General features: G+C 44.2%; 1 protein-coding gene across 1 annotated transcript; it reads right to left on the minus strand.

Annotated features, from left to right (window-relative positions):
• Positions 1-27,488: 27,488 nt before the first annotated feature.
• Positions 27,489-90,252, minus strand: LOC122932163 (prostaglandin reductase 1-like). Its single transcript, XM_044286425.1, has 10 exons — positions 90,127-90,252; positions 71,246-71,361; positions 64,187-64,232; positions 57,420-57,479; positions 42,937-43,104; positions 40,319-40,436; positions 36,132-36,287; positions 35,412-35,517; positions 33,362-33,480; positions 27,489-27,712 (listed from the first exon to the last, which is right to left on the minus strand). Exons 2-10 carry the CDS (start codon positions 71,349-71,351, stop codon positions 27,602-27,604), a joined length of 990 nt encoding a protein of 329 aa, XP_044142360.1. The 5' UTR covers positions 71,352-71,361; positions 90,127-90,252; the 3' UTR covers positions 27,489-27,601.
• Positions 90,253-144,179: the final 53,927 nt, after the last annotated feature.

Consider the following 144,179-nt stretch of genomic DNA (forward strand, 5'->3'; position numbering starts at 1 on the left):
GATCTTTAAACCAGCCGATAAAGGCGGCGCCCTAGTCATAATGGACAAAGACCATTATATAGCGGAAATTCAGAGACAGCTTAACGATGAAAACATTTACGAGAAACTTACTCACAATCCTACTGCAGATATAGCCCGCAAAATCGAGGACACTCTCACCCTATACATTGATAAGGGCACCATAGACCAAGAGACAGCCAATTTCCTGATCAATAGACATCCAATCACCCCAGTTTTCTATACCTTACCCAAAATCCATAAGAACCTGCTCAACCCACCTGGACGCCCGATTGTAGCCTCAACCGATTCCATCCTCTCACCTTTGTCCATCTTTCTTGAAAAAATACTGACCCCAGAAATCAAAAAAACTACATCTTTTTTACTTGACACATCTGCTTTTCTAGACACTCTTAAAAATCTGGGCCCGATACAACAAGATACCATTTTGGTGACCTGGCATGTATGTAGCTTATATACCTCAATCCAACATCATAAAGGCCTGACAGCAGTGGACAAACTTCTCAAAAAAACTGACAAACATCCCAATGTAATCTCCCTGTGCAACGATCTACTTTCCATAGTACTATACCATAATTTCTTTTTATTTCAAGATCAATTTTACTTACAGAAACAAGGAACAGCAATGGGATCCAATGTAGCACCCCCATATGCCAACAGCTACATGGCAGATCTGGAAGAGACTCACATATACCCAGACAATACCTTCGCCAGACATGTCCAACTCTGGCGAAGGTATATCGATGATATTTTCTGTATTTGGAAAGGGACAACTGAAACATTACTAAATTTTCATGAATTTCTGAATCACATCACACCAGAACTCCAGTTTACCATTCATTTTGACCCTACATCTATCAATTTCCTTGACACACTAGTAACCAAAAATTCAGAAGGGAGTCTCATAACCGATTTATACAGGAAACCAACTGACAGAAATAACCTACTACACTTCCCAAGCTTTCATCCTACTAATACAAAAAGATCACTTCCCATGTCACAATTCCAAAGAATCAACAGGATAGTACAGACGGAACCCATCCAGACTAAGAGGATCGAGGAAATGCAAGAACGCTTCAGGGAGAGAGGTTATCCTGCACACTTAATCAGATCACCGACACACCCCCGCAATACCAACCATACACTGGGCAAACGTATACCATTCGTTCACACGTATCATCCAAATGTTAGGAAAATGGAGAACAGTCTTAGAGCACACTGGCATCTCCTAGCCAGAGCATATCCAGACATTGAGGAATTCAAGAATCCAATTCTGATGTGCAATAAACGTCCAAAGAATCTACGGGACATATTAGTCCGAGCAGACATTGGCTCTGCTACCAAGATATCCCGCCAGACATTCCTCAGAACCCCCAAAAAAGGTACATTTCCCTGTCATCACTGCATACAATGTTCACATGTACAAAAAGGCAGTAGTATATCACACCCATACACAGGAAAACAATTCCAAATTAATGATTTTTTCACATGTGACTCTGATTTTGTCGTTTACACTCTCAAATGCCCCTGCGGACTCATTTATGTCGGTGAAACCACCCAAACTATCCGGAACCGAATATGTCAGCATAAATCTACTATACGCAAACCGAATCTGTTACTCCCTGTCCCATACCATTTCAATCAGGCCTCGCATTCGATCTCCCAACTCAAATACCAAGTCATAGAGCATGTCCCAGCACCAAGGAGGGGTGGCGATAGAATAAAGCTACTAAAACAAAGAGAGGCCTTCTGGATACATAAATTGGAAAGCATGGAACCAAGGGGTCTCAATAGGGAGTATGAGATACAAACCCTATTATAAGGTACATACATATACTAACCAATCTCGTTTTTCTTTACAGGCCCACTGACTCTTCAGGACTACCCTAGTGCCGCAGAATGTATCCTTTTATGTGGTTCGTCATTTCTTGTCCCAATATGTACTCATACCATGTCACCAGTCACTCAGTCTCGGCGTATCATGTCATTATGTTATATGTTTGATGTTACATGTCACTAACTCACATCCATATTGAAGTTCCACCATAGCATCTTGTCTTCCCATACACAACCCCTAATACTTTACACGTATTCCTAGACACTTCACCCTGCCCCTACTATGGACACTAATACATCATCCCTTCATACACAATACACTTTTCCGCCCTCACTACGCCTACATTCCATACCAATAATTCAAGAGACCATACCCTGGTACTCACTACTATAGATACCCGGTTCTCATTTCCCTATTCACCATACAAACCCAACCTTTACAAGTACACTCACAGGACTGATATACAAAATACATAGTCACGGACACCCCCTATAATATTTCATTCTCCCAATGTACCCACATAGCATTTTATCCAATTTCTGTAATTTTAGCCAATAACATTTTTCCAAATTCTTCCCACTCCCCTATGGTACTAAATAGTCCTTGCACTAAGCCACTCTACACTGAATCTTATCCCTGACATTCCCCATAGAGTTCTGGCAGTTTATACATATTATTTACCTAATATCCATAGAGTTCTGGCCGTTTATACATTTTATTTACCTAATATCCATTTCACTCCATTATACCTCATAGATTACATTAAAATCAATCCCATTTTCCCTAATATATCCCACTTTTATAAATAGCGCTTTGTTCTATGTATTCTATCTATCGCAATGAATCTGCGGTACCTCCCTGCGCTCCACCCAGACACTTCCTGTCGGTGGAACGCATGGAGGTTTTAGCTTGCGTTCCACGTGACGCACTTCCGTTTCGGGAGTTGCGGAAAATAGCGGGAAGGCGTGCGGGTATTTAAATCCCCACACAAATGACCCCAGACATGGCGCCTCCTCTCTTCAGCGGTATAACCGCACGTTTTCCGTGTTACTGCGTCCACACCTACGTCTGCACCTGAGATCTTCTGCACCACAAGCGGCACTGGGTAAGTCTCTCCTGAGTATCTGGACCACTATTCTCTGTATCCACCTGCTGGCACATAGTGATAAATAGAATCCACCAGCAACCTTTGTTTAATTATTTGAATCCTCCATTTCGCAATAGATTGATGTAAACACTGTCACTTGTGGTCTTAATAGTCATTTCCATTGTGATTTCCGTATTTACTTAATATACTCCAGATATGACTGCTCTCCTATAGGAGGATGACTGCCAATGACTGTGTCCTTGCCAATATTGACCTGGTTTATGGCCTTGAACTGCAACAGCAGAACCCTTTCATATATTTTCTTTTCTTTTTTCTTTTTCTTTTTTACTTTTTTACTTGTTTTTTGACTTTCTTGATTTGCTTATCATTCCCAAGTAAATTATTATTCCTATCTCTACAATTACGTGTTTGTAAAACTGAGAGAAACAAATACTTTGAAAAAATACAGTCGCTATCATGTATGCTGATGTAAATACCTGATATATTCACTGTACGTTTATTTATTGATTTATCTCCTCTTTTTGCTACAGTCTGATGAAGGCACGGATGTGCCGAAACGTCACCATTTACTTTGCCGTAGCAACATCCACTGTTTGCTAAATAAACAAAATTGCACTTCGCATAAAACTTGACTGGAGTCTTTGAATTTATTAGTGACAGGGGTGGGAACCCTACTCCAGTAGAAAAATCCACCGTGCTACAAGGGCTCTGCTTACAATTTTCATAGTCATAATAATGAAGAAAGCTCTTTGAATGAGAAGGTGTGTTCAAACTTTTGGTCTGTACTGTGTATGTGTGTATATATATATATATATATATATATATATATATATATATTCAACAGATAAAGTATGAGTGCTGCAGCAAGTGGACAAGATAAATGTGGCGATATATTAGACCACCTGTTGAGACTAAGTCTGACACACAGTAAGTCTATGAAACCCAAAAATAGAAAAAGGCACCGCGATTACAAGTATTTGAAACATTAGTCAATTAATTAAAATACCATACAAAAGTGCCATTTTCTATTTTTGGGTTTCCATATGCAGCAGGTCAACAAGATAAACACGGAGTAAGTCCGCCTGTTGAGACTAAGGGCTCTTTCACATGAGCGGATGCCGTGCGGGTAATCTGCTGCGTGAAAGAGTGCCAAGCCCCGTTCCGGACAGCAGAGACACGGAGCATTAAAATGATTGATAATGCTTCATGCCTCTCTGTGCAGGGCTGTCTTTAATATTGATTGGACCCTGGGCAAAAATGTACTTGGGCCCCCTGGATCCCGCCTTCCCACACCTTAGCATGCAATCACGCCCTCCACCACAACACACACACAAAAAATCCACACATCTGGTAGAGTCCAGTGATGTAAATACTTCCAGTTCTGAAGACTCCAGCGGCTCAGGATCAGTGCTCTGGGCAGCTGGGCTCAGGCTGGTAGTGGGCACCGCTCTGCAGGAAGGAGACCAGGACTCGGCTCACCCTAGTGTTACAGTGCACCCCAGCACCCCACAGTATGCAGTATAGCACCCTATAGTATACAGCACCACACAGTATGCAGTTTAGCACCCCACACTATACAGTACCCCACAGTATATAGTAGAGCAGTATAGCAGCCCACAGTATACAGCACCTCACGGTATACAACACCTCACTGTATACAGCACCCCAAACTATACACGATACAGCCCCCCACACTATACAGTACAGCAGTATAGCACTCCCCCCCCCCCACTATACAGGCCCCCCCACACTATACAGGCCCCCCCACAGTATACAGCCCACCACACAGTATACAGGCCCCCCACACAGTATACAGGCCACCCCCCCCCCCCCCCCCCCCGGTATACAGCCCACCACACAATATACAGCCCATTACACAATATATAGCCCACCACACAATATACAGCCCACCACACAATATACAGCCCACCACACAGTATACAGCCCACCACACAGTATACAGCACCCCACTATACAGTAGTTTACAGTATATTAACATAACAGCCCCTGTCACCTTTTTCTGATGTAATCTTTACACAAAAAAGCTCCACAGTTAACTTCTGAAACACTCAGTAGGACCTGTGATGACCTCATAGCCATGTGACCAGTAATTGCTAGGTTACTGGTCACATGGTAATGATGTCATTAAGGTCCTAGAGCAAAACTCATTAAGGTCCTAGAATTAAGATCATTAACACAGTACGATCATGATGCCTGTGTAGCCGACAGCCTGACACCCGGGGCAGTAGCTGGCAGGGCTCAAGAGGCAGCTGCCTTGGGCCCCCCAGGAGCAACTGGGCCCAGGGCAGCTGCCCCTTTTGCCCCTTGGTAAAGACGGCCCTGTCTCTGATCTTTTTACTACAAAATCACAGTGAGATAAAATTGGCACTGTGATTTTGTAGAAAAAAGGTTAGAGAGAGGCAAAAATCATTATCAATCATTTTAATGCTCAGTGTCTCTGCTGTCCGGAAAGGGGCTTGGCACTCTTTCACGAAGCGGATTCCACGCACGGGTTCTGCTCGTATGAAAGAGCCCTAAGTCTGACAGTAAGTCTATGTATATCAGAACAGATCAAGTATGAATGGCATAGCAGGTGAACAAGATGCACAGGGTTATTACACTCAGCCTGCACTGTCCTGCATTCTCCCTATGAACTTCTTACAGTCTCTCCCTACAATCTCTCTGCAAGATCCTGCTCCAATTTTCTTTTTTTAACTGTTTATAGCAACACTGTCTTTCGTGCATTTCACATCTCTCCCTAAACTTAGCTCACAGAGAAATGTGAGATCACAGAGGATGGCTATCTTTGGATTGGCTGGCTGTTGATTTTGCTTTCCTGGGCTTCTTTCTTTCACTTTGTAACACGTGTAGCTACATCACGGGTTTTGTGAGGTGCCGAAAGGACAAACATAATGCAATTAGACTAATGAACTTCATACATCATGCCAAGCTTATGCATACTCCTTTGCTGCTCCTAGTTACTGATGCCGATAGGGCTTTCAATAGCGTAGCTTGGGACTATATGCACCATGCTCTTCTCGCCTTTAATGCGCCCCCTTCCTATATTGAAGCCATATTTCCACTTTACAAAGCCCCTACGGCTACAATAGCCAATGGGACCATACAGGGTGTCCTCTATCCCTCTCGCTATTCATCTTAGTCATGGAGACCTTACTGCAGAGCCTGCGGAGGGACAAGCTATTGCGTGGCCTTGTTGTGGGTAACTCCACTCATGCATTTGCCGATGGTTTACTTTCAATATTGACATACCCTCCTTAGGCTCTTCCTCACAAACTCCACCAATTCAAGCTTTTTGTATCCCTCTCTAATTTCAAAGTCAATTATGATAAATTGGAGATTTTAAATGTTTCTATACCAGAGGATTAGTTATGACTTCTTGAACCCTCCACACTCTTTAAATGACTTCAATCTTCAATCACCTACTTGGGTATTCAGCTTCCAGGAGACCTTCTGGATTTACTTGACTTTATACCGAAAACCTCCTCCCTCTTACATTGCTTATATCTCCTGAATGGGATGCAAGAGTCTCCTCCAAAAGTATGTAATGCCCTATTTATTCTACATTATGCAGATGGTTCCCATCCATTTACCAAAACACTGTCACGGAATGTGTACAGGTAACAAGGCAAAACAACATGCATAAATGACTCGCTGGATCCAACAGCTAAGGAACAAAAGGGAGACCCCTGTAGAAGACCTGGCACTTTCCCTGGCTGCTTAGCCTATGCATAGATCCGAATGGTGGAGGTATGCATATCCACGTACCTTGACTATATAACCCCTGAGCACCCTACAATAGTGAGGGGACACGACCACCGGCTCCCTACACCAGACACGGAGGGAGTCAGGGTCACCTGGGATCCAGCAAACAGAAAATAACAGATAACAGTTAACACTTAACTTTGTAGAGGAGAGGAGAACCAGATGGGCATGCACACACACTCCAGGAAGAAATATAAGCCGCCCAGAAAAGCCTTCTGGGGAAGAATTTAAAGGGAAGCAATTAGTCCAACACATGACAGCTGAGAGAGGCTAAGGAGAGGAGGAGCTGAATACCACAACACAGAAACTCAAAGAGGAGGTTCTGAAAGGCCTCTGTCAGAGCTTCTCAGCTGTCTGGTTGTGACAAACACTTTTTCTTGTCCATCCATAAGCGATTCTTCTCCTTCCTATGGAAACAGAGGAGATTACAGCTTCCCCTCTGCCTAATGCAAAAGAAAACCATTGGTGGCCTTGGGCTACCCAATTTGGAAGGCTATTATCAAGCTATACATCTTCAAAGATGTTTGGATATTGTCTCTTGTGCGCTTTCTATATTGTGAGATGAACTAGAATTAGCTTTTTTTTATTTATTGGATCTCTTGAATATCCTTTGGTTACATAAGCAGCCTCATGTCACCCTAATCACAAACCCCTTCCTCAGAGGCACCTTAGATGTCTGGTGCCGCTTGGAGAAATCGCAGAATTTATTCCCACCATCCTCACATTTGACTCCTGCTGTCACGGAAGGTGTACAGGAAACAAGACAATGCAAAATGAATATATGACTCACTGGATCCAAAACTAAGGAACAAAAGGGAGACCCCTGCATCAGACCTGGCTCTCTCCCTGTCTGCTCAGTCTATGCGAAAATCCCAATGGTGGATGATCGCATATCCACATACCTCGAGTATATACCACCTGAACGCCCTACAATAGTGAGGGGACACGACCACCGGCTCCCTACACCAGACACGGAGGGAGTCAGGGTCACCTGGGATCCAGCAAACAGAAAATAACAGATAACAGTTAACACTTAACTTTGTAGAGGAGAGGAGAACCAGATGGGCATGCACACACACTCCAGGAAGAAATATAAGCCGCCCAGAAAAGCCTTCTGGGGAAGAATTTAAAGGGAAGCAATTAGTCCAACACATGACAGCTGAGAGAGGCTAAGGAGAGGAGGAGCTGAATACCACAACACAGAAACTCAAAGAGGAGGTTCTGAAAGGCCTCTGTCAGAGCTTCTCAGCTGTCTGGTTGTGACAGTACCCCTCCCTCTACGAGTGGACTCCGGACACTCAGAACCCACCTTCTCAGGATGGGACCTATGGAAAGCCCTGATGAGACGAGAGGCTTTAATGTCCGTCACTGGGACCCACATCCTCTCCTCAGGACCATACCCCTCCCAGTGAACAAGGTACTGAAGAGAACCGCGGACAAGACGAGAATCCACAATCCCAGAGACCTGAAATTCAAGATTCCCATCAACCATAATCGGAGGAGGAGGCAAAGGCGAGGGTACAATGGGTTGAACATAAGGTTTCAATAAGGACTTATGAAAAACATTATGGATCTTCCAAGTCTGAGGAAGATCAAGACGGTATGCAACAGGATTGATGACAGACAGGATTTTGTAAGGCCCAATAAACCTAGGACCCAACTTCCAGGAGGGAACCTTCAATTTGATATTCTTGGTAGACAACCACACCAGATCACCAACATTCAGGTCCGGACCAAGCACACGTCTCTTATCAGCCACACGCTTATATCTCTCACTCATGCTCTTTAGATTATCTTGAATCTTTTGCCAAATAGATGACAAAGACGAGGAGAATCTGTCCTCATCAGGTAAACCAGAAGACCCCTCTCCCGAGAAAGTCCCAAACTGTGGATGAAACCCATATGCACCAAAAAATGGTGACTTATCAGAGGACTCCTGACGACGGTTATTTAAAGCAAACTCAGCAAGGGACAAAAAAGAACACCAATCCTCTTGATTCTCCGCCACAAAACAACGCAGATATGTCTCCAGATTCTGATTGACGCGCTCTGTCTGACCATTCGACTGCGGGTGGAAAGCAGAAGAGAATGACAACCGAACCCCCAAGCGAGAACAGAAAGCCTTCCAGAATCTGGAAACAAACTGCGTGCCCCTATCAGAGACTATGTCTGAAGGAATACCGTGCAATTTGACAATGTGATCAACAAATGCCTGCGCCAGCGTCTTAGCATTGGGCAAACCAGGAAAAGGGATGAAATGCACCATTTTGCTAAAACGGTCCACCACCACCAGAATCACAGTCTTCCCCGAGGAACGAGGCAGGACCGTTATGAAGTCCACGGACAGATGTGTCCAAGGACGGGAAGGAATGGGTAAGGGAAAGAGAGGACCTGATGGCCGTGAATGAGGGACTTTGGCACGAGCGCAAGTCTCGCAGGCTGCCACAAAACCCTCAACCGACTTACGAAGCGCAGGCCACCAGAATCTCCGAGCGATGAGATCCAGTGTGGCTCTTACCCCCGGGTGCCCAGCAAGGACCGTATCGTGGTGTTCTTTAAAAATCTTGTGTCTTAAAGCGAGAGGCACAAACAACCTCCCAGGAGGACAAAGATCAGGAGCCTCTGACTGGGCTGCCTGCACCTCTGCCTCCAATTCAGGAAAAAGAGCAGAGACCACCACACCTTCAGCCAAAATGGGACCCGGGTCTTCAAAATTCCCGCCTCCCGGAAAACAACGTGACATGGCATCTGCCTTCACATTCTTAACTCCAGGGCGGAAAGTGACAACAAAATTAAACCTAGAAGAGAACAACGACCATCTGGCCTGTCTCGGGTTCAGACGCTTGGCTGACTCCAAGTAGGCCAGATTTTTATGGTCAGTAAATACGGTAATAGGGTGTCTGGCTCCCTCTAGCCAATGGCGCCATTCCTCAAAAGCCAACTTGATGGCCAACAATTCCCTATCTCCCACATCGTAATTTCTCTCTGCGGAGGAGAGTTTTCTTGAGAAAAAGGCACACGGTCGCCATTTGGCAGGAGAGGAACCCTGAGACAAGACCGCCCCCACACCCACCTCAGAAGCATCAACCTCAACTATGAAGGGTAACGAAACATCAGGTTGCACCAAGATGGGAGCGGAAGCAAAACTCTCCTTGATATCAGAAAAAGCCTTACGCGCCTCTACTGACCAAGAAGAAAAATCTACCCCCTTTCTGGTCATATCAGTGAGTGGTTTAACAATAGAAGAATAATTCAAAATGAACTTCCTGTAATAATTGGCAAAGCCCAAAAAACGCATCAGCGCCTTTTGATTCTCAGGAAGCTCCCACTCAAGCACAGCGCGGACCTTCTCGGGGTCCATGCGAAAACCAGAAGCGGAGAGAAGAAACCCCAGAAATTGAATTTCTGGAACCGCAAACACACATTTTTCCAGTTTCGCATATAATTTATTCTCCCGCAGAATGAGCAAGACCTGACGTAAATGTTCCTTATGAGTTTTGAAATCGGGAGAAAAAATCTAAATGTCATCCAAATACACCAATACAAATTTTCCCATCAAATGATAAAAAATGCTGTTCACGAAATGCTGAAAAACGGCTGGGGCATTCATCAAACCAAAAGGCATAACCAAGTTTTCAAAATGGCCCTCAGGGGTATTGAAGGCCGTCTTCCATTCATCCCCTTCTCTGACCCTGACCAGGTTGTATGCCCCTCTTAAATCTAATTTGGAAAAGACTTTAGCCCCAACAATCTGGTTAAATAGGTCCGGGATCAGAGGAAGCGGATAAGGGTCACGAATTGTGATATTGTTCAGCTCCCTGAAATCCAGACAAGGTCTTAAAGAACCATCTTTTTTCTTAACAAAGAAAAAACAGCGGCAAGAGGTGACTTCGAGGGTCGTATGTGTCCCTTTCTCAGACTCTCAGAGATATAAGCACGCATAGCGATCCTCTCAGGTTGGGAAAGATTGTATAAATGAGATTTAGGCAGCTTGGCATCTGGGATGAGATTAATAGGGCAATCGTACTCCCTGTGCGGGGGCAAATCCTGAACTCCACTCTCAGAGAAGACATCCGAAAATTCAGAGAGAAAAGATGGTATAGTCTTAGTAGCAACCTCAGAAACAGATGTCATGAGGCAATTCTCTCTGCAAAAGTCACTCCAACCATTTATTTGCTTCGCTTGCCAATCAATGGTGGGGTTATGCTTAGTGAGCCAGGGCAGCCCCAACACCAGAGGGGTGGGCAAACCGCTAAGGACGAAACATGACACATCCTCAACATGAGCATCACTCACAATCAAACGGATATTGTGAACTATGCCCTTTAATGATTTCTGAGAAAGTGGAGCGGAATCGATAGCAAAAACAGGAATATCCTTTCTCAAAGCGCACACCTGGAAACCATGAGTTATCGCAAATTGATTATCAATGAGATTGACCGCTGCTCCACTATCCACAAAAATCTCACAAAAAATGTTCTTGCTCTCTAGCGCCACCCTAGCCGGCAGGACAAAACGGGAACTACAAGCAAACGGAAAACCTTCAATTTCCGCCTCAACCCTGCCAATAGTAACAGACGGAACATTTTTCAAAGATTTTTTCCTCTTTGTTTCTTTATTATACCCAGAGAACTGCCTGAATCTCCTAGAGGGACAAATATTTGCCAAATGATTAATACCTCCACAACAAAAACAAACCGTCCCATGCGGGCTGAATCTTCTATTGTCAGAAGCAATCAACCCCAGCTGCATGGGCTCCTGCTCAGAAGGGGCTGACAGCGACTGAGACCCCTGCGCACAGAATGGGACCACTGCACAGTCCTGGGACCGAGTATGACAGGAAGGAGAGATCTCTCCTCTCTCTCTAAGACGCCTGTCAATACGAACGGCCTGAGACATAGCAGAGTCCAAAGAAATAGGCCTTTCATGAAAGGCAAATGCATCTTTCAATCCCTCTGAAAGACCATGGCAAAATTGACTTCGGAGTGCAGCATCATTCCAACCAGTATCAGCTGCCCATCTCCGAAATTCTGAGCAGTATATTTCTGCGGATTGTTTACCCTGGCATAAGAGACGTAGTCTAGACTCCGCCAGAGCAATACGATCCGGATCATCATATATCTGACCCAGGGCTAAAAAGAATTCATCCACTGAACGGAGAGGCCGTGCCCCCTCCGGCAGCGAAAAGGCCCAGGACTGAGCGTTACCTCTGAGCAGCGATATAATGATCCCCACCCTCCGTTCCTCATCTCCAGAGGAAAGGGGAAGAAGGCAAAAATGGAGTTTGCAAGCCTCTCTAAAACGCACAAAATTCTCACTACCCCCGGAGAACGTATCCGGGAGCGAGATCTTAGGCTCAGAACAAGCTCCATGAACGCAAGCTGAACCGGTCACTTGAAGCTGAGAAAAAGTCTTACGGAGGTCAGCTACCTCCAATGAAAGACCCTGGAGGCGTTCAGCCAAAAGTGAAACCGGATCCATGCTTAAGACGGTTTTGGCGGCTTATAATGTCATGGAATGTGTACAGGTAACAAGGCAAAACAACATGCATAAATGACTCGCTGGATCCAACAGCTAAGGAACAAAAGGGAGACCCCTGTAGAAGACCTGGCACTTTCCCTGGCTGCTTAGCCTATGCATAGATCCGAATGGTGGAGGTATGCATATCCACGTACCTTGACTATATAACCCCTGAGCACCCTACAATAGTGAGGGGACACGACCACCGGCTCCCTACACCAGACACGGAGGGAGTCAGGGTCACCTGGGATCCAGCAAACAGAAAATAACAGATAACAGTTAACACTTAACTTTGTAGAGGAGAGGAGAACCAGATGGGCATGCACACACACTCCAGGAAGAAATATAAGCCGCCCAGAAAAGCCTTCTGGGGAAGAATTTAAAGGGAAGCAATTAGTCCAACACATGACAGCTGAGAGAGGCTAAGGAGAGGAGGAGCTGAATACCACAACACAGAAACTCAAAGAGGAGGTTCTGAAAGGCCTCTGTCAGAGCTTCTCAGCTGTCTGGTTGTGACAAACACTTTTTCTTGTCCATCCATAAGCGATTCTTCTCCTTCCTATGGAAACAGAGGAGATTACAGCTTCCCCTCTGCCTAATGCAAAAGAAAACCATTGGTGGCCTTGGGCTACCCAATTTGGAAGGCTATTATCAAGCTATACATCTTCAAAGATGTTTGGATATTGTCTCTTGTGCGCTTTCTATATTGTGAGATGAACTAGAATTAGCTTTTTTTTATTTATTGGATCTCTTGAATATCCTTTGGTTACATAAGCAGCCTCATGTCACCCTAATCACAAACCCCTTCCTCAGAGGCACCTTAGATGTCTGGTGCCGCTTGGAGAAATCGCAGAATTTATTCCCACCATCCTCACATTTGACTCCTGCTGTCACGGAAGGTGTACAGGAAACAAGACAATGCAAAATGAATATATGACTCACTGGATCCAAAACTAAGGAACAAAAGGGAGACCCCTGCATCAGACCTGGCTCTCTCCCTGTCTGCTCAGTCTATGCGAAAATCCCAATGGTGGATGATCGAATATCCACATACCTCGAGTATATACCACCTGAACGCCCTACAATAGTGAGGGGACACGACCACCGGCTCCCTACACTAGACACGGAGGGAGTCAGGGTCACCTGGGATCCAGCAAACAGAAAATCACAAATAAATGTACAGCACTTATCTTTTAGAAGGCTGGAAGATAGGATCAGCATGCACACACACTCCAGGAAGTTGTATAAGCCGCACACTAATGCATTATGGGGAGGAATTTAAAGGGATGCAATCAGTCCAACTACATGACAGCTGAGAGAGGCTAACGAGATGAGGAACTGAAATTCAAAACAAAGAAAACTCAAGGAGGAGGTTCTGAAAGGCTTCTGTCAGAGCTTCTCAGCTGTCTGGTTGTGACACCTGCTTCCTCGAATGGTGGGTGTGGACACTTAGTGAACAGGAGAATTATGGATCTCACTCTTTCTAATAATATGGCTACTGCAGACCTGGTAAGTACAGTCACTGGCTCTCCCTCCGTTTCCTTATACATATCAACCATACTCAGCACTCTTTCAGACATTTATTCAGATAGCACACAGTTATCAGGGACTTACAATGGTTTGAAAACTAATACTCACCTATAAGTCCTCCAGGCACAGAATATCAACACTTTATTCCCGATTCAGCGTGCCTCCCCTTCACCTCACTTCCTTAGCCTTTGGGAGGAGGAGTTGGGGATCAGCAGAGCAGAAGACACTTGTTGTTAGTAACTATGTTACTTCTCTAGATCCATGAAACTTTAGGAAAGTCATTAAACGTTTCTATCCAGAAGTTATAGGACAGCAGAACTATTGTATCAACTTGGATTCTCTTAAAGACAATTATGCTGGAGATGTGGCTTGGGAGTGGGGTTCTTGTATCATATCTGGTATACGCTCATTACTGCTTTTTGGAAAGATGTAGGCTGTCACATTAGGAATATATGTTTACCTCCCTTTATCGTATCCACGAAAATGACAATAGGCTTCCCGACCACCATATTTCGCCCTTCCATGTGCAACTTAATTATACTTCTGTCTGGAGCCAAATGTTTCATCCTATTGTTGTGGTTACAGAAGCAGCCGTCATTGATTTCTCTATGGATAGAAAAGATTAACCAAATCTAATGTCTGGAGGAACTGACTAGCTGGCAGACACAAAACCATTAGTCTTTTGTATGTATCAGGGGGCCCTGGCAGCAATTTATCTTTAAAAAATTATATACTCTTTCACGGATGTGCCCTTTCTCAGATGACAGTTGGCCGGCCTGGTACATGCCTTTAGGAGTGATATAGTTACATAAAATTGAATACCTAGCTTGTACACTAACCCTCCACAATTGTTCCTTGTACTTTCATTGCTTTTTGGATTATGTTGTTGGCCTAATCTAACTTCATATGGGAAAATTCCAATGTATACATTTCTTATATGCTTAAATCGTTTGTTATACACTAGAGAGGACTTCTCTGATACCTGTTTAACTCCTAGTATTGCGATGTATGTTATATACTTTCTGAGTTTTTTATACTGACAACCTATCCTCAGGATCATCAGTATCTGATCAGTGGGGATCCAACACCCAGGACGCTTGCCAATCAGCTGTTTGAGGAGACTGCAGCACACCGTTGAGCGCCGCTGCCTCCTCACAGCACCTCACATTGTAAAGTGGCTGTGCTTGGCATCGCAACTCAGCCCTATTCACTTAACTGGGACTGAGCTGAGCCTAGGCCATGTGACCGATGTGGCCTAGTGTAAGAGAGGTTATCAGTATACCTTTTAATAAATCTGCCTCTGTATATACATATCATGTGTTGGTTCTTGCAATCAGTTCAAAAGTGAAACCATTCTGATAATAATTCTAAGAATGCTTTTCCCGCTTTTTTACCAGTCAAAATTTTCCTGACAAGTACATACAATCCTACAAGTTCATATTTTTAGCCCTGCGTAGAATAAGTGCTTTATATTAGTAGTGTTAGTGACTTTGTAATCGTAATGGAGAAGGTAAGTTAAACAGGCAGTTTTAGCTATATTTCATAGCAAAGTCGGCATTGGAATACCAGGCAAGGTGTCCCAGGTAGTGGTAGAATAAAATGCTTGCATTCCATTGTTAATTATTCAGCATTTTACTGTTTTAGCATTTAACTATTCTTTTTTTCATTTAGCAGCTATTTCCCTTTTTTCTGACTATAAGACATACTTTTCCCCAAAAGTGAGGAAAAAGTTGAAGTGCATCTTATAGTCCAAATGCTAATGAGCATGTGCAGCATAGCGGCCGGCAATGTACCAGTGTCACCAGAGTAAAAATGGCAGCATTCGCTTTATAAGACGCACTGCCATATTCCCCCTTTTGGGGGGGGGGGGGGGAGTGTGTCTTATAAAGCGAAAAATAAGATATTTATTTTTTACCATCCAATCTGAGGCATGACGGGGGTCCAATCTGAGGCCTGATGAAAAATATATTTTTTATTTTTCTCCTCCAAATCCTAGGTGCGTTTAATAGTCTGAAAAATATTGTACACTGCACAATTCTTCTACACCAATTCTTTGTTATAATAAAAAAAATATACATTGAAAGCTAAATAAGTAGACTGTTATGGCAAGGGAGAATGCCAGTAGGGGTAGTATGCCCCATATTTTTTGCAGAATAAAAGACCATTTTCCACAATTCCATTCTCTCGTGTTATTTTTGGTCACTCCATACCAAAAGTATTCTGCATTTGTAAAAGAAATGCCATGGATAAAAAATAAAAATAAAACAACAATATGCATGATACCTCCTGCATAAAATGACATCAGAACACAACACATTGATTCAGCATAAGGAAGGTCAAAAAGTTGTATTTGTTTAGTGTATAGCTTTGTCTTTCTTTTTTTTTTTCATGCAAGCTGTTGGTATCACCTTAGTTTAGGTATTTAACAATGCTGAAAGATTTCCAAAACGTGACCTGCAGCAATGGTGTACTATCTGCATATACTATAAAGCCAAGAGGTCTAATGATTGGTTGGTTTCCAGCCAAGACAAACATGGAGATGGTTAACCTCAGCTCAGGTCAATCATATTCCATTTCCTAATGGTGAACTGAACCCTTCCATAAGAGATCGTGCCATCTGCAACCAAGTAACAATCATAATGTCATAGTCAGTTGTCAAGTCTAAGGTTAAGTACCAAGTAGGATCCAGAAATATAATTAGGTGGCAGCTCTATTCTGAATTAAAATAAGTGCCTAAACAGCAAGCAATCTTGCTGAAGACCAGGTCAAACTAAGTGGTGGTGCAATCAATAAATCGCCCAACAAGAATGTAATGGGATAGAATGAATGTGGGCCTAACGCTGGAAATGTGTCCATAACCATGTAATAGAAGTAAACTATGTTACTTCTACTAAGCTTTTAGAGATGGTGATTACTGTCTAAGAGGCCTCATTATGATAGATGTTCCCAGGCCAGAGACTCATGGAGAGTGTAGGCCCCAGCTCAGGTCACCTCAATCCCTTTTTATAATGGACAAATTAAGAATGACAAACCAACCCTATGGTCACACCATTCGTATTTACTACAACAGATGGGAAGTGGAGTGAACAAATGAGGTTTAGTCAAACCTCTCTGAAAATGAGGATACATGGTGGAATGGGCACCAGGCATTCGGCTCATTTTCATGTTGGCCTTGTTTTTTTTGTTTTTTGTTTTTTTTTATGAAACAGGCTTAGTTTACTCCATACACTATGTTACTAGTTCATATATTGAGGGCATAGGTAGCTAATCATTGTTTTAGGTTGACTACAATAGATGAACTTGGCCTAGATTACACCATATAGGACGTTACTGGTTCATATACTGTGGCCATAGGTAGCTCATCATTTAAAAAAAATGAAATAGATATCAACAATCTTCCATTTCACTATCATCTGACAACAAAGTACAAATACAATGATGAAATCATCATCTAATTTTATGCTTAATTTCCCCCCTCCACCCCCCGTTTCTTTCCGCGGAGTCCCTGTATCTACACCAGCTACCATTGTTTCCAGTTGCCCCAGATCCGCAGCCAAGCTGCCTTTTTTTTTCGCAGTTTGAGCTAAAATATATTCATACTGCCTAACCTTATTCATTCGTTCCATCCACTCCTGAAAATTGGGGTGTTTTCTGATGCCCCAATATTTAACGATTATTATTTTGGCCAATGCGATGCCCCGGAGCCAAAGTATCTGCTCAATTTTATTTTTATCTGTCTCTGGGAATATGCCCAGGATAGCATAGTCAATGCAAGCTTGGTACTTCATAGGGGAGCTATCCTGCAATTTCCGAAATATTCGGATCCAATATTCATTTATCCCTGGGCATTCCCACAGCAGATGTTTATAATCTCCTCTATCTTTATTACATTTGTAACAGTTCTGATTCCTGTCTTTATAAATGATATGCAGTAGTGCTGGTGTATAGTAGAGGCGGTGTATGATTTTTAGAAGAATCCATGCATGGGCGGGTGAAACAGTCGATTTTTTTATATTTCTATACACTGTGTTCCACGGGATGGGTTCCCCCTTTTGTAGATCTCTTTCCCATTTAGCCTCACCCCCATATGTGATCCTATTCGTGTGTTCATGTTTTAACTTAGCATAGATGTGTGATATAGAGGTATTAACAGTCATATCTCGACAGAAATAAAAAAGTGTTCTTTACAATATTCAGATAATTCTTATTTTCCGTGTAGTGGATAGCGTGACGAAGTTGTTCATATCGAAATTTGTCAATAAATCCTAATTCAGTGTCTGGTAAAATTTCATTTAAGGGCTTAATCTGTCCTTTATGAAAAACTTGTGTAATTAAATATATCCCGTGTTTTTCCCAATATTCTGCATCGCCCAGTTGCATAACATGTGGTAGGTTTACATTTCCCCACAGTGGGGTGTAATGGACTGCTTCAGATACGCCCACCATATCTCTAATTTGTTGCCAAATATACCCAAGCATTCTACTGAACGGGTTTATTATTGTTTTCTTCTTAAGAATACCAGTTTCGAGAATATGAAATAAATCCTCCCGGGGTCTGCATTGCTCTCCATAAAGAGACCGAATGCATTTATTCCTTCGATTCCTCACACACCATCTCAATTGGGCAGCTAGATAGTACCCTTTTAGAAAAGGGATGGATATTCCGCCCTCCTCTTTATACAGATATTGTATCTTGATTCTGACTCGTTTTGCGGCCCCATATCAATTCGTTAAAGAGGGTCTCTAATTTATTGAAAAATTTATCTTCTATCGTAATTGGGCTAGCATTGAATACATATAGTAACATTGGTAGCAATGTCATTTTTATGAGTGCTATACGGTTAATTTGTGATAGGGGGAGTTTTAGCCATATTCAAATTTTTTCCTTAACTCTGTCTATTATTGGGAGTATATTCAATTTCGTATAGTGTTCCAGTTTGGTCCCTATCTAAATGCCTAGATACAGTAGGGAGTCTGCTGGGGTCAATATGCTTAACCGAAAATTATGGCCGAGTGGGACCGGACGTCTTAAAGGAAGGAATTTTGATTTCTCCCAGTTTATCTCATAACCAGATAGAGACCCAAACTCATCCAGATTTTCCATGACCCTAGGCAAGTTCTTGTACCCCTTCCCCAGAAATAGCAACATATCGTCCGCATAGAGACTTATTTTGTCGGCTTCACCCTCACACCCAAAGCCCGATATTCCCCCGTCTGCTCTAATTTTGCATGCGATTGGCTCCAGAAACAGCGAGAAGAGCAAGGGGGAGAGGGGTCAACCCTGGCGTCAGGGGGAAAGGGACAGAATATTCACCATTGATTCGGACCCTGGATACCGGATTTTGATACAAAATGCGGACCCATCTGGAGAAATATTCCCCTATTTTCACCCGCGACATCACTCTCCAGAGGAAGGGCCACTCCACCCTGTCGAAAGCCTTCGCGGCAGTCCAAGGACAGGATGGAGCAGTCCCCCCCCACCCCCCATTTGGATATTCAAAAAAGCCCTCCTTACATTGTCCTGTATATTCCTTTTGGGGATGAACCAAGTTTGATCTACATGAACGACTTTGTGGATAACTGTTTTTAATCTATTGGCTAACAATTTGGCAAGAATTTTATCATCTGTATTCAACAGAGAGATGGGGCGATAGGATGTGACTGGCAGCGGGTCTTTCCCTTTTTTGGGGATTAAGGTGATGGTTGCTTCCATCCAAGAAGGTGGTAGGGACCCCATTATCCAAGATTGATTTAGTACCTCCAACATTTGGGGAAGGATAATTCCCTCATGTTTCTGGTATAATTCAAATGGAAAACCGTCCAACCCTGGGGATGTATTACCCTTGATTGATTGCAGCGTGGTCTGTAGCTCGGTCAATTGGATCGGCCTGTTCAGCCAATCAATGTCTTGTTGGTTAAATTCGGGAATCTTAATATTATCTAAATATTGGTCAATTTTTTCCCCCTGGTTTTTAGGCCCGGCTTGGTATAACATCGAGAAGTATCGGGTAAATTCTTTTAAAATATCATCTGGGTCTCGTAGGATATCACCTGCCTCTGTCCTGATGCTAATGATGTTATTACTCCCTCTTTGATTTTGTACTATCATGGATAGCAATCTACTTGGTTTGCCAGACTCGCTGAAGCTTCTCAACCCTGAGAAGAACATTTTGTTCTGTGCTTTATTATATAAATATTGTTTATATTCATCTTGTACTTTTTTAAGTTGAAGTTGTTTCTCAGGGGAATTTACATTAGTAATCTCATTCATTATCTGGTTGAGCTTCCCTTCTATTTCTTTTTGAGTTTGGGCAAAGACGTTTTTCTGTTTCCTGATTTCATGTGAATAAATACCCCGAAGGTATGCCTTAAGCGAGTCCCAGACCATATGAATGTGTGTTGAGTGTGCATTATTACTCCAAAAGAACTTTATTTCTTCATTAATCTTATACAAATCCCTTATTAATGTCATCCGGTGGGGGTTAAGTTTACAAATTCTATTTAGATTTGGTTTATTAGGACTATCCAGTATTACCATAACCGGGCTATGGTCAGAGACCCCGTGACACTCATAATTCATTTTTTTAATCTTATTAATGAGTCCGGGGCTGGCGAGGGCCAGATCAACTCGAGACATGGACCTATATGTGTTGCTAAAACATGAAAAAACTTGCTTATCTCCATAAAGAGATCGCCATATATCAATCAATGCCATCTCTTTACATATTCTCGATAGTACAGTACTTGGACCAGAATTAGATTCATAATTAGTTACGGTGGAAATCCTATCTTTTTTAATGTCCATGACCGAGTTGAAGTCGCCCATCACCAGCACCGGGCACTTCTCTCGTGCTGCAATGTATTCCATCAATTTACATAGTACAGTTGTTGTAAAAGGGGGTGGAATGTATATAAAAGCAATAATTCTCCTTTGCCCCTGCCAGTTACAGTGCAAAAAAATATACCTGCCCTCTTGATTAATTAACTGTTCTATTGGGTCATAGTCTACCTGTCTATGAATATAGACACTAATTCCCCTAGAATATGTGGAGTAGCAAGAATGGTATTCATGAGATGCCTATCTCCTTCCACCCAGCGCTGCCACTTTCTCACCTGTAAGGTGGGTTTCTAACAAAGCCACTACTGCTGGTAAGTGTCTAGAGACCAGATCAAACACTACGCATCTCTTAATTTTATCTGCAAAGCCGCGGATATTCCAGGTCAATATTCTAGACATTTTTTATTAGTGGGACAGCACTGGGTGGAAGAGCAGGAGCCCCCCCAACCGTGTACGCTCAAAACCCCAACAGTTCCCCGCGGAAAGAAACCCCCCCCCCCATCCCATTCTGACCTGCGAGTCGCAAACTGCGGCTCATAGGTCTCTAACTGTAGACTATCCCCCCCTCCCCGCCGACGACCCCCCCGGCTCCTCCCCACCACAGCCATGAGCGAATTATTTAATGCCCTGAGCGTCCATCCAGTCAGCTACATCACTTGGGTTGGAGAAGAATTGAACGGTTTCTTTATAGATAACCCGTAGTTTCGCGGGGTACATCATGGAGTATTTTAATTGAGCTTGTATCAGTCTCTTTTTAGCATCTTTATATTCTCTTCTTTTATCTTGCGTAACTTTAGAAAAGTCCGGGTATATCTCTATATTAGCGTCGTTATATTTCACCGTTTGAATCTCTCTTTTCCACCTAAGGATATTATCCCGATCCCTTGAAGAGCTCATCTTAATTAACATAGGCCTTGGTGCTAGCCCTGGTGGGGGTTTTCTTGTTGGAATGCGGTATGCTCTCTCCACTATGGGTGTTATATCCACTCCTGTACCCGTTACATTATTTGACAGCCATTTTTGTATAAAACTTATGGGGTCATCTTTTTCTGCTCCTTCCGGGAATCCCACTAATTTAAGATTGTCTCTCCGGGATCTGTCCTCTAAATCCGCCATTTTTTCCATCAGTGCCTTATTATCACTCTCTACTGTTGCCATCCTTTTTTTAATCTGCCTGGATTCTTTTTGCAGTTCAGTAGTTAGAGTTTTGTACTCTTTAATGCGTTGCCTCATTTTATTTAAGTCGTCCCGGATTACCGAAATGTCGGACTGCACTGCTGCCAACGTACTTAATGATTGATTAGTTTTTTGTTTTTTTTTTGTAAATTCTTTATTTAAATTTTCCAATTTTCATTAGAGTAAAGCAAGACAAGCAATGAGACTGATATTGAATACATCTCAGTTCCAAAGCATGGTAAAAATAAATAATCCCAAAGCATGACACGCAATGAGACTGACAGTAACTACCTCTCAGTTACAAATCACAGGTAAAATAAATGACAATCGACTGGTCGTGCAATTATAGAACCCTACTCCGGAAAACCACAACCAACTGTGGAACAGAAATATGCAAACTAAATGCAAACATAATGCTGACACGGAACAGGGGATACAGGGGAGGAAAGAGGGAGGGAGGATAGGAGGGGCAAAGGAAAGGGGGGGCAGCATACTCAAACCTTTACTCTCGCTCAGGTGTTAGAAGGGCTTTACATTCAGCCGAGTCATAAAAGATCAACCAGTGACTCCACGTTTTGGAGAATCTTTTCTCAGTGTGCCTCAGTGATGAAGTAAGATCCTCCATTCTCATAATCTCCTGGACTCTACTGATCCACATTGATATGGAGGGAGCAGAAGACTGCCTCCATAGGCATGGGATGCAAGCTCTCGCCGCGTTCACCAGATGTCGTACCACAGACTTGTTATAGGATGCCAAAGGAATCTCGCACTGATGGAGCAGAAAAAAGTCCGGCGTCTTCGGGAGGGTATACGTAGTGAACTTTGACGTGATCCCCCCCACTGAGTCCCAGAAAGCCGAGAGAAGGGGACAAGACCAAAACACATGCAGTAATGTACCCCTCTCAGAGCCACAACGCCAGCACATGGGCGACGCAGATGGGAAGAAAGAATTGAGCCTAGTCGGGACCCTGTACCAACGGGACATGAGTTTGAAGCCCGCCTCCTGCACATTGCTAGCCATAGATGATTTGTGAATGCATGTGAATAGCCTCAAACGCTGTTCTGAAGAGAGAGTCATTCCCAAGTCAGTTTCCCATTGGGAGACAAAATTGGGGGGAGGTTGGTCTGGGGGGGATGTTAACAGACAATATGTGCGTGAAAGGGTGCGTCTAGTCACTCCGGACTGCTCACAGAGGGCCTCAAAGTCTGTCTTGGCACGGACGTATGTAGTCGCGGGAGGGAGTGAAGACAGGAAGTGTGTAAGTTGTCTAGACTGCCAGGGATTGAGGGTAGGGAGACCCACAGACTCTGAGATCTGTTGTGGGGAAAGCCATTGATCCGCGGAAATCAGATGGTGGGCCCTGAATTTGTTGCATTTCACCAGCTCTCTAAAAGGACCACGCTCTAACCCTGGGGGGAATTGAGGGTTACCCAAAATAGGGAACATAGGAGAGGGGGATGGAGAGATACCCGGACGATTCTGAATGCAGCCTAAGGCTTTCAAGGAAGGGCCAATTGTCGGGTGTAGGCGAGCCTCCAATGGAACCTGGGCGGCCAACCAAGGAATGGCTGACAATGGAGCCGATAGGAAGGACTGCTCAACTGAGACCCATTGTTTATACGTCTGGTGTCGACACCAATCAACTATCCTAAGAAGATGTGATGCCCTATGGTATGAGAGGAAGTCGGGGAGCCCTAAACCACCCTCCAGCTTGGGACGGAAAAGTACGGACCTAGCTATCCTGGACGGTTTGCCTGCCCATATGAAGTGGGTCAACATTTTCAAGAGAGTGTGAAAGAAGAGTCTGGGGATGTGGATCGGTAGGGCTTGGAAGAAAAACAGGATCTTCGGCAGTATATTCATTTTAAAAATAGATATCCTACCGAACCAAGAAAACGTACCAGTATGCCACCTATCCAAATCTGCTTTTATGGTTCGAAGAAGAGGTGGATAGTTGACCTGATAGAGCTCCGCTAGTATGGGGGTCAGTTGAATCCCCAGGTATTTCAAGGATGAACGAGCCCACTTAAATGGAAAGCTGCCTGAGATAGATTGGACCATGGAGGGGGGAAGGGTTATGTTTAATGCCTCCGATTTTTGATAATTGATTTTAAAGTTCGAGAGGTGAGCATATATTTTTAGCTCCTGAAAAAGGTTCGGGAGGGTAACCCTAGGATTGGTGAGAAAGAACAAAAGGTCATCAGCATAAGCTGCAACCTTGTGTGAAGTCTCATGAATCCGCAGCCCTGAAATATCTGGGTTCCCCCTTATGTGACACAGAAGCGGTTCCAGACAAATCACGAATATCAAAGGGGATAGGGGGCAGCCCTGTCTGGTACCATTCCGGATGGACAGGGGCATGGAGAACTGACCATTCACCTTGACCACTGCCGAGGGGTTGGAGTAGAGGTTAGTAATTCGAGCCATCATTTTGTCCCCCATTCCCACACAGCGTAGGGTTTCAAACATAAATTCCCAATTGACCCTATCGAACGCCTTCTCGGCGTCGGTAGATAGAAATAAAGTTGGAGTCTTGGAGGTAACTGCACGGTAGATCATGTTAATTGCTCTCGTGGTGCTATCACGGGCTTCTCTTAGAGGTAAAAAACCGGTTTGGTCTAAGTGGATTAATTTTTGCAAATGAGGTAGCAGGCGAGTGGCAAGTATTTTAGAAAATAATTTCAGATCCACGTTGATCAGGGAAATGGGGCGGTAGCTCTGGCAACATGTGGGGTCCTTCCCTTCCTTGGGGACTACTGTGATATGCGCCCTTAGGGTGTCATTCGGAAGTGTGCGGGCCCTATCCAATGAATTAAAGGCCGCTATAAAATAAGCAGGCAAAGTGTCCTTAAAATGTTTATAATAGGAGAGCGTAAGTCCATCTGGACCCGGGGCCTTCCCTGACTGGGTGTCCTTAATGGCTGCTTGTAACTCAGACAATGATATGGGTAACTCCAAATCAGTAACCGCTTCTGGGGACATAGATGGCAAGCCCGCAGTTTCAAGATAAGTCCTTACTGAGGGGCTGGGATCAGGGCTAACGGATTGATGAGAGTCGCCAAGATTGTACAGGGTGTGGTAGTAGGACCTGAATGCTTCTGCTATTTCCTTCGGGAGAGAGGTCTGTCTACCGGAGGGAAGGGATACCTGTGGGACAAAGGAACGCAGCCTAGTCTTTTGTAACGCCCGTGCAAGGGTTCTGCCTGGTTCTTTACCATGTTCATAGAAATGTCTACGGCACTTAATTAAGGTCGCTTTGGCTTTTGAAAGGCATAAAGAGCGAACCTGTTCCCTTAGCTGGGTAAGCTCCGCTCCCAGCTGCAAGTCCAGAGTCCTCTTATGCTGCTGTTCTAGTGTGTGTATGCGCGTTAGAAGGGTAGATATCTTCGCTGCTCTTTCCTTCTTCACACGGGACCCCAATTTGATAAAGGTGCCTCTGATATAACATTTATGGGCTTCCCATATGGTAAGAGGGTCGCTCTCGAGAGTTACATTGGTCGCAAAATACTCAGACAAGTCTCTCTGGACTTCCGATATGACCTGGAGATCCTGGAGAAGTGAGTCATTTAACTGCCAATGCCAGGCTCTGGATTGGTGGGCTGGGAGGGTAAGGGATATGGAGACCAGGGCATGGTCCGAGAATGTAATAGGGTCAATCTCAGCTTTAGAGAGAAGGTCTAGCCTAGCATGGTTCAGGAAGAAATAATCCAGTCTGGAGTAGGAATTGTGGGGATGTGAAAAGAATGTGTAGTCCCGGGATGTTAAATGAAGGATACGCCAGGTATCAGCAAGTTGACGGGAAAATAAGAGCTCCCTAAGTCTGGTAATGGCGGAGAGTGGGAAGGAAACCTGGCCCTTGGAGGAGTCCAAGCGAGGATTCAGGACAATGTTAAAGTCCCCGCCAAGAATTAGCAGACCCTCCGTGAAATCCTCCAAGGCCCTGAGGGTTCTAGATAAGAATCCCACCTGACCGTTGTTGGGGGCGTATACTGTTGCCAGTGTAACTTTAGAGCCAGCTAAGTTACCCTTTACAAATAGGTACCTGCCTGCTCCATCAGTGCGAGAGTCAATCAGGTCCCATGAGATAGCGTTGGAGATGAGGATGGACACACCTTTCGTCTTGGTATCCGGATCAGTACTATGGTAGACATGTGGAAAGCGCCTGTCCGAGAGCTTCGGAGTGGAAGACGAACGAAAATTAGTTTCCTGGATGAACGCCACGTGTGCGCGTTTCTTCCAGTTGATTAGTTGTTTTAACGGCTTCCAGTATACCCGCTAGTTTGTGATCTATATTACTCATCTGGTTTTCGGCTTCCGCTACCTGATTTCCTCCCGCCTTCTTTAGTGGGATTTCGCTCTCTTCATCGTCCCCGATCTGTGATATTTGTTTCTGATTCCCCCTTGTCTTAGTTAATTGGGGTGGGGATTTAAGGTATTTATCAAGCTGCGTCCTTGCAGCTCCCCCTTTGGGTGAGGAGGTTCCGATAGACTTTCTGTTTTGTAATTTGGGGGCCTTTTTTTTTTTTTTTTTTTAAGTTGTTCCCTTCCCCTTTCCCCCCTTTACACGGTTACCTCAGGATCAGTTTTGTGCAGGGCACGATATTTCCATACACACATTCAAGAGCATCTTGGGGCACCCAGGCGGAATAAATAAATCCGGGGATCTTACATATACGGCCCCAGTATCCTAAATCACGGGAAGCTCCAGAAATGTGATTGCCCCGATTCTAGGGCTAATAGATTCCAGGCTCTGGGGCTCAGAGGAGTAGTGGAGCGGTTTTCACCCCGGAGTAATACAGTGCAATGTCCCGCAATGTCCCGCGACAGGGTAAGGGCAGCGTTAATGTACACTGGTAGATTAATATAATACCCAAAGACTGCAGTTTAGCCACAACTATTATCACAGCGGTCCCGCAGAGGGGTCCGATAGGGCCGAGGCAGATGGGGCAGCGTATAGAAAACCGGCCGATACCGTGTCAGCTGGTAGGGAAGGGGGAGACAACCTCTCCCAGTCGGACAGCGCCCCTCTCTTCAGGGCCCCCCAGAGAACATGGCAGCAGGGCGGATAGGACATCAGAAACAGCCCTCATAAGGCACTCAGACTCAAACGGCCGCTCCTTGCGGGCAGCACCAGGCAAATATGGCTCCCCTGAATGGCACCGCGCCGGGGGACGTCTACTCACACCTCACCGCGCCGCGACTACCAGAATCCTGACACCGCATGGAACCTCCAGCTCAAGGCAGGCACAGATGGAGCAGCCTGGGACCGCAGGTATCCCTGGTAGGGACCCCGGACATCCAGCCTCCAACGACGGCACAGCGGGGGAGACACAGCAGCGCTCTGAAGAGTGGATAGGGACACCGGACATCCAGCCTCAGACGCTGGCTCAGCAGAGGGAGCAGCCGTGCCCCAACGTGTGGGGGAGGACCGGCTGGGCCAGCAGAAAACACAGCAGGTCAGTCTCTCTCAACAGTCTTTCTCAGCAGGGAGTCCGGAGCAGCGGCATCATCGCCCATGCCGTGGCGGAAGCGGGAGCCGGAGCCGGCGTTGTGGGAGGGGGCGGACCGCCGCACGCCCATCTGTTCACGTCATGCCTCAGCGCCTCTCCACAGTGTATAGCTTTGTCATTATCACGTAAGTAACATTAAGAAAATTATGGCATCTTGAATGTACATATATTTGCTGGGTTTTTATTGTCATAATAACATGTAATGTAGGTATAAAGTTCTACAAGCAGTATTCAGCTTAACATAGCAGGACATAGTAATGTAAACTGTATACAGACATATTTAAACTTGTATAATTGCTTTGCCGGTATTCTCTCCACTGAGCATTCCTATGAATCCAGCCGGCATGTTCTCAAAACCTTTGGTGATGTGTTCATGATATTTCACCTTACCCTAAAAGAAAATAATGAATGTTACTGTATCTTATAATAGTGTACATCTATATTAAACCACCAGATTCGGTGATGTCTAACCCAACTATACAGTATGTTATGAATTTTGTAGTTTCATGTGGAAATTTCAGATCCAAAAATAGTTCCTTTTTTCATATTGTTTGTTAATATGTTAAATTTACATTGATAAAACCTATATAGAGTATCACAGGTAGGGATGAGCGAAGCGAGCTTTGGATCCTAGATCCATCTATGTACAGCATTAAAATGGGCTCATGAGACCTTCGTGAATAACTTAGGCATTTGATTATTAAACTCGAAAAACATTTTAAAACAGGTATAAAAAATCGGCTTCAGTACCGACACCAATTTTGGAACCAAGTTTTAAAATGGCTTTAAAGTTGAGAAATCAAATCCCAAAGTTATTAACCATATTCAGTGATATCAATTAAAGCTGGCCATTTCTGCTACTGCAAGCCCAGTGCTATTGAAGCTAGTATTACATGCTGGCTATTTCCACAAAATGCAGTGCAATCTGCAGGCAGCATGATATAGAGCAGGAGGAGCAGAGAGGATAAATATATAGTTTTGTAGGAAAAGATTCAGTATAACTTGAAATTTATACATTTAAGGCCTCATGTACACGGCCGCGTTCCACGGCCGAGAGCGGATCGTGGAAACCCGGCCGGGATTCCTCCTGACAGCATGAGCGCACGGCGTCATTGGTTGCTTTGACGCCGTGCGCTTCATGCAGCCGCTCCTGTACAGTAATACACTAGTATAGTGTATTACTGTACAGGAGCGGCTGCATGAAGCGCACGGCGTCATAGCAACCAATGACTCCAAGCGCTCATGCTGTCAGGAGGAATCCCGGCCGGGTTTCCACGGTCCGCTCTCGGCCGCGGAACACGGCCGTGTGCATGAGGCCTAAACCTCTGTATTTTCTCACTTCAGTTGCATACAGGGGAGATGTTATCAGTGATTGCATTCTCTGTGTAAGTGTGTATGCATAGATAGCTGTCAGTCACTAATAGTGGTACATGGGGGAGGTATTATCAGTGATTGATTGCATTCTATGTGCAAGTGTGTATTGTAGGAAGGCGTAAGGGTCCGCCATTGACGGAAGGTATGTGTCACCGAGATTCCTGGCCTTGGTGAGGTAAGAGCCGGTAATTTCATGTGTCAGCAGCAGCTAGTGCTGGCTAACATGGTTTTGCTATTTAGTATGGCTGTAAAGCCGATCCGGGCCGGCTATTACTGGGAGAAGCCAAAGTGCATGGTGGGTGGCTTCTCCACACGTTCCAGGCCGGGTCTTGGTTTGGGCTATAAAACACAGGCAGCACCGTCAGGTGGTAGGAATTTACTCCTCTCTGACAGTGAAACTCTGTCAGTCTCTGTGTTTGGACTTGGGAGTTTGGGCCTGGGTAAAGGCCTGCTACCTTGTTGGCTTGAGAGTAGGTGGTTTCTGCTATGTCCAAGGACTTCTGCATTGCTGCATGGTGTAAACAAACACCAGACTCAATGTGACTGTTTTCCTTAAAACTGATTCTTTGTTTTGCTTATCCTTATGTGTGAATAAACACTGAACTGTTTAAGTTAAAGACGTTGTCGTTGCCTCTATACTGCGTCCGCAAGCCTGTCTACCAGAGCAATTCCCACAGTATACAAAGATAGATGTCAGTCACTGATAGCTGTACATGGCGCATCTTCTCAAGTGCATATGCACACCATCTACCAGAGCGCACTACTCCTTGTTCTCAATCTACATCTCTAAGCAACAACATAGAAGTAAATGGGAGCGCACCGCGCACGTGCAGTCCCTGCTCCAATTAATTTCTATGGGGCAGACGGAAATAGCCGAGACAGCGCTCGGCTATTTTCGGCGGCCACATAAAAATGAATGGAGGGCGGCTGCACATGCGCAGTGCGCCCTCCGTTCATTTCCCCGGTCCGTTCTTATTGTAGGTGCAGGTCCCAGAGGACCTGCACCTATCAGACAATGGGGGAATATCCTAGCGATATGCCCCCATTGTCTGTGATGGTAAAACCTCTTTAAGTAAGAAAAAGCAGAGATAAAGGTATTAAATTCAGTTTTACTGAATCTTTTCCCGTAAAGTTATATATCAATCCAATCAGTTTCTCCTGTTATTTAACTGCTGTCTGCAAATTGCACTGCACTTTGTGGTTACAAATTCTCTTTAAACCTGTCCTCTGCCTTTGACACTGTCAACTACTCCCTTCTGTTACAAACTCTCTCATTTCATGGCATCACTGACCTGGCCCTCTCCTGGATCACATCATACCTCACAGAATGGACATTTAGCGTCTCCCATTCTCACAACACCTACTTGTCTCATTCCCTCTCTTTTGGTGTCCCACAAGGCTCTATCCTAGGACCCCTGATCTTCTCTCTCTACACTTTTGGCCTGGGACAGCTCATAGAGTCCCATGGCTTTCAGTATCACTTTTATGCTGACGACACACAAATCTACCTCTCTGGTCCAGACATCACCACCCTACTATCCAGAATCCCACAAAACTTCCATATCCTCCTCCTTCTCCTCTTACTTTCTAAAACTTAACATGGATAAAACAGAATTCATCATCTTTCCCCATCCTGCTCAACCCCCCCCCCCCCCAACAGACCTATCTATCACAATCAATGGCTGCACACTTTGTCCCTCCAGCTACATACCATGTCCTCCACAGATCCCCACAAGTGTCCTCCACAGATCCCCACAAGTGTCCTCCACAGATCCCCACAAGTGTCCTCCACAGATCCCCACAAGTGTCCTCCACAGATCCCCACAAGTGTCCTCCACAGATCCCCACAAGTGTCCTCCACAGATCCCCACAAGTGTCCTCCACAGATCCCCACAAGTGTCCTCCACAGATCCCCACAAGTGCCCCCCACAGATCCCCACAAGTGCCCCCCACAGATCCCCACAAGTGCCCCCCACAGATCCCCACAAGTGTCCCCCACAGATCCCCACAAGTGTCACCCACAGATCCCCACAAGTGTTATCCACAGATCCCCTCCCCGCCCAGCGCCGCCTCCTAGCTAATTTATTAACTTCACTTGCCGCTGAGGTAAATGCAGAGAAGTGGCGTAATCTCGCACAGCCGCACTGGATACAGTAGTCTGCGCCAGGGCCGTGCGGACTACTGGCAGAGGCATCGTCGAGTGAGGTGTGCTGGAAGACGGCTCATGCGCACTTCACTCAACGATGCCTCTGCCAGTAGTCCGCATGGCCCGGGGGCAGACTACTGTATCCAGTGCGGTTGTGCGAGATTACGCCGCTTCTCTGCATTTGACGAAGCCGGTAGGGTGGCGAAGCGCGCGTTGGAGCATAGGCATCACTTTTGCCTCGGGTACTTCGCTCATCATGAGTAATTAACAATGTTTCTCAACAGTTTTATTGTGTTATTTACAGCAATGGTTGTGTGGTTTGTGGGTTTACCATTGGGCCATAATACAGGATCTGGTGACTGGACATTTGTCTGACAGACCACTAGTTGCCCCAAACCACCTGCATGCAGTTGTATCTTTTCTGTATGTTCATTGACATATTCACTGTGGGCATGTGTTGTATTTTGCACTAGTGCTTACTGCAGTAGCAGCTGTGGTCACTTGCAGCTCCTTTTTTATACACACTTTGACATGCGGACCCTTTGATCTATTTTGTGCCATTTTTTTACTGGACATGGTTCCGGCTTGATATTGGTCCCCATTCATCGTGTGTATATTTCAATTGTACCATCAACTATTATCCTTTTGTACAGTCACAGTGTTTCGCATTCACACTGTGCATTGTACATCTATACATGTTTTCCCCAGGGATATTTTACATCATTATTATATTCAGCTAAGTACCTGTGCGATTCCCTCTATCAGGGGTATCAGGAGTGAGGAGATCTAGTTATCTCCTTCCCCTTTTTCTTCTGTTTTCACCTTGTCCATTAATTTTTTGTAATTATAAAGATTTATGATATATTACATGAGAATATTTTAGTTTAATTCATGGGGGCTATTGGGTTGGCTCGGGTAGGCGTGGAATATTGTATGTCTAGGCCCCTCTGTTATTTACATTGATTTATCTGAGGTACATGTCGGTTCTACTGTATCCAGTGAGCCTGTGCGAGATAACGGCGCTTCTCTGCAATTACCTCAGAGGCAAGTGAAGTGAAAAAATTAGCTAGCAGATGGTGCTGTGGGCCGGATAAAAAGGTCCTAATGCTAAGCCTGGCCAGAGCGGCGCTGGCTGCACGACTGATCCACCTCTCACCCTGTTACTCCCCTGCCTCTCCCCTCTGCTAATCCCTTCACTTGCTCCCCATTGCCCAACAAATTTAGTTCAAAATACTAGCAAATACATACCAGGCTGTCCACAACCTGTCCCCTCTCTACATCTCTGAGCTACTTTCCTGATACATCCCTACACGCAATTTCCAATCCTCACAAGACCTCCTTCTCTCCTATCCTCTTATCACCTCTTCCCACAATCGCCTCCAAGATTTCTCCCGTACGCCCCCCCACCCCCCCCCATTCTCTGGAACTCGCTACCCGAACATATCAGACTCTCACCTGCAGTGGAATCCTTTAAAAGAAACCTAAAAACCCACCTCTTCAGACAAGCCTACAACCAATGACCCTGCTGCCTCTATACCACCATGACCAGATTCACCCTCACCTACTGTGTCCTTCTCCCATACCATGTAGATTGTAAGCCCTCCCGGGCAGGGCCCTCTCTCCTTCTGTACCAGTTTGTAACTCGTCCTCTTCATGCTTAGTGCAATTGTCTGTATTATGTACAGTATGTATACCCCTTTTTATATGTACAGCGCTATGGAGTGAATGGCGCTTTAATAATAAATAATAATAATAAAAAGGGGCTGTCCGACAAAAAATATTCTGCAGTTTTAAAACCAGCACCTGGATCTGAATATAATTATATGCAATTGCAAAAGTTAATTTAGTGCAGCCATTGAGTTATTCAATAAAATGTACCTGTATTAGTGCCACCTGCTGTTTGCTTTTTTATTTCTCTGTCCACCTTGCTTAGGTGGACGCACAAGCTTAGTTCCACCCCTACAAACTGCCTCTTAAACTGTCATAGGGAGAGATTTGCAGCAGAAGGTACATGCTCCCTGAGCTGCTTGCTTGATATAAATCCTGCAGAGTGACTGGAACAATGAATGGGGAGAGCTCGGGATCCATGGGAGGTACAGGGCTGGTTCTAGCTTTGTCATGTACTATATGTCTGGTTTTTATTTTTTACATTAACCATGGGATAACTCCTTTAAAGAGGTTATCCGACTATGGTAACTGATCCTGTGAATAGGTCATCATCTGATCATTAGGTATCTGACACCCAGGACACCCTCAGATTAGCTGCTTACCATAGGCAAGTGACATCATGACCATCGGTCACGTGGCTTGGTCTCAGCTCAGCACCAATCAGATGCTGATGACCTATCCAGAGGTTATCAGTTACAGATAGCTGGATAAACCCTTTAAGTGACTGGCCACAAGCAGTGCCGCTCTTTATTAGCATAACTTAACTGTAGATCATCGTGTATGTTACCATGGAATAACATTATTATAAATTACCATATATAACATTACCATATACCGTGTGTATAACATTACCTCTAAAACCCATTGCAGGAGCTGTTTTTGTCCTTCTTGATATCTGTCTGACCAGCGCGTCACAATGAAACCTTCCATTCGGAGTTGTTTGAAGAGAATGGTGGGATGTATATAAGGTCCTATAAAAGACATGCAAAACAAATTGAAACTAAAAACTAAAAGTAAAAAGTTATCTGTGGAGAAATTACACATTTATATAAGAAAATATATCATGGTGACTGCCATAAAGAGTACGCTACGCTTGACATACTTTTCACTATGTTCCCTTTGGGAACTGCTATCTGCTGATAATGTGACCTTAAATTATTTTAACCCCTTCGCCCATATCGCATTCCTAGAGCTATAACTTTTTTTATTTTCATGTCGATGTAGCCGCATGGGAACTTGTTTTTTGTTTCTCAGAACAAATTGTAGTTTTTAATGGTACATTTATCACACGTAATAATCACTGATTATTACATGTAACTCTTTCAGGGGAGGAATGTAAGAAAAACATCAATACTGCCTTTACATTTTTACACTGAATTTTACAACATTCTTTTGCGTCATATACTGTAGGTCTTTTTTTAAGTTTTATTACTTTTGCACGATAAAAAACCTTTAAAAAAAATGGTTTTGCATCGCTACATCCCAAGACTTATATCCTTTTTATTTTTCTTTATAAGGAACTGTGTGAGGGCTTGATTTTTGTGATTTGCAATTTTCACTGGTATCATTTTGGTGTACATAAGAGTTATTGATAGCTTGTAATCGCTTTTTTTTGGTGGTGGATATGCAAAAAATTCTGGCTTCTTTTTTTTATAAAATTTTCCTAAAGATAGCATAAACGTAGGCAGACTGTCTAGACCTGCATCAGATTTATCACAATGGCACAGGCTGGATGATAAATCTGGTGCAGTGAAAGATACTTTTCTCTGACTCTATAACAACTATTGGTTGGTATACTTTGATGTAGATTTTTAAGTCAGATGCGGGCTCAATTTTGGTGCCAAAATGGCGCATATTAGGCCCTCCACCCTTTCCCATGAATCTCCGTCCCTGTCCACTAAGCCCTGCACCTTGTCATGTATTTGGAAAAAAGTGTACAAACATAGATGCACCAACCTTTGCAGACAGATTTCTCTAACAGACATTAATACATCTAGGCCACTGTGCCTCTTAAAGTGGTGGTAACAAATACATCTATTTTCAGTTAAATTTACTAAACTTGAAAATCTTGACATTCATTAGGTCTGCAGATTTATTTTGTTAAATTGAAGGAAAGATGCCACATGTTACATATGTAAATATGCCCTTCATTTTCAGTAACCACTACCACGGTAGAGCCATGGATAGCTTGACCCTAACCATACTAACCCAGCAATTTTATTAGGTGACTTAAATGTTAGCTGAATATACCACACAAGTTTTAATTTAAAGGTGATCTCCCACATTTGGGTTTTTCTAACAAGTAGAGAGAATGAATTACATGCATGTGTCTTAGATGTCATTATGGGACTCTCTATAGGACCTTTGCTATGCAGCTGGAATGTTTTCAGGATCATTAAAGATAAATTTAGCATGCACCTGAAATTGGATGATATAACTTCCGAATGCTGAAGTTCAGTTAATTCAAGTAATTATGAAAAAAAATATGCACAGCAGTATCTTGGGTAATAAATAGTGCAACTCAGCTTCTGCCACACAACTGGTGAAGCCTTAAATTCAGCAGTGTAGCCTAGTCCTTAAATGGGTTGTGCAAGAATTGTTTTTTTAGTCAACCCCTCCACTTGGCTGGACCTGTAAAAGTTGTGCCACTGGGCTCCCTCTCTGTAAACATCCGGTATGACAATGCCTGCAGCCAATCACTGGCCATGGCAATGTCAAAGTAAATGTTTTCAGCATGGGAGCCCAGCAGAGCTGGAAGAGAAGGAGCAGGGAGCCAGCACCAGGGAGCAGGTAAGTAAGTTTCTCTTTATAGGTCCGGCCAAGAGGTTGCCAAAACCCTCCCCATTTTTGCACAACCCATTTAGTACATGAATTAAACTGATTAATAGTCATAGAAATTTACCTGATGGAGGCACTGCATCATTATACATGGATATTGCACCACAGACAGCAATTCTTCCAAAATCCTTCATCTGTGGTAGTGCAGCATCGGAAAATTTACCACCAACCTACAGAGCAAAGAACAAAATGTGTTTAATATATTGTGTATTTGTATTCACATTTATTGTTTGTCCCACATCAATTTCTTGACATTGCTACTTTATTGTTCAATGTTCTTGGATATTTAAAACTAATCTAATTCATCCATAAGGTCTCACTAATATATGCACCCTCGGACATAGGAGATTATAGCTACAGATGACATCATTCCTTAGAACTCCCAGAACAGTACAGACATGATTCAGCAGCTAACAGTAAATGTTATATAGCATGCAAGTGCTTTATTCACATCTATACTAGCCCAATACTTCTCTATGATATCCCATACTGTACTGTACTTTTGCGCGATTCTGAGTGAAACAGAATTATGGAGCCGAATTTGTTATCTCTAAGGGTATTGCGGTATATGGGGAGCAGCTAGTTTACACCCACCAGCTTAGATTCAACTAAGAATTAGAGATATAGCCTGCAAAAGAGAAAGCTGCTAAAATATGCTAAATAAAAGTCATACTATGGTCAAATATATCGTTATCACTCATGTACACATACGCACATTTTATTTTAAATTCGAGTGGCTTTGTTTTCCCCCTCCCTCCCCAATACAAGAGAGCGCAAAACTCACATTCTCAAAATAGCAGTCATAGCCTTCTGGAGATGCCTTCTTCAGGGATTCTTCCAAAGAACTCACTGTTTTATAGTTAAAAGCTTCATCAAAGCCAATTTCTTTTAAATATTGGATTTTGTCATCTGAACCAGCAGACCCCACTACCTTACAGCCCTAAGGAGAAATACAAAAATTGCATATGACATTTTGATATGGGACGGGCCCACTCTCCACTTTTGGACAACTTTCAGAATAAAGGAACAAAACTTTTTGGGGTAGATTTATCAAACTGGTGTAAAGTACAACAGGTTTAGTTGCCCATAGCAACCAATCAGATTCCACCTTAAATTTTCCAAAGAAGCTGTGAAAAATGAAATGAGGAATCGGATTGGTTGCTGTGGGCAACTAAGTCAGTTCTACTTTACACCAGTTTGATAAATCTCTCCCTTTGTTTCTGGTGTCATAATGAACACAGCTTAGGACTAAAACATTCACAAAAATTTGTCTAAAAAGTGGCACAAGTTGGTGCAATTTGGAGCATATAGGGCTGCTACACTTTTTTTTTTACACTTACAACATGAAGATGAGACTTAGTGGAAAGGGATGGATCTTTGTGGGAAAGGGCAGGGCATAAGATGCACAATTCTGCGTAAAAATCTGTCAGAAAAGCCAACCATTAGTTGATAAAGATTGAGAGTGTCTATCTCTGTAACACATTTATCATCCTGCTGGAGCCCCTGTGATAAATCATGTGCAGGGTAAGACAGCCTGTCTAAGCTTACGCCATCTTTAGAATTAGTAAATGTGGCCACTGTGCGAGATCCTTAGCTGTCCAGAATATAGCATCCAGCCAGAAAGAAATACAGGCTCTGACTTACCATACTAGCACAGCCAGTACACTTTAAGGACACCAACTCCCTATTGAAGAACTCACTCCTGTGCTTAAAAGAGATTTCCAAGTTTTTTTGTAGCTGATGACCTATCCTTGGATAGGCTATCAGTATCTGATCAGTGGGGATCCAACACTCTGGACCCCTGTTGATCAGCTGTTTGAAAAGGCACCAGCACTTGCAGTAGCCCCACCACATTCTCGCAGCTTTGTCAAGGCCATGTGACGTCACGTTCATTAGTCACATGGCCAAGGTGCTGCTTAGCGTCATTGAAATGAATGTGGCCGAGTTGCTATACCAAGCACAGCCACTATACAATATCTGGTGCTGTGCTTGTTGAACTGAGAGAAGGCCTCAGCGCTACTGGGAGCACCAGTGCCTTTTCATGCAACAGATCTGTGGGGGTCCCGGGTGTCAGACCCCCACCAATAAGATACTAATGACCTATCCAGAGGTACAGTATTAGAACTAAGTTTTATGTGAATTGACCTTGGATGTTTCATCCGAAGTCGATTCGCTTATCCCTAGTCATTAGTAAAAAATAGTCTTGCAAAACACCTTTAATCAATGGGCTTGCCCTTGGATGACATTACTATAATGACTTATTTTTTTAGGCTGGCCACTTCTAAACCTCAGCCTGTTCACCACCCTGAGGTTTAAAAATAGAGCAAAGCTGGGACAGTTTATAAAATATGCCATGCAACATGTAACACTTTCTTATCTAAAAACTCACCTCAATTCTTTTTTTGTATTTTATTTTTATTGTTAATCAACAGAATCTAACATTTCAAACAGGTGATATAACATATCCGGAGTCAATTAAGAGAAAAACACACAAGAACAAATGTGATACATCCCTCTCTAATTGCATAAACTTAATTTATCACAATTAAAGAAGAGTTTTTAGGGCGTTCATATAACACTAAACCTTTAAGAATTTTCTGACAAATGGTCCTTCCAGAATTCATCAACTATTTGGGACATAAAAATGTGCTATCAATAGTGACATTACATGATCGTGGCAACTTATTGCTGCCAGTTATGGTGACTTTCATCAAAAGAGGTCAAGCAACAGTGTTTGGTCACAACAATGTAACAGTAAGTTGTCTGTGATGCTTGCAATGTGAAACAGAATAGCATTAAAGGGGTTGGTCCATCTCACTCTTTGGTGGCATATCACTAGGATAAGCCACCAATGTCCAATAGATGTGAGTCCTACGTCTGGGACCAGCATCTATCTCTAGAATGGGGCCTGCAAAGTGAAGGAGAGTGCACTGCACATACAGTACAGACCAAAAGTTTGGACACACCTTCTCATTCAAAGAGTTTTCTTTATTTTCGTGACTATGAAAATTGTAGATTCACACGGAAGGCATCAAAACTATGAATTAACACATGTGGAATTATATACATAAAAAGTATGAAACAACTGAAAATATGTCATATTCTAGGTTCTTCAAAGTAGCCACCTTTTGCTTTGATTACTGCTTTTACACTCTTGGCATTCTCTTGATGAGCTTCCAGAGGTAGTCACCTGAAATGGTCTTCACTTCACAGGTGTGCCCTGTCAGGTTTAATAAGTAGGATTTCTTGCCTTATAAATGGGGTTGGGACCATCAGTTGCGTTGTGGAGAAGTCAGGTGGATACACAGCTGATAGTCCTACTGAATAGACTGTTAGAATTTGTATTATGGCAAGAAAAAAGCAGCTAAGTAAAGAAAAACGAGTGGCCATCATTACTTTAAGAAATAAAGGTCAGTCAGTCCGAAAAATTGGGAAAATTTGAAAGTGTCCCCAAGTGCAGTCACAAAAACCATCAAGCGCTACAAAGAAACTGGCTCACATGCGGCCCGCCCAGGAAAGGAAGACCAAGAGTCACCTCTGCTGCGGAGGATAAGTTCATCCGAGTCACCAGCCTCAGAAATCGCAGGTTAACAGCAGCTCAGATTAGAGACCAGGTCAATGCCACACAGAGTTCTAGCAACAGACACATCTCTAGAACAACTGTTAAGAGGAGACTGTGTGAATCAGGCCTTCATGGTAGAATATCTGCTAGGAAACCACTGCTAAGGACAGGCAACAAGCAGAAGAGGCTTGTTTGGGCTAAAGAACACAAGGAATGGACATTAGACCAGTGGAAATCTGTGCTTTGGTCTGATGAGTCAAAATTTGAGATCTTTGGTTCCAACCACCGTGTCTTTGTGCGACGCAGAAAAGGTGAACGGATGGACTCTACATGCCTGGTTCCCACCGTGAAGCATGAAGGAGGAGGTGTGATGGTGTGGGGGTGCTTTACTGGTGACACTGTTGGGGATTTATTCAAAATTGAAGGCATACTGAACCAGCATGGCTACCACAGCATCTTGCAGCGGCATGCTATTCCATCCGGTTTGCGTTTAGTTGGACCATCATTTATTTTTCAACAGGACAATGACCCCAAACACACCTCCAGGCTGTGTAAGGGCTATTTGACCATGAAGAAGAGTGATGGGGTGCTGCACCACATGACCTGGCCTCCACAGTCACCGGACCTGAACCCAATCGAGATGGTTTGGGGTGAGCTGGACCGCAGAGTGAAGGCAAAAGGGCCAACAAGTGCTAAGCATCTCTGGGAACTCCTTCAAGACTGTTGGAAGACCGTTTCAGGTGACTACCTCTTGAAGCTCATCAAGAGAATGCCAAGAGTGTACAAAGCAGTAATCAAAGCAAAAGGTGGCTACTTTGAAGAACCTAGAATATGACATATTTTCAGTTGTTTCACACTTTTTTGTTATGTATATAACTCCACATGTGTTATTTCATAGTTTTGATGCCTTCGTGTGAATCTACAATTTTCATAGTCATGAAAATAAAGAAAACTCTTTGAATGAGAAGGTGTGTCCAAACTTTTGGTCTGTACTGTATGCGACATGCTCTTCATTCATTTTTATGGGAGTTGTAAAAAGAACCGAGTGAGTATTCTTGGCTATTTCTGGAACTCCCAGAGAAGCAAATGAAGAGTGCACAGTGCAGGCACGGCAGTCGGCTATTTTTGGTACTTCCATAGAAGTGAATGGTGGCCGCGCTTGTGCAATGCACCCTCCTTCCTTTTGGCGGCACCTGTTCTAGAGATAGATGCAGTTCCCAGAGGTTGGACCTGCACCAATCGAACATTGGTGACATAGCCTACTCATATGCCATCAAAATGTGAGATGGCCCAACGACTTTGACTATTAACTACAGAACAGTAAAACAAAATGCTATCTTAATTTTACCAGGTTTGAAATAAATTAAGTTTTAAAGAAAAACAGTGGGTTAGCTTTCACATTTACTTACTTTTATCTTGGCGATCTGTCCTACAACTGATCCGACTGCTCCAGCAGCACTATTGACAAGAACTACATCTCCTTCCTTAGGATTGCAGATTTCCAAAAGGCCAAAATATGCAGTTACACTAATAAAATACAGAATAGTGTTGATAAATCACAAAGTCTAAAACACACCAGTGGCACAGTCAGGGGTGGACTGGGAACTTAAAGTGGCCCTGGAAAAAATACTAAAAGTGGCACAGTTTTGGAGTCAGGTCCAAATTGATGGAAGGCAGGGCCAGCAATACCATGTTGTGGCACATTATACCACCACCACAGAGCCAAATACCATAGTCCTTCAGAAATTACTGCCAGCAGCACAAAATACATCCCTAAAAACTTCCACTGGCTGGCCATAAGGAGGGCTCAGGTGGCTCCCTGGGTATCGGCCCACCGGGAGATTTCCCTGTAAAGTCTACAGCCAATCCATCTCTGTCACAGTACAAGCAGCGTGGGTGGGGAGTGTTATATGTGGAGAGTTGCAAGCAAAGAGCTGCCTTCCTTGGCATATAACACTAACTAGCTATAAACTTGACATATACGGTACACTACACATTCTTTTATCACATGCCCCATTGATATTCTATTTAATATGGCCTATGCCCTCTACACTGTTACAGATAAAATCTGTAAGTCTCAAATAGTATTATATAAGAGCTGCTGCTGGCACATGCTGACTGGATAATAGGGGAAATCTGTCAATAAGCAGCCGGCAGGGGATTTCCTGCATATCATGATCATTGTTGGACTCCTTGCAGGCCATGAAAAAAGTTTAAAGTATCACGTTTTCAAAGTTTGCTAACACATAAGTGACTGACCTACAGTCATGTGAAAAAATTAGGACACCCTTTGAAAGCATGTGGTTTTTTGTAACATTTTTAATAAAAGGTTATTTCATCTCCGTTTCAACAATACAGAGAGATTAAAGTAATCCAACTAAACAAAGAAAACTGAAGAAAAGTCTTTTCAAGATCTTCTGTAAATGTCATTCTACAAAAATGCCTATTCTAACTGAGGAAAAAGATAGGACACCCTCACATGTATTCCCTCTTAAATTGGCTCAGATCTCACACAGGTATATCACACCAGGTGCACATAATTAGTAGATCGTTACTCTGCATGTTGAATGAGGCTTGCCCTATTTAAACCTCAGACATTTAGTTTGGTGTGCTCCTGACTGTTGAAGTGAGAGTAAGCACCATGGTGAGAGCAAAAGAGCTGTCAGAGGACTTCAGAAAAAAGATTGTAGCAGCCTATGAGTCTGGGAAGGGATTTAAAAAGATCTCAAAAGATTTTGAAATCAGCCATTCCACTGTCCGGAAGATAGTCTACAAGTGGAGGGCTTTCAAAACAACTGCCAACATGCCCAGGACTGGTCGCCCCAGCAAGTTCACCCCAAGAGCAGACCGCAAGATGCTAAAAGAGGTCTCCAAAAACCCTAAAGTGTCATCTCGAGAACTACAGCAGGCTCTGGCTACTGTTGATGTAGAAGTACATGCCTCTACAATCAGAAAGAGACTGTACAAGTTTAACTTGCATGGGAGGTGTGCAAGGAGGAAACCTTTGCTTTCCAAGAGAAACATCGAGGCCAGACTGACATTTGCCAGACATAAAGTTGACAAAGACCAGGACTTCTGGAATAATGTTCTTTGGACAGATGAGTCCAAAATTGAATTATTTGGACACAACAGCAGAGGACATGTTTGGCGTAAACCAAACACAGCATTCCAAGAAAAGAACCTCATACCAACTGTGAAGCATGGAGGTGGAAGTGTCATGGTTTGGGGCTGCTTTGCTGCAGCAGGACCTGGTCAGCTCACCATCATAGAATCCACGATGAATTCTACTGTGTATCAGAAGGTGCTTGAAGAACATGTGAGACCATCAGTTAGAAAATTAAAGCTGAAGCGGAACTGGACCATGCAACATGACAATGACCCAAAACATACTAGTAAATCAACCAAAGATTGGCTGAAAAAGAAGAAATGGAGAGTCCTGGAATGGCCAAGTCAAAGTCCAGATTTGAATCCCATTGAGATGCTGTGGGGTGACTTGAAAAGGGCTGTACGTGCAAGAAACCCCTCAAACATCTCACAGCTGAAAAAGTTCTGCATTGAGGAGTGGGGTAAAATTTCCTCAGACCGATGTCGAAGACTGGTAGATGGCTACAAGAACCGTCTCACTGTAGTTATTTCAGCCAAAGGAGGTAACACTCGCTATTAGGGGCAAGGGTGTCCTATCTTTTTCCTCAGTTAGAATAGGCATTTTTGTAGAATGACATTTACAGAAGATCTTGAAAAGACTTTTCTTCAGTTTTCTTTGTTTAGTCGGATTACTTTAATCTCTCTGTATTGTTGAAACGGAGATGAAATAACCTTTTATTAAAAATGTTACAAAAAACCACATGCTTTCAAAGGGTGTCCTAATTTTTTCACATGACTGTATGATGTCAGCATGTCTGTCACTTCTTTATTCCGCCTTTAGAAAGGCTAGCACAAATAACCTGTCAGGTTCCCTTTAAAATTCCCTCAAAACCAAAACTGCCCTGTGTAAACCAGATCGAATCAACATTAAATAAATGCTTACCCAGGCATGCCTACTGTTCCGAGAGCCAGTGATCTGGGCAGAGATCCAGGCCATTCAGAAGGCAGTGGAAGCAGACCTTTGCCGTTAGATATAAAGTGTGTTGTCCAGCCACAGTTTCCAACATAATATCCACCCACTGCGAATGCTGAATTTTTGCTTTCTATTATCCTAAATGACAAAAAAGTTTAAAGTTTTCAAAACAAGCTCCCTTTAACATAAGTTAGGATACCCCAAAAAATTGACCAATCAGTAAATAACTGTTTCAGTGTTGTTGCCTCAGTACAGAGTAACAGAACAGGGTGGTTGATTAGCCTGATGTGAGGTCTTTGACATAAGGTAGGTACTAGAGTACTAGTTCTCCTTGTGAAGAACACTAGAACTAGTATTGGAAGTTTTATAGGCCAAGGGGACATCCTCTGCATCTGGAGGAAAGGAGGTATGTACACAAACATAGAAGAGGATTCTTTACGGTAAGAGCAGTGAGACTATGGAACTCTCTGCCTGAGGAGGTGGTGATGGTGAGTCCACTAAAAGAGTTCAAGAGGGCCCTGGACGTATTTCTGGAGTGTAATAATATTACAGGCTATAGCTACTAGAGAGGGATCGTTGATCCAGGGAGTTATTGGAATTGGGAAGCAATTGAGTGGGGAAAATTGGTTTCTACCTCACATATTTTTTTTTTTTTGCCTTCCTCTGGATCAACTTGCAGGATAACAGGCCGAACTGGATGGACAGATGTCTTTTTATAAACTATGTTACTAAGTTACTACAGATGTAGCAACACTAGAGATCACAGCGGAATTGCGTGAGCACATAGCGATATCATGTTTCATTAGAGAATGTAAATATACTTATATACTTTATAAAAACAAAACAAATATAAAAATATTGAATATGAATATTGAAGTTGAATATGGTATATTATTAATCTGCTTACCAGTGTTTTGGTGCGATTGTGCGCTGTTACTGGTGGCAGTTACTGTATATACATACGTTGCTGACTTTACTATACATGATGGGCAAAGGTTCCATAAATTACTACAAAGTGCAATAAATTGCTAAATAACATTTATTTAGGAAATTATTTATAAGTATATATGTGGAGGAAAAGGCCACAATGTTAATTCTTTAACTAACTGATTAACTGTTAAATAGATATAATAATAAACAACACGTCCACTCAAATAATGAGCGACTTCACCCAATGAATCTAACATTGCGACAATATAGAGGAGGGGGGGCGATAGTTGTTTGTTGTCCATTGCAGTGAATGTGCCCTAACCGTTGTTTCCTTCTTTTATGGGTACCTGAATTATCCATTAAAGAGCAGGACCAATCATCATTCACCAATGGCACCTGCAACTTTCCACAGACGTCATTTGCCGATGACTTCTCTCTTAATCAGATCCTGTTACCAGGTAAGAAATTATTAACTTTATTATACACCACATACACCTATACAATGAACGGAACCATGCTATCAAGTGTTCTCTTCATTGTATACACAATTACGGGCCCATACAGTAGTTGTCTTTCTTCCAGTAACAGCGGACAATCGCACTAACACTGGTAAGCAGATTAATAATATACTGTATTCAACTCAAGCACATAGAAGGTACAGAACACATTGAAATATAAAGTGGCAAAAACATATAAGGAGGAGGCCTATAACAGCAGGAGGACTTACTCTGCTCTGTAATATCGCTATTAAATAACATGTTTTAACCCCTTCAACCCAGGGCCTGTTTTGACCTTCCTGCCCAGGCCATTTTTTTCTAATCTGACATGTCACTTTATGTGGTAATAGCTTTGGAACACTTTTACTTCATGATAGTCATAAACTTGAGTCAATATATTTCACATTTATTTGGGGAAAAAGAAAAAAAAATTTTGAAAAATTCCCAAATTTTCTAATTTCAATTTCTCAACTTTTATAATAGATAGTGGATACCTCATATAATAATTATTATTTTACATTCCCCATATGTCTACTTAATGTTTGGATCATTTTGAAAATGATACTTTATTTTTTGGGGATGTTAGAAGGCTTAGAAGTTTGGAAGCAAATCTTGAAATTTTTCGAAAAATTTCCAAAACTCACTTTTTAAGGACCAGTTCAGGTCTAAAGTCACTTTGTGAGGCTTACATAATAGAAACCACCCAAAAATGACCCCATTTTAGAAACTATACCCCTCAAAACTTTGTTAACCCTTTAGGTGTTCCACAAGAATTAATAGAAAATGGAGATGACATTTCTGAATTTCACTTTTTGGGCAGGTTTTACATTTTAATCCATTTTTTCCAGTAGCAAAGCAAGGGTTAACAGCCAAAACTCAATATATATTACCCTGTTTCTGCGGTTTACAGAAACACCCCACATGTGATCGTAAACTGCTGTAAAGGCACATGGCAGGGCGCAGTAGGAAAGGAACGCCTTATGGTTTTTGGAAGGCAGATTTAGCTGAACTGGTTTTTAGATGCCATATCCCGTTTGAAGCCCCCGTGATGCACACCTACAGTAGAAACTCCAAAAAGTGGCCACATTTTAGAAACTACAGGATAAGGTGCCAGTTTTATTGGTACAATTTTGGGGTACATATGATTTTTAATCACTCTATATTACGTTTTTGTGAGGCAAGGTAACCAAAAAATTGATGTTTTGGCACAGTTTTTATTTTTTATTTTTCATCTGACAGGTTAGATCATGCGCTATTTTTATAGAGCAGGTTGTTACGGACGCAATGATATCAAATATGTCTACTTTCTATGATGTTTGTTTCAGTTTTACATAATAAAGCATTTTTGAAAACAAAAATTTGATTTTTGTATCTCCATTTTCTGAACGCCCATTTTTTTAATTCCTAATATGTCTAGTTTCACACATAAATAGCATTTTTGAAACCGAAATAATGATATTTTAGTGTATCCATAGTCTGAGAGCCATAGCTTTTTGTATTTTTTTAGATAAGTACTAATTTTTGGGGGGATGAGGCGACGGTTTGATTGGTACTATTTTGGGAGGTATATGTCTTTTTGATCATGGTGTTTTTTTTACACAGTTTTTATTTTATATTTTTTACGGTGTTCACCTGAGGGGTTACCTCATGTGATATTTTAATAGAGCTGGTTTTTACGGATGTGACAATACCTAATATGTATACTTTTTAAAATTTATTTCACTTTAGCACAATAATAGCACTTTTGAAGCAAAAAATTATCATATTTTAGTGTCTCCATTGTCTGAGAGTGATGGCTTTTTTATTTTTTGACCGATTCTTTTAGGTAGGCTCTCATTTTTTGCGGGATGAGGTGATGTCGGATTGGTACTACTGTATTTTGGCATATGCCTTTTTGATCACTTGCAGTTGCAATTTTTGTGACAAAAATGCCATTTTTTTTACACCGTTTTTCCCCCCCTTTTTACAGTGTTCATCTGAGGAGTTAGGTCATGTGATATTTTTATAGAGCTGGTTGTTACGGACGTGACAATACTTAATATGTATTTTTTTTTAAAGGAATTTCACTTTAGCACAATAATAGCAATTTTGAAGCAAACAAATGATGTTTTAGTGTCTCCATGTTCTGAGAGCTATAGTTTTAAAAAAATTTGGGCGATTATCTTAGGTAGGGGCTTATTTTTTTAGGGATGAGGTGATGATTTTATTGATACCATTTTGTGGGACATACGCCTTTTAAATTGGTGTTGCACTTTTTGTGATGTAAGGTGACAAAAATTGCTTTTTTTACACAGTTTTTATTTTTATTTTTTATGGTTTTTATCGGACAGGGTGGATCATGTGATATGTTTATAGAGCTGGTCATTACGGACACGGCGATACCTAATGTATTGTAATGCATTGCCTGTTCTTGTACTACAGTGAGTAGTACACAAACAGGTTGCCTAGGAGACCCAGCCTGATCTCCTTGGCACCCGTAGAAGGCAGGTACCGATGCAGTGCAAGGCATTGTGCAGCCTCTGCACGTCATCGGGCTGCCTTCTGACACATCGAGTCCCCGCCACAGCAGCGCGGGGACTCGATGCGCTCACTCACCCGACCCAACCCCCATCTATGTCGCAGTCAGCGCGGACCGCGGCATAGAAGGCGTTAATCCACCGGCATCGGCTTTTACAGCGATGCTGATGGATACAGCAGGGGCCTGACTACCAGGGACTGCTGGGCCCCTGCAGTGATTGCGTGCGCACCGCTCCGGTGCCCATGCGATCACCATGATGTACTATTACTTCAAATTGCGGGAACGCAGTGGTTTCCATGACGTAGTAGTACGTCATGGGTTGGGAAGGGGTTAAAAAGTGCACAGCACTAGTAATAAAAAGAGGGACCGTGAATGAACAAAATTGCAAGATACACGTATATTTTTAAATATAGAAAAAAGTTTAAAAAATCTTATTTCTTCTTATAGCCGCAAATTTATATATTACATTTATATAATAAAAAAATAAAAAATAAAAATCACACTAAACATGTTTGATATCTGGGCCTGGGCCTTAAGGTGAAAAATGTCCTGAAGGGGTTAAAGAGCTATATACCTATTTATTTATACCTATTTTATTACTGTCTACTACACAATAATTATGAAATATGAATATACTATATAAATTAAATATACTACACCATATTATAACCTAAACTTTGATTAATTGATACTGTCAGATGATAAATGCGCAGCCTGGAAAGATTTATGGCAAAATTGCATGATACACATATATTTTTATATTTATTTTGATTTTATAAAGTACATACCAGTAAGTATATTTGCATTAATGTATAATTTATCGCATACTCCCCAGGGAATGAAGTGTTAAGCCAAACAAATAGGAGGAGAGCGACTGTTGATTATTTCTTAATACATTCCAAAATTTTCATTCCTAGTAAATAAAAATCCAATAAATAATTACAGCTATCAAGATTGTTTTGTCTTTTATTTGTAAATAAACACAGACAAGATGGATAGAGATTCATCTGTTACATACTGCATAGAATCCAAAACAAGAAAAACCTTCTTTGTTTGATACTGCATAGAATATCACATTTCTGTCTGCAGGAATATTCATATTGTGTAAAAAGAACACTCTCACTTTTTCATTAGGCACATGTAAGATCCTCACCTGCTTTGCACTCCAGGGGAACCAAGAGGGGTCCTCGTGGAGTTGCGGGACAGGTTATGCGTGTCTCTGATGCACCAGCGCTGACCCCTTTGCGAGCCAGTGCGGAGATGCGTTCGCGTGGACATCGGAGGGGAGGACCGTCGGAGTCCCGGGGACAGAGTGGCCAGGCGAGTGACAAGACGCCGCGGCCAGGGTTGTCTCCGGTGTCTCCTGCGACTTCCGTTTCCGCATCTGGGTCCACGCGCTCGCATACTCGCGCTGAGTCAATCATGCGTCCGTGCGTACGCACGAGGGCAGGTTCGCAAAGGGATACACGGTCGCGAGTACGCGCTTCTTATGCACTTCGTCGACCAGTGGCGCATATTATACTGACTCACAAGAGCAAAGTGGATTAGGGAGCCAGCCATGGGTTAATCAACTTGTGATTGCCTTAGGCCTTGTCTTAAGGTGCAGGGCAATTTGTTCACCTATGGTAGTGGACACTTGGCACCCTGGGATTGGTCAGCAGGCATTTAAAAGGAGGTCTCTCAGGGTGATCAGTGCCCACTGTTATTTTCCCTCAACCAGGGTTAGGTCACAACTCCTAGTGACTGAAGACTGCCAGGAACTTTGTCCTTACAGCGGACCCAAGATCTGGAGTGACTCGACTGCCAAGTGCACAGCATCATTCAGCACTGGTTGGGACTATTCCTGGAATCTCCTTGCCTGGTTTTTTGTTATTATTCCTTGTTACCAGTAGTGATGAGCTGCAGGTGCCATATTCGATTTCGACGAAATTCGCGAATATTCGATAGAATATTCGTTTTATATTCGTCGAAATCGAATATTCGTCATTATTCTTGTTATCGCGATTAATATGCGATTTAAATAATCGAATTTCGATTTTAACTTAAAGGCTACTCTCCTATTGAAATCGCAATTCGATTTTTTCAAGTTATAATAATCGAATTTCGATTTTAACTTAGCACTGCTATATGCCATATTAGGCTAACTAATATGGCATATAGCAGTGCTAAGTTAAAATCGAAATTCGATTATTATAACTTGAAAAAATCGAATTGCGATTTCAACGTAATTCTCAAATCCGACAGTACATTCTAGTATATGGAGTCGTTCCCATGGTGATGGGGACGCTCCATAAGCATGGAATATGGCTTCAATGGCTTGGTAGAATTAGCGAATTGACGAATATATTCGTTATATTCCACAAAACGAATATAACGAATGTATTCGTCATATTCCACAAAACGAATATAACAAATGTTTTCGTCATATTCCACAAAACGAAGATAACGAAGTATTCTGCATCTTCATTTTAGCTACCTATTCATCAATTTCGCTAATTCTAGCAATGATATAGGAAAGTTGACTATAGAGACAGCTAAGTTTAATTCGCTATGCGATTATATTACTGCTTTTTTTTTAATAAATAGAATAATTATAATACCTGATAATTATTATAATTATACTATTTATAAAAAAAAGCAGTCATATAATCGCATAGCGAATTATACTTAGCTGTCTCTATAGTCAACTTTCCTATATCATTGCTAGAATTAGCGAAATTGATGAATAGGTAGCTAAAATGAAGATGCAGAATACATTCGTTATATTCGTTTTGTGGAATATGACGAATACATTCGTTATATTCGTTTTGTGGAATATAACGAATATATTCGTCAATTCGCTAATTCTACCAAGCCATTGAAGCCATATTCCATGCTTATGGAGCGTCCCCATCACCATGGGAACGACTCCATATACTAGAATGTACTGTCGGATTTGAGAATTACGTTGAAATCGCAATTCGATTTTTTCAAGTTATAATAATCGAATTTCGATTTTAACTTAGCACTGCTATATGCCATATTAGTTAGCCTAATATGGCATATAGCAGTGCTAAGTTAAAATCGAAATTCGATTATTATAACTTGAAATAATCGAATTGCGATTCCAACTTGGACCTGGTTTACTATATGGTTGGCTTCAATGGCTTGGTAGAATTAGCGAATTGACGAATATATTCGTTATATTCCACAAAACGAATATAACGAATGTATTCGTCATATTCCACAAAACGAAGATAACGAAGTATTCGTCATATTCCACAAAACGAAGATAACGAAGTATTCTGCATCTTCGTTTTAGCTACCTATTCATCAATTTCGCTAATTCTAGCAATGATATAGGAAAGTTGACTATAGAGACAGCTAAGTATAATTCGCTATGCGATTATATTACTGCTTTTTTTTATAAATAGTATAATTATAATAATTATCAGGTATTATAATTATTCTATTTATTTAAAAAAAAGCAGTAATATAATCGCATAGCGAATTAAACTTAGCTGTCTCTATAGTCAACTTTCCTATATCATTGCTAGAATTAGCGAAATTGATGAATAGGTAGCTAAAATGAAGATGCAGAATACTTCGTTATCTTCGTTTTGTGGAATATGACGAATACATTCGTTATATTCGTTTTGTGGAATATGACGAATACATTCGTTATATTCGTTTTGTGGAATATAACGAATATATTCGTCAATTCGCTAATTCTACCAAGCCATTGAAGCCATATTCCATGCTTATGGAGCGTCCCCATCACCATGGGAACGACTCCATATACTAGAATGTACTGTCGGATTTGAGAATTACGTTGAAATCGCAATTCGATTTTTTCAAGTTATAATAATCGAATTTCGATTTTAACTTAGCACTGCTATATGCCATATTAGTTAGCCTAATATGGCATATAGCAGTGCTAAGTTAAAATCGAAATTCGATTATTATAACTTGAAAAAATCGAATTGCGATTTCAACGTAATTCTCAAATCCGACAGTACATTCTAGTATATGGAGATGTTCCCATGGTGATGGGGACGCTCCATGAGCATGGAAGTCGGCAGAAGCGGCAACGGGCACTGACTGGAGCAGCCAGGAAGCCAGGAATCCAAAGGACAGGTAAGAACAACTTTAGGGAAGTGGGAAAGAAAAAAATATAACAATAAAAAAAAAAAAAAAAAAGAATATTCGAAATATCGAATTTATATCACTATATTCGAAATATTCGCGAATTAGCGAAGTGCCGATATTCACGAAAAAAATTCGATATTCGAATATTCGCGCTCAACACTAGTTACCAGCAAGTGTCCTGGACGTTTATGTTTCTGGTGAATAAACACCTTTTTGCTTTCATCACTGGTCTGTTTGTTGGTGCCTTGCATTACAGCACATTTGTAATTCAAAGTGAATTGTCCCCTTCTAAATATTTTGGATGAAACAGTACTTCTATTGTGTGTAATCGTATTTGTTTCCAGGTTAGAGACTTTTCTGAAGCAGCCTTTGAAGTATGAAGGATGGTGCATTCAGTGTAGCTGCACAATGCCAGCCACAATTTATGATATTCTAATCTTTAAAATCTCCTTTTAATCCAGAAAATGTATAAAACTTGATAATATGAATTTAAAGAGCCAATAAGTAAGTGTGACATGGGCGCCACAGTGCTTGAGAGCATCATGTATTATATATACAAGGAAATTCTGCCTGGCCTATTTCTGGGTTACTGTTCTGTTGGGTTGCGTATTTTTTGGTGATATTTAAATTAAAACCTCATAGGTTTCTGTGTAGTAGTCCATTTTCTGTAGCCTGCAGCTGTATAATCACTCCATTCAGCCAGAACATCTTGTATGTAATGGTATTACTTTAGATATTCCCACTTACAGCAAGACCTCCTGCAAAAGAGTGAAAAAGTTATGACACCAGATGTAGGTATGGATTTTCATCTTGGGGTACAAATTAAATAAATCACCTACTGTTGAGGCAGGTCTTTCCGCTCGTGCCCTACATCTACAGTGCCATTATTATGCCACATACATACTGTATATTTCTATATAGTATAGTATTAGAATGTGTTTTTTGCTTCTCTTTTCTCCTGGCCTAATTTTTATGTGGCATATTATTTTGCTTTCCCTCTGTGACATTATGGGTTCAGTGCACTTCGATGGCTTCTAGAGCATAGCAAGCCAAGCAGCGAAAAGTTCCCAGGCAATTAAGGTTAATTGCCTTGTTAGCAGATATGAAACTTTGTTTTGACAACCTGTCATCACCAATTAACCTTAATTGCCTGGGAACTTTTCTCTGATTGGCTGACTATGCTGTATTCTGTGAATGAAACCTATTTTTTGCAGCTCAGCGCTCCTGTTTTTGGATTATTCCTTATCTTAATAATCTAGCAAATAAAATTCCTTTGTATCAGTAAATATTTATATACAGTAAATAAAGCCTATTCACTTTGTTCTTATTAAGACTTTGATTGGGCGGTATAAGTGCATGATACTGTAAATATCAAACGCGATCGCGTGTCTCTCTCCTTATACTATATTTATATATTATATAAATATATAAAATCTAAATATATTTATATATAATAAAATCAATACAGCAGCAGCGCTGCATATATTGGTCTATTTTTGCCTGTCAACTTTTGGTGTATTTTACACCTTATCCAGCGCTACTACTGTATTGATTTATTAATATAATACTCCCACAATGATCCTGCGATGCTACTGTATTGATAAGATAGATAGATAGATAGATAGATCTATACAGTAGCATCATATTAGTTTAGGGTAACTTCTTAGCTCCAGCATGGGTGTCGGGATCTCTGCTTTACCTACAGTACATGATTAACTACATTGTGGCATATTGTGTTCCAGAATGTTGTGAAGCTCCAGCAGGATGTCAAGATCTTTGCCTAACCTACATTTTTGGGTTGATTGACACAACTCTCCCTGCTCTGAAGCATGTACTGTACTGTACTGTAGTTGTAGTGTATGTATGTTTGCTTCTGAAGTTAAAATAAATAAATATGTGGATGTGGGCAAATAGCTTTCTTGGTATAAAAAAAAACCCCACACCATCCAGATGGAGTGGTTATTATTTATAGAGCGGGGATTACAATGAGAAGGCGGTATCAGCACAGGGACCTCTATGGTGTCAGCTGCTAGATGTGCACTGCTGTTTATTAGGTCTTATGTTTATATTTATTTATTAATTAATAATGACATTAATAATGGTGCTTAGTGGTAGAGAGGTGTGTGTGATGTCATTCGGGTCACTATGGGATGTGCGCCGCAGCTCTGGTTATAGAGGGATGCACGCTACCATCCCTGTCACAGGAGTATGTGTGCTGCTGCACTGGTGGAGCTGAAGCTGCTGTGGAGCACCATGTTTAGGGTAACTTCTCAGCCCCAGAATGGGTGTCGGGATGTGAGTGGGATTTCTGGATTTCAGTCCGGGAAAATGTTATATTATCTTGTACAACTGAATAGGTCAGAAAAGCTACATACTGATGACAAAGTCCATTTGAATAACCCTTAACACGCAATTTAATTTCCTCTAAACACATTTGCTATATTGACGCTTTCCTTTACCAAATGGCTTTTCCCACATGTCTGGCTATATTGAGATAAGGTGCACGCAGAATTGATGCATCAGCAGTCTTCAGAGATATACTGTATTACACACACTAATATTGAACACTCCAGAAGCCACCGAAGTGCACTGAACTCATAATGTCACAGAGGGGGGAAAAAAGCATATGCCACATAGAAATTAGGCCAGGAGGAAAGAGAAGCAAAAAACACATTCTAATACTATATATACTATACTATATAGAAATATACAGTATGTATATGGCATGAACAATGGCACTGTAGATGTAGGGCAGGAGCGGAAAGACCTGCCTCAATAGAAGGTGATTTATTTAATTTGTACGCCAAGTTAAAAATCCATACCAACAACTGGTGTCATTACTTTTGCACTCATTTGCAGTAGGTCTTGCTGTACATTTATTGCACTGCACTAGCAAAGAAGGGTCTGGAAAAAAAATAATGCATGGCTGGTGGTGGGGGTACTGTAGTAGTTGGGAAAGTGGGAATAACTAAAGTAATATCATTACATACGAGACTTTCTAGCTGAATAGAGTGATTATACAGCTGCAGTAAATGGACTACTACACAGAAACCTATGAGGTTTTATTGTAAATATCACAAAAAAAATATGCAGTCCGACAGAACAATAACCGAAAAATAGGCCAGGCAGAATTTCCTTGTATATATACTACATTATTCTTTCAAGCACTGTGCCGCCCATGTCACACTTACTTTTAATCCAGAAAATGTATAAAACTTGATAGTATGAATTTAAAGTGGCTCTTTAAATTCATACTATCAAGTTTTGTACATTTTCTGGATTAAAAGGAGATTTTAAAGATAAGAATATTTACACTGAATGCACCATCCTTCATACTTCAGAGGCTGCTTCAGAAAAGTCTCTATCCTGGAAACAAATATGATTACACACAGTAGAAGTACTGTAGCATCCAAAATATTTAGAAGGGGATTCACTAGAGAATTACAAATGTGCCTAATGAAAAACCTGAGAATGTTCTTTTTACACAATATGAATATTCCCGCAGACAGAAATGTGATATTCTATGCAGTATGTAACAGATTAATCTCTATCCGTCTGTGTTTTTTTTTTTACAAATAAAAGACAAAATAATCTTGATAGCTGTGATTATTTATTGGATTTTTATTTTCTAGGAATGAAAATTTTGGAATGAATTAAGAAATAATCAGCAGTCGCCCTCCTCCTATTTGTTTGGCTTAACACTTTATTCCCTGGGGAGCATGCGATATATTATACATTAATGCAAATAGACTTATGTACTTTATAAAAGCAAAACAAATATAAAAATATATGTGTATCATGCAATTTTGCCATACATCTTTCCCAGCTGCGCATTTATCATCCAACAGTATCAATTAAGCAAAGTTTAGGCTATAATATGGTGTAGTAAATTTAATTTATATAGTATACTAGCAAAAAAAAAAACTGCTTTGCACGGGTATATTTCATCTATTTAATTTGACCGCCCCTTTAACAGTGACTTTAACAGTGACCACCCCTTTAACAGTGACTTTCACAGTGACCATACCTATAACAGTGACTTTTACAATGACTGCTCCTTTAACAGTGACTTTCACAGTGAATGCCCCTTTAACAGTGACCACCACTTTAACAGTGACTTTAACAGTGACCACCCCTTTAACAGTGACTTTCACAGTGACCATACCTTTAACAGTGACTTTTACAATGACTGCTCTTTTAACAGTGACTTTCACAGTGACCGCCCCTTTAACAGGGACCTTCATAGCACCCGCCCCTTTAATAACAGTGACCTTTCAAGCCGGCATTGTTCTTAGAATAAAGGATATATGATTTTAGATATAGATCCGGCCATCTAATTAAATATTAAATATAGCAGCTGAGTGGTAAAGCAGGCTGGGGGGATCGCGCGCCCACTCAGCCACCCTGAAATGGGAACATCAGAAGTTGCAGGATGGGGGGGTGAAGTATTATACCTACTGTAAGGGCTTACACTCTCAGGTAGGGCAGCGATGACAGATTCTCTTGCAGACCACAGGGCTAAAGTCCAACTGTTGCTTTATTTATCACACTCCGGCAATACAGGCAACCCCAGTTATAATTCACTGGGTAAGGTGAAGGTCCAGCACCACAAAACATAAACCAAACGAAAATAAACACCTGTCCGTCTGGGCTCTGGCTAATACAGTAAAGTTCCTAACTCACCTATTGAACACTGTTCACACAGAGAATTTGGCTTCTCTAGCCAGCAGGGCAGCCAGCTTCCCAGACTTTCTCCAGGCATTACTCTCCCCAGACTGACAGCCTGGACTCTGCGTTATTTCCCCTTGATGATCCCAACTGGCTTCAGCTGGGATCCCTCAGTCTAGGGAAAAACCTGTCCCAGAATGGTGTGGACTGGGGAGGTGCCTCTACCAATCCTACCTTCTCCCAGTCCAATAGAATCCAGCCCATAAACTTAACAAAACTGTCTCAGCAACCTACATATTGCTGAGACCATTTAAACTTCTGGATTTTATTTACCTCACCCAGTTGAGGAATCTGGGTGGGATATACACCCCTTCCAGGACTTTACCATACACTTTTCTGTTCACCTTACCACACTACATATACACTTTATAATGTTACATTTGTGGAGGAAGGTTGCAGAGAAGGATCGGGCATAGTGTAATGTACTGTCATTATGTACTTTAGGTTAACACTGCCATCTACTAGCCTTGTTGTGTACTGCTGTTAGAATTGTTATTTCATTCGAAATGAAAGAGGAGAAGTCACGATTCGTTAATATGCAATGTGAAACCTGTGTTTGCAAGCGCTACTACATCTGTATGCATTGTAAACGCACACAATAGCTCTCCTCCTGTGGAATTAAACGTTCTGACTAACCTGTGGGTAACTACCCTGTAAGTCACCATCTGACCTATGAAAGAGCCTTGAAACGTGACTTTGGATATCAGGCAAGCCAAAATCTCCTGCAAAATAGCACTGTTTCAGAGATCCTGTTCCCCTTCAGTATAAAGCAGGCTACTGATTGGCCAGGTGATAGGCCTTTGATGTAGCTCTGCTCTGTTGATGAGCACAAGAACCCCAAAACAGTTGATTCCAACCAGAAAGTCATTAGTCAATTTGTTAACTTTAAAAAAAAAAAAATGTTATTATTCCCAATTTAGCTAAAAAAAAAAAGACTGAGAAGGTCCTGCAGCAGTGAAATTATTTAAAATGACCCTCTGGTTCATTAAAGGAGTTATTCATGTAAATATAATGATGACCTATCCCCAGGATAGGTCATCATTATCACATCGTCAGGGGTCCGAGTTTCCGCACCTTTGCTGACCAGTTTAATCAGGGAGCCGCTGTGCTCACTGGAGCTTTGGTGAGCAAATCTGTCTCCCGGCATCTTTCCAAGCACCGCTAAGTACATTGTACAGCGTCTTTTCTTGGCATTGCAGCTCAGCCCTATTCACATCAATCTGGCTGAGCTGCAATTAGGCTGATGTTACAGATCACATGGCCTCTTCTAGCAGCTGATCAGCAGGGGTTTACCTGCGGACCCCTGACGATCTTATATTGATGACCTATCCTGAGGATAGGTCATCAATATCAAATTACCAGACAACCCCTTTTGGATGACAGAAGAGGAGCTTGAGAAATAGCAGGATCTGCAACTAAAAAGATGAAAAGGAGAGCACCACGTAAGTATTCTTTTTGTTACCCAGTTCATGTGATTTTGTTTTCTTAAAATGGAGGGTTACTTTTATTACTTTTTTACTGTACAGTATCAAACATATTAAACATATATACTCCTTAGTTAACAGAAGTGAAAAATGAATAGGAATCTGGTAACCTGCTGTCTGACAACCCAAGACCCATCTATCCTGAAAGCCATGGATTATATATATTACCTGGCAACTTGGGATCCTATCATTACATCCCCATCTTTCATAGACCGGCTACTATACGGCCTGTAAGATATAAAAGAATTTGGTTAATGCTGCTTGCATGTCATCATGAGTATTCACAAAATATTGTTTTACCCTTCAAAAATGCCAATTTCTGTGGTATTTAACAATAAAATCTGACAAAAAGAAAATATGCATTAACAGTTTCTTCAGACTCAGAAATTAATTTTCACTGCCAATCAAATGTACCCAATAAATGGCACTCTGTGGCCTTCTGCTGCAAGTATTGAAAAGTGGGTGTGAATCTGAGACTGGGATTTCTAAGCTTTGATTGTCACCATATTTACAGTAATGTTTTCAGGACTTAGGGCAGCTTCTTAAAGGGAACCCGTCACTAGAGTTTTTGAGGATCTTCATTGTGGGTTGTATTGCAAAGGGTGAATTCCGGGGCAAATCCGCAACTAACACATGCAGATTTTGCTGCAGATTCATTATAGAATGGCAGTGAAATCCATTCTGCTTGGAAAATATGTATCAAAAATTTTCCATGGCTGAAACCATCAGTTTTTGTGACCAAAGCCAGAAATAGATCCAGCAATGAAGTATAAGTCTGTCCTTTATTTTTCTCATTCATTTGGAATCTATTCCTGGCTTTAGCTAAAAAAAAACTGCAGCAAAAACTGCTGTGTCTTAAACAACCCTTAACCCCTTTAATCCAGGAGGATTTTTTGTTGAGCGTTTTTTACTCTAGACCTTCCATAACTATAACTTTTTTTTTCATTCACATATTTGGGCTTGGTTTTTGAAGGACAAGTCGTACATTCTAATGATACCATTTACTGTTGCATACTATGTAGTGGGAAGCTGAAAATATTCCAAATAGGGTGAATTGGGAAAATAAAAATGCTTTATGGGTTTCATTTTTTACAGAATTACCTGAGTGGTAAGCTAACCTGTTCCTTTAATTCTCCAGGTCAATACAATTACTGCGATACCACATTTGTATAGCCTTTCTTGTGTTTTAATCTCAAAAAAAAAAAGAACGAATTTTAGTCGAAAAAACAATATATATTTTTTTTGCATTAACATATTCTAACCCCCGCAACTTTCCTTTTATGTCTATGGAGCTGTTTGGGGGCTCATTTTCTGCTGAATGATCTGTACTTTCCAATTATGTCATTGAGTTGTGTAGGACTTTTTGATCACTTTTTATTACATTTTTTTGGGGAGGTGAATCAATGAAAACAACAAATTGGCCATTTTAAGTTTTTTTTATATGTATTTAAATAGTACATGTGTTTTCATACTGATGACTATGATGTTTATTTTTTATATTGTTCGTTTATTTATATTTTACTTTTGGGGAAAGGTGGTTGATTTGAATATTTTTTTTAACTTTATTTTGTCATCCTAGATGACTATAGCCTGCAATCATTATATTACCATTTGTATTTTGCAATGGATTTTTATCCATTACAGAATTCAGTATACTGTATTACAAGGCAATGCTGCCGGCATTGGAATATACCAGTACAGGCTCAGGCCTACTACTACTATGGAATACCTTCCCCAATCTCAACCAGGGGAAGATGTCCTGGGCCGGAAGCATTGGGCTTCGGTTTTAGTGCTCTCAGATGCTGTGTTCACGTTTTACCATGGCGTCTGAGAGTTAAATTTCTCCATCAGCATTATCACTGAATGCAGACATTAGCCTGTTGAAAATAGCAGGCACCCGGTGGCTATGGGGCCTGCTGTGCTCAAAAATGGGGGCCATCTTTAAAACACCCACGTCTGCTGTATATTTATTGTGCTGTGAGAGAAGGGAGTTAAAGTGGTTATCCCACAATTTTAGAGTTAGTCACATACAGCACGTGATTAAAACATCTTTTATATTGGGACATAAATATGTTATGTGAACGGATATTTCATTTCTAAGCACTACCCAGCGGTTCAGCCACCCCCCCCCCCTTCCCCGTACTAAATAAGCCTATGAGTTCAGATGTGGATAAGTATATGCAATCTTTAGGAGTGGGGTGATGCCTGCTGCGGGGCAGCCTGTCCCATAATCTACATTGTCTTCTCTGCTTGTCAGAGGGAAAGAACTTCATTTTCTTTTCCTCTGCTTGTGAGTAGAGATGCTGAACATGCACAATGACATTCTCCTCTTCTGACAAGCAGGAAAGGCTTAAAGGGGTCGTCCAGCATTAGATAAACATGGCTGCTTTCTTCCAAAAACAGCGCCACCCCTGTCTATAGGTTGTGTCTGGTATACAGCATACCTCCGTAGGAGTAAATGGGGCAGATCTGCATGACTGCACAAACCTGTGGACAGCGGTGGTGCTGTTTTTGGAAGACAGCAGCTATGTTTTTCTAATCATGGACAACCCCTTTAATCTCAGGGATCCTTCCACACCAAAGATGAAGAGACAGAGCACAGAAACAGCTCATGTATGTCCATCTCTGAACATGTAGAAAAGAGGGTGTACTATCGGGCTGAACTGCTAGGTGGCGCTATTATATGTCTTAAATGTAATCTCTAAATATACATCACTACAAAAGATGCTCAGAATTATGGGGGATATTTATCAAAAGTGTTGTCAAGGAAATCTGGCTTAGTTGTCCATAGCAACCAATCAGATTCTACCTTTCATTTTCCAAAGGAGCTCTGAAAAATGAAAGGTGGAATCTGATTGGTTGCTATGGGCCAGGGACATCCGCACATTTGCATCATATCGTGCAGGATGTTTTTATCTTAGTTTTTTCTGTGATTTTTTTGTCTATGTAGTATCTGCTTGAGGGAGTGGCACCTTCAAGTGTGAATGCGCACCTATTATCTTGGGAGTAGCATTCCTCTGCACTTTTGCCCCCCTCCCCTATCCAATAGAGCGCCTTAATTAGGTGGTACATATGGCTGTGCTTGCTCCTCCTCCCATTGGTTGCTTGATGCACATGGAGGTTACTAGGAGCAGCACACCATATGTGCGGCGTCTGCGCTCCTGAACATAGAAGCCCAACGGCTTAGGTAGGTTTAGCGTAGGACCCGCCTGACCTGAGACCACCTTGGCGTTCGGTAGGCGGGCTTAGATGTGTTTTGATCAAAATATATTGACTAAGTGTCTCAGATATTATCATATCAGAGTGAGGACTTTGTCCATATATAGTGCTTGCATCTACTTTACTAAGTGCATTATTATCTTATTTCTGTGGTTTTCTTCAATAATATGGCCAGGGACATCCGCACATTTGTATCATATCGTGCAGGATGTTTTTATCTTAGTTTTTTCTGTGATTTTTTTGTCTATGTAGTATTTGCTTGAGGGAGTGACACCTTCAAGTGTGAATGCGCACCTATTATCTTTGGAGTAGCATTCCTCTGCACTTTTGCCCCCCTCCCCTATCCAATAGAGCGCCTTAATTAGGTGGTACATATGGCTGTGCTTGCTCCTCCTCCCATTGGTTGCTTGATGCACATGGAGGTTACTAGGAGCAGCACACCATATGTGCGGCGTCTGCGCTCCTGAACATAGAAGCCCAACGGCTTAGGTAGGTTTAGCGTAGGACCCGCCTGACCTGAGACCACCTTGGCGTTCGGTAGGCGGGCTTAGATGTGTTTTGATTAAAATATATTGACTAAGTGTCTCAGATATTATCATATCAGAGTGAGGACTTTGTCCATATATAGTGCTTGCATCTACTTTACTAAGTGCATTATTATCTTATTTCTGTGGTTTTCTTCAATAATATGGCCAGGGACATCCGCACATTTGTAGCATATCGTGCAGGATGTTTTTATCTTAGTTTTTTCTGTCATTTTTTTGGTTGCTATGGGCAACTAAGCCAGTTCTACTTCACACCAGTTTTTTTAAATCTCCCACACTGAGTTTTTTTTTTTGCTAAACATAAAATTATTGAGCTAACCCATTTAAAATGTAGCCTGTAGCATGAGTCTGCCTCTTCCACTATTGACTTTGAAGGGAAAAACATTATTTAACAACCACATGATCATGGTTTTACATGAGGTATTGCAACATGGTTTTCCATAAAAGCAGTACTAGGAATATTTTCCTTGGACTGCCCATGTAGAAAAAACTGCAGTAGCAAAACCGTAAAGAATAAGATATATTAACATCTGGTACTGGCCATTGTTCCTTTAATGATTTCTGCCATACTTAGTGCTGTTTTTCTGCATTTTTGTGATTTTTTTCACAACATTATTTATTTTTATTTATATTTTTAGTTTTTTGTTGTTTTGGCTTCTTTCTTTTCAAAAATGCTTAAGCTCTGGTGTTTTCATCCCATTCTCTATAGGGGAAAAATGCTATTGGTAAGACACATTGGGGAGACATTTATTACGACCAACATTTTAGACGCCAATGTTAATAAAGGCCTAAACTGGCGGTGCATCTGGCGAGATTAAGAAGAGGCGCCGGCCTCTCCATACCTTCGGCAGATCCTCCGACAGTTAAAAATGTAACACAGCTTTTGAATTGTCTTACATTTAGACCTTTTTCTACCCCTAAAACAGGCGTAGAAAATTGTAAATGAGATAAGCCTAACGGCCCATCCCCTTCCCAATCCAAAATTTTAGACCTGGCCTGAGAAGGGAGAAGTCGCAGATTGCAGCGCCACTAACCGTGGCGCTGCAATCTGCACCTGAAATACACCTAATTTAGGCATATTTCAGATTGATAAATGACCCCCATTGTGTGCATAAAAAACACCAGAGAAACCACCACATAAAACAACAAAACAAGAGGGGAAAAATGATTATTGCTGACATTTTCATGTATGTAGAGAAGCCTATATATATACACTCACCTAAAGAATTATTAAGAACACCATACTAATACGGTGTTGGACCCCCTTTTGCCTTCAGAACTGCCTTAATTCTACGTGGCATTGATTCAACAAGGTGCTGATAGCATTCTTTAGAAATGTTGGCCCATATTGATAGGATAGCATCTTGCAGTTGATGGAGATTTGAGGGATGCACATCCAAGGCACGAAGCTCCCGTTCCACCACATGCCAAAGATGCTCTATTGGGTTGAGATCTGGTGACTGTGGGGGCCATTTTAGTACAGTGAACTCATTGTCATGTTCAAGAAACCGATTTGAAATGATTCGAGCTTTGTGACATGGTGGATTATCCTGCTGGAAGTAGCCATCAGAGGATGGGTACATGGTGGTCATGAAGGGATGGACATGGTCAGAAACAATGCTCAGGTAGCCTGTGGCATTTAAACGATGGCCAATTGGCACTAAGGGGCCTAAAGTGTGCCCAGAAAACATCCCCCACACCATTAAACCACCACCACACCCTGCACAGTGGTAACAAGGCATGATGGATACATGTTCTCATTCTGTTTACGCCAAATTCAGACTCTACCATTTGAATGTCTCAACAGAAATTGAGACTCATCAGATCAGGCAACATTTTTCCAGTCTTCAACAGTCCAATTTTGGTGAGCTTGTGCAAATTGTAGCCTCTTTTTCCTATTTTTAGTAGAGATGAGTGGTACCCGATGGGGTCTTCTGCTGTTGTAGCCCATCCACCTCAAGGTTGTGCGTGTTGTGGCTTCACAAATGCTTTGCTGCATACCTCGGTTGTAACGAGTGGTTATTTCAGTCAACGTTGCTCTTCTATCAGCTTGAATCAGTCGGCCCATTCTCCTCTGACCTCTAGCATTAACAAGGCATTTTCGCCCACAGGACTGCCGCATACTGGATGTTTTTCCCTTTTCACACCATTCTTTGTAAACCCTAGAAATGGTTGTGCGTGAAAATCCCAGTAACTGAGCAGATTGTGAAATACTCAGACCGGCCCGTCTGGCACCAACATCCATGCCACGCTCAAAATTGCTTAAATCACCTTTCTTTCCCATTCTGACATTCAGTTTGGCGTTCAGGAGATTGTCTTGACCAGGACCACAACCCTACATGCATTGAAGCAACTGCCATGTGATTGGTTGACTAGATAATCGCATCAATGAGAAATAGAACAGGTGTTCCTAATAATTCTTTAGGTGAGTGTATGTTCACATTCATAATATTTGTTCTGGGATGTTGTGCCATTTTAGCGGCTTCGCACCTAGTACTCTACTCAGAGTTTAGTTGTACACCAACAACCCACAAATGACAAAATTGGAATCAAATTGACCAACAAAGTATAACTTAGGGCTCATGCACACAAACGTATCTTCTTTCTGTGTCCGTTGCGGTTTTTTTGTGGACTGTATACGGAACCATTTATTTCAATTGGTCTGCAAAAAAACGGCAGTTACTCTGTGTGCATTGCATTTCTGAATGTCCGTATTTCCATTCTGCAAAAAAATAGAACATGTTCTATTATTGAAAATATGGAAAATTTCAGCCCGCACAACCCCTAGCAGGTGCAAATTGCTATGGCGAAATGGAAATATAAATGTAAAAACACAAAAATGCAATCGCACACTGCAACCAGCACTCTGCACACTGCAACCAGCACTCTGCCATTACGCTTTGGCCAAAATGTACACCAATGCCTTATTCAACATCCAGCATAAAGGCAAGGCAGAGTGCTGGTTGCAGTGTGCGATTGCATGTTCTATTATTGTCCGCATTACGGACAAGTATGGAACTGTTCTTTTAGGGGACAGCTGTTCCGTTCCACAAAATACGGAATGCACACGGACATCATCCGTATTTTTTAAGGATCAGTTTTTTGTGGACTGCAAAATACATACGGTCGTGTGCATGAGGCCTTACTATAATTATTATTAAACTTATTTACCTCATATATGGGTCCACACTTAAAAAGACTGATTCCAGCAAAATTTCTGAAAATATATACATGTAAATAAAAATGTTATTATGAATTCAGGTGGAAAATAGATCCAGTAAAAAAATAAAATAGGTACCTCCCCTCCCCAACCCCATCGTGGCCTTTCTGATGGTGCCTAAGTCTCCACTGTCATCTATTCCCTGCTGAGATCCTCACACAGCAGGAAATGGCTGGGAATGTCGCTCAGCCAATCACTGGGTGAGGCACATTACTGCTGCAACCAGTGATTGGGTGAGCAACATTCCCGCTATGTCAGCAAAAAGCTGCACACATTGTGGACCCAGGCACCATCTGAATGGCAGCAGTGGGGTATGAATCTTTTTTTTAAACCATTAGCATCCTACTGAAATTTTATTTTTCTATGGCTGCAAAAACCTTTTAAAAAGGTAAAATTCTGTCCACATACAGCCACCAGAAGCTTTGGAGCTGACTGTACACTGTGTATATATTGGCCCAGATTTATTAAGGTGTGTACACCTAAAACCTGTCTAAGGCTCCTTTCACACCTGCGTTCAGGTGTCTGCTCGTGAGCTCCGTTTGAAGGGGCTCACAAGCAGCCACTGAACGCAGCCGTCTGGCCCTAATGCATTCTCAGTGGAGGCGGATCCACTGAGAATGCATCCGTCTGCCAGCGCTCAGCCTCCGCTCCGCTCAGTGAGCGGACACCTGAACGCTGCAAGCAGCATTCGGGTGTCCGCCTGGCCGTGCGGAGGCGAGCGGATCCGTTCCGACTTATAATGGAAGTCAATGGGGACAGATCCGCTTGAAGATGACACCATATGGCTCAATCTTCAAGCGGATCCGTCCCCCATTGACTTTCAATGTAAAGTCTGGACGGATCAGTCTGACTAACTTTCACACTTAAAATTTTTTCTAAGTTATAATGCAGACGGATCCGTTCTGAACGGATGCAAACGTCTGCATTATAGGAGCGGATCCGTCTGATGAAACATCAGACGGACCCGCTCCGAACGCTAGTGTGAAAGTAGCCTAAAATGGGGTGCAAGTTGGGCAACTAGGGTTTTTACACTTTTTCTGACTTACTCGTCAAGGGATTGGGGCTTAGTACAAAGAAGTCCTGTATTAATGTAAGCCAACCAATAGTAATTATAGTCAGTGAAAATTGTCTATCCCTGCACCAGATTTATCATCCAGCCTGAGCCTCTGCGGTACGTCTGGTGCAGGTCTAGACAGGCTCTCTAAGATTACACCATTTACAGGATTAGTAAATCTAGGCATTGACTTCAATAATAAAACACTATATACTTTAGTTTAGACTGGGTTCACAAAAAACATATATGTTAACAGATGGCATACAGAAAGTATACATTACCATATACAGTTTTACTGGACTCTGCAGAATAGAAAAGCATGGTATGCTATACTTTTGTATCTTTTTATCCCCCCCAAAGTATAAGTTAAACAGATGGCAAAAACATGATGTGAACCCACCCTTGAAAGATGAGCGAATGTCTTGAAATTCGTTTCATGTTCAATTCAGCAAATTTTTTAAACAATTTGATTCGGACCCAAATCAATTCTTGTGTGGCAGTATGGGCAATGGAAGGGGCAGTAGGGGGATTAGCAGCAGGGAGTAGTAGCTGTGGCAGTAGCAGCAGCCATACCACACATAACATGATAGTAGGCAGGCAGACAGAGACAGTGACATGATGGTGGCAGCCGTCATACAGTATGGAACATGATGGTAGGCAGGCAGACAGCGGCAGTGACATGATGGTGGCAGCAGTCATACAGTATGGAACATGATGGTAGGCAGGCAGACCACGGCAGTGGCAATATAGCAGCAGCAACCATGTAGTACAGAACATAATGATAGACAGGCAGACAGCAGCAGGGGCATGATGGGGCACCTTCAGATCTATTCATTGGCCTCAGCCAGAGGAATGTGAAAATCTTCATGGATCCATTCCCTGTTCATTTTGACAAAAGTGATGTTTTGTACCCTGGCGAAGGACAATTTTGTCTGTTTAGGTATGACAGCACCACATGCCGCAATGAAAATTCTCTGATATGACATAGAGAGAGCATACTGGGCCAGTTCAGACCACTGCTTCAATCTTCCTGCCCAGAAGTCCGTGGGGTCAGTGAACATTGTACATGGACGCCCAGAAAGACCAGAGTCCAGGTAGGGCTGAACCCGTGTGTTGAGGCAGTACATCTCTATTTGCTGATTTGAGTCAGCCTGGCATGGTACATGAAAAAAATGCTCCACTGTACTAGCTACTGCAACTTCTGCTGCTTGTGGTAGCGAAGACGGGAGAAGGTGCCGGGGCGGACATACCGGCTGTGCAGCCGGTTCAGCTGCACAGGGGCCCAGCGTGGGAGGGGGCCCTCCACAGGACGCACAGACAGCTGATTCTAATGGTGAAGCAGAGAGCTCCCAGCTTCAACATTCATAACTCCATCCAGCATGTAGAAGGGGCCCCCATGGCAATCTGCGGCTCACTGTCTTGAGTCTGAGGACGTGCTGTGCCGTCCACAGCTCTGAACAGCAAGGCCTGGGCAGCCCGTCCTGAGCTGAATCTGTGATCGCCCTGCCTCCTGTGGCAGGCCTGTGCTGAGCCACTTCACACATGGTGTCGGTAGCTCCGCCCCTTCTAGTGATGATGGTAGCTCCTCCCCTGTCTAGTGATGACAGTAGCTCCGCCCCTGTCTAGTTATGGAGGTAGCTCCGCCCCCATCAAGTGATGGTGGTAGCCCCCATCGGTAGCTTCACCCACATCTGGTCCTCTCCTAGCTTTTCAGCACCTCAGAGTTGGTGCTTAATGTGTGAGGCCTGCAGCAAACCAGCAACTCAGGTTCAAGTGAGTAAGGACTGGAGGTGGCCCCTGTGCCAACTGTCCCTGTCAGACACTGAACTTGACACTTGGTATGTTATTTTTTTTACTCCACCAATCACTCCTGTCCCCCTCTGGCCCTCCTGTGACTGGCCCTGGCCCACACTCATGTATTTTGCGGTCCATGGATCGGCAAGCTATGTATGTGGTCCATGTGCCATCCGCATATTTTTGCAGACCTATTGACTTAAATGGGTCTGCAGTCCGTATTTTGTAGAGAAGTATAGGACGTGTCACATTTTCTGTTTTGTGCAGAACGGACATACGGATATGGAAAGCATATAGAAGTAATTTGCTTTCTGCATCCGTATGTCTGTTCCCCAAAGGATAGAAAATGTGACATGTCCTATACTGGTCCCCAACATGCAGGCTAGTTAATGGGTCTGCAAAAAAAAAGGTAGATGGCTCATGGACGTCATCCGTAATTTGCAGATCAGAAAATGCATATGGTTCGTGTCGTGTAAATTGGTTAAAAGTGTTGCTTAGATACTCAGGGGGTCATTTATTAAGACCAGCGTTTTAGACCCCGATCTTAATAACCCCTATATCTGGCGGTGCTTCCGCCGAAGTTATGGAGAGGCGCCGGCCTCTCCATAACCCTTGGTGGATCCTCCGCCATTTCTACATGTTCGAGTTCTAGATGTAGATCATTTTCTACCCCTAAACCAGGCGTAGAAAATGGTGAATGAGACGGGCCTGTCGGCCCCTCCCCTTCCCCGTCTACTTATTTAGACATGGCGTGAGCGGGGCAAAGTCGCAGATTGCGGCGACTGCACCGGAAATATAGGCGTTTTTCGGGATAATAAATGACCCCCTCAGGTTCTTCTGATCAGACACGGAGAAAGAGCAAAAACATTTCCGACACCCAACACTTATCAAATCAGAAGGGTCCGATACTTGCTGAGAGTCGCATGGTTGCTTTGTCTGGTGTCAGCAAATGGCATGCAGCGGTGTCCCTCCACGTGTGATGTCAGATTAAATCCTCTTTCAATAGCGAATTTTCCTACTGGATGTGATGTGTGCAGCAAATGCATATCATTCAGACTGAATTCAGACCCATTCATTTCAATGGGTCTGTGTGAGGGGGCACATATCAGGGCATAGTACTGTGAGGGGCACATATCTGGCATAACTACTGTGACACGGCACAATGTGTATATTACTACTGTGTGCTGGCACAAAGGGGCAATAATTACTGTGTGAGGGCATTAATATGGACCACAGGATCTGAACGGTCTCCACCATCTTTGATGCCCTTGATCACCCCTTCCTCCCCCTGAAGGATCGGGAGGAGCTGACAATCTGGTGTGCCTTCTGCTGTCACACGTCACTATGTATTAATATTTGCCTATGGCCTATGTTTATTTCTGTATGTCTGTGTGGTTGCAGGGGGCTAGGGGAAAGGGGAGGGGGCCCAGGCCCTCTGCTTTCTGTTTCCACCCCTGGGGGGGCACATATCTAGATATAAGTACTGTGAAGGGGGCACATATCTGGTCATAGCTACTGTGAAGGGCCACATATCTGGGCATAACTATTGTGAGGGGGCACATAGCTGGATATAAGTACTGTGAGGGGCACATATCTGGGCATAGCTACTATGAAGGGGCACATATCTTGTCATAACTACTGTGAGGGACACATATCTGGTCATAACTACTGTGAGGGGCACATATCTGGATATAAGTACTGAGGGGCACATATCTGGGCATAGCTACTGTGAAGTGGCATATATCTTGTCAAAACTACTGTGAGGGGCACATATCTGGCATAGCTACTGTGAAGGGGCACATATCTGGATATAGCTACTGTAAGGGGACATATCTGGGCATAGCTACTGTGAAGGGGCACATATCTGGATATAACTACTGTGAGGAGCACATATCTGGATATAACTACTGTGAAGGGGCACATATCTGGATATAACTACTGTGAAGGGGCACATATCTGGGCATAAGTGCTGTGAAGGGGGCATAGTTTGGGCGTTACTACTATGTGCTGGCCTTGGGAGGAGATAAAGGGCATGGCCTAGTATGAAAAAAATATATAAACATATTGACCCATATTATCAAGATTTTTTTTATTTTGCACGTATATATTTATATCTGTATGGGTGTTGTTTTTTTTGGGGGGGCCCAGGTACATACTTTGCACAGGGGTCCTCTGCTGTCTGTGTCCGCCCCTGAGTTTCTGCATCAGGCTGTAACACTAAACAAGTGGCACGGTTTTCCAACACCACTGACGCTCCATGTGTTGGCCATCTTGCCAACATTAGCGCCCTGGCTGCGCCTCTCCTTCTGCATTCCACCTTGCTAACGTCCCCCAGCGAGTTTGTGAAAAATTCCCACTCTGACATTTTCCCTCCACCACTGCGTGATACCTGCCTGCTGCTGCTTTCATGAACCCATGCACTGCTAGTGTGTTCCTCACAGGTAGTCCCCTGAATAGCAGACGGTGTACTCCTCCTGCATTTGGCAGCAGAGTTGACCCTTTTAGAATCTGGGAGAACTGTGGCCCACTACTACTATTGGATGGATGGTTGACATTGCTAATACTGCTACTACCTACATTCTGACTCTGGGAGGCCGAGGCCTAGGTCTTTCGTTTTGCACTCTTCCATTTATTTTAGTATGAGGCCTATACATAAAAAAGCTACAAGTTCCCTATTAATGAAAAATCATAGGTTTGGTACAAGCAGATTATTAAATGGTAGTAGTAAAATTGCAAGTGGGTTTTCTGTCATTGAAACAGAGGCAAATTAAATGTCCCTCCCCTTCTACAAACACACTGTTAAATGTATTTGAGCTATGCTAAAATGTGAATGAAACCGATGGTCTGATGTAGTAATGAGTCCACTAAGGCTAGTTTCACACTTGCGGCAGGACGGATCCGACAGGCTGTTCACCATGTCGGATTCGTCCTGAGGCTATTTCGCCGTGCCCGCAGACCGCCGCTCCGTCCCCATTGACTATAATGGGGACGGGGGCGGAGCTCCAGCGCAGCACGGCGGTGCACGGAGAAAGCCGCTGGACTAAAAAGTCTGACATGCAGTAATTTTAGTCCGGCAGCCTTTCTCCGTGCACCGCCGTGCTGCGCTGGAGCTCCGCCCCCGTCCCCATTATAGTCAATGGGGACAGAGCGGCGGTCCGGCGGCACGGCGAAATAGCCTCAGGACGAATCCGACATGGTGAACAGCCTGTCGGATCCGTCCTGCCGCAAGTGTGAAAGTAGCCTAACAAAGAAATAACAATGCAGTATTTGCAGTGAAATGTCTTTCAAATATGCATTCAATAACATGGGTAAAACATGGCGTTATTGCCGTAAAATGCTTTAGCTATAATGTAACGCATTTAATAGCATGGATATAACGCACAGGCACTGAACAATGTACAATTACTACATAATAGCTTTTGCAGTAGAATGCTATTGCGGTGTTGTCCTGGCAACATAGAAAATTCAGGTTCTGAAAAAAGGCCAGGGGGGGGTTTTGTAATGCAGAACTGACAGCCTAAACTGTTGCAACAGCACGCTGCTGTATTTTTCCAGTGTGACCAGCCCTTTACTCCCTCAAAGCTTTCCCTAAAATGTACATACATTATCTCTCTCTCCTTATAGTATTTCTATCACAGTACATTAGTGGCTTGTGTTTCTAACCATTCTTACAGACACACACTCCTTCTAGGTCACAGAATGATTCTTCTATCTCAGCATAAGAATCTGCCTGCCTGCTGCCCCCTGATTGGCTGATTAGACTGTCTTTCCACCTCTAAGTCAATCAGGGCAAGCCTCCCCCCCCACTTCCTTCCAGTTTCATGGGATCCTCAGTCTTCTTCCTCCCTTGTGGTTCTAACTGCCCATATTAACAGTACAATGGCACAGTTTTATACAATTTGTCCGAAGAGAATCCCAAAAGCTTCGGATTAGTTTGGCAGAAGACTTTTTGTGAAATTCGTAACAAATGTGATTTGTTTAGTATTGATTCACTCATCTCTACATTAGTTGACAGATGGTAGACTTTAGCCCATATTCTGGAAAATGTATGAGAAGCATAAGTTATATTATAAGTGTGTTTTATCCTAGTAACAATATTAATGAATATAGTGTTTCAAGGTTCTGAGAAGTGAAACAGGTGTTTGAAACAGGGTTCAATTACCTCCCTCTTGCAGTGGTGGCAGCTCTTTTTCTATAAGTTTGAAGTCCTCAGGTTTTGGTGCACCAACAAAGTGCTTCACCATTGTCCATGACTTAGACACAACCATTTCTGTTAACCTGTAAAACAGGGGGAAAAAATACATTCAATGGAAATGTTTGTGGGTTTGAAGGTTATGAGAAGTGAAACAGGATCACATCTCCGGGTACTGTATGCTAAGATAGCCAAATTCCTTCTCAACCACACTGTAAAGAGCATAGCCATTACCAAGAACGTCTGAGTGGAGCTTTCACAATGGACACAAAGGAGTTAACATAGATCAAGTTATTTAAGTTGTAATGCCATCCAAATGAGTTCTAGATGTTGTATTTTCCAGCATTTTTATATGAAAAAGGAAATACTAAATGAGTTGCCCATGTTATTAAAAAATAGTGCCCTGACTTGCCACAAAGTAGAAGAACATACTGTATATACTCACCTATTTCACATGTCCCAGCACCACATTCTGATCCTTGTTGTCATACAGCCATGACATCATCTTCTAAACTGCAGCAATAACACGCCGCAGTGCAGAGGATGAAATAAGTGATTATAGTACGCCAGACCTCAGGGTACTACAATATTGTATATAGTTGTGTTGTTATATTGTTATGCATTTTTGTTATATATATGGTCATTACTGCTAGTAAGTATATGGATGGCAATGGTTGGCAAGGAACATGTATAACCAGCCTCTTCCTACCCTCCTGGTAGGAGTGGGCTGGTCCTGCTTCCTGCCAAAAGAAGGAATTCCTGTGTAACCACAGAAGAGAGAGGAAGCGCACTACTGAGCTCCTGCTCCTAAGAAGGATTCTCCATAGAGATAAGCAATACAAGTCTTCAAGTAAAACCTTGAGAAGTCAGACATCTAATACATCCATCAAAGACTCTTCTGTATGGTGAAGGACTATGGCTAAGACACCCATCACCCTGAATATTAATAGGCCAGTACAATACTAGTGCTAAACTGCAGCCATCCAACCTGCCTCTGTATTCTTTTCTAGCTCTTGGAATTCACTGCTATTGAATTGAAGATCGATGTTGCACTTAGTATAAAAGACTTTACGTTTACTTCTGGCCTCATTTTTCAAAACTACATTTCCACTGCACCGATCCCCATTGTAATGGAAGCTATAATTTGGTGACAACAGTGGCGTAAATGCTTCATAAATGCCTTTCACTCTGTCAGTTTGACTGTGGGGTTACCTGCAACCTTATGACATACAAAGACTTAAAGAGAACCTGTCACCGGGATTTTGTGTATAGAGCTGAGGACATGGGTTGCTAGATGGCCGCTAGCACATCCGCAATACCCAGTCCCCATAGCTCTGTGTGCTTTTATAGTGTAAAATAAAAAAAAGATTTAATACATATGCAAATAAACCTGAGATGAGTCCTGTCCCTGAGGTGAGTAAAGGACAGGACTCATCTCAGGTTAATTTGCATATGTATCAAATCGGATTTTTTACACAATAAAAGCACACAGAGCTATGAGGACTGGGTATTGTGGATGTGCTAGCGTCCATCTAGCAATTCATGTCCTTTAAAGGGAACCTGTCATGTGGATATTTGATTATAATCTAACTAATTATATACAATCATTAACTACTAAAAAGTGCCTTAGATGTATTCACTTACTGGTGTGACAGATGGTTACCTCATAATATACACACAAAGATGCTGCATGCTAATGAGCTGATTCGAGTCCAACGTGATGTCATTGAGTCCAGCGTATATTTAATTAACAGCTATAGCCACTCCCCTGCCCACCTGCTGCTGATTCATATGGAAAATAACTGTCAATCAGCAGCAGGTGGGCGGGGAGAGTCAGGAGCTCATGAATATTCAGGACTCATCATTATCAGCTGGAGCTTTTCAATACAAGATGTTGGCAGATTGACTGGATCAATTAAAGAAAGTGACCCAGCATTTTGCTAATAGAATCAGTCACTTATTTATGTTGCCCTTAGTTAGGACACCATAAAACTGGTGACAGGTTCCCTTTAAAGAGGACCTTTCACTAGTTTAAAAACTAAAAACTAATATATATCAGTGGGCAGAGCGGCGCCCAGGAGTCCCCCTGCACTTACTAGTATGTCTGCGCTCCGTTCGCCCGGTATAGGCTCCGGTGTCTGCAGCTTCCTCTGTTGTACTGGGCGGAGTTTTTGTATTAGGCGTGTCCCTTGCTGCAGCGCTGGCCAATCGCAGCACACAGCTCATAGTCTGGGAGTCCCAGGCTAAGTGCTGATATAGTTAGTTTTTAGTTTTTAAACTAGTGAAAGGTCCTCTTTAAGTTTAAAAAAAAACGTTTGTACAGGAAAAGTCAACAGTGCAGACGAGAAATGTCAAATTAAAATTCTATAATGATACATATATGATACCTCTAGGTCAATGTAATCTAAATTGGACATACAATGATAAAGTGTATCTACTGCAATTCCAAGTGAAAGAAAAACACAAGCCACTTCTGCAGATACATGTCAGAAAATGGGTCCGCTTACTCTGAATGTAGAACATATTAATACATGATCAGCAAAAAACTATAATCCCACACTTATGACACCATCAAAAGTAAACATAGAGACACTTACAAAGACTGGTGTGTCTACCTGAGAGTGCAACCTAGAAATAGATAAAGCAATACTTCATGTACAACACAACCATCAAAGCAGAGTTAAGTCTCATTTACACGTCCGTGTTTATGCTCACATCCGTGAGCAGGTGGCCAGTGATGCATCCGTGAAGCTGTCCGTGAAGGATCCATGTTGGGTCCGTGTGTCCGTTTTTTGTTGTCCGTATTGCATCCGTGTTTCACTGACACCAAATAATTTTCAAAGCATCTCTTCTTAATGATCTGTGAAATATGGATGCAACACGGATGGCATCCGTGTTGCATCCGTGGTTTTCACAGACTCATAGATTATAATGGACGTGATAGATCCGTGAACATGGACAAAATAGAGCATGCATCCGTGCTAAAAACATTGACCCACGAACCGTGCTAAAATACTGATGTCTGAATACACAAATTAAAATGAATGGGGATGTGTGCTGTCTGTGGAGAAAACGTACAGCACACGTCCGTGAAAGGTGAAAATAGAAAGATTAGATAAGCTGGAAGTAATAAAAAGGTCATAGAACCTTCAGCATGGATAAGTAGCATGGTTGCTGTTAAGAATCAAGACAAGCTATGAATATGCATCAAACCCAGACTTAAGGCGTAACAGAGTTTAAAAAAAAAAAAAAAAAGGTGCATAATGGCTGTGCTTCATCAAAACAATCATAACTATGAAGAAATAAGTATTGCTTAGGCTTCCCTAATATCTTTCTCAGCCACGTTATTCCCTGCTTCATGTGCACAGCTAGATGCATTTCTCTTAGAAGCAGTGGGCGTCTCCCTACTTTGGAAGTCTGCCAGTACTATACTGGCAGTGACTTCCTTTATCTTACTACTAACTAGCTTCATCTAGGTAGCCTACAGAGGCATGTGTGTGTGTGTGTGTGGGGAGGGGGGGGGGGGTGGTGGTCATGGAGAACACACTTACAGACCAGACACACGGGCTGCTCATCTGCTCTTGAAAAGCTGTGTACATGCAGTTCTTTTTTCAGACTCAGGATCTCGGCTAGCTCTGACATGCCCCCATTTACTATGAACAAAATTGTGTGAAAAAACAGTGACTCTTTAAATATAGCACTGAAACACTCACATTATCCAATGCACAACACAGAAGAAATTCTGCCAAGCTTAACAAAAGTAAATGTATTCCCTGTCTTGGATGCCAAGGATGGCTTCTGGCAAGTATCACTGGACACTAACCCTAAGTTCAGACCTGAGCGTTTTACAGCACGTTCCTACGCGCTGTAAAACGCTCAACAAGGAGAAACCAATGATTCCCTATGGGAATGGTTCTCACCTGGGCGTTTTACAGCGCGTACGATCGTGCTGTAAAACGCCCGACGCTCAAACAAGTTCTTGAGCTTTTTTTGGGGCGTTTGTCACGCGTTCCCGCACATAGATATTCGGGAACGCGCGACAATGTGTGCACGCCTGTCTCTGTATGCGCGATTGTAAACGCCCGTACAATCGCGCATACAGAGCGCTCGTTTCAGAATGCTCAGGTCTGAACCCCCTGTTAATCAGTTATCCCAGTACATTCAGGGCTCTCTTGGGCATTATTGATGGCTACACATGCCTTTTCGGATTGTTACTGCTCCAGAAGAACTTCAACACAGGCAACATGAAGCAGTTAGAAGGCCTGTCTGTAGTAGGATTTATAGCAGATATTCTACTGCATAGCTGTGGTGACACTACAGAGAAAGACACAAAGGATCACCACATGAATTTGAATGGCGTATTAGCGACAGGACCACATTTACAATTAGGCACCCGAGGACACGTGCATAGGGGACAACCAGTGGGGGTGGGGGTGTCCAGTCTAAGTTTACACTACCTGTAAGTTGGCATAGTTTCACTCCAAAAATAAACCATAAATTTGGCTTAGTATTTTGTGCAGTATTTATTACTTTTTGTATGCTGACTTTATGTGGATTTTCTGCTTACAAAATCTACACTGTGCACAGGTAGTCTTACAGTGACTTGTATGGTTCTAGTGTGAGTAGGGAAGAGAATTTCTGACCTCATCTGTGACATTAACCTTGTTAGCAGAACACAGCTTGGCATAGCTCAGAGCGGGTATTGTTTTGCATGGCCTGGCGAAAGAGGCGCCTAATTTATTAAGAAGTGTACGCCTCTTAATAATTTATGTGCACCTAACTTCAGTGGGGTTCTTAGTAAGGATCCATTCACGCGAACGCATTTCTGGGTCTGCATCCATTTTGCAATTTTGCAGAACGGGTGCAGTCCCATTAATTTCAATGGGGCCGCAAAAGATGCAGACAGTACACCGTGTGCTGTCCACATCCGTAAGTCTGTTCCGTGGCTCCACAAAAAAGATAAAGCATGTCCTATTCTTTTCCGCAATCGCAGACAAGAATAGGCATTTCTATCATAGGGCTGGCGGAACGCACATGGCCGGTACCAGTGTTTTGTGTTTCCGCATTCTGCGGACAGCAAAACAGCAGCCTTGGGCCTTGTTCACATGTCCGTGATGACATCCATGATAAGATGGTCAGTGATTTATTCATGAAGATGTCTGTAAAGATACCCTGTTTGGTCCGTGTTCCACAGACACTGCACATCTGAAAATGTATGGCATCCAAGTTTTTCAAGGACCAATAGATTATAAAAGACATGATGGATCTGTAAACATGGACAAAATAGGGCATGCTCCCGTGCTAAAACCACGGACCAGGCTTAAACACAGATGTGTGAATACACACATTAAAATGAATAGGTGTGTGTGCTGTACATGGAGAACATGGACAGCGCACGTATGTGAATCACTGACATGTGAATAAGGCATTTCAGTAAGTGTGCATGTGTATGGTGATGTTGGGAGGGAACCCCAACGGCCTAGGGAACATTTAGCCTTCAGCTATCTAAATTGTATAGACATCAAGGGATTGGGGGGATGGGGTACAAGTACTGGATGCAATTTTTTTTTCTGTCAGTTTTTTACTGGATCAATTTTTTTTCTGTATTTTTCTGTTCAGAATAACAGCAATATAATGATGATGTGAACTCTCCCTAAGAGAAATTTTAGATTTACCAAAGCCTGACAATGTACAAGCCATTCAGAGGCTGCTAGGGTTTGTAAACGACGCTCCTCTTTAAAATTCTCACCACATTTTACCACAAATGAGAACCACCAAGCAGACTGACAGACAAAGACAGTGTCTGGGCCTAGTAATCCAGCTATGATGAGGCAAATTAAAGGTATTGGGAGTCATTTACAAAGAACGGCTTTTTATGCTGGTCCCCCGATGCGCTTGTGGAGAAAAGAGCCTCATTTAGTGTATGATAAGGCTCTAGTCCGTGCGCCTGAGGTAAAAACGACTTCATCCTCTGGCTGGAGTAGTTTTTACTCTTTCCGCCTGATTCTAGGTGTCAGGGATAGTAAATATTCTCACACAGACATACATACATACAGTCTTGCGACTATTTATGCGCCAAAAGCTGCAGTAAAAATATATATAAATTACCTCCTAAACATCCAGGGTCAATGAAGAACTAAGGCTACCTGCACACTTTGCAGATTATGCTCAGTTTTTCCTCCTGGATTTTCGTGCAGAAAACAAAATTGAATGTGATTTAACATCTGATGTACACTTTGCTTTTCTTTCTGTACAGAAATTGACCTGCCATGCGGATTTAGAAATCCTCAGCATGTCATTTGTTTGTGTGATTTTTTGTGTGGATTTCAACTTTTGCAAGTTTGAGATCTGCATAAAATCTGCAACAAAAACCAAAGTAACACAAGCAGGGCCGCCATCAGGGGGGTACAGCAAATACCCCAGTAAGGGGCCCAGACCCTGGGGGGACCCAGCCAGTTTTTTTCCCCCTCCCATTTGTCAGTGACTTGAGTTGAACTTTATTGCATCGCTAGAGGGGGGCAATTGATTATTCCTTGCTAGTGATGTCCGGTTCATGAACGAATCATTCATTTGAATCGATTCAGTTCACTGAACCGGAGGAGTCGATTCCTCTGACTGAGCTGATCCGAGTGAAACAGCTCAGTCTGACCTAGCACACAATAGCAGAGCCGCTGGCAGCAGGGAGGGGAGGGGCTCAGGAGGCGTGTAATCTGATCCTAGAGTGGAAGCTGCTTCGGCCAGCCCCTCCCCTCCCCGCCCACCAACCAATCAGAGCTGAGGCAAGGCAAGCACTAGCAGCTCTGAGTCTGAGTCACACAAGTACAGGGAGTCTAAGAAAGAATGAATTAACCCCACCAGAGCGTTTAGCTTGGGGGGAAGCATGGGGGCAATGACACCATAGGTTTACATAATTAGGATTGAAGTAGGATCCATGTCTTTTTCCCCTGTTTGTCTTTTCCCGCCCTTTTTTCTATTACAGGTACATTTACCTCAGAAAAATGTGTTACCTGTAGTCTAGAAGATTCCTGCTGTACAAGTGAAGAGCGCAGCTGATTGGTGCTGGCTGTTGCTGGGGGAGATTTCCAGCCCTCTGATTTGTTGTTGGTTTAGTGGCGGGAAGCTGTTCCCCTTTATATTTACAGGTTCGGCAGAGCTGGCTCAGATGTGCCTGAAGAACTGACCAGCGTCCCACCCCCCCTTCCCTTATTTTCGCACTGTGTCACCTGTCGCTGGGCTTTATTAGAGGGGTAGTGTCGCTCAGCTCATGCTGAGTGGATCTTGGTCTTTATATGGTTAATTTATTATTGGTCTTTTGGTATCGGTTATTATGGTATTTTTAAATTAATTAATTTATTTATTTATGGTTGTTAAATAATTTTAAGTGACCCTTAATAAAGCTCAGCGGCCATTTCCTCCACTATGTTGTTGGTGTCAATCATTTATTAGCGTTAAGTTAGTATTAGAGTGTGTCATTTGCCCCCATGAAATGAGTCACAGGTTAAAAGAATCTAAAGATCCGACTGCAAGCAGCATTTTGGTGTCCGCCTCCAGAGCGGAATGAAGGCGGAACGGAGCCAAACGGATGCATTCTGAATGGATCCTTATCCATTCTGAATGCATTGGGGCAAAACTGATCTGTTTGGGGCCGCTTGTGAGATCCCTGAAACAGATCTCACAGGCGGACCCAGAAACGGCAGTGTGAAAATAGCCTATGCCGCATACTGAGCTGAGCGATTTCAAAGGCTCCAAATTATTTATTGTCATATTGATCCTTATGTTGTCTACTTGGCGAGGCAGCTCTATGTTGTGTGGTCTTTGCTCGGCGGTAAAATGCAAAGCTGTTTTCTGGATTATCCCACAGGGCCAGGATCCTCCATCATTTATTGTTATTAACCCCTCCCTTGCCAGCCCACCCAGCTCTATTTAGCTTTGTGTTCTGCTTTGAAAAAAAATGTTTAGGCCATGAAGGGGTTAATTAAGTGTTGGAGGGGGTGGGGGGGGGGGGGTGTTATTGTGCATATTGTGTTTGGGATCCATTTAACAAGTTTGACCAGTTGGGTTTGAGAGTGGTTGAGTGTCATCCACAGATCCCCCATAAAAGTGTCATCCACAGATCCCCATAACAGTGTGTCATCCACAGATCCCCCATAACAGTGTTCGTCATCCACAGATCCCCCATAACAGTGTTCATCATCCACAGATCCCCCACAACAGTGTTCGTCATCCACAGATCCCCCATAACAGTGTGTCAGCCACAGATCTCCCATAACAGTGTGTCATCCACAGATCCCCCATAACAGTGTGTCATCCACAGATCCCCCATAACAGTGTTCGTCATCCACAGATCCCCCATAACAGTGTTCGTCATCCACAGATCCCCCATAACAGTATTCGTCATCCACAGATCCCCCATAACAGTGTTCGTCATCCACAGATCCCCCATAACAGTGTTCGTCATCCACAGATCCCCCATAACAGTGTGTCAGCCACAGATCTCCCAAAACAGTGTGTCATCCACAGATCCCCATAACAGTGTGTCATCCACAGATCCCCCATAACAGTGTTCGTCATCCACAGATCCCCCATAACAGTGTTCGTCATCCACAGATCCCCCATAACAGTATTCGTCATCCACAGATCCCCCATAACAGTGTGTCATCCACAGATCCCCCATAACAGTGTTCGTCATCCACAGATCCCCCATAACAGTGTTCGTCATCCACAGATCCCCCATAACAGTATTCGTCATCCACAGATCCCCCATAACAGTGTTCGTCATCCACAGATCCCCCATAACAGTGTTCGTCATCCACAGATCCCCCATAACAGTGTGTCAGCCACAGATCTCCCAAAACAGTGTGTCATCCACAGATCCCCATAACAGTGTGTCATCCACAGATCCCCCATAACAGTGTGTCATCCACAGATCCCCAATAACAGTGTGTCATCCACAGATCCCCCATAACAGTGTTCGTCATCCACAGATCCCCCATAACAGTGTGTCAGCCACAGATCTCCCAAAACAGTGTGTCATCCACAGATCCCCATAACAGTGTGTCATCCACAGATCCCCCATAACAGTGTGTCATCCACAGATCCCCAATAACAGTGTGTCATCCACAGATCCCCCATAACAGTGTTCGTCATCCACAGGTCCCCCATAACAGTGTTCGTCATCCACAGATCCCCCATAACAGTGTGTCATCCACAGATCTCCCATAACAGTGTGTCATCCACAGATTCCCCCCATAACAGTGTGTCATCCACAGATTCCCCCATAACAGTAAGTCATCCACAGATTCCCCCATAACAGTAAGTCATCCACAGATTCCCCCATAACAGTGTGTCATCCACAGATTCCCCCCATAACAGTGTGTCATCCACAGATTCCCCCCATAACAGTGTGTCATCCACAGATTCCCCCCATAACAGTGTGTCATCCACAGATTCCCCCATAAAAGTGTGTCATCCACAGATTCCCCCCATAACAGTGTGTCATCCACAGATTCCCCCCATAACAGTGTGTCATCCACAGATTCCCCCCATAACAGTGTGTCATCCACAGATTCCCCCCATAACAGTGTGTCATCCACAGATTCCCCCATAATAGTAAGTCATCCACAGATTCCCCCATAACAGTAGGTCATCCACAGATTCCCCCCATAACAGTAGGTCATCCACCGATCCCCCCTTAACACTGTAACAGTAAACCTTGTGCTTTTAAGGTGTTTTTTCTTAAATGTGCCAGGGGAAGATTGATAGGGCAGATAATAACAGGTAGTGTAGTTAGTGTTACTGTGGGGTCCTGCTTAAAAGAGTCTACCTTGTCGTGGTAGCAGGCTTCATATTATTTGGTCAAAAATTAATTCCTTACTGAAATCGCTGATTATCACTTTTTACTGTCTTTGTAGTTGTAAAAAAATAATGAAATTGGGGGTAGGTCCTTGGGGGTGGAGGGGAGGTGGAGTCAGGACGAATTCTGAAGGGTAGGAGGGGGGGCCCAGGCCTTGAGCTGTGTAAGGGGCCCCAAAGTTTCTGATGGCAGCCCTGAACACAAGCAGATTTTGGTGTTGAATCGTGCAGAAATACAAACAAAAATCCATGCAGAATTTCTGTTTTGAAATCTGCACTTGTACACGGATGCGGGCTGTCTTGCAGAAATTTCTTGCGCAAGTAGCCTAAGGCCTCCGTTTGCACTTCACTGCATCAGGGATGTGTGTTGTCCATGTTCTCCACAATGTATCCATTGATTTTTAATGCGTTTGTTTACACATCAGTGGTTCCATCACGTGAGCATGCGCCACTTTGGTCCCTGACGTGAACACAACACTCCCATTGAAGGCTATAGGTCCGTGAAAAACCACTGACAATACATATGGCAATCTTCTGTAGGACCCCTTGAATTAGTGGCAAATCGCGGATCTGCAGAACACGGATAACGGCAGTGTGCCTGACGCATTTTGCGGAATGGAACGTCTGGCCCTCAATAGACCAGTCCTATCATTGTGCGTGATATGGACAAAAATAGGACATGTTCTATTTTTTTTGCAGGGCTGCAGAACAGAAGTACGGATGCAGATATCACATGGAGTGCTGTCTGCATCTTTTGCTGCCCCGTTGAAGTGAATGGGCCCAAGCAATGTGCATGAGACCTAATTGTCTTCTTCTATCCTGTTGACAAAGGGATAATGTCTAAAAACTGCAATACCCCTTTTAAGGGGTTGACTGGGCCTGTATGAAAAACATGTCTTTTAGCTAACCTGTGAGGGAAAGACACATTGATCATTACTTACCCTTCTGTCGCTCCGCCGATTCAGCAATCCCAACCCAACAAGATCATGTGACTACGCGATTGTCTGTGGGCTCCTCCTCTGATGTCACAACCAGAGTGTCACTGCATAATAATGTTAAGGGGGCCCTGACAATAAAATCTTTTAGTCCTCCTCCTGGATGGGCCACTTCCCCTGCTTCCCATATAGCTACACCCCTGCTGTGGGTAGTATGGTAGCTCAGTGGTTAGCATTGGTGCCTTGCAGCACTGGGTATTGCAGGCGCAGCACCATGAAGTGCCTTTTGCGCTGTGGCATTAGAAGAATTCTGATAGCTCTGACTTTTTTGTCTATTACTCTGTATTTGCTCTAGCACCGTTCTATGGAAACAGTAGGCTTAAAGAGCACACCAAATGCTTGAAATAACTTCTTTATTAACTTCAACTTTTCTTTATATATAACACTGCCACCTCCGCAGTAAATAGTCCATGTACATAACACGTGTTGAAAAGATATCACAAAATAGCGGTATGCATAAGATGGTGGTTTAACAGTTCAATCTTGTCATTCAACATAAAATGGTGGATATATTTCTCTCTTAATTATCTATACTCTCACCTTAAGTTATTTAAGCACTTTATGATCTCTCTGAGAGGTATATCTGAGGTCTAACTAATATTTCTACTTGCTGAATTTGGTCGCAATTTGCAGTATGCAGTTAGCAGTAACTATTTGCAGATTAGTTGAGTATGATCTGTTATGGTTGTATTCAATTTGGATTGCAATATGGAATTTGAATTTGGATTGTGAACTTTGTAGTTTGCAATTGGTGGAACTATTTTGGCCTCTCTGCTTCCATAAAACACAGCTCTTAGTGGAACGAATGTCGTTTCAGCTTCTCTCCTTTGGTGTAATGATTCTAGCAGCTCCTGCTGTGTGTGAGGCTGGCTGTGATTGGTCAATACTCTTGCTGTGTGTGAGGCTGGCTGTGATTGGTCAGCAACAACAGTTTAACTCTATGCTTTCTGCTGTTTCTGCTGTGTCATTGAGCTTACCTTACATTATTTAATGAATCTTAAAGACATATTATCTTTTCTGCTTCTGTCAACACAATATATAACAGTTTTATGACATCCAAACATGAAAGCACTGTAAATAACTCTGCTTTTGTCTTTAACACACAAACATAAGAACTGTATTAAAGTTATTGTCAGGTTTAGCTGTATAAATATATAAGCTATATTAGCAACCTAGGACAGGTCTTAGCTGGTCAGCTACACTGGGGTCCTAGGTTTGAATCTAACCAAGGACAACATCTGCATGGAGTTTGTATGTTCTCCCTGTGTTTGTGTGGGTTTCCTCCGGGTACTCCGGTTTCCTCCCACACTCCACTCCATACTGATAGGAAACTTAGATTGTGAGCTCCATTGGGGACAGTGTAATGCTAATTTCTGTAATGCTCTGCCGAATATAATAGCGCTATATAAGTGCATAAAATAAATAAATGTATCCAGTCAGGAACTGTAGTAGTTTTAACTCCTGGTGCATGGACTGCCGGAGATGCATCTAACTTATGATGGTGTGAATGCCTTGTCATAAATTAGATGCAAGCTCCAGCAGCGCAAAAGGGGCACAAAGACTGGTATAAAAAGCCTGTATATGTAAATATGTCCTGTGAGGACTTAGGATGTGACTTGGATATTAAATAAGCCAGCACCTCATCTGCAGACAGCTGTTTTGGGGTGATTGCCCCTCATCAGAGTACTGGCTTAACTGGGTGAGAGGCCTGTGTCCAGGTAAGGGGGCCCTCACACTGATTAAGGAGCTCTCTCCCTAAGGAGAGTTAGTTCTGGACACAGGCCTCTCACCCAGTTAAGCCAGTACTCTCTGCTCTGCACTGATGAGGGGCAATCACCCCAAAACAGCTGTCTGCAGATGAGGTGCTGGCTTATTTAATATCCAAGTCATGTCTCAAGGCTTATTTTAGGAGCTGAACATTGACCTATAGTATAGCTGCTTTACATCTGGTAGCATTAGAGGCAGAGCTTGTTAAGAGCTCATTTGTATCCCTTCCCTCCCAGAGGTAATGAATGCACAATTTAAAATGGAAAGCAAATTCTAGAAAAAGGAAGGTTAAATAAACATCTGTACAAACTCGTCACTAAAAAATTGAGAAAGCTAAAGCCGCAACTCATAACCTATATGACAAGTGCATCCACCTGTGGCATAGAAGATTGAAACCCAGAAGCTATAAAGTACTTTGCAAAGAGAGGTCTATCAGAAGCAGTGGCGTGGCTAGGGTGTTTGGCACCCGGGGTGGGTCCTTTCTCTAGCACCCTTCCCCCATACTAAAAAAATGTACCCCCTCACAGTTGTATTGCCCTCATTGTGCAACCTTCACAGTAGTTTTGTACAGTAGTAGTTTTTATAGTAATAATGCCCATTGTACCCCCTTAATAGTAGTAATGCCCACTGTGCTAATCATGCCCTCTGTGCCCCCTCCATAGTAGAAATCCCTATTGTGCCCCCTTCACAGTAATAATGCTCACTGTGCCCCCTCCATAGTAAAAACAAGTCCTTTGTGCTCTGTTCTGAGCATCACTATGGGCAACATTACTCATTTTCCCTGCAAACAGGTAGGCACAGGCCTATTCCTATTTGTATGTGCTAGGTGGCTACCTCCCCAAGAACATAATGTTCTATTCTCTTCTTGTATGCCACGTTTACCATGCTTTTCCTATAAATGTTGAATTTGTCCATTTGTTACCAATAAACCAGGCTATTATTTTAATAAGCACAGTACAATAAATCTGCATATAAGACGCACAGGCGGCAGCTGCGGCAAGGCGGCGCACACATCAGACAAAGACGCCGCCAGCTCCACAGCTAAGGATGCTGCACGTCACCGCCTCAGTGAGGAGACCCTCAGTACCTCACACCGCTCACTACTCCAGTGCCCCACACTGCTCACTACTCCAGTGCCCAGCCTTCTGGCCACTTGGCCAATCTCAGGTCGGATCAATCACAGGTGACATCTATCGGCCCTGTGCCTGGCAGCCGTGGATTGTGCACGGGGGCAGGGGAGAAGGGAGATGATTTTCCAGGCTAATGTGTACTATTGTTTTTCACAGCTGACCACAGCTGAGATATTAACCCGTCAGAGGGTACAATTAATGTAGATAGTACATAACCAACTCATAATTCACAGACTACCACCCTTAAACGTAGCCTTTAATATCTATCTATTAAAAAATAACCCTAAATAATAAATCAATATGGTGAAAAAACAATAACAAAAAATCAATAATGGTACATAGGGCAGTTTTGTAGGTATGGGTATGGGTGGATTAGTAAATAGGAAAATATACCTAATTCTCACCCTAAACTGTAGACCCTGCCTACAAGACGGAATAGCCAGTACGATAGGGGCGATCCTGTACCAGGAACCTCCTGCATGTCCTGGGATGGCCCTGATTGGGGATGATTGGCCAGCTGTTATTAGACGGCCTCAAACTATATTGGTGATAACCTAGCATAAGTGCAAAAAATACTAAAATGATATAGAAAAATTTGCTTTATCAGATGATAAATAGATAAAACATATCAACTCATTATTATCCTGGTATAATTTGGATAATATCTTCACCTATATGATGAACTACTAATACCATTATAACCTCCAGTAATCCTTTGGTAGCGCTTCTAATCTATATGCAAAGCCCCTCATGCAAGATTCAACCGGTCCAGCACGACTACTGGCACGCTACATCACAGATGCTGCACTCACAAGGTTCTCTGAGTACATACGCTACAGAGACGAAACACAGACGGCCGAAGCGGCTGAAGACGCCGAGACAGGTAATTGCGGTCACAGTGCTGGGGCTACGTTGGACGCCACAGTTAGCTCAGCGGAACACTGAACCGCTTCTGTCTGTATATGCTGTTATACTCACGTATGTAAATGATACCAGTGTAGCTGGTGCTAAGAGTATGTGGAGGGATACTACATTACTTTAATTGACTGTCTATTGAAGGACATTATTTACACGGGACTGCATATCAAGTACCCGAGTACCATTGCCATACCTATTTGATTATCATTATTGGGATTTTTTATGAGAAATATATGGGAATATCAGCTGATAGACTACCTTAATATTGATCCACTTCATCAATTTCAGCATTCTTGTGATATATATTTAACCAAACATTGCCATACCCCTGTTATATGGTTTATAACCCTATTTTATGAGTAATACATTGTTGCGGTCTTTTTAGTCTTTTTTATTTTTTATTTTACCTATCTGTTACACCTTATCGCAGAATTTGCTTGATGTTTTATGCTTTATCCTTTTGTTTGCTTGCCTTTTTGGTTCTATAATAAATTTACATCAATTGATATATGCTATCAGGCGATTATTCCATTTTTGGATTTTCGAATGTAGAGTGCCTGTCCTTTCACATTACATATACTATTAATTCTTTTTTTTGACAGGGTGAGTCATACGGACTCTAGCACCTTTTATATGATAGTGGGGGTGTAAAAACTTTTCCTGCTATCTTTATTTAAAGGGCTTCTGTCAGCCCACTAAACCGTTTTTTTTTTTGTTTAATAATAATCCCTATACTGCGAGCTCTGCACACATAAGCTAAATAATCATTTTTGTTCAGTAGAATTTGATAAGGCGCACTGAGAGGCGGCCGCGGCCGCTCCATCCTCAATGCGCCTGCGCCGATGATGTCACATCTACACCCGGCGCAGGCGCATTGAGGATGGAGCGGCCGAGAGAGCGGCCGCCTCTCAGTGCGCCTGCGCCGATTAAAGACAGGTACGGCGCAAGCGCGAGATTTGGAATTCAAACAGGGCCAGCAGAGAACGATTCCGTTCCCTGGTCCTGTCAATCACAATGCGGAGGGGGCGTCATTAGGATCGGAGGATGCGGCTGCTACCAGCAAGTAGCCGCCCTACTTGCTGGTAGCAAGGTAATTTACATATTATAAAAAATTGCTTATTATCAAATTCTACTGAACCAAAATGATTATTTAGCTTATGTATAGGGAGCTCGCAGTGTAGGGATTATTATTAAACAAAAAAAAAAAAAAACGGTTTAGTGGGCTGACAGAAGCCCTTTAAGTTTCAAAGGAAACCTGGAATAATACGCACTGACAATAGAGGGGAATATATGAGTACAGAGATGGAATCATACCTAAAGAAACAAGGTATTATACACTAAACAACTGTACCATACACTCCCGAGCAAAACGGCGTAGCAGAAAGAAAGAATCGCATTCTTGTAGAAATGACCAGAAATATGATTTCAGACGCTGCATTACCTAACAAATACTGAGGAGAAGCGATAATGACTGCAACATACCTACCAAACAGGCTCCCATCAAAAGCTATTGAAAGTACAGCATATGAAATGTGGAATGAACCAAAACCTAATAAGCCAGTAGAACACACTGAACAACAAGAAATCAGAAGATCCTCTCGGCAAGAGGAATGCCACCCCGCAGGTTATCATACACTACTAAAACACATCAAACACAGGAGCCAACATCCTAAGAAGCCGAGAAGGGAAGCCCATCAGTGGAGAAAAGCAGCTGAAGAGGAAATAAAATCACTTCAAGAAAATAAAACTTCTGGTCGCAAAACTATCGGAAGCAAATGGACTTTTAAGGTGAAATACGATGCAAAAGGAAACATCTATAGATACAAAGCAAGATTAGTTGCCAAGGGATACTCCCAGAAATTTGGAGAAGATTACGATGAGACATTTGCTCCAGTTGTGAAACATTCCACCATAAGAACACTCCTTATTATTGCTCCCAGAAAAGGAATGCAAGTGAAGCACCTAGACGTCAAAACTGCTTTTCTGTATGGAGACATCAAGGAGGATCTATACATGGAACAGCCACCAGGAATTGAGAAGGAAAAGAACCTTGTATGCAAACTGCAAAAGAGCATCTATGGGCTCAAGCAAGCGACGAGAGTGTGGAATGAAAAAGTGAACAAAATACTCAGAAAAGAAGGATTCTCAAGAAATAAAGCAGATCCAAGTCTGTATTCAAAGAATCAAGAGAACAAATGGACATATATCCTAATTTACGTTGATGACATCTTGACGTGTTTTGAACAAGAAGGGGACTATGACCAAATAGTTCACAAACTGAAACAACATTTTTAAATTAAAGAGTTGGGGAACATTACTCACTACCTAGGAATTCAAATATAGCGGGAAGAGGATGGAAGCTATCTTCTTAACCAGAAAATTACAGAAATATTAGAACAGTTTCATATGCAAGATGCAAAGGAAGCGAGAAAACCAATGGGACCAGATTATCCGAAAAACAATGGAACAGAAAACTTGTTACCTAACAATGATTATTACCAAGAACCAAGCACATTGATGTAAAATATCATCTTCTCAGGGACATGCAAGAACAAGGAGTTATCAACATCCAGTACTGTCCATCAGGGGGGATGGCTGCAGACACACTCACCAAACCTTTGCCAATGGAAAGTCATTGTTTTCTACAAAAGAGACTGAATGTTGTATAATTATGCACATGCCATTGAGAAGGGGTGTAGGGGATGCAACAGCATGTACCATGTACAGTATTGTGTATTAATATCACTTGACCAGTAGATGGCACTGTATGTTAAGGTTGCCAGTTGTGTACCGTATATCTGTAAAACTTGCTGTTACAGTTTTCTGAAATGTGTTGTATGTTCAGAACTTAATTCACACAAATAAACCAAGTTCTGCCTCATCACAAGCTACTAATGTCTTCTCTAACCCACAACTAGGGTTGCCACCTTTTCTTCAAGCCAAACACGAATACGGGTAGAACGCATCGGGACCGGAAGTTGCGTTCCACAGGCCGGAGGTGGGTCCAGCTGTGGAGCGTAAGCTGTAACTGAGGAACGGGCCAAGCAGACAGAATATCAGAGAGGACAGTAGGGTAAAAGGAAACACAAGGAGGAACAATAGTAAAAGAAAACATTTAAAGGAGGGAGGGAGTGTCTGAAGACAGCGCCGCCCTGCGCAAGCATCACAGCTGATCGCCCACAGTGACAGCTGATCGTCCCCACTGCTGACACCTCATCGGCCGCTGCCGCTGACTGACACCCGACGCCGCAGCTCAGCGCCAGCTGTCAGATGTGCAAGTCTGCAGTTTGAATCCTGTGCCTGGGTCTGAGAAAGGCTTGTACCCGGGCACCGGATTACAAACCCGGACTGTCCGGGTCATTTCCGTACGGTTGGCAACCCTACCCACAACCAACACCCTGCTCCCCTTCTCTCACTGCTAGCATAGTGATCTCATATGAAGCAAGTGTTGTGGCCTAGACACCATTCATTTATTCATCCCAACTTCTAAATTCAGAGAAATATCTCACTATATTTCCCTTTAAACAGAGGAGGAGGAAATTGTGGGGGCATTACATACCCTATGTATATCTGGGGCTATATATGAGGGACTATTTTCTATGCACGGGAGGACAGGGTTAACAGGAGCTAACAGCAATGAATCCTGGGAGCTGCAGGAAAGGGAAGTCCTCCTAATATGCGTGTAAAAAAACTGTTGTAAATGTGTGTCAGACTGGTAACCCCTTTAACTGTGCATTGGGCCATGACACACACAAGCATTATGGACGTAATATACGTCTGGAATGCCATTGTGTGAATATCCTTCAGGATAAGTTTACACACGGCAGCTTTGTGAATATCTTACATCCATATGAACGGGGTTGTTTTTACAGTATGCGTATGGATTTCTGCAAGGTCCACCTCAAATAAACAGAACAATCACAGAAAGTTCCGGTACAAATTTGTCACATGTGAACATGTCCTAAAGGCAAAATCTCTGAAACGTCACCACCTAAATTCATACTGAAACGTTACCTTTACAAGTGAAGATGCACATGTCCTGTACATATTCAACAGACCCCATGGTTGCTATTGATAACAGCAACCCCTATAATATGAAGGTGCAGTGTGTATCCCACAGTTGAATAGAGAAGGTGCTGGTCTCTGACTAGCATTCTCATCAGTGGTCTCCAAGTATCTGTAGATTTACCTGCAGGATGTGAAGCCCACGTGCTTAAATCCTTCTGTAAGCCTTGTGCTGCTGAAGTGTCACCACAGACTGTTCAATGTCCAAGAAGAAAGCGCTTTTTACAACTTCCCTTCCTGGTGTGCTGCCCCTCCTCTAATATGTAATCAGTTTCCCAAAGCTGAACTCAGTGGCCGCACTTTGCCCTCTCCCATACTGAAGGCAGGAGAAAAAGATTGAAAAAATGAGAGTGTTAGTCAGAAGACCCTTTTGGAATAAAAACCCAAAAGAATCTCGGAATAACAAGCAGGGCGACAAAGGAGGGAAAGGACTAGTATGGGAGTGTGAAGAGTGGAAGGTTCGATGAGTAGATCAAACTACTCCATAAATGTGTATAAAGAAAGGAAAGGAAAAAACAGTCACCAGGAAGGCGCCAAGAACTCTGGTTGTCAATAGATAAAGGCTGATAATTAAAATCAAATAATTGCAATAAAAGCAAAAAAGAGTTGACTCATTTCACTGAGGAGGAGGTCAAAGGGATAAGCTCAAGACACCCATTGACTCTACCTCCCCCGTCAGGATCGCTTGTAGAGTATCAGGAATAAACACGGCAGTACCCAGGGCTTACTTCTGGTGCTTTCCTTTTATTATCATCGCAGGTGGGCTCAACGCATTTTAGGGGTTCTTATATACCCCCTTCTTCAGGAACAGTTAGAATAAAAGTATATACAGCAACAAAAGCATTATACCAGCGCCTGGGGTATCCCTTGCCCCTTGTAGCAGCAAAGGTCATGAGAACCATTAGCAGAGGCTCCCAAATAACCTGAAAAGGGGGAAAAAAGAAAACAAAGGTAGGTGGCGCTTTTGAGCGCAACTTGGCAATATTTGGAATTGGGGGGAGTCCTTACTAAGTGCTACTATCCAGGTGAGGACAAAAACGGCAACCTGAAATATAAAAACACATAAAATATGCCAACAGGCCCTCACCATTCAAGCACAGTCCACACTGTGGCTCCCAAGGTCATTTTTTTTTTTAGGATGGTGGAGATGGTTATGGAGGTATTCCAGCACCTACAGTCGGTTCCGGGCTACATCGGGACTAGAGATGTTGCGAACATAAAATTTTCCGTTCGCGAACGGCGAACGCGAATTTCCGCAAATGTTCGCGAACCGGGCGAACCGCCATAGACTTCAATAGGCAGGCGAATTTTAAAACCCACAAGGACTCTTTCTGGCCACAATAGTGATGGAAAAGTTGTTTGAAGGGGACTAACACCTGGACTGTGGCATGCCAGAGGGGGATCCATGGCAAAACTCCTATGGAAAATTACGTAGTTGATGCAGAGTCGGAGTTTAATCCATAAAGGGCATAAACCACCTAACATTCCTAAATTGTTTGGAATAACGTGATTTAAAACATCAGGTATGATGTTGTATCGATCAGGTAGTGTAAGGGTTACGCCCGCATCACAGTGACAGACCAAACTCTGACAGACCAAACTCCCCATTTAACGCACTGCAAACAACCGCAAACAGTCCATTTGCACAACCGCAAACTCCCCATTTGCACAAGGTTGGATACCAAGCTAGCCATGTCCTGTTCCTCGTCCTCACTGACGATTGAAAGTCTCTTTCTCCACCCAGCCACGTACAACACCAAGGGTCCCCGAAAGATGACAACAAGCCCCCTGGGACGCCTGCTGTGGTTGGTCTTCTACCTCCTCAAAGCCACCTTCCACCTCTGACTCCTCTTCTTCAGACTCCTCTCTCTGCGTTGCCGCAGGTCCAGCAATCGACGACGACAAGGTTGCTTCTGGTGGTGATGGTGACCACAACTCTTCCTCTTCATGCTCATCTACAGCCTGATCCAGCACTCTTCGCAGGGCACGCTCCAGAAAAAACGCATATGGCATAATGTCGATGATGTTGCCTTGGGTTTGACTGACCAGGCCTAACACACACGCTTGCAGAAAACTAACTGCTATTATATTACAGTCAAAATTGTTGTTGTTTTTTAATGCAAGCTACTGTGTGTGACACCAGATATGAGTGGCACTGGTGGCAATGGCAGAAGTTGGCAGAGTAGACGCTGTAGGCCTAACACACACGCTTGCAGAAAAGTAACTGCTATTATATTACAGTCAAAAATTTTATATATTTTTTTAAAATGCAAGCTACTGTGTGTGACACCAGATATGAGTGGCACTGGCAGAAGTTGGCAGAGTATACGCTGTAGGCCTAACACACACGCTTGCAGAAAACTAACTACTATTATATTACAGTCAAAATTGTTGTTGTTTTTTTTAAATGCAAGCTACTGTGTGTGACACCAGATATTAGTGGCACTGGTGGCACTGGCAGAAGTTGGCAGAGTAGACGCTGTAGGTCTAACACACACGCTTGCAGAAAAGTAACTGCTATTATATTACTGTCAAAATTTTTTAGTTTTATTTTTTATGCAAGCTACTGTGTGTGACACCAGATATGAGTGGCACTGGCAGAAGTTGGCAGAGCAGACGCTGTAGGCCTAACACACACGCTTGCAGAAAAGTAACTGCTATTATATTACAGTCAAAATTGTGGTTTTTCTTTTTAAATGCAAGTTACTGTGTGTGACATCAGATATGAGTGGCACTGGCAGAAGTTGGCAGAGCAGACGTTGTAGGCCTAACACACGCTTGCAGAAAAGTAACTGCTATTATATTACAGTCAAAATAATATTTTTTTTTTATGCAAGCTACTGTGTGTGACACCAGATATGAGTGGTGGCACTGGTCAAGTGGGCACAGTATACGCTGTGAGTCTGGCACACACGCTGGCAGGCAACTGCAATTAGATTACAGAGGATAAAAAAAAAAAAAAAAGCAGACTGATGTACTAACCCTAAAAAGGGCTTTTTGGGGTGCCTTTCAGGACGCTGTCCTTATAGCAGAGATCAGATGAGTCCTTCAGGACTGTAGTGGACACTGAATACATTGGCCTAGCTATCGATTTCCCTATTAAAACAGCAGCAGCTACACTGTCCCTCCTCTCACTAAGACTGCAGCTTCCGAATGAATCTAAAATGGATGCTGTCCAGGAGGTGGGAGGGTCTGGGAGGGAGGGTCTGCTGCTGATTGGCTGGAATGTGTCTGCTGACTGTGAGGTACAGGGTCAAAGTTTGCTCAATGATGACGAATAGGGGGCGGACCGAACATCGCATATGTTTGCCCGCCGACGGCGAACGCGAACAAGCAATGTTCGCCGGGAACTGTTCGTCGGCAAATAGTTCGGGACATCTCTAATTGGGACCATGACCAGGTTCTTACAGAGGTGGGTCCTGATCTATGGGAAGTTCTCCAGGCGGTTCTGCTGGATTTGGCACGACCTGATCAGAACTTTGGCTCAGCTCCGCGAGGATCTCCTCCGTGATTGGGGGGAGTCTTAGGCCAATAAGTGCCCTGGTGCGACACGTGCTCCTTCCAGGAATCCCAGACGAGATTATCATCTTCTTCATGCCTCGAGGGGACCAGTGACAAACTTCTAGGCCACACTTGGGCACTACAGACTGGGTCCTTTCACTTTTGTACTGGGGGTCCTTCAGTTTCTCCCTCATCGGCCGGGTCTCTCACACTGGTGAGCCGTCCGGTAGACCCCCAAGGCACGAGCTGAGAAGTGGCAGTGACTCTGATGGGCTGCACGTCTCTTATCAGGCGGGTCCATATGTCGGAAGACATCTTGCATCCTGTTCCTCCAGTCCTGATCAGTGGCGGGAGAGCTCCGTCCACCTCTGCTGTACCAACCAGCACGTGGGTAGCCTGTGGCTCCCTCCTCCGGTATCCCTTGCACTGCGACTTAGGCGCCAGCGTATTATTCGCATCCACTCTATTAAGCACCGGAGATGATGGAGGGCTCTTGCTTCAAAACGCTTATCCTCCCAGCTCGGGTGAGGCGTTGCCATGTCGTCTCTCTCAGCACAGGCACAGACTGGAAATGAAGGAGGGTCAATATGGCTGGAGTCGCCACTTCCTCCCTCTATAATAGAAAGTAGTTCCCTGTGGGCAGGGCTTGGTTTTTGCGCTTCAGTGAGGGGTGTTTCTTCAGTTTCGCACCTCTGGGCATCAAGAAGATGCTGCTCCACAGGTATAAAAAATGGCAATTTAACTCTTTGGGAGCCGGCGCGCAGCGTTTTGCGTCGGTCACTCTGCAACAAAGTCATTAAAGTCACTTTCAATTCAGTTTTTTTAAATCCAATAGGCAAATAAAGTTGGTAGGCACACAATTTCATTACTTGACTCCTGTTCTTGAGCACAATGGTATACGGCACATCGTACGGTGATGTCAGAATCCTTTTCTTATTTGCACATAGTTTTAGCGTTATACGGTTCCTGTTCGTGACGCCACTTGGATTCAACAGGCCCACTAGGCCGTGCCAGGGGTATCCCTTGCCCCTTAGTAGGTTTCTACGAAATATGTCCCTCTTATAGAGCAAAGTGAACGCCTTCTGCAGTTAATGTGACGCCTTCTGCAGTTAAGCAGCAGAAGCACAAGGCTCCCTTTTGTAGATGGTAATGTTGGTACCCAGGGTAGGATTGCCAGAGTGGTGCAGGGTGGCCTACAGTCTCTGTAGATGTTATATACATGTGTCGCGGTGTTCCTACCTGGATATTTGCGGATCCCAGACGTGGTGTGGTCCGAAGTAGTGCAAAAAGGGGTAGGTGAACTTGGATGGTGTAGAACAAAGTTGAATCCAGACTTGGTAAACAGTTGAACAGTTGCTTTACTTGGCATAAATGGTATTCCATACAGTTTCCAGACTTTATATTGGTCATCAATAGGTTTCAGCAGGAAAATGGCAGACAAATACCTCTCTCTGCAACAAACTCCTCTCTGCTGTATCCTCTCTGTAGCTGTCTCACCTCAGCTATGTCAGTAGTCAGTTTCTTACTGTAGATAATCTTGGGAACTTCTTGTCATGGCTTGGAGTACCTCAAGCTCTAGCTTTAGTTTGGTGTTGGACAACCTCCAGTGATAAGGCTGGCATAGGACTAACAGAACCTGTCCAGCAGGGACCAGGTCTGCTGCCTTCCCCTAGAAGGGGTTAAGTCAGACAAGACTCCTCACACAACCTCTCCCCACGAGGGGGTAGGGTAGACTGACTTACTCCCTAGCTAACTCATCCTCTCCTTCTTCTCCCTCTAGAGCAGGCATGCTCAACCTGCGGCCCTCCAGCTGTTGCAAAACTACAACTCCCAGCATGCCCGAACAGCCTACAGCTATCAGCCTACAACAGGGCATTGTGGGAATTGTAGTTTTACAACAGCTGGAGGGCCGCAGGTTGAGCATGCCTGCTCTAGAGGGAGAGAGAGAATGGACAATCCAGTCTATTCCCTGGAACTAGCACTGCCAGGTGTTGCTGCCACCTAGTGGTATACCAGGCAATAACATGAACATAACAGTTTTACCTGAATAAATATGCACAATAAAGTTAAATACACTACTACATTAGATGACACTTTATATTAGCCTATAGTAAATGGTAGCAAGGTGCCAAGGAGTGGTAATGGCACTCTGGGACATTACATCTATTGACAACCAGAGTTCTTGGTACCATACTGAAGGCAGCAGGCTCCAGTCATGAGTAATGTTCACACCATGGATTGAGCAGTTCTTCTGTATCATCAAGAAGTTACATACAATTTTTATTCAAAATGCAGCATTTATTTTAAGGCTGAGGTTACATGATAACGTCACATATGAAGGTCTTTTCGCAATAAAACCTATGAAATTACAAGGTTGAGGCTACACCAGGGCCAATTTTAGTCATTAAATCAATGGTTGGAAAAACAAGTAGCCAACTGAATGTAACCCACACACAAGGGTACATCTACACAGCAACATTGGTCACGGCCAGGATAGCAGAGTGGCAGAGATGTCATAGAAATGTATATGATAGCAGCGCGAATCACAAAAAATGCAACACTGCTGAATTTTTTTGTGATTCGCTCTGCTATCACATACATAGTTTTTTATAGAAAAATAGGCCACAGCACTCTATTCATAGAATGGCGAGGGTGGGTGCACGTCCGGGTTGTGTTCTAAAGCTCCACCTCCAGAACTTGTAAGTGTCACAAATATTTAGACAGCACTCCTTTGTTGGTGATAATTAAATGATTTTATTTCATGTTATTTCAGCCGGAATAGGTGGTTTGTCAGTTGCAACGTTTCAGGCATAATAATCGCCCTTCATCAGGCACTCTGAGGACCACACTAGGTATACAGCGCCGGCTGTATACCTAGTGTGGTCCTCAGAGTGCCTGATGAAGGGCGATTATTATGCCTGAAACGTTGCAACCGACAAACCACCTATTCCGGCTGAAATAACATGAAATAAAATCATTTAATTATCATCACATACATAGTAACATAGTACATAAGGCCGAAAAAAGACATTTGTCTATCCAGTTCGGCCTGTCATCCTGCAAATTAATCCAGAGGAAGGCAAAAAAAAAACTGTGAGGTAGAAGCCAATTTCGCCTACTTTAGGGGAATAAAAAAATCCTTCCCGACTCCAATAAGGCAATCAGAATAACTCCCTGGATCAACGACCTCTCTCTAGTAGCTATAGCCTGTAATATTATTACGTAATCATACATTTCTTATATATACAAGCAGTGAAAAAACTGTATACACACCCATATACTATTTCCTGGACGTCCTACGGCAGCACACAATGGGTTAACTCGAATGACCCCCTACTCAAAGCAGAAGACATGTTAATCAGCAATATTAATTAAATATGCAATCAATCACTTTGGCACATCCCCTTTTGGTGCCTATAAAGGGTTGCACACAAGACAAGACCATGTATTATTATTATTTTTCTATCTCCTCAATCAGTGACATGGATTTAGGTTGCCTGTATACTATCGGTGTCGCTAGTTCCTCATGGCAGGGCAAAACTTTATATAAAACGTGCTGTTATACAAGTGGTGCTCTTGTCCCTCAGCCAAAACTTGTCCTGATTGCATATGCCTGACACAAGCAGTGTGTTTGTTCCTCAGGTAAAACCTCTGGTTTCCTACCCTGCCTTCTGTGAGCTGGTGCTTCGGGTTGTGAGGTTTCAGTGGTTGATAAAGTGGTCTGGTAAGTTACTCTAGTGCACCCGCCCACTCTGTGTCCGAGATTACAGAAATAAATCTTTTACATTTCGGCGTCCGCTCTGCCGGGTAGCAGATTCCTCTAGTGCAAGAGGTATTGTTGCAGGGTGACATCTGGCTAACTCCATTTAAGGGGTTAGAAGATTAATTTAACCAATTCTGTTTCTGTCTGCAGAATGAATTCCCATAAGAGGAAACGCAAGTCCAGACACAGAGTGTGTTCAACCTTCAAGCTAATATATATTCAGCTTTTCAAACCCAGGCCTCTTCATTTATGGACTGATTCAAGTCTCAGATTAGAGATACATTGCAAAATCTGCTTCCAGTCCACGCAGCTTAAGAAAGCTAAAATAATGCACAGAGAAACGACACCACAATTTGTACAGACTGCCTCTGATTCTGACAGCGCTTAGGAAAGTATATCTTCAGACAATTAATCTATAAGGGCCTCTGAGGATATGTACCTTTTCCATAGTGATAGAGTCTCCTCTCTCATGAAAGCGGTTAAACAGACTGTGGAATCGGAAAAGAACACAGAAAATAAATAAAAAAAAACAACTCTTTTATTTCCCTGCAACTAAGGGCAAATACTTCCCTTCTCATCCAGTGAGGCCGGACTAGGATGGGAGTTAAGGGGAGGCCAACATGATAGGTTTTGGTAGGAAGGGTCGGGCTGGAGGGAGTTAATAGCTGTTAGGTGGGGAGGGGTTAGGAAAAGGAGGTGGGTTTTAGGGTTAAAAAGGTAGGGGGCTGCGTAGGAGTGGGTGCCATTTTGGTTAGAGAGATGAACTCCCGCTCTCCCGCCCTCCCTCCCTAGGGTTTAGTTATATATAAAAAAAAAATAATATCAACATTGGTTGTATCGGGTGGTGATGGCGTGGTTCTGGGTAGGGTTGAGATTTTGTCAGGTTGAGTGGCTGTCGCAGCAGTCGTGGCGGTGGGAGATCTTAGAAGCTGGTGGTATAGGACGGTATTGGAAAATGGGAGGGCCTCAATAGTTGAAGTACTTGGTTAGTTCGGAGATGCGTCCATCAGTTGGTGTCTCTGAGCTGGTATTTTACGGCTGGAGGCAAGATGGAAGTGCCATGTTGGGTTATTATGGATGTTAAATTTTGGGACTTCTACGATCTCCCTTGTCAGGGTTAATGTTATTTGATTTATGTTATGTATTTATTTTATTAATAAAAAGGCTGCTGTGGCCGATTTAATCGGAACAGTGGCTGTGTGTGTTTATTTGGAAGGCTGGGGGTTGGGGAAAATCTAAAGGTTTAAGGGAGAGGCCCTGAGTAAATGACCAATAACCTAATCATGTGCTCAAAGAGTGCCTGGAGAGTGAGTAACCCAAATCAGATAAAAGAGTGGATCAAAGCTCAAGGTTTAAAGCAGTTTACAGACTAGACCCAAAAGAAATCTCCAGTTGGGAAGCACCGCCTAAGGTACATTTGGCAGTCGCCAGGCTCTCTAAAAGAGCTGCGTTCCCTTCTCAGGATTCCTCTCTGCTTAAAAAGCCTATAGACAGAAAGGCTGACTCCTTTTTAAAGAGAGATTATATGGCTGCAACCTAATCTGTGCACATTGCCTTGTCCTCAGCTCCAGTAGCAAGAGCCCTAAGGATCTGGGTTAGTCAACTGACTAGAAGGGGTTCCTAGAGAAGAAATTTTGGAGAATCTTCCTATCATGAAATCTGCAGCAGATTTTCTGTGCTATTCTTAAGTGGATGCGCTGAAGTTCTCCAGATCCATGGTTCTTTCAACAGCAGCCAGAAGAGCATTGTGGATCAAACAGTGGTCCGTAGATGTACCATCGAAGTATCACTTCTGTGCTTTGCCCTTTCAGCCAGCTTCACTGTTTGGTCAACAGCTGGAAGACATACTGAAAAACCTAAGTGAAGGCAAGGGTATCTCATTTACATAGCCTAAGAGACCAACAACTAAGCTTTTTTCATGGCAAAAACAAAAGATCTCCGAAGTTTAGAGGAATATTTACTGGAAGGAATCAGTTCATATGGAAACCAAGCGCAGACAATAAAAAGAAGATCACTAGTCAGAAGTCCTCTGATTTATGACACCAGATCATCAATCCATCCAGTTGGTGGCAGATAATCAGCATTTGCTGATGTTTGGTCTTCAACGTCATCAGACTCTGGGGTGTTCTCTATAATAAAGAGAGGTTATTCTTTGGAACTGACACAAGTACCCAAAGACCATTTTTTTTTGTCAACAGAGGAGGGAATCCAATTCTTCTGCAACTATTAGAAGAATTTATAGCCAAAATCGCCCTAGAACCCGTTCCTTCTGCAGAAAAAGGGATGGGCGTCTACTCTCATATTTTTGCAGTCCCAAAAACAGGAGGAAAATGGGGCTTAGTGTTAAATCTTACTTATTTAAACCAATATTTAATCAATAAAAAGTTCAGTATGGAGAACATCAACTCTGTTACAGCATTCCTGCAAGAAGGCGATTTTATATCAACAATAGACTTGAGAGATGCCTATCTCCATATACCAGTTCTTCCAGCCCAAAGGAATTTTCTAAGAATAGCAATACAGATGCCCTCTCATGTTCTTCACCATCACCATCAGTTTACATGCCTTCCCTTTGGAATCTCAGTAGCTCCACGTGTGTTCACGGAGGTGATCATGGTTCTTCCAGCGGCACTCAGATTACAGGGGATATTCGTGGTCCCATACTTGGACGACTTGTTAGTCAAAGCCTCCTCAGAGCAACAATTGAAGCTTCACCTACAGGTGACTCTGGAGATGCTTGTCATGCATGGTTTTCTGATCAACTTGGAGAAATTGAGTCTCAATCCATCCAATCATCTTCAGTTTCTGGAATTCATCATCGACACCAAACGAATGACGATCACTCTCTCAGATGACATAATTCGCAAGATTGTCCAAAGAGTCCACCATCTGGTGAAGAACTCCCGGGTCTCCATCAGGACAGCGATGAAAGTACTGGGGTCTCTAACCTCAGCGATAAACGGAGTTCCCTGGGCGAGAACTCAGTTTCGTCATCTACAAACAAATATTTTGGACTTATGGGACAGGAATACTCTCTCATTAGACAGATTCCTCATAATTTACCCATCCACAAAAGTAGATCTAAAGTGGTGGCTGAATATTCCTCGGCTGAAAAAGGGGAGATCTCCACAGCCTAACAGCAGTCCACATTCAGGGAACAGAGAACATTGCAGCAGATTGGCTGAGCCAAAATGCAGTAGATCCTGCCGAGTGGAGCCTCGGCAAGAAAGTATTTTTTCAGAACACCCAGAGGATGGGAATTCCAGATATAGATGTTATGGCGACCAGGGAGTATGCCAAGACAACTAAATTTAGCTCCCTCTACAAACAGGATCGTTCCTGGGCTCTAGACGGTCTATCCATTTCATTAGAGAACATGCTGATATATGCTTTTCTCCCTGTTCCTCTCATCATGAGGACTTTGAAGAAGATCATGGTCGAGGAGGCAGAAGCAATTGTGGTAATGCCGTTTTGGCCCAGGAGGGCCTGGTTTCTGCTTGCATTCTCGCTTTCGAGTGGGAGATATTTAAAACTTCAACTGTGCCAGGATCTTCTATCCCAAGCTCATCTGTACCATCCAGATTTGTCCAGACTCCAATTAACGGCTTGGAGAATGAGCGGACAGAACTCGCAAGCCAAGGCCTCTCCAATGTGGTCATAGATACAATAATGTCCTCTAGGAGACCATCTACAAAAACCTATTCAAGGTTTTAGAGAACTTATTTGAAGTGGTGTTCCAATCATAAGGCAGAACATGACACTCTGGCTGCGGTTCTTCAGTTTTTACAGGAAGGCTTTGACAGGGGTCTGAAATACAACACATTAAAGTTTCACTTCACAGCCATTAATGCTCACCTAAGTGGAAGAATGACCAAACAAAATGTGGTGCATAGGTTTTTTAAAGCAATTAAGAACCTAAGACCAGAATGTCATCCTCCAGTTCCCACAAGGGACTTGCCAATCATTCTTAAGCAACTTACCTTGCCACCCTTCAAACCTCTGGAAACGGCCTCTATAAAATATATATCCTTTAAAACTCTCTTTCTTGTTGGTATTACATCTGTGAAAAGAGTGGGAGAACTGCAAGCCTTATCCTCCAGAGAGCCTTATCTCAGAGATCTCTCTAACCACCTAGTTCTTAGATTCCTCCCAGGTTTTCTACCTAAAGTTAATTCTGCAATTAATCTGAATCAAGAAATAGTTCTACCAGTATTAAGAGATAATCCTGAAGACTCTCAAGAACAGTCTCTACGATTGCCAGACATAAGAAGAGCGACCCTCTTTTATATTGAAGCATCACAAGAATTTAGCAGGGACGAAAACCTCTTCCTCCAGTTTGCAGGCCCGAATAAGGGTAAGAAGGCCTCAAAAGCATCATTGTCCAGGTGGATTAAATTTTTTATCTCAGACGCATATCAACTGGATGGTCGGGTTGCTCCTTTCCTTTTAAAAGCACACTCTACACACTCCACGTCAACCTCATGGGCAGAATTGGCACTGGATCTAATTTGTAAAGCTGCCTCATGGTCCTCAGCTTCTACGTTTGTAAAACACTACAGACTGAACGTCTCAGCACTAGAGGGGTCAGCCTTTGGCAAAAGAGTGATCGAGGAAGCAGTTGGTGTAGAACCCTCCCTTGATTTTTTTCTATTGCTAAAGAACTCCATTTGTGTGCTGCCATAGGACGTCCAGGAAGTAGTGAAATTTACTCACCGAAAATTTCATTTCCTGGAGTCCGTAGGTAGCACTACTTCCCTCCCTTAATAAATATATGTTATTGCTGCAGATAATACATGGTCTTGTCTTCTGTGCAACCCTTTATAGGCACCAAAAGGGAATGGGCCAAAGTGATTGATTGTTTGCATATTTAATTAATATTGCTGATTTAACATGTCTTCTGCTTTGAGTAGGGGTCAATCGAGTTAACCCATTGTGTGTTGTCTACGGTCTCCAGGAAATGAAAATTTCAGTGAGTAAATTTCACTACATATCAGCAGTGAATATACTGCACACATAAATATATATCAGCAGTGAAAATATCGCACACATAAATATATATCAGCAGTGAAAATATCACACACATAAACATACACCAGCAGTGAAAATATCACACACATAAATATATACCAGCAGTGAAAATATCGCACATAAACATACACCAGCAGTGAAAATATCACACACAAAAATATATACCAGCATTGAACATATCGCAAACATAAACATATACCAGCAGTTATAATATATTGCACACATAAATATATACCAGCACTTAAAATATGTCACACATAAATATATACCAGCATTGAACATATCTCACATACAAATATACTGTATACTAGCAGTGAATATATTGCACACATAAATATATACTAGCAGTGAACATATCACACACACCAATGCACTGTATACCAGCAGTGCACATACAACACACCAATAAACTATATACAGGCAGTGACTAAACTGCACACATAAATGTATACCAGCAATGAACATATAGTACACATCAATATGCTGTATACCAGCAGTGAATATACCCCATACATAAATATATACCAGCAGTTAACATATTGTGCACACCAATATACTGTATATTAGCAGTGACTATACTGCACACAAATATACCAGCAGTGAATAGAGATGGTCTTGCAGTTCACCCGGCAGTCGTTTCGCGGCAAACTTTGCTCGTTCGCGGTTCGCCGAACATGCGAACATCTGGCGATGTCCGCCGGCGCCATATTCTTTTGCATTGTGACAAACTTTGACCCATGACACATCCATCAGGTGGGACAGGACAGTCAATTGAGACGTTTCAGCACATGGACACACCACCTACCCTATAAATAAACCCGATGTGGCTGCCATTTTACATTCAGTCTTTTGCCAGTGTAGGGAGAGGTTGCTGTGTGGAGCAGGGACAGACTGTTAGAGACACCAAACGCTAGCTAATAGGGCCACAAAAGTCCTTTTAAGGACTGATATAGATGCTATCGTCGATAGGTGTGACTTACTGAGGGGTGTGATATACTTAGAATATAGTGCATTTGTATTGTGCAGCATTTGTGTGCGGTTCTGCTGAGATACCGCAGCTATACAGAGGGACAAACGCTATTGGAACAACTAATTGCAACTGGTGTGATATACCAGTTGCCCCCCCAAATAAACTGATTGAGGCAGGGGTGTGATATACCTGTAACATCCCAGAGTATGTTACTAAACTCTGTTTCCCTGCTACAACATGTCAGGTGTATGTTTATTGTCATCTTGTGTAATCTAACATTGCATTTTCTCTGTATATATATTTTCTATGCCTGTTTCATATATCATGCTGTGATTTCCCTGTACACCAGCAGGTGGCGGCAATGTGTGATCAGGTATATAGCCAGTTTAGTATATCTAGGCCTGGAATAGTTCATTCCAGCCTAGTCTCCCCTGTATGAGCAGAAGTGGGCTGTTCCCATGTCCTGTCTCATGAGGAGGAGAAGGAAGTTAGTTAGTGTACCAGCCACCCCTGCTGGGGGTAGGTTGTGTTAATAGGAGCTCCCAGTTACAGGGATCCCAACCTAGGATCCAGCCTCGGCTGAGGCCAAGGATCCATATTCCCAGCCTGAACCATCTACCTCAGCTGGTGACAAGCAAGCAACCCTCCAGAACTACAGATCTCCAGGACGACATCATTCCCTGCGAGCAGTCCTGTGAGTACTTATCCAGAGTCCAGGAGAAGCCAAATTCCTCCTCAGCTAGTCAGGCCCAAACCAAGCAGAAGACAGACAGAGCAGAAGATAGATACCTACCAGATTCACTAGGCATATGACAAGAAGCAGCATATATATAAATTCCTGCCCCATATTGCCAATACCTGCTGGGACCCCAGACTAAAGCTGTAACTTGTATGGATTACTGTTGCTATTAAGTAAAGACAAGTTGGATTATATCTTCCGTCTGTATCTCATTCACTGCTACCAAAGTTCCTCAGTTACTCCTATTAACAACACTCATTTTATTGCAAGTGAGCCAGGATCCAGGAGTCCAGCCGTACCAAGGTAGGAGACACCGTTGACACTACACAGAGACATTACCCCCCTCTGGCATTCCTCACCTGGTACGTGAGCTATAACATCTTAAAGGGCCCTGCTACAGAACCTGCGCAAGCTGCAATTGGCGTCACGAACTACTCATAGACTTTCATACACATATCCTGACCCACTGCATTGTACTAGTGTCCTGCGCATACCTATAATTTAATTTATATATAGTGCATTTGTATTGTGCAGCATTTGTGTGCGGTTCTGCTGAGATACCGCAGCTATACAGAGGGACAAACGCAATTGGAATGACTAATTACAACTGGTGTCAGTGGTGTGATAACCTGTTGCCACAAAATAAACTGATTAAGGAGTTTGATATACCTGCTTCCAGCAAATACTCATTAAGGGGTTGTATATACCTGCTTCCACAAATACTGGACTTTCTATAGGGACTTCTATAGGGACTTTGTCACAGGGTCATTTTAAAAAAGACAGGCAGAGGAAGAGGCAGACGAATTCTGCATGGGTGGTAGGTGTCAGGCAGGTGCTCCAGACCGGAGCCTAAGTGGGAAGTTGGAGAAGATGCATGTGATCATGGCAAAGAACGCACCAGAGTTGGTTGAGTGGCTCACTCAGCCTTCCGCTTCTGCACCCTCCTCATCCTCCTTATCAGCACCCTCCTCACTGTCTGCTGTGTGCACCCCCAAAGACACCACCAGTGATGAGCAGCAATGGAAATATTCGAATTCGCAATATTTCACGAATATTTGGGTGAATATTCGTCATATATTTGCAAATTCGAGAATTTGTGATCTCGTCATTATTTTCTTGATTGCAAAAATCGGCAATGAGAAAATTTGCGCTAAAAATCTGCGATTCCAAAATTCACGATCAACACTACTCCTAAAGTCAAAGATATTGCAGCCTTCTCATTGGGCCACAAGCAAGAAACAGTGAAGGATCATGGGTACTGATAACATTTTTTTTGAATATTCGTGATTATGAAGATAATAGCACTATATTCTAGATATTCGCAAATTCTTGAAGTGACTATATTCGTGATAAAAATTTGCGATTAGAATATTCGCAATCAACACTAGACACCGCCACCACCACCACAGCCCCTCCACTCGAGTCAGAGGAATTATTTTCCCATCCATTCCCAGACCTTACCGATGCGCAACCATTCTTGGCATCAGATCAGGAAGAGGGGGAAGCAATGGCCACCACCCAGTGGTCTGACGACGGTACCCAGATCAGCCAAAGGAGGGTGTTCCCCACTGTTGCTGCCTACTCCGAGATCTCTAATATCAGCAGTGGTGAAGGTGACGATGATGACGTGTCGATGGATGTCACATGGGTGCCCACAAGAGCAGAAGAGGAGGGGAGTTCAGATAGGGAGGAGAAGCAGACAGAACTTGCAGTGCACAGGAGGCAAAAAGCAGACTGCAAATGTATCTGGAGTGAGCCATCCACCATGCACGGTCACATCTGGCGCTCCCAGGACGCTGGCACATGGCTCCACAGTGTGGGTTATTTTTAACGTGTCACCTGCTGACAATAGTGTTGCCATCTGTAGCCTGTGCTGTCAACGCATAAGGCGGATCACCTAGGGACATCCTCTTTAAGAAGGCACCTGGCCTCCCATCACCGAGCCCAGTGGGAGCAACACCGTCAGAACCCACAAAGCCACACTCCTGGTGCTCCACGTCCTGCCTCTTCTCCTTCTCCTCTCTCCTCCCATTTGTCCTACACTCCACCTTCCACCGTGCCATCGTCGCATTCATCTGGCAAAAGGCAGGCTTCTGTGGCCCAAATATTAGAACGTAAAAAGTTGATGATGCCGGATAACCCTTTTTCCCAACAGCTGACCACCGGCTTGTCGGAACTGCTAGCCCGCCAACTACTGCCATATAAACTGGTGGACTCGGAGGCCTTTAGAAAATTTATGGCCATTGGCACACCGCAATAGAAGGTCCCCGGAAGGAAATATTTCTCCCAGAAGGGCATTCCAGAGCTATATGGCCAAGTTCAGCGGCAAGTGAATGTATCTCTGGCACACAGTGTCGGTGCCAAAATGCATCTGACCATGTTGCATCTGGTCTAGCAAACACGGGCAGGGAAGGTACATAACTTTTACTGTCCACTAGGTGAACCTTCTGACGGCTGTCAAGCATGCAACCCGTGGCACCTGTTGCATGCAGGCCAGATTGCATGCAGGCCTGCCTCTTCTCCTCCTTCTACTCAGTGGTGTTGCGAAGGGGGTGCGGCCCGTGATGGGGTGACACCAGTGATGGGGTGACACCAGTCTGATGGCGGTGGTGGCAGGGCACAGGGAGATGAGTGCTTACATTGTGGAAGCGCTCATCTCCATATAGTCATCTGTATCGCCGTCCTCAGGACAGCGATACAGATGGATGCTGTGCCGGGGCAGGGGAGGGAGAGGCGTGTGCCTTCCCTGTTCCTCTGATAGGCTGCCGGCCTAGTTCCAGCAGCCTATCAGAGGCTGGTGCAGGCGACGCAGCAGGGGGGATCGTGACCGATAAGTGCACTCGCCTAGTTCACGATAGTGTGGACTACCTCAAATTTCTAAAAATGAATGAGGCATGTATCTCGGAGGAATTCAACACCTGTGACAACCACATTTAAATTCATTTCCTTATGCCTGCCCACACATATCCGCCACCACCCAGAACAAATAATGGTCCTTGTCTTATGTAAATACAGCGGCATAAAAGGCCTTTTCTGTTCGATGAATGCCTAATGTTTGGGACCTCTGAGGAATTCAACACCTGTGACGACCACGTGTTATCGAATTTTAACTATTATCATTTGTTTTTGTTTTTAAAGAGGGGGGATTTCGTTAGCCATGTTTTTAATCCAATTTTATATTTTTAGTTCTTTTAAACATATGCATTTGACATGTATTTGTACTGGCCTGCAGTAAAATTGATATCCAATAAACATCTAATATACTTCCAGCCACATTATCAATTGTTCTTTTCTGTACAGTAAATTAATAATTTTTGGGGCCTGTAGTCCACTGGTCTGCAGTAAAATTGATATCTATTGACCGTCTAATATACCTCCGGCCACATAATCACTTGATTTTTTCTGTATGGTGAATGGCTAATTGTTGGGGCCTCGGAGGAATTCAACACCTGTGACAGCGACGTGTTATTGAATTTCACCTATTATCATTTGGGGTTTATTCAAAAGAGGGGATTTCGTTAGCCATGTTTTTAATAAAATTTTATATTTTTTGTTCTTTTAAACATATCTATTTGACATTTATTTGTACTAGCCTGCAGAAAAATTGATATCCAATGACCGTCTAATATACCTCCAGCCACATGATTGGGTTATTAGTTATTCCACAGGGCCTCCCACTACCACCCTTAAGGATAACCCGATCCCAGCCCCTCCCCAAAAGAACACTCACAGCCATGATCGGATTAAATCGGCCACAGCAGCCGTTTTATTAATAAAATAAATAAATACATAACATGTACATATATAACAGTAATATACACCCTGATGAGGGGGGTCATAGAAGCCCCCCAATTCTTAATCATATATAAAACCCCAACACGGCAATTCCATCTTGCCTCCAGCTGCAAAAACTCCAGCTAGGAGACACCAACTGACAGACGCCTCTCCGAACTAACCAAATGCCTCAACTATGAGAGTCCAGCCCCCACTATGGAGGCCCTCCCATTTTCCATACCATCCAATACCACCAGCTTCTATGACCTTCCACCGCCAGCAACGCGCAGCTTGACCCTATTACCTCAAACTCAATACCTCCCTGCAGGCCAAAGGACCACAAGTCAATACCAACCGCATTTAAATGAACACCATCTGCACTCCAAAAAACCCCGGTACCTGCTTCCAAATCGGTATGCCGAACCACCATAGCCCCATTCCTGGCCACAAATTTCCCAACCGCCCTATTCACTTTAATCTGCACCTTATTCTAACGCTCCACTGACCAAGCTTCCCACCACGACTTCCGAGGTACTATATCCGACCACACAGTTATTAAGCCCGGGAATAAGGACCACAACCGCAAAAGGTCGAATTTTATGTCCCTAATCAAATCCCTGCAAGATCTAATTCCCAGATCGTTGCCTCCAACATGTAACACCAAGATTCAGGAGAACGATCCAGTTGAGCATAACGGTGTACCTCCCCCATAACATTCCCCCACAACATACCTCTACGCCCGATCCATCTTATGATCGCCGCATCCCTCCCGAACCCCAACTGATGCCCATTTGGCCTTACTTCTGCCCGAAGAGCCCCCAAAAAAACGAAAGAGTGCCCAAGAATCCATACTAAAGCAGCCGCACCAACTGAAACACAAAGAAAAAAGGGGGACAAAACACAGCATTAACAAACAACCACCACCTTGCAAACCCCCCAAACGTACATATAACTTAACACAATCAGATTCCCACCTCCCAATCTCCTTGATCACCTCATCAGTAGGGATGAGCGAACTCGAACTGTATAGTTCGGGTTCGTACCGAATTTTGGGGTGTCCGTGACACGGACCCGAACCCGGACATTTTCGTAAAAGTCCGGGTTCGGTGTTCGTCGCTTTCTTGGCGCTTTTGTGACGCTTTCTTGGCGCTTTTTGAAAGGCTGCAAAGCAGCCAATCAACAAGCGTCATACTACTTGCCCCAAGAGGCCGTCACAGCCATGCCTACTATTGGCATGGCTGTGATTGGCCAGAGCACCATGTGACCCAGCCTCTATTTAAGCTGGAGTCACATAGCGCCGCCCGTCACTCTGCTCTGATTAGCGTAGGGAGAGGTTGCGGATGCGACAGTAGGGCGAGATTAGGCAGATTAACTCCTCCAAAGGACTTCACTTGATTAATCGATCGATCTGCAGCTGTGCATCATTGAGCTGCTGAAATTCAAATGCTCACTCACTGTTTTTAGGCTGCCCAGACCGTTTGTCAGTCACTTTTTTCTGGGGTGATCGGCGGCCATTTTGTGTCTTGTGCGGTGCTGCGACCAAGTGCATCCAAGCTGCGACCAAGTGCATTTAACCCTCAATGGTGTGGTTGTTTTTTGGCTAAAGCCTACATCAGGGTGAAGCTGTCACACCAAGTGCATTTAACCAGAAATAGTCTGTTCATTTTTTGGCCATATACTAAATCAGGGGCAAGCTGCGCCTGTCACCAAGTGCATTTAACCCTCAATGGTGTGGTTGTTTTTTGGCTAAAGCCTACATCAGGGTGAAGCTGTCACACCAAGTGCATTTAACCAGCAATAGTCTGTTTATTTTTTGGCCATATACTACATCAGGGGCAAGCTGCGCCCGTCACCAAGTGCATTTAACCCTCAGTAGTGTGGTTCGTCAAGCTGTGACACCAAGTGCATTTAACCAGCAATAGTCTGTTCATTTTTTGGCCATATACTACATCAGGGGCAAGCTGCGCCCGTCACCAAGTGCATTTAACCCTCAGTAGTGTGGTTGGTCAAGCTATCACACCAAGTGCATTTAACCAGCAATAGTCTGTTCATTTTTTGGCCATATACTAAATCAGGGGCAAGCTGCGCCCGTCACCAAGTGCATTTAACCAGCAATAGTCTGTTCATTTTTTGGCCATATACTACATCAGGGGCAAGCTGCGCCCGTCACCAAGTGCATTTAACCCTCAGTAGTGTGGTTGGTCAAGCTATCACACCAAGTGCATTTAACCAGCAATAGTCTGTTCATTTTTTGGCCATATACTAAATCAGGGGCAAGCTGCGCCCGTCACCAAGTGCATTTAACCAGCAATAGTGTGGTTATTTTTTGGCCATATCCCAGTCTAATTCTGTCACTAAATCCATACCGGTCACCCAGCGCCTAAATACTAGGCCTCAAATTTATATCCCGCTAAATCTCTCGTTACCGCTGTCCTGTTGTGGCTGGGAAAGTTATTTAGTGTCCGTCAAAGCATATTTTTTGTTCTGGGTTGAAATACAATTCCCAATTTAGCAATTTCATAATTTAGTGGTTTCTGCTATATCAGAGCTATTTGAAATCTATCCCTAAAAGGGTATATAATATTCAAGGTGCACATAGGGTCATTCAGAATAACTTCACACACACGCTACTGTGCATTTCCAAGTCTAATTCTGTCACTAAATCCATAACGGTCACCCAGCGCCTAAATACTAGGCCTCAAATTTATATCCCGCTAAATCTCTCGTTACCGCTGTCCTGTTGTGGCTGGGAAAGTTATTTAGTGTCCGTCAAAGCACATTTTTTGTTCTGGGTTGAAGTACAATTCCCAATTTAGCAATTTCATAATTTAGTGGTTCCTGCTATATCAGAGCTATTTGAAATCTATCCCTAAAAGGGTATATAATATTCAAGGTGCACATAGGGTCATTCAAAATAACTTCACACACACGCTACTGTGCATTTCCAAGTCTAATTCTGTCGCTAAATCCATACCGGTCACCCAGCGCCTAAATACTAGGCCTCAAATTTATATCCCGCTAAATCTCTCGTTACCGCTGTCCTGTTGTGGCTGGGAAAGTTATTTAGTGTCCGTCAAAGCACATTTTTTGTTCTGGGTTGAAGTACAATTCCCAATTTAGCAATTTCATAATTTAGTGGTTCCTGCTATATCAGAGCTATTTGAAATCTATCCCTAAAAGGGTATATAATATTCAAGGTGCACATAGGGTCATTCAGAATAACTTCACACACACGCTACTGTGCATTTCCAAGTCTAATTCTGTCGCTAAATCCATACCGGTCACCCAGCGCCTAAATACTAGGCCTCAAATTTATATCCCGCTAAATCTCTCGTTACCGCTGTACTGTTGTGGCTGGGAAAGTTATTTAGTGTCCGTCAAAGCACATTTTTTGTTCTGGGTTGAAGTACAATTCCCAATTTAGCAATTTCATAATTTAGTGGTTCCTGCTATATCAGAGCTATTTGAAATCTATCCCTAAAAGGGTATATAATATTCAAGGTGCACATAGGGTCATTCAGAATAACTTCACACACACGCTACTGTGCATTTCCAAGTCTAATTCTGTCGCTAAATCCATACCGGTCACCCAGCGCCTAAATACTAGGCCTCAAATTTATATCCCGCTAAATCTCTCGTTACCGCTGTACTGTTGTGGCTGGGAAAGTTATTTAGTGTCCGTCAAAGCACATTTTTTGTTCTGGGTTGAAGTACAATTCCCAATTTAGCAATTTCATAATTTAGTGGTTCCTGCTATATCAGAGCTATTTGAAATCTATCCCTAAAAGGGTATATAATATTCAAGGTGCACATAGGGTCATTCAGAATAACTTCACACACACGCTACTGTGCATTTCCAAGTCTAATTCTGTCGCTAAATCCATACCGGTCACCCAGCGCCTAAATACTAGGCCTCAAATTTATATCCCGCTAAATCTCTCGTTACCGCTGTACTGTTGTGGCTGGGAAAGTTATTTAGTGTCCGTCAAAGCACATTTTTTGTTCTGGGTTGAAGTACAATTCCCAATTTAGCAATTTCATAATTTAGTGGTTCCTGCTATATCAGAGCTATTTGAAATCTATCCCTAAAAGGGTATATAATATTCAAGGTGCACATAGGGTCATTCAGAATAACTTCACACACACGCTACTGTGCATTTCCAAGTCTAATTCTGTCACTAAATCCATACCGGTCACCCAGCGCCTAAATACTAGGCCTCAAATTTATATCCCGCTAAATCTCTCGTTACCGCTGTCCTGTTGTGGCTGGGAAAGTTATTTAGTGTCCGTCAAAGCACATTTTTTGTTCTGGGTTGAAATACAATTCCCAATTTAGCAATTTCATAATTTAGTGGTTTCTGCTATAACAGAGCTATTTGAAATCTATCCCTAAAAGGGTATATAATATTCAAGGTGCACATAGGGTCATTCAGAATAACTTCACACACACGCTACTGTGCATTTCCAAGTCTAATTCTGTTAGTAAATCCATACCGGTCACCCAGCGCCTAAATACTAGGCCTCAAATTTATATCCCGCTGAATTTGAATACAATACATTGGGCCAAATAATATTTTTGTTGTTGTGGTGAACCATAACAATGAGAAAAACATCTAGTAAGGGACGCGGACGTGGACATGGTCGTGGTGGTGTTAGTGGACCCTCTGGTGCTGGGAGAGGACGTGGCCGTTCTGCCACATCCACACGTCCTAGTGTACCAACTACCTCAGGTCCCAGTAGCCGCCAGAATTTACAGCGATATATGGTGGGGCCCAATGCCGTTCTAAGGATGGTAAGGCCTGAGCAGGTACAGGCATTAGTCAATTGGGTGGCCGACAGTGGATCCAGCACGTTCACATTATCTCCCACCCAGTCTTCTGCAGAAAGCGCACAGATGGCGCCTGAAAACCAACCCCATCAGTCTGTCACATCACCCCCATGCATACCAGGGAAACTGTCTCAGCCTCAAGTTATGCAGCAGTCTCTTATGCTGTTTGAAGACTCCGCTGGCAGGGTTTCCCAAGGGCATCCACCTAGCCCTTCCCCAGCGGTGAAAGATATAGAATGCACTGACGCACAACCACTTATGTTTCCTGATGATGAGGACATGGGAATACCACCTCAGCATGTCTCTGATGATGACGAAACACAGGTGCCAACTGCTGCGTCTTTCTGCAGTGTGCAGACTGAACAGGAGGTCAGGGATCAAGACTGGGTGGAAGACGATGCAGGGGATGATGAGGTCCTAGACCCCACATGGAATGAAGGTCGTGCCACTGACTTTCACAGTTCGGAGGAAGAGGCAGTGGTGAGACCGAGCCAACAGCGTAGCAAAAGAGGGAGCAGTGGGCAAAAGCAGAACACCCGCCGCCAAGAGACTCCGCCTGCTACTGCCCGCCGCCATCTGGGACCGAGCACCCCAAAGGCAGCTTCAAGGAGTTCCCTGGCATGGCACTTCTTCAAACAATGTGCTGACGACAAGACCCGAGTGGTTTGCACGCTGTACCATCAGAGCCTTAAGCGAGGCATTAACGTTCTGAACCTGAGCACAACCTGCATGACCAGGCACCTGCATGCAAAGCATGAACTGCAGTGGAGTAAACACCTTAAAACCAAGGAAGTCACTCAGGCTCCCCCTGCTACCTCTTCTGCTGCTGCCGCCTCGGCCTCTTCTGCTGCTGCCGCCTCGGCCTCTTCCTCCGCCTCTGGAGGAACGTTGGCACCTGCCGCCCAGCAAACAGGGGATGTACCACCAACACCACCACCACCACCTCCGTCACCAAGCGTCTCAACCATGTCACACGGCAGCGTTCAGCTCTCCATCTCACAAACATTTGAGAGAAAGCGTAAATTCCCACCTAGCCACCCTCGATCCCTGGCCCTGAATGCCAGCATTTCTAAACTACTGGCCTATGAAATGCTGTCATTTAGGCTGGTGGACACAGACAGCTTCAAACAGCTCATGTCGCTTGCTGTCCCACAGTATGTTGTTCCCAGCCGCCACTACTTCTCCAAGAGAGCCGTGCCTTCCCTGCACAACCAAGTATCCGATAAAATCAAGTGTGCACTGCGCAACGCCATCTGTGGCAAGGTCCACCTAACCACAGATACGTGGACCAGTAAGCACGGCCAGGGACGCTATATCTCCCTAACTGCACACTGGGTAAATGTAGTGGCAGCTGGGCCCCAGGCGGAGAGCTGTTTGGCGCACGTCCTTCCGCCGCCAAGGATCGCAGGGCAACATTCTTTGCCTCCTGTTGCCCCCTCCTCCTTCTCGGCTTCCTCCTCCTCTTCTTCCACCTGCTCATCCAGTCAGCCACACACCTTCACCACCAACTTCAGCACAGCCCGGGGTAAACGTCAGCAGGCCATTCTGAAACTCATATGTTTGGGGGACAGGCCCCACACCGCACAGGAGTTGTGGCGGGGTATAGAACAACAGACCGACGAGTGGTTGCTGCCGGTGAGCCTCAAGCCCGGCCTGGTGGTGTGCGATAATGGGCGAAATCTCGTTGCAGCTCTGGGACTAGCCAATTTGACGCACATCCCTTGCTTGGCGCATGTGCTGAATTTGGTGGTGCAGAAGTTCATTCACAACTACCCCGACATGTCAGAGCTGCTGCATAAAGTGCGGGCCGTCTGTTCGCGCTTCCGGCGTTCACATCCTGCTGCTGCTCGCCTGTCTGCGCTACAGCGTAACTTCGGCCTTCCCGCTCACCGCCTCATATGCGACGTGCCCACCAGGTGGAACTCCACCTTGCACATGCTGGACAGACTGTGCGAGCAGCAGCAGGCCATAGTGGAGTTTCAGCTGCAGCACGCACGGGTCAGTCGCACTACAGAACAGCACCACTTCACCACCAATGACTGGGCCTCCATGCGAGACCTGTGTGCCCTGTTGCGCTGTTTCGAGTACTCCACCAACATGGCCAGTGGCGATGACGCCGTTATCAGCGTTACAATACCACTTCTATGTCTCCTTGAGAAAACACTTAGGGCGATGATGCAAGAGGAGGTGGCCCAGGAGGAGGAGGAGGAGGAGGAGGAGGAGGAGGAAGAGGGGTCATTTTTAGCACTTTCAGGCCAGTCTCTTCGAAGTGACTCAGAGGGATGTTTTTGGCAACAGCAGAGGCCAGGTACAAATGTGGCCAGACAGGGCCCACTACTGGAGGACGAGGAGGACGAGGATGAGGATGAAGCATGGTCACAGCGGGGTGGCACCCAACGCAGCTCGGGTCCATCACTGGTGCGTGGCTGGGGGGAAAGGCAGGACGATGACGATACGCCTCCCACAGAGGACAGCTTGTCCTTACCCCTGGGCAGCCTGGCACACATGAGCGACTACATGCTGCAGTGCCTGCGCAACGACAGCAGAGTTGCCCACATTTTAACCTGTGCGGACTACTGGGTTGCCACCCTGCTGGATCCACGCTACAAAGACAATGTGCCCACCTTACTTCCTGCACTGGAGCGTGATAGGAAGATGCGCGAGTACAAGCGCACGTTGGTAGACGCGCTACTGAGAGCATTCCCAAATGTCACAGGGGAACAAGTGGAAGCCCAAGGCCAAGGCAGAGGAGGAGCAAGAGGTCGCCAAGGCAGCTGTGTCAATGCCAGCTCCTTTGAGGGCAGGGTTAGCATGGCAGAGATGTGGAAAACTTTTGTCAACACGCCACAGCTAACTGCACCACCACCTGATACGCAACGTGTTAGCAGGAGGCAACATTTCACTAACATGGTGGAACAGTACGTGTGCACACCCCTCCACGTACTGACTGATGGTTCGGCCCCATTCAACTTCTGGGTCTCTAAATTGTCCACGTGGCCAGAGCTAGCCTTTTATGCCTTGGAGGTGCTGGCCTGCCCGGCGGCCAGCGTTTTGTCTGAACGTGTATTCAGCACGGCAGGGGGCGTCATTACAGACAAACGCAGCCGCCTGTCTACAGCCAATGTGGACAAGCTGACGTTCATAAAAATGAACCAGGCATGGATCCCACAGGATCTGTCCGTCCCTTGTCCAGATTAGACATTAACTACCTCCCCTTAACCATATATTATTGGACTCCAGGGCACTTCCTCATTCAATCCTATTTTTATTTTCATTTTACCATTATATTGCGAGGCTACCCAAAGTTGAATGAACCTCTCCTGTGTCTGGGTGCCGGGGCCTAAATATATGCCAATGGACTGTTCCAATGTTGGGTGACGTGAAGCCTGATTCTCTGCTATGACATGCAGAATGATTCTCTGCTGACATGAAGCCAGATTGTCTGTTACGGGACCTCTCTCCTCTGCCTGTGTGTGTGCTGGGCCTAAATATATGCCAATGGACTGTTGCAGTGGTGGCTGACGTGAAGCCTCATTCTCTGCTATGACATGCAGACTGATTCTCTGCTGACATGAAGCCAGATTCTCTGTTACGAGACCTCCCTCCTCTGCCTGGGTGCTGGGCCTAAATATATGCCAATGGACTGTTGCAGTGGTGGCTGACGTGAAGCCTCATTCTCTGCTATGACATGCAGACTAATTCTCTGCTGACATGAAGACAGATTCTCTGTTACGGGACCTCTCTCCTCTGCCTGTGTGTGTGCTGGGCCTAAATATATGCCAATGGACTGTTGCAGTGGTGGCTGACGTGAAGCCTCATTCTCTGCTATGACATGCAGACTGATTCTCTGCTGACATGAAGCCAGATTCTCTGTTACGAGACCTCCCTCCTCTGCCTGGGTGCTGGGCCTAAATATATGCCAATGGACTGTTGCAGTGGTGGCTGACGTGAAGCCTCATTCTCTGCTATGACATGCAGACTGATTCTCTGCTGACATGAAGCCAGATTCTCTGTTACGGGACCTCTCTCCTCTGCCTGTGTGTGTGCTGGGCCTAAATATATGCCAATGGACTGTTGCAGTGGTGGCTGACGTGAAGCCTCATTCTCTGCTATGACATGCAGACTAATTCTCTGCTGACATGAAGACAGATTCTCTGTTACGGGACCTCTCTCCTCTGCCTGTGTGTGTGCTGGGCCTAAATATATGCCAATGGACTGTTGCAGTGGTGGCTGACGTGAAGCCTCATTCTCTGCTATGACATGCAGACTGATTCTCTGCTGACATGAAGCCAGATTCTCTGTTACGGGACCTCTCTCCTCTGCCTGTGTGTGTGCTGGGCCTAAATATATGCCAATGGACTGTTGCAGTGGTGGCTGACGTGAAGCCTGATTCTCTGCTATGACATGCAGACTAATTCTCTGCTGACATGAAGACAGATTCTCTGTTACGGGACCTCTCTCCTCTGCCTGTGTGTGTGCTGGGCCTAAATATATGCCAATGGACTGTTGCAGTGGTGGCTGACGTGAAGCCTCATTCTCTGCTATGACATGCAGACTGATTCTCTGCTGACATGAAGCCAGATTCTCTGTTACGGGACCTCCCTCCTCTGCCTGGGTGCTGGGCCTAAATATATGCCAATGGACTGTTGCAGTGGTGGCTGACGTGAAGCCTCATTCTCTGCTATGACATGCAGACTAATTCTCTGCTGACATGAAGACAGATTCTCTGTTACGGGACCTCTCTCCTCTGCCTGTGTGTGTGCTGGGCCTAAATATATGCCAATGGACTGTTGCAGTGGTGGCTGACGTAAAGCCTCATTCTCTGCTATGACATGCAGACTGATTCTCTGCTGACATGAAGCCAGATTCTCTGTTACGGGACCTCTCTCCTCTGCCTGTGTGTGTGCTGGGCCTAAATATATGCCAATGGACTGTTGCAGTGGTGGCTGACGTGAAGCCTCATTCTCTGCTATGACATGCAGACTGATTCTCTGCTGACATGAAGCCAGATTCTCTGTTACGGGACCTCTCTCCTCTGCCTGTGTGTGTGCTGGGCCTAAATATATGCCAATGGACTGTTGCAGTGGTGTCTGACGTGAAGCCTCATTCTCTGCTATGACATGCAGACTGATTCTCTGCTGACATGAAGCCAGATTCTCTGTTACGGGACCTCTCTCCTCTGCCTGTGTGTGTGCTGGGCCTAAATATATGCCAATGGACTGTTGCAGTGGTGGCTGACGTGAAGCCTCATTCTCTGCTATGACATGCAGACTAATTCTCTGCTGACATGAAGACAGATTCTCTGTTACGGGACCTCTCTCCTCTGCCTGTGTGTGTGCTGGGCCTAAATATATGCCAATGGACTGTTGCAGTGGTGGCTGACGTGAAGCCTCATTCTCTGCTATGACATGCAGACTGATTCTCTGCTGACATGAAGCCAGATTCTCTGTTACGGGACCTCCCTCCTCTGCCTGGGTGCTGGGCCTAAATATATGCCTATGGACTGTTGCAGTGGTGGCTGACGTGAAGCCTCATTCTCTGCTATGACATGCAGACTAATTCTCTGCTGACATGAAGACAGATTCTCTGTTACGGGACCTCTCTCCTCTGCCTGTGTGTGTGCTGGGCCTAAATATATGCCAATGGACTGTTGCAGTGGTGGCTGACGTGAAGCCTCATTCTCTGCTATGACATGCAGACTGATTCTCTGCTGACATGAAGCCAGATTCTCTGTTACGGGACCTCCCTCCTCTGCCTGGGTGCTGGGCCTAAATATATGCCAATGGACTGTTGCAGTGGTGGCTGACGTGAAGCCTCATTCTCTGCTATGACATGCAGACTAATTCTCTGCTGACATGAAGACAGATTCTCTGTTACGGGACCTCTCTCCTCTGCCTGTGTGTGTGCTGGGCCTAAATATATGCCAATGGACTGTTGCAGTGGTGGCTGACGTGAAGCCTCATTCTCTGCTATGACATGCAGACTGATTCTCTGCTGACATGAAGCCAGATTCTCTGTTACGGGACCTCTCTCCTCTGCCTGTGTGTGTGCTGGGCCTAAATATATGCCAATGGACTGTTGCAGTGGTGGCTGACGTGAAGCCTCATTCTCTGCTATGACATGCAGACTGATTCTCTGCTGACATGAAGCCAGATTCTCTGTTACGGGACCTCTCTCCTCTGCCTGTGTGTGTGCTGGGCCTAAATATATGCCAATGGACTGTTGCAGTGGTGGCTGACGTGAAGCCTCATTCTCTGCTATGACATGCAGACTGATTCTCTGCTGACATGAAGCCAGATTCTCTGTTACGGGACCTCTCTCCTCTGCCTGTGTGTGTGCTGGGCCTAAATATATGCCAATGGACTGTTGCAGTGGTGGCTGACGTGAAGCCTCATTCTCTGCTATGACATGCAGACTGATTCTCTGCTGACATGAAGCCAGATTCTCTGTTACGGGACCTCTCTCCTCTGCCTGTGTGTGTGCTGGGCCTAAATATATGCCAATGGACTGTTGCAGTGGTGGCTGACGTGAAGCCTCATTCTCTGCTATGACATGCAGACTAATTCTCTGCTGACATGAAGACAGATTCTCTGTTACGGGACCTCTCCTCTGCCTGTGTGTGTGCTGGGCCTAAATATATGCCAATGGACTGTTGCAGTGGTGGCTGACGTGAAGCCTCATTCTCTGCTATGACATGCAGACTGATTCTCTGCTGACATGAAGCCAGATTCTCTGTTACGGGACCTCTCTCCTCTGCCTGTGTGTGTGCTGGGCCTAAATATATGCCAATGGACTGTTGCAGTGGTGGCTGACGTGAAGCCTCATTCTCTGCTATGACATGCAGACTAATTCTCTGCTGACATGAAGACAGATTCTCTGTTACGAGACCTCCCTCCTCTGCCTGGGTGCTGGGCCTAAATATATGCCAATGGACTGTTGCAGTGGTGGCTGACGTGAAGCCTCATTCTCTGCTATGACATGCAGACTAATTCTCTGCTGACATGAAGACAGATTCTCTGTTACGGGACCTCTCTCCTCTGCCTGTGTGTGTGCTGGGCCTAAATATATGCCAATGGACTGTTGCAGTGGTGGCTGACGTGAAGCCTCATTCTCTGCTATGACATGCAGACTGATTCTCTGCTGACATGAAGCCAGATTCTCTGTTACGAGACCTCCCTCCTCTGCCTGGGTGCTGGGCCTAAATATATGCCAATGGACTGTTGCAGTGGTGGCTGACGTGAAGCCTCATTCTCTGCTATGACATGCAGACTGATTCTCTGCTGACATGAAGCCAGATTCTCTGTTACGGGACCTCTCTCCTCTGCCTGTGTGTGTGCTGGGCCTAAATATATGCCAATGGACTGTTGCAGTGGTGGCTGACGTGAAGCCTCATTCTCTGCTATGACATGCAGACTAATTCTCTGCTGACATGAAGACAGATTCTCTGTTACGGGACCTCTCTCCTCTGCCTGTGTGCTGGGCCTAAATATATGCCAATGGACTGTTGCAGTGGTGGCTGACGTGAAGCCTCATTCTCTGCTATGACATGCAGACTGATTCTCTGCTGACATGAAGCCAGATTCTCTGTTACGGGACCTCTCTCCTCTGCCTGTGTGTGTGCTGGGCCTAAATATATGCCAATGGACTGTTGCAGTGGTGGCTGACGTGAAGCCTGATTCTCTGCTATGACATGCAGACTAATTCTCTGCTGACATGAAGACAGATTCTCTGTTACGGGACCTCTCTCCTCTGCCTGTGTGTGTGCTGGGCCTAAATATATGCCAATGGACTGTTGCAGTGGTGGCTGACGTGAAGCCTCATTCTCTGCTATGACATGCAGACTGATTCTCTGCTGACATGAAGCCAGATTCTCTGTTACGGGACCTCCCTCCTCTGCCTGGGTGCTGGGCCTAAATATATGCCAATGGACTGTTGCAGTGGTGGCTGACGTGAAGCCTCATTCTCTGCTATGACATGCAGACTAATTCTCTGCTGACATGAAGACAGATTCTCTGTTACGGGACCTCTCTCCTCTGCCTGTGTGTGTGCTGGGCCTAAATATATGCCAATGGACTGTTGCAGTGGTGGCTGACGTAAAGCCTCATTCTCTGCTATGACATGCAGACTGATTCTCTGCTGACATGAAGCCAGATTCTCTGTTACGGGACCTCTCTCCTCTGCCTGTGTGTGTGCTGGGCCTAAATATATGCCAATGGACTGTTGCAGTGGTGGCTGACGTGAAGCCTCATTCTCTGCTATGACATGCAGACTGATTCTCTGCTGACATGAAGCCAGATTCTCTGTTACGGGACCTCTCTCCTCTGCCTGTGTGTGTGCTGGGCCTAAATATATGCCAATGGACTGTTGCAGTGGTGGCTGACGTGAAGCCTCATTCTCTGCTATGACATGCAGACTGATTCTCTGCTGACATGAAGCCAGATTCTCTGTTACGGGACCTCTCTCCTCTGCCTGTGTGTGTGCTGGGCCTAAATATATGCCAATGGACTGTTGCAGTGGTGGCTGACGTGAAGCCTCATTCTCTGCTATGACATGCAGACTAATTCTCTGCTGACATGAAGACAGATTCTCTGTTACGGGACCTCTCTCCTCTGCCTGTGTGTGTGCTGGGCCTAAATATATGCCAATGGACTGTTGCAGTGGTGGCTGACGTGAAGCCTCATTCTCTGCTATGACATGCAGACTGATTCTCTGCTGACATGAAGCCAGATTCTCTGTTACGGGACCTCCCTCCTCTGCCTGGGTGCTGGGCCTAAATATATGCCTATGGACTGTTGCAGTGGTGGCTGACGTGAAGCCTCATTCTCTGCTATGACATGCAGACTAATTCTCTGCTGACATGAAGACAGATTCTCTGTTACGGGACCTCTCTCCTCTGCCTGTGTGTGTGCTGGGCCTAAATATATGCCAATGGACTGTTGCAGTGGTGGCTGACGTGAAGCCTCATTCTCTGCTATGACATGCAGACTGATTCTCTGCTGACATGAAGCCAGATTCTCTGTTACGGGACCTCCCTCCTCTGCCTGGGTGCTGGGCCTTAATATATGCCAATGGACTGTTGCAGTGGTGGCTGACGTGAAGCCTCATTCTCTGCTATGACATGCAGACTAATTCTCTGCTGACATGAAGACAGATTCTCTGTTACGGGACCTCTCTCCTCTGCCTGTGTGTGTGCTGGGCCTAAATATATGCCAATGGACTGTTGCAGTGGTGGCTGACGTGAAGCCTCATTCTCTGCTATGACATGCAGACTAATTCTCTGCTGACATGAAGCCAGATTCTCTGTTACGGGACCTCTCTCCTCTGCCTGTGTGTGTGCTGGGCCTAAATATATGCCAATGGACTGTTGCAGTGGTGGCTGACGTGAAGCCTCATTCTCTGCTATGACATGCAGACTGATTCTCTGCTGACATGAAGCCAGATTCTCTGTTACGGGACCTCTCTCCTCTGCCTGTGTGTGTGCTGGGCCTAAATATATGCCAATGGACTGTTGCAGTGGTGGCTGACGTGAAGCCTCATTCTCTGCTATGACATGCAGACTGATTCTCTGCTGACATGAAGCCAGATTCTCTGTTACGGGACCTCTCTCCTCTGCCTGTGTGTGTGCTGGGCCTAAATATATGCCAATGGACTGTTGCAGTGGTGGCTGACGTGAAGCCTCATTCTCTGCTATGACATGCAGACTGATTCTCTGCTGACATGAAGCCAGATTCTCTGTTACGGGACCTCTCTCCTCTGCCTGTGTGTGTGCTGGGCCTAAATATATGCCAATGGACTGTTGCAGTGGTGGCTGACGTGAAGCCTGATTCTCTGCTATGACATGCAGACTAATTCTCTGCTGACATGAAGACAGATTCTCTGTTACGGGACCTCTCTCCTCTGCCTGTGTGTGTGCTGGGCCTAAATATATGCCAATGGACTGTTGCAGTGGTGGCTGACGTGAAGCCTCATTCTCTGCTATGACATGCAGACTGATTCTCTGCTGACATGAAGCCAGATTCTCTGTTACGGGACCTCTCTCCTCTGCCTGTGTGTGTGCTGGGCCTAAATATATGCCAATGGACTGTTGCAGTGGTGGCTGACGTGAAGCCTCATTCTCTGCTATGACATGCAGACTGATTCTCTGCTGACATGAAGCCAGATTCTCTGTTACGGGACCTCCCTCCTCTGCCTGGGTGCTGGGCCTAAATATATGCCAATGGACTGTTGCAGTGGTGGCTGACGTGAAGCCTCATTCTCTGCTATGACATGCAGACTAATTCTCTGCTGACATGAAGACAGATTCTCTGTTACGGGACCTCTCTCCTCTGCCTGTGTGTGTGCTGGGCCTAAATATATGCCAATGGACTGTTGCAGTGGTGGCTGACGTGAAGCCTCATTCTCTGCTATGACATGCAGACTGATTCTCTGCTGACATGAAGCCAGATTCTCTGTTACGGGACCTCTCTCCTCTGCCTGTGTGTGTGCTGGGCCTAAATATATGCCAATGGACTGTTGCAGTGGTGGCTGACGTGAAGCCTCATTCTCTGCTATGACATGCAGACTAATTCTCTGCTGACATGAAGACAGATTCTCTGTTACGGGACCTCTCTCCTCTGCCTGTGTGTGTGCTGGGCCTAAATATATGCCAATGGACTGTTGCAGTGGTGGCTGACGTGAAGCCTCATTCTCTGCTATGACATGCAGACTGATTCTCTGCTGACATGAAGCCAGATTCTCTGTTACGGGACCTCTCTCCTCTGCCTGTGTGTGTGCTGGGCCTAAATATATGCCAATGGACTGTTGCAGTGGTGGCTGACGTGAAGCCTCATTCTCTGCTATGACATGCAGACTAATTCTCTGCTGACATGAAGACAGATTCTCTGTTACGGGACCTCTCTCCTCTGCCTGTGTGTGTGCTGGGCCTAAATATATGCCAATGGACTGTTGCAGTGGTGGCTGACGTGAAGCCTCATTCTCTGCTATGACATGCAGACTGATTCTCTGCTGACATGAAGCCAGATTCTCTGTTACGGGACCTCCCTCCTCTGCCTGGGTGCTGGGCCTAAATATATGCCAATGGACTGTTGCAGTGGTGGCTGACGTGAAGCCTCATTCTCTGCTATGACATGCAGACTAATTCTCTGCTGACATGAAGACAGATTCTCTGTTACGGGACCTCTCTCCTCTGCCTGTGTGTGTGCTGGGCCTAAATATATGCCAATGGACTGTTGCAGTGGTGGCTGACGTGAAGCCTCATTCTCTGCTATGACATGCAGACTGATTCTCTGCTGACATGAAGCCAGATTCTCTGTTACGGGACCTCCCTCCTCTGCCTGGGTGCTGGGCCTAAATATATGCCAATGGACTGTTGCAGTGGTGGCTGACCTGAAGCCTCATTCTCTGCTATGACATGCAGACTAATTCTCTGCTGACATGAAGACAGATTCTCTGTTACGGGACCTCTCTCCTCTGCCTGGGTGCTGGGCCTAAATATATGCCAATGGACTGTTGCAGTGGTGGCTGACGTGAAGCCTCATTCTCTGCTATGACATGCAGACTAATTCTCTGCTGACATGAAGACAGATTCTCTGTTACGGGACCTCTCTCCTCTGCCTGTGTGTGTGCTGGGCCTAAATATATGCCAATGGACTGTTGCAGTGGTGGCTGACGTGAAGCCTCATTCTCTGCTATGACATGCAGACTAATTCTCTGCTGACATGAAGACAGATTCTCTGTTACGGGACCTCTCTCCTCTGCCTGTGTGCTGGGCCTAAATATATGCCAATGGACTGTTGCAGTGGTGGCTGACGTGAAGCCTCATTCTCTGCTATGACATGCAGACTGATTCTCTGCTGACATGAAGCCAGATTCTCTGTTACGGGACCTCCCTCCTCTGCCTGGGTGCTGGGCCTAAATATATGCCAATGGACTGTTGCAGTGGTGGCTGACGTGAAGCCTCATTCTCTGCTATGACATGCAGACTGATTCTCTGCTGACATGAAGCCAGATTCTCTGTTACGGGACCTCCCTCCTCTGCCTGGGTGCTGGTCCTAAATATATGCCAATGGACTGTTGCAGTGGTGGCTGACGTGAAGCCTCATTCTCTGCTATGACATGCAGACTAATTCTCTGCTGACATGAAGACAGATTCTCTGTTACGGGACCTCTCTCCTCTGCCTGTGTGTGTGCTGGGCCTAAATATATGCCAATGGACTGTTGCAGTGGTGGCTGACGTGAAGCCTCATTCTCTGCTATGACATGCAGACTGATTCTCTGCTGACATGAAGACAGATTCTCTGTTACGGGACCTCCCTCCTCTGCCTGGGTGCTGGGCCTAAATATATGCCAATGGACTGTTGCAGTGGTGGCTGACGTGAAGCCTCATTCTCTGCTATGACATGCAGACTGATTCTCTGCTGACATGAAGCCAGATTCTCTGTTACGGGACCTCCCTCCTCTGCCTGGGTGCTGGGCCTAAATATATGCCAATGGACTGTTGCAGTGGTGGCTGACGTGAAGCCTCATTCTCTGCTATGACATGCAGACTAATTCTCTGCTGACATGAAGCCAGATTCTCTGTTTCGGGACCTCTCTCCTCTGCCTGGGTGCTGGGCCTAAATTTATGAAAATGGACTCTTACAGTGGTGGGTGACGTGAAGCCAGATTCTCTGCTATGGGACCTCTCTCCAATTGATTTTGGTTAATTTTTATTTATTTAATTTTTATTTTAATTCATTTCCCTATCCACATTTGTTTGCAGGGGATTTACCTACATGTTGCTGCCTTTTGCAGCCCTCTAGCTCTTTCCTGGGCTGTTTTACAGCCTTTTTAGTGCCGAAAAGTTTGGGTCCCCATTGACTTCAATGGGGTTCGGGTTCGGGACGAAGTTCGGATCGGGTTCGGATCCCGAACCCGAACATTTCCGGGATGTTCGGCCGAACTTCTCGAACCCGAACATCCAGGTGTTCGCTCAACTCTACTCATCAGCCAAACCCAATCGTGCCGCCTCCGTCGCCGCCCCTATCTGGAAGGAATGACCCGTAAATCCATGGCCATTCCCAACGCTGTCAAACATTTTTTTAAAATTTCCACAAACTGGAAAAGGGACAAAAACGAGCCGTCCTCATGCCGTAATAGAGGCCCCACACCAACCAAGTTAAGCCCCGACCTATAATCCCTCAAGAAACTGACCGGGCAGAACAATCAACCTGGCACCGCAAACAACGACACACTACAGCCCTTACCTTCCCTGTCAGTCTTAGATACACAAAGTCGTACCACCAACCTGTCCCCATGCAAATACACTTCCTCCCTCGACAAACCCCCCTGACTGCGCAAACTCCTGTTCACCAATTCACCCAAACGAAACGCCCCAGAAAAGGCCAATGAAAACGCTAACCGAAATAACTGTGCCTCACCTGCTGACCTACACACCGAACCTACACAAACCCCCACCCACAAAAACAAATTAAAAGAGACCAGCCTCCTACTGTACGCCAATCGGCCACCCCGTCTGTAACCCTTTAACACCTGCTGCACCAAGAACGTCTTTGTAACATCCGGAAGGCCCCGTAATTTAAAACCAAAAACCAAACCGGCCAAACAACTATTCACCCGCGCCACCGATTAACCCTCTTCAGCAATATGCCCTAAAATCAATAACTGAGTTTCCCCCATCAACCCCCACCCCCAAACTATCACACTATTGCTCCCAACTACGCCAAGCCTTACTGTAATCCAACCACATACCGGGACTCAACGACTCTCTAAACAAACCCGCTATGGTACCTCCAAGAGACCCTAGATCCATTCCGGACACTCCAACCCTTCCTTCTCCGCATCTGGTGCCAGATGACGAAACCGCTCCAACTGTAGACGAGAAAGAGATTCAGCCACACCATTAGCAACGCCCGGCACGTGAACCGCCAAAACCCAAGCATTTAAAGGCAAACAAAGTAGAACCAAATGCTGCAATAACTGGACAACGGGAGGGGAAGATGCCGTCAGACTATTGATTGCCTGCACAACACCCAAGTTGTCACAATGACAACAAACCTTTTGATTCCTGAACTTGTCACCCTAGAGCACAACAGCCAGCACTATGGGAAACAATTCTAGCAGCGCAACATTTTTCACCCAGCCCTTCAAAACCCATGACTCAGGCCACTTTCCCCAGGCCACTTTCCCGCACACCACTGGCCTTCACAATAGACACCAAAACCCACCCCGCCCGCTGCATCTGAAAACAACTCAAAACTTTCAACCGTGTCCCCCATGACTAACGCCCTACCAGTAAACTGTTGCAAAAACCTGTCCCATACCGCTAAATCCCCTTTCAGCTTCTTACGCAGCCGAATAAAATGATGCCCTGAAACAACACCCCCCGTGGCCGACGCCAGCCTCCTACAAAAAATATGGCCCATTGGTATAATCCGACAAGCGAAATTCAACTTCCCGAACAGAGATTGTAAATCCCTCAACCGAATTTTTTAAACACCCATCGCCTTCCGTACAGCAGCCCTCAGGTCCCCCAACTTGTCCTCCAGCAACCTACACTCCATCCGCACGGTGTCTATAACTATACCCAAAAAACATAATTCCGTAGTAGACCCAACCGTTTTCTCCGCCGCCAATGGCACCCCAAACGATTCAAACACCGACAAATAAGCCAACAACAACCCGCATACCCTCGAACCTAAGCACAGGAAATCGTCCAGATAATGGATAAGTGAAGCACACCCCGACACGTCCTTCACCATCCATTCCAAAAACAACCCAGCAAATGCAAACTGCCCGGGTGAATGGGCAACAGACGAAATGCCGCCTCAATGTCCGTTTTCGCCAACAGGGTACCAGGACCCAACTTTCCCACCCATCCCACCGCTGTGTCAAAGGACGTATATACCAATGAGCACAGATCCGGATCAATCCCATCATTCACCGACGCCCCCTTTGGAAACGACAATTGGTGGATCAGCTGACTAGTGTTCGGCTCCTTTTTTGGAACCACCCCCAACGGAGAAACCCGTAAGTTAGCCATAGGCAACTCGTCAAAAGACCCGTCCATTCTCCCCAAAGAAACTTCCTTAGCTAATTTTTGCGTCACCACCTCCGGGTGTTCCACCGGCGAACGCAGATTTTTCAGTGTCCTGTCTACCGGTTCCAAAGGGAAAGGCGGGATATCAAAACCCTCCGTGAAACCCCTCTGCAAAAATTCCACTGGGTATCTACTTAAATACCGCCCCATCACGTCCACTCGTACCGGCGTTCGACCCTTTTCCAACCGCCTCCCCACCCCTCGGCCTCAGGCCCCGGAAACCAAAGACTGGCCCTGTGACTACCCCTGCAAGTGCAGCATTCATGCTTGAACTTGCATTTTTGTCCAAACTTGCAACTCCCTTTGTTGAACAAGAAACACAGGCCCCTAGCCGATGCCGCCACATATCCGGACTGACCTTACCCCCCCCCTGCTCCCCCAGAAAAAGCCTCCCCTGCCGCACCGGCGCCATCACCCTCATCCAAAGCCCAATGTCATTATGGTCCCACCACATGTTAGGGCGGACCGCTTTCCTCTGACGAAACTGTTCGGCATACCGCAACCACTCGGAACCCCCGCACACCCTATAAGCTTCCCCTATGGCATCCAGGTAGCAAAAAAGCGGAGAACTGTCCTGCGCCCTTTCACCAATCACACTCGCCAAAATAACGAGTGCCTGGAGCCAATTCCCAAAGGTGCGGGGAATCAACGGATACCGCTTCTTCTCCTCCTCCTCCTCCTTTTTTCACACATCCTTCCTAACAATATCCAGATTAAATCGCTCCAAAAGAAGAAGCGAGAAAATATTGACGTATTCCCCCTTCCATATCCTTTCCCTCGTTTCCTGTTTCAAGTGCGCACCCAAGGGGCCCTGGAAGCACATGTACACCTCCCCCTGGCCGCATCATCCACCCTGGGCCTAACATCCTCGCCCCCCCACCTGCATTTGCACCAGTACCCCACCACCAATCTCGCCGCCCTCAGCCTCCTCAGAACCTCCTCGCTATCCTGGGACATGGTGCTGGTGAGTTGAGTTGCCTGCTCCTTCTTTTCCTTCTCAAAATGGCGCCTCCCTACACGTGACCGCCCCTTTTTATTACTTAAACCCCACCCCCTCTATCCAACCGCCCCTCCAGCTACCTATTAACCCCTCACCTTTCGGTCCTGCACCAAAACCCATCATGTTGGCCTCCCTCTATGTTAGTCAAGCCTCAATTAATCACTTGTTCTTTTCTGTACATTGAATGAATAATTTTTGGGGACTGTACTCCACTGGCCTGAAGTAAAATTGTTATCCAATGACCATCTAATATACCTCCAGCCACATAATCACTTGATGTTTTCTGTCTGGTGAATGACTAATGTTTGGGGCCTGTACTCCCGTGGGGCCTAAAATAAAAATTTTCGAGGCTGCAGCATGCCACATATATGACAGTTTCCCTTTAAGACGCATAAAAATGGCCCCAGATTAAAATACATATTTTTTGTGGAAATTTTTGCCATTGATCCCCCTCTGGTATGTCACTGTCCATGTTCTGGGACGATTTGTGCACTTCTTGTAGGTATTTGGTGGCTGCAATAATGACCTGAAGGTTTTTCAGGTTCGCCTGCCATTAAAGTGAATAGAGCCCGTCGCAAACTTGCGGTTCGTGAACATTTGATCGCGTTCGTGCGATCGCGTTTGCGAATCGTCCCGGCCGTTGTTCGTCCATCACTAGCAGTGAACATATCACACACACACCAACATACTGTATATCATCAGTGACTATACTTCACACATATATACCAGCAGTGAACATGTGACAGCAGTACAGAGCACCGGATCGTGATTCAGCCAGCAAACAGTTCTGCACTCTCATTGTCATTTTAGCAACCAGATCAGGAGAATTGGGGAGAATTGGCTGAATCCTTAAATATTGCCTTTTGCCCAAACCTTCTGTGCTGCTATAGGTCTCAGAGAGACTATCCCTTTCCTCAGTCTACCTCACCTAGCCATTTCTCACAAAATTGCACCAGTCAGTTGAATGCCTAGTATTTCTATGGATCCTAGTCCTTTAAGTTGGGACACTATCTCTTGAAGAAAACAGCTTACACTAACTGGAACATGGAAAATTCACACATAAGATTATTTGGTAATACAGTACTTGTACCTTCTGGGCCTACATGAGTAAGCTTTTTTAGCAAGTATTTACTTATGTTTTGGTTTAGACAATTACAGACTCATCCCTGATCAGCCTTCTCTTAGTGACACCTCTGAGGCTTTAGGGTATAGGAAAAAGTTGCGGGTCCACTGCAAAATGTGCGCCTGCATGATGATGGCACAAGTCCGCCTGCGTTAGAACTGGTTAATTTTATTCAATCAAGGTGATTCTTTGTGCTGAAATGTGTATGCTTTGTTTTGTTTTTTTCCCGCTATTTCAGGAAAAATTGATTAGTTGCCACAAAGCGCCAGGAAATTCTGTGGAAATCAAATTTTTCCTGAAATTCGGATCAAACTTAATTCCTTTAACTTCGATTCGCTCAACTCTAGTGACCTTGCACAAATGTCATAATCTCCATGCCACTGCAGTCAGATATTGCAGTTCAAAGTGTAATCTGCACACTCTATAGGACTATATAAGTCCAACAAATGTTGCTATTGGTTGAAGAATAAGTCATTGCACTTTGTACACTGTAAAATACTCTTTCTCTAACCTAGGAAAAAATACATTCGCTTTACCTTCCAGTAGGAAACTGTAAGGACAGACCCCATAACCAGCATGTTCTATCTAACAAAGGAAACCATATGGTAGTCCAAATGCACAGATATGGAGTATTTAAAGGGACAGTCTCATATACAACCCCTGTCTATATTACTTTTTAGGCCATATGGTTGTCATAGACCCTTCCTTTGGGACCCCCACTTTGAGCTAGACCAGAAAGTTCTGCAAGAGTTGCCCATGCTTTGGTTGACCTGGCCCATCTGTGCATTATACTAAATGCTGTTCATATAATGTGCAATGTACCGCCCCCCAGGGCCAATCGTGTCCCAGGTTGCCGAGTGGTGTGGTGCAGCCCTAATAGTCTCTGTGTGTGTCACAGTGCTCCTACCTGGATACTGTTGATTCCCAGGGTTTGGCTCCGAAGCAATAAAGGGGAGAATAACAGTGGAGAATAAGTGGAGTCCAGACTTTATAATGTTCAACAGCTTTACTTGAATAAACTTGCATCCAGACAATATTCAGGCTTTTCCTTGGTTCCAACAGGTTTTGGCATAAACTGGCAGGCAAACTTCAATATTCTGCTTTATCTCTCCGCTGTGCCAAACTCAACTCTATCCTGGCAGCTGGACTTTCGGTCTGTTCTCTATCTGTGAAGTGGGGTGCCTTTGGCTGTTGACCTCTTTTTGGCACTCTGTAGTTTAATCTGCAAAGAGTTTTGGGCCTCTATGAGCTGCTTCCCTCTAGAGTGACTTCTGCTGCAGGGGGGCCTCTCCTCACTGCTACATCTTGGCACATCTGCCTCTGACGCTGCCCTGGTTTAGACTCACTAGACACTTACTGCTGCCCTCTCTTGCTAGTAAATAGGACTAGCCCACTTCTGCCCAAAAGGGGGAGAATGGAATGGTAAGTTCCATTCTGTCTAAAGATATCTCTGAAACAGGTATAAGAGAAAAAAATGTAGAGGGTTAATCACAAGACGCCAGAGGAGGAAAAAATAGAAGTAGGTAAGACAGAGAGTTAGGTTAGGTGATTGATAGGCTGCCACGTGTGGTCGGTAGTGTGAACTAGTTCAACACGAACATGAAATGAAGATAAAAGTGGAGTGGGGGACCACAGTGTGAGGCGCCAGTCGAGGCAGAGGAAAATGTCAATAACAGTATCTGGAATGTACGTACAGTTGACCCTTACGGATCAATAATACTGACACCAGAAGTATCTAAATTTTAGACCAATTCTTGGTCGCTGGATAGCGGTAATTGCCTTCAGGAGAGTGTGAACAGGAATGATCCCTGAACATTCAGATCCTGAATAGATATGGTACACTACAATCAGGTAGCAATGAGAAACACACTGATGATACCAGGTTTTGGACCCATACAGGATCACTACAAATAAATATAAATGAATAAAATCAATATAAAATCAATAGATATCAATGGTCTCCACTCACTTCACTGGGAGGAAATTTTGAGGGATAAAGCTCAAGACACCCAACAATAGAGTTGAGCGAACACCTGGATGTTCGGGTTCGAGAAGTTCGGCCGAACATCCCGGAAATGTTCGGGTTCGGGATCCGAACCCGATCCGAACTTCGTCCCGAACCCGAACCCCATTGAAGTCAATGGGGACCCGAACTTTTCGGCACTAAAAAGGCTGTAAAACAGCCCAGGAAAGGGCTAGAGGGCTGCAAAAGGCAGCAACATGTAGGTAAATCCCCTGCAAACAAATGTGGATAGGGAAATGAATAAAAATAAAAATTAAATAAATAAAAATTAACCCAAATCAATTGGAGAGAGGTCCCATAGCAGAGAATCTGGCTTCCCGTCACCCACCACTGGAACAGTCCATTCTCAGATATTTAGGCCCCGGAACCCAGGCAGAGGAGAGAGGTCCCGTAACAGAGAATCTGTCTTCATGTCAGCAGAGAATTAGTCTGCATGTCATAGCAGAGAATGAGGCTTCACGTCAGCCACCACTGCAACAGTCCATTGGCATATATTTAGGCCCAGCACCCAGGCAGAGGAGAGAGGTCCCGTAACAGACAATCTGGCTTCATGTCAGCAGAGAATCAGTCTGCATGTCATAGCAGAGAATCAGGCTTCACGTCACCCACCACTGCAACAGTCCATTGTCATAAATTTAGGCCCAGCACTAGTGTTGAGCGGCATGTCCCATATTCGCGATTATTCAAATTCGTTATTATTTCGCATATGCGATAATTCGAATTTTCGCATCGCATAATACATATGCTATGCAAAATTCACATGTGCGCTAATGAAATCGCCTTACGAAGATTCGCAACTCAATTCAATCACTAATGTATGAATGCAATGCCCTTTGCCTCTGTTCTGGGACAAGGGTAGATATTCGCATGTGCGCTAATAAAATCGCCTTACGAAGATTCGCACCTCAATCACTTTCTAGGCAATGTGAGACTTTTGGGAATCAATCGAGATACAGTGGGGGGTGATGACAGTAGTGTACAGAGTACAGATCAATGTAATCTGTAAGGTGGAAACAAAAATAAAAAATACGAATATTCGTAAATCGAATTTTACGAAGTTCGAAATATTCGCGAATATGGTGATATACTATATGAATGCACAGGCCTTTGCCTCTCTGTTCTGGGGACAAGTGTAGATATTCGCATGTGCGTTAATAAAATCGCCTTACGAAGATTCGCAACTCAATTCAATCACTAATGTATGAATGCAATGCCCTTTGCCTCTGTTCTGGGACAAGTGTAGATATTCGCATGTGCGCTAATAAAATCGCCTTACGAAGATTCGCACCTCAATCACTTTCTAGGGAATGTGAGACTTTTGGGAATCAATCGAGATACAGTGGGGGGTGATGACAGTAGTTGACAGAGTACAGATCAATGTAATCTATAAGGTGGAAAGTAAAATAAAAAATACGAATATTCGTAAATCGAATTTTACGAAGTTCTACGTATTCGCGAATATGGTGCTATACTATATGAATGCACAGGCCTTTGCCTCTCTGTTCTGGGGACAAGTGTAGATATTTGCATTTGCGTTAATAAAATCGCCTTACGAAGATTCGCAGCTCAATTCAATCACTAATGTATGAATGCAAAGCCCTTTGCCTCTGTTCTGGGACAAGTGTAGATATTCGCATGAGCGCTAATAAAATCGCCTTACGAAGATTCGCAACTCAATTCACTAATGTATGAATGCAAAGCCCTTTGCCTCTGTTCTGGGACGTGCCGATATTCGCATGTGCGCTAATAAAATCGCCTTACGAAGATTCGCGCCTCAATCACTTTCTAGGCAATGTGAGTAAGATCTGAGCTGTTGGACCTTTGGGAAACAATCAATTATATGTGTACTGTAATTTTGTGGGGGGGGGGAAAAAACAAAAAACGAATATTCGTTTTTACGAATATATAGCACTATATTCGAAATATTCGCGAAATCGCGAAGTTGCGATATTCGCGAAAAAAATTTGCTTTTCGAATATTCGCGCTCAACACTACCCAGCACCCAGGCAGAGGAGAGAGGTCCCGTAACAGACAATCTGGCTTCATGTCAGCAGAGAATCAGTCTGCATGTCATAGCAGAGAATGAGGCTTCACGTCAGCCACCACTGCAACAGTCCATTGGCATATATTTAGGCCCAGCACCCAGGCAGAGGAGAGAGGTCCCGTAACAGACAATCTGGCTTCATGTCAGCAGAGAATCAGTCTTCATATCATAGCAGAGAATCAGGCTTCACGTCACCCACCACTGTAAGAGTCCATTTTCATAAATTTAGGCCCAGCACACAGGCAGAGGAGAGAGGTCCCGTAACAGAGGATCTGGCTTCATGTCAGCAGAGAATCAGTCTGCATGTCATAGCAGAGAATCAGGCTTCACGTCACCCAACATTGGAACAGTCCATTGGCATATATTTAGGCCCCGGCACCCAGACAGAGGAGAGGTTCATTCAACTTTGGGTAGCCTCGCAATATAATGGTAAAATGAAAATAAAAATAGGATTGAATGAGGAAGTGCCCTGGAGTCCAATAATATATGGTTAAGGGGAGGTAGTTAATGTCTAATCTGGACAAGGGACGGACAGATCCTGTGGGATCCATGCCTGGTTCATTTTTATGAACGTCAGCTTGTCCACATTGGCTGTAGACAGGCGGCTGCGTTTGTCTGTAATGACGCCTCCTGCCGTGCTGAATACACGTTCAGACAAAACGCTGGCCGCCGGGCAGGCCAGCACCTCCAAGGCATAAAAGGCTAGCTCTGGCCACGTGGACAATTTAGAGACCCAGAAGTTGAATGGGGCCGAACCATCAGTCAGTACGTGGAGGGGTGTGCACACTGTACTGTTCCACCATGTTAGTGAAATGTTGCCTCCTGCTAACACGTTGCGTATCAGGTGGTGGTGCAGTTAGCTGTGGCGTGTTGACAAAAGTTTTCCACATCTCTGCCATGCTAACCCTGCCCTCAGAGGAGCTGGCATTGACACAGCTGCCTTGGCGACCTCTTGCTCCTCCTCTGCCTTGGCCTTGGGCTTCCACTTGTTCCCCTGTGACATTTGGGAATGCTCTCAGTAGCGCGTCTACCAACGTGCGCTTGTACTCGCGCATCTTCCTATCACGCTCCAGTGCAGGAAGTAAGGTGGGCACATTGTCTTTGTAGCGTGGATCCAGCAGGGTGGCAACCCAGTAGTCCGCACAGGTTAAAATGTGGGCAACTCTGCTGTCGTTGCGCAGGCACTGCAGCATGTAGTCGCTCATGTGTGCCAGGCTGCCCAGGGGTAAGGACAAGCTGTCCTCTGTGGGAGGCGTATCGTCATCGTCCTGCCTTTCCCCCCAGCCACGCACCAGTGATGGACCCGAGCTGCGTTGGGTGCCACCCCGCTGTGACCATGCTTCATCCTCATCCTCCTCCACCTCCTCCTCATCCTCGTCCTCCTCGTCCTCCAGTAGTGGGCCCTGTCTGGCCACATTTGTACCTGGCCTCTGCTGTTGCCAAAAACCTCCCTCTGAGTCACTTCGAAGAGACTGGCCTGAAAGTGCTAAAAATGACCCCTCTTCCTCCTCCTCCTCCTCCTCCTGGGCCACCTCCTCTTGCATCATCGCCCTAAGTGTTTTCTCAAGGAGACATAGAAGTGGTATTGTAACGCTGATAACGGCGTCATCGCCACTGGCCATGTTGGTGGAGTACTCGAAACAGCGCAACAGGGCACACAGGTCTCGCATGGAGGCCCAGTCATTGGTGGTGAAGTGGTGCTGTTCTGTAGTGCGACTGACCCGTGCGTGCTGCAGCTGAAACTCCACTATGGCCTGCTGCTGCTCGCACAGTCTGTCCAGCATGTGCAAGGTGGAGTTCCACCTGGTGGGCACGTCGCATATGAGGCGGTGAGCGGGAAGGCCGAAGTTACGCTGTAGCGCAGACAGGCGAGCAGCAGCAGGATGTGAACGCCGGAAGCGCGAACAGACGGCCCGCACTTTATGCAGCAGCTCTGACATGTCGGGGTAGTTGTGAATGAACTTCTGCACCACCAAATTCAGCACATGCGCCAAGCAAGGGATGTGCGTCAAATTGGCTAGTCCCAGAGCTGCAACGAGATTTCGCCCATTATCGCACACCACCAGGCCGGGCTTGAGGCTCACCGGCAGCAACCACTCGTCGGTCTGTTGTTCTATACCCCGCCACAACTCCTGTGCGGTGTGGGGCCTGTCCCCCAAACATATGAGTTTCAGAATGGCCTGCTGACGTTTACCCCGGGCTGTGCTGAAGTTGGTGGTGAAGGTGTGTGGCTGACTGGATGAGCAGGTGGAAGAAGAGGAGGAGGAAGCCGAGAAGGAGGAGGTGGCAACAGGAGGCAAAGAATGTTGCCCTGCGATCCTTGGCGGCGGAAGGACGTGCGCCAAACAGCTCTCCGCCTGGGGCCCAGCTGCCACTACATTTACCCAGTGTGCAGTTAGGGAGATATAGCGTCCCTGGCCGTGCTTACTGGTCCACGTATCTGTGGTTAGGTGGACCTTGCCACAGATGGCGTTGCGCAGTGCACACTTGATTTTATCGGATACTTGGTTGTGCAGGGAAGGCACGGCTCTCTTGGAGAAGTAGTGGCGGCTGGGAACAACATACTGTGGGACAGCAAGCGACATGAGCTGTTTGAAGCTGTCTGTGTCCACCAGCCTAAATGACAGCATTTCATAGGCCAGTAGTTTAGAAATGCTGGCATTCAGGGCCAGGGATCGAGGGTGGCTAGGTGGGAATTTACGCTTTCTATCAAATGTTTGTGAGATGGAGAGCTGAACGCTGGCGTGTGACATGGTTGAGACGCTTGGTGACGGAGGTGGTGGTGGTGGTGTTGGTGGTACATCCCCTGTTTGCTGGGCGGCAGGTGCCAACGTTCCTCCAGAGGCGGAGGAAGAGGCCGAGGCGGCAGCAGCAGAAGAGGCCGAGGCGGCAGCAGCAGAAGAGGTAGCAGGGGGAGCCTGAGTGACTTCCTTGGTTTTAAGGTGTTTACTCCACTGCAGTTCATGCTTTGCATGCAGGTGCCTGGTCATGCAGGTTGTGCTCAGGTTCAGAACGTTAATGCCTCGCTTCAGGCTCTGATGGCACAGCGTGCAAACCACTCGGGTCTTGTCGTCAGCACATTGTTTGAAGAAGTGCCATGCCAGGGAACTCCTTGAAGCTGCCTTTGGGGTGCTCGGTCCCAGATGGCGGCGGTCAGTAGCAGGCGGAGTCTCTTGGCGGCGGGTGTTCTGCTTTTGCCCACTGCTCCCTCTTTTGCTACGCTGTTGGCTCGGTCTCACCACTGCCTCTTCCTCCGAACTGTGAAAGTCAGTGGCACGACCTTCATTCCATGTGGGGTCTAGGACCTCATCGTCCCCTGCATCGTCTTCCACCCAGTCTTGATCCCTGACCTCCTGTTCAGTCTGCACACTGCAGAAAGACGCAGCAGTTGGCACCTGTGTTTCGTCATCATCAGAGACATGCTGAGGTGGTATTCCCATGTCCTCATCATCAGGAAACATAAGTGGTTGTGCGTCAGTGCATTCTATGTCTTTCACCGCTGGGGAAGGGCTAGGTGGATGCCCTTGGGAAACCCTGCCAGCGGAGTCTTCAAACAGCATAAGAGACTGCTGCATAACTTGAGGCTGAGACAGTTTCCCTGGTATGCATGGGGGTGATGTGACAGACTGATGGGGTTGGTTTTCAGGCGCCATCTGTGCGCTTTCTGCAGAAGACTGGGTGGGAGATAATGTGAACGTGCTGGATCCACTGTCGGCCACCCAATTGACTAATGCCTGTACCTGCTCAGGCCTTACCATCCTTAGAACGGCATTGGGCCCCACCATATATCGCTGTAAATTCTGGCGGCTACTGGGACCTGAGGTAGTTGGTACACTAGGACGTGTGGATGTGGCAGAACGGCCACGTCCTCTCCCAGCACCAGAGGGTCCACTAACACCACCACGACCATGTCCACGTCCGCGTCCCTTACTAGATGTTTTTCTCATTGTTATGGTTCACCACAACAACAAATATATTATTTGGCCCAATGTATTGTATTCAAATTCAGCGGGATATAAATTTGAGGCCTAGTATTTAGGCGCTGGGTGACCGGTATGGATTTAGTGACAGAATTAGACTTGGAAATGCACAGAAGCGTGTGTGTGAAGTTATTCTGAATGACCCTATGTGCACCTTGAATATTATATACCCTTTTAGGGATAGATTTCAAATAGCTCTGATATAGCAGAAACCACTAAATTATGAAATTGCTAAATTGGGAATTGTATTTCAACCCAGAACAAGAAATGTGCTTGAACGGACACTAAATAACTCGCCCAGCTACAGCACTAAGGACAGATTTAGCTGGATATAAATTTGAGGCCTAGTATTTAGGCGCTGGGTGACAGGTATGGGTTTAGTGACAGAATTAGACTTGGAAATGCACAGTAGCGGGTGTGTGAAGTTATTCTGAATGTCCCTATGTGCACCTTGAATATGATATACCCTTTTAGGGATAGATTTCAAATAGCTCTGATATAGCAGAAACCACTAAATTATGAAATTGCTAAATTGGGAATTGTATTTCAACCCAGAACAAGAAATGTGCTTGAACGGACACTAAATAACTCGCCCAGCTACAGCACTAAGGACAGATTTAGCTGGATATAAATTTGAGGCCTAGTATTTAGGCGCTGGGTGACAGGTATGGGTTTAGTGACAGAATTAGACTTGGAAATACACAGTAGCGGGTGTGTGTGAAGTTATTCTGAATGACCCAATGTGCACCTTGAATATTATATACCCTTTTAGGGATAGATTTCAAATAGCTCTGATATAGCAGAAACCACTAAATTATGAAATTGCTAAATTGGGAATTGTATTTCAACCCAGAACAAGAAATGTGCTTGAACGGACACTAAATAACTCGCCCAGCTACAGCACTAAGGACAGATTTAGCTGGATATAAATTTGAGGCCTAGTATTTAGGCGCTGGGTGACAGGTATGGGTTTAGTGACAGAATTAGACTTGGAAATGCACAGTAGCGGGTGTGTGAAGTTATTCTGAATGTCCCTATGTGCACCTTCAATATGATCTACCCTTTTAGGGATAGATTTCAAATAGCTCTGATATAGCAGAAACCACTAAATTATGAAATTGCTAAATTGGGAATTGTATTTCAACCCAGAACAAGAAATGTGCTTGAACGGACACTAAATAACTCGCCCAGCTACAGCACTAAGGACAGATTTAGCTGGATATAAATTTGAGGCCTAGTATTTAGGCGCTGGGTGACAGGTATGGGTTTAGTGACAGAATTAGACTTGGAAATACACAGTAGCGGGTGTGTGTGAAGTTATTCTGAATGACCCAATGTGCACCTTGAATATTATATACCCTTTTAGGGATAGATTTCAAATAGCTCTGATATAGCAGAAACCACTAAATTATGAAATTGCTAAATTGGGAATTGTATTTCAACCCAGAACAAGAAATGTGCTTGAACGGACACTAAATAACTCGCCCAGCTACAGCACTAAGGACAGATTTAGCTGGATATAAATTTGAGGCCTAGTATTTAGGCGCTGGGTGACAGGTATGGGTTTAGTGACAGAATTAGACTTGGAAATGCACAGTAGCGGGTGTGTGAAGTTATTCTGAATGTCCCTATGTGCACCTTCAATATGATCTACCCTTTTAGGGATAGATTTCAAATAGCTCTGATATAGCAGAAACCACTAAATTATGAAATTGCTAAATTGGGAATTGTATTTCAACCCAGAACAAGAAATGTGCTTGAACGGACACTAAATAACTCGCCCAGCTACAGCACTAAGGACAGATTTAGCTGGATATAAATTTGAGGCCTAGTATTTAGGCGCTGGGTGACAGGTATGGGTTTAGTGACAGAATTAGACTTGGAAATACACAGTAGCGGGTGTGTGTGAAGTTATTCTGAATGACCCAATGTGCACCTTGAATATTATATACCCTTTTAGGGATAGATTTCAAATAGCTCTGATATAGCAGAAACCACTAAATTATGAAATTGCTAAATTGGGAATTGTATTTCAACCCAGAACAAGAAATGTGCTTGAACGGACACTAAATAACTTCCCAGCCACACAGGACAGCGTAACGAGAGATTTAGCTGGATATAAATTTGAGGCCTAGTATTTAGGCGCTGGGTGACAGGTATGGGTTTAGTGACAGAATTAGACTTGGAAATACACAGTAGCGGGTGTGTGTGAAGTTATTCTGAATGACCCAATGTGCACCTTGAATATTATATACCCTTTTAGGGATAGATTTCAAATAGCTCTGATATAGCAGAAACCACTAAATTATGAAATTGCTAAATTGGGAATTGTATTTCAACCCAGAACAAGAAATGTGCTTGAACGGACACTAAATAACTCGCCCAGCTACAGCACTAAGGACAGATTTAGCTGGATATAAATTTGAGGCCTAGTATTTAGGCGCTGGGTGACAGGTATGGGTTTAGTGACAGAATTAGACTTGGAAATGCACAGTAGCGGGTGTGTGAAGTTATTCTGAATGTCCCTATGTGCACCTTCAATATGATCTACCCTTTTAGGGATAGATTTCAAATAGCTCTGATACAGCAGAAACCACTACATTTTAAATTGCTAAATTGGGAATTGTATTTCAACCCAGAACAAGAAATGTGCTTGAACGGACACTAAATAACTCGCCCAGCTACAGCACTAAGGACAGATTTAGCTGGATATGAATTTGAGGCCTAGTATTTAGGCGCTGGGTGACAGGTATGGGTTTAGTGACAGAATTAGACTTGGAAATGCACAGTAGCGGGTGTGTGAAGTTATTCTGAATGTCCCTATGTGCACCTTCAATATGATCTACCCTTTTAGGGATAGATTTCAAATAGCTCTGATACAGCAGAAACCACTAAATTTTTAAATTGCTAAATTGGGAATTGTATTTCAACCCAGAACAAGAAATGTGCTTGAACGGACACTAAATAACTCGCCCAGCTACAGCACTAAGGACAGATTTAGCTGGATATGAATTTGAGGCCTAGTATTTAGGCGCTGGGTGACAGGTATGGGTTTAGTGACAGAATTAGACTTGGAAATGCACAGTAGCGGGTGTGTGAAGTTATTCTGAATGTCCCTATGTGCACCTTCAATATGATCTACCCTTTTAGGGATAGATTTCAAATAGCTCTGATACAGCAGAAACCACTAAATTTTTAAATTGCTAAATTGGGAATTGTATTTCAACCCAGAACAAGAAATGTGCTTGAACGGACACTAAATAACTCGCCCAGCTACAGCACTAAGGACAGATTTAGCTGGATATGAATTTGAGGCCTAGTATTTAGGCGCTGGGTGACAGGTATGGGTTTAGTGACAGAATTAGACTTGGAAATGCACAGTAGCGGGTGTGTGAAGTTATTCTGAATGTCCCTATGTGCACCTTCAATATGATCTACCCTTTTAGGGATAGATTTCAAATAGCTCTGATACAGCAGAAACCACTACATTTTTAAATTGCTAAATTGGGAATTGTATTTCAACCCAGAACAAGAAATGTGCTTGAACGGACACTAAATAACTCGCCCAGCTACAGCACTAACGACAGATTTAGCTGGATATGAATTTGAGGCCTAGTATTTAGGCGCTGGGTGACAGGTATGGGTTTAGTGACAGAATTAGACTTGGAAATGCACAGTTGCGGGTGTGTGAAGTTATTCTGAATGACCCTATGTGCACCTTGAATATTATATACCCTTTTAGGGATAGATTTCAAATAGCTCTGATACAGCAGAAACCACTAAATTTTTAAATTGCTAAATTGGGAATTGTATTTCAACCCAGAACAAAAAATGTGCTTTGACGGACACTAAATAACTTTCCCAGCCACAACAGGACAGCGGTAACGAGAGATTTAGCGGGATATAAATTTGAGGCCTAGTATTTAGGCGCTGGGTGACCGGTATGGATTTAGTGACAGAATTAGACTGGGATATGGCCAAAAAATAACCACACTATTGCTGGTTAAATGCACTTGGTGATGGGCGCAGCTTGCCCCTGATGTAGTATATGGCCAAAAAATGAACAGACTATTGCTGGTTAAATGCACTTGGTGTCACAGCTTGACCAACCACACTACTGAGGGTTAAATGCACTTGGTGACGGGCGCAGCTTGCCCCTGATGTAGTATATGGCCAAAAAATGAACAGACTATTGCTGGTTAAATGCACTTGGTGACGGGCGCAGCTTGCCCCTGATTTAGTATATGGCCAAAAAATGAACAGACTATTGCTGGTTAAATGCACTTGGTGTGATAGCTTGACCAACCACACTACTGAGGGTTAAATGCACTTGGTGACGGGCGCAGCTTGCCCCTGATGTAGTATATGGCCAAAAAATAAACAGACTATTGCTGGTTAAATGCACTTGGTGTGACAGCTTCACCCTGATGTAGGCTTTAGCCAAAAAACAAACGCACCATTGAGGGTTAAATGCACTTGGTGACAGGCGCAGCTTGCCCCTGATGTAGTATATGGCCAAAAAATAAACAGACTATTGCTGGTTAAATGCACTTGGTGTGACAGCTTCACCCTGATGTAGGCTTTAGCCAAAAAACAACCACACCATTGAGGGTTAAATGCACTTGGTCGCAGCTTGTGCTGGCGCACCACAAGACACAAAATGGCCGCCGATCACCCCAGAAAAATGTGACTGACAAACGGTCTGGGCAGCCTAAAAACAGTGAGCAATTGAGGATCAGCAGCTCAATGATCCACAGCTGCAGATCGATCAGTTAATCAAGTCCTTTGGAGGAGTTAATCTGCCTAATCTCGCCCTACTGTCGCAGCCGCAACCTCTCCCTACGCTAATCAGAGCAGAGTGACGGGCGGCGCTATGTGACTCCAGCTTAAATAGAGGCTGGGTCACATGGTGCTCTGGCCAATCACAGCCATGCCAATAGTAGGCATGGCTGTGATGGCCTCTTGGGGCAAGTAGTATGACGCTTGTTGATTGGCTGCTTTGCAGCCTTTCAAAAAGCGCCAAGAAAACGTCACAAAAGCGCGAAGAAAGCGACGAACACCGAACCCGAACCCGGACTTTTACGAAAATGTCCGGGTTCGGGTCCGTGTCACGGACACCCCAAAATTCGGTACGAACCCGAACTATACAGTTCGAGTTCGCTCATCCCTACCCAACAAAAAAATCCTCCCAATCCTGGATCGCTTCAAGAATCTTAGGAAGAGGCAGCAGTCCCAGAGTCGGTACTTCTTGCAAAAAATCCTTTATTTCCAAAACAACAGGAAAATAGAGCTCCACGTGTTTCGGGGCCCAAAGTAAGTCCCCTTCATCAGGAGCAGGATGATATTACATAAAACAAACAGACATTTTATACCTAAAGTATGAGGTCAAGCAATATGGTGTCCTGGGGTTGGAGTGATGTCACTTTCGGGTCATGCACACATCGGCAGTAAAGTCATTGATACAATCATTGCTAACTTACGTTTTTCATGGGACAGATGGTGTGGCCTGAGGCAGGTATATCTAGTTCTACAATGTGAGTTTTCTGCAAACGAGGGGCTCAGGTTGCGGAGTGTATCGCAGGACCACTTCCGGTCCGTGGAACGCACGGCTGGAGCGCACGCTGAGCAAGTGCGCATGTGCCGGGCGAGGTGTTGAACGTGGAGAGCATCAGACGTGGCGCACCTGACGTCCTATGTCACTCCCAATGTCTCTGCTGGAAGGGAGGCTTGGAACGCATAGTGCGTTCCAATGACAGCATTGCATTTGAGGGGTGGTTGGTTTTGTTAATAAATTCAAGATTCGGTGATCAGTAATTGGTATACTCAAGGGTTTCATTCAGACCAAAGGGGGACAGCGTGTTCATATAAAAATAAAAATATAAAATCAATAGATATCGATGGTCTCCACTCACTTCACTGGGAGGAAATTTTGAGGGATAAAGCTCAAGACACCCAACAAAAAAAATCCTCCCAATCCTGGAATTGACTGGTACTTTCTCTCTTTTTATATAAAACTGGGCCTAATACCGAGGGGCTTACGTTTAGCTCTAAAGCCCACGTTCAATCAGAACAAAATATTCATTAATGACTGGTTAACCATCAGTGATAGGTGTTCAACTGAATTTTTGAAGATTTTAATAAACAAGAGAAAAAATATTTGTAAAGATCTAGGTAACCAAATACTCAACCAAAACATGGCTTCAATAGAAACCAATAACAAAATTTCTCCAATGGGGATAACACTAAGAAAATTTGAATACAATGAAGTCAGGACCAAATGTAGAAAATTACTCAGAGATCTCTCTGA

This window comes from Bufo gargarizans, chromosome 1, assembly GCF_014858855.1.
Source record: "Bufo gargarizans isolate SCDJY-AF-19 chromosome 1, ASM1485885v1, whole genome shotgun sequence".
In the NCBI taxonomy this organism is placed as follows: Eukaryota; Metazoa; Chordata; class Amphibia; order Anura; family Bufonidae; genus Bufo; species Bufo gargarizans.

What these genes read in the sequence shown, in the direction of transcription:
- LOC122932163 (XM_044286425.1), bottom strand. Translation starts at nt 71,351, where the DNA reads ATGGTTGTGTCTAAGTCATGGACAATGGTGAAGCACTTTGTTGGTGCA. An exon ending in ATAGGATCCCAAGTTGCCAG is followed by an intron (nt 43,105 to 57,419) that starts GTAATATATATA and finishes TTTGTCATTTAG; the next exon opens with GATAATAGAAAGCAAAAATT. An exon ending in GACAGATCGCCAAGATAAAA is followed by an intron (nt 36,288 to 40,318) that starts GTAAGTAAATGT and finishes ATTTCTCCTTAG; the next exon opens with GGCTGTAAGGTAGTGGGGTC.